Source organism: Typopeltis vanoorti, chromosome 12 (assembly GCF_054136105.1).
Source record: "Typopeltis vanoorti isolate ZY-2024b chromosome 12, IOZ_Tvanoo_1.0, whole genome shotgun sequence".
Taxonomy (NCBI): domain Eukaryota; kingdom Metazoa; phylum Arthropoda; class Arachnida; order Uropygi; family Thelyphonidae; genus Typopeltis; species Typopeltis vanoorti.
In genome coordinates, this window is record NC_143560.1 from 12,514,402 (window position 1) to 12,658,580 (window position 144,179).

At 35.2% G+C, this 144,179-nt stretch overlaps 1 protein-coding gene across 3 annotated transcripts; it reads right to left on the reverse strand.

The window, feature by feature from the left end:
- Positions 1 to 2,505: 2,505 nt before the first annotated feature.
- Phax (phosphorylated adaptor for RNA export) lies at positions 2,506 to 119,792 on the reverse strand. 3 transcript variants are annotated; one of them, XM_090401393.1, is made up of 5 exons: positions 119,685 to 119,792; positions 94,129 to 94,628; positions 43,939 to 44,030; positions 9,832 to 10,012; positions 2,506 to 5,884 (listed from the first exon to the last, which is right to left on the reverse strand). In XM_090401393.1, the coding sequence occupies exons 2-5, from the start codon at positions 94,625 to 94,627 to the stop codon at positions 5,721 to 5,723; spliced, it is 936 nt and encodes a 311-aa protein (XP_090257519.1). In that variant the 5' UTR covers position 94,628; positions 119,685 to 119,792; the 3' UTR covers positions 2,506 to 5,720. The 3 variants fall into 3 exon arrangements, with proteins under 3 accessions (XP_090257519.1, XP_090257518.1, XP_090257517.1); XM_090401392.1 differs by lacking the exon at positions 119,685 to 119,792 and adding an exon at positions 119,356 to 119,427; XM_090401391.1 differs by lacking the exon at positions 119,685 to 119,792 and adding an exon at positions 119,286 to 119,343.
- Between the last annotated feature and the right edge of the window lie 24,387 nt (positions 119,793 to 144,179).

Genomic DNA, 144,179 nt, shown 5'->3' on the forward strand with positions numbered 1-144,179 from the left:
GTTCCATTATTGGGGAGATTTATCGATGAATGCTGGAAAATTTTGTCATTCCTGCATTGCAGCAAAGACAATGCTTGAACTCCATGATTTTTATGCAGGATGGAGCATGGCCACACATTGAACGTTCAGTACAGCACCACACAAGAAAGTGTGGCACTGTACTGTGGGGGTATTTGAAATCAGTTTTGTATGTTGGTGGCGTCCCCAACTTGCATGTCCTGAAAGAGAACATAAAACATGCTGATATGAGCATCCAATCTGACTCCTTATGCTCAGCTGTAGAGTATGTTGCACAGTGGATGCAATTTGTTGTACACAAGAAAGGTCCAGGGGATTCTGATGAATAAAACATTTCTTGAGAGTTCAATCACTACATTAATTTCTCTCTCTCGCAAGTTGTTTTAGTTGTAAAGCGCCACATATCCAGTTGGAATAAGTGACGCAGCTGTTGCATACACCGTCGAAATGTTATTTCATTTTATCTGCCTGGAGAAATTCGGCGAATCGCAAGTAGTTGCACTTGATATCTCTAAAGCCTTTGACTGGGTCTGGCACAAAGGCTTACTAAACAAACTCCCATCACTTGGACTGTCTCAGGTCTTCTGCAGATGGATTGCTAGCTTCCTGTCTGGATGAATACAATCCAACTAATGCTGGGGTCCCACAAGGTTCAGTTCTCTCACCGACCCTCTTTCTTCTATATATATCAATGACCTACTTCAATTGACCTCTAACCCAATAGTTTTGCAGACAACAGCACATTACATCCCTCCCTCTCATTTGACAAACCCTACTGCCCTTAATTCTGACCTCCAATGGGGCTCAGATAATCTCGTCGACTTCAACGCTAGTAAAACCCAATTCTGTCTTTATTTCTCACAAAAAAAGAACCATTTTCGCCCAACATTGTTTTGATAACACTCAAATTCCCAGACAAGATGAGATCTCTCTTTTCTCGGAATTACCCTGACATCAAGCCTCTCCTGGCATAAACACATCACAACCATTGCGTCCTCAGCTTTCAAAAAACTAGGTTTTCTCTTTCGCTCAAGATGCTACTTCACCTCTAAACAGCTATTAACATTTTACAAATTATAAATCCGCCCAGCTATCAAATACTGCTCTCACATTTGGAGTGGGGCTCCTAAAGCTCCCTCAAAATGCTTGACTCAATACAGAAAGCAATTAGATTGATAAATGCCCCATCTCTCACCAACTCACTTTCACATAGATGCTTGATCTCTGCGATTTGTATATTCTATATTTCCATGGAAAATGTTCATCCAAAACAGCATCAATAATTCCCTCACTCTGTACTAAGCCCATTAAAACATGTACAGCTGCCACCCAACACATCCTTTCACAGTACACTTTGAAACCCACAGAACGTTTCTTTTCCTCCTCCATTCCTACTACTGCATTTAAATCAAAATGTAAACAAGTTTCTCCTTACCCAGCCCAGTACAGTATATATATAGTACTAACATACTATAGGTTGACCAGCCAACCTCTCGTATATGGGGCCCAACCTATAAAAAAAAAAACCCACCAAGCTCGAGGTTTGAATCTCATCATGGACATGTATGTTTGTAATTCTTTTGGTGGGAGATGAATTTCATTACCTGGTGTGAAATCACTGTCCTGCTAACTGATAAGTGGCTTGAAAATCTTTCATGTTTGATCACTAGAGCAGGATTTCCAGATCAAGTGAAAAATGAATTTAAAAAAATACAAAATAATAAAAATAGCAAAAATTTCGTAACCCACCCACACCCAGAGTACTAAAGCACTATCAATTTCCCACTTTTGGTGGGTGGTTCGTCGATTGCCCATCATCAAGGATTAAAGTGATGCAGATAACTACAGGCCTGTAAGTTAAGCCAGTAACATATGATTTGCATAAGATAACTAGAGCCTTTTGTTAAGGGTTAATCATATTTATTAACTTACTTGGTTGCTATGATTCTGCTACTATGCAGAAAATGGTTTCAATATTATATATTTGGATTTTAGCAAAGAATTTGAATGCATGCATGTAATCGCATCTCATTTACAAACAGGGGAATTATGACACTCAGGGTAAGGGAATGAAATGGTTAAAGAGTGGTATTTAATGGTTATATACCTCTGATTAGATAAGGTAACCAATACGTTCCATTTTTTTTTTTTTTTTTTTTAAATAATCAGGTGCTACTGTTTATGGAATCAGGGGTTAACGTCCAAATAGGATAGTTGTTGGCCTGAAAAATGGCAATTAAAATTTAACAGCTTAAAATGTTAAAATCCTTCAGAGTAACAGCAACCTGGGGCAATTTACTATTTGAAAAAGATTAATTTTAAAATCATGGAAGATGAAAAGGACCCAGAAATTACAATGTAGTCCAATATGAAATTGTATAAATATAAGTCAGCCAGGTGTGCAAATGAATTTTAGTAACTTGTAGAAACATTTTAGAGATAACGATTTATTTATTATCATATATGAAACAATTTGGCTTCATTTACAGGTACAGCAATAATTAATACTTTAACAGATGTTTTTTTTTCCCACTCAGATGCAACAGCTTTTCATTATTACTTTAGTACCTTATTCAGAAGATTCACGTGGAAACAAATTGATTAGCCAAAGCATATACTGGACTTCATTTTGTATTGGAGTTGTCAGATCACGTACATAACATTTCCTAGAGTTTGCATATAATATAATTATATTTGTCAGACACAAAAATCCAGAGAGCAATGTAAACTGAGAGTTACTGTTTGTTTTGTTCATTTGAATATACATGGTGATTTTGATGATATAACATAAAAACCCATAATTAATTTTGTGAATACCCTGTCTATAAACTATTGTGAAAAAATATATTATAGAAAAAGTTAAGGAGTTAGATAAAATGATATTCTACAATTCAAAAGATGTAGGAATTTTTGACACATCTTAGGCATTTCAGTTCATTCATCGTGAAATGAGCAGGTATACTAGATTATCTTCCATTTAGATGAACCAAGGATGGATGAAAAACATAAAGAAACCATTTTCTTAGAAATTCATTTTGACAAAATTATAGCAACCACCGCCATGTTAAGCATAATTACTTTAATTTCCCAACATTTTTGACCTCCATATTAGGGTACATACACAGACAAGTCATTAGATTTCACACAGTCTACCAAAGTAACACTAATCTGATCAACCATTATTCTATGGCCTTGACCTATAGTGTGTGTGGGGCATCAAGCTATATCCTATTTTTACATGGCCAGAGAACATAGTTATGTGGAATATGTGCCATCCATATTCTTTGGATTTTAGACCATCATTACTGTTGAGATTAGGGTAGTTGATTAGAATTTCACAGGACTCCTTAAATCTGTGTTCATACCAAGTTTTGGTACGATATAATTAACAGCTATAACTTATTAACAGTAAATTCTAAGTAGAGTATCCAGGGCATGATCAGAAAGGCCCGATTTACCATAGTTATTAAATTTGATGTGTCATTTATGTTCTCTTTTCTGGATAGTAATTGTGTATCTAGTTTCACCTATATAAGGTTCAGCTGGACACAATTAATAACCAGATGGAAGTTTACAATTTTGAGTAAACTTTAAACAGGAAGAAGACTCAGAGGTCATATCCATGCTGAATCTCACCATCATCCTAGTCAAAAGGCTGGAAGTATTAAGACATTACATTGTACAAAACATTAAATGGTTTTAAGGATTCCTTCATATAAAAAAAATAATAGTTAATGTATCTCTTCCCCTTCCCTCATTCACATCCCTTATGTACAAAGCATTTTTGAATGCACAGCAAATGCTTTAAAACCACTGAATCTTTTTATTACCTTTTGCCCCCACCAAAAAAAAAACTCCACCTTTTCCACTTTGCCTAGGTTTTCCAGGTATCTACCAGATTCCTTGTTCTTGTGGAAGACAAACCAGATCTGTATTTATTCATCTAGAAGAACAAGTCTTATATTAAATATTGAATTAACAGTCTGAACTTCCTGAGCATGCTATCTGCACTTAACAGAGTTCACTGGAGCAATACAAGAATCCTTCATGAAAGTTGTTTCCACACAGAATATCTTTATAAAGAAATGTGAGAAACTTTACTTGATTGTTCTAACTTAAACAGGTCCAATGGTCTACACATCTATTCCCTTTATGGGAGATAGGAAAGATCAGCAGATTTAAAAAGTATTAGCTTTACTATTGTGTGTGTGTGTATTATTATTAGTTATATTATATTAGTATACTATTATTAGTATAATATATTAGTATATATTATAATAATATATAATATGTATATATATTTATGTTAGGAAATTGACTGTTTTAGTTATCTTACATTAGCTACTAAGGTGGCTCTTTTTAGAACTGTTATTGTCTAATTGCTATTCTATAATTCTATACTGAAGATGCCTATTACACTCTGGCAAAAATTCTACAATAAATAAGTTTTAATGCAAGTTTTTCTCCATTTTTATAGTTATAATTTAGATGAATGACAGCTATTTCATGATTTACAAGTTTCATTATAAAGGTTTGAATTTTTCTCCTTTCAATTATTATTACAACTTTTGTCAGGCCAGTGGTCAATTAGCTAGGATACTGCCCATCTACTAATGATCCCCCCCCCACTTCAGCACTGAGCTAGTCACTGTTGGAATATGGCAGCGAGGTTTGTTCCTTCTGAGTGCTCCAGTTTTTCCAATACAAAAAAATAAACCCTGAACACAATTTGGTAGTTCTAATAGACACATGGAATTGAGTCTTTCTTCTGGTGGAAGAGTGATAAATCATTAAGAAATAATGTTTTGGTTAAAACACAACTTCAGAAGTATTGCATAACTTTTCAGAAGAAAAACGAAAGGAGTTTTCCTTCTGTAGCAAACGTTATATAAAAAAATAAAGAATTACTGTTGTTCAATGTCTGTTTTTATAAAATTAAAATAATTATAATGCTTATATTTCAGCAACATTTATAGACCCACATAGTACTAACAATACCGTGTAAGTTTATAAATCCACATAATTAAAAATCAAGCGGTTTTTGATTATATTAGAAATATAAAAGAATAACAGAATTATACAAGTTAATTGTTTCAATGACAATTTTAATTCTGAGTTAAAATTATGAAAAATGCTTCACTGCTTAACAAAACAAGTGGAATACTACAGATATCAAATTTCATACATATATAAAAAAATTCTTTCAATTAAACTCTGAAAGCCATAAATGAAAACTTATTCCTTTTTTTTTGCCAGCTTTCTAAAGTTACAACAACCTTGTGAGGAAATATCTAACAATGCATTATATACCATACAAGGATAGTTAAAATGTTATTGTTATGAGAGAATGTTGTAAAATACTTTACATTTATGCAAAATCCAGCATAGGTTTATTCCAGTCTTCATTTTCAAATGAATGTTACTATAAATTTTTGGTTGACCTAGAAATGCAGTCTAATGTAGTTAAATTTCTTTCTTTTTAATTTTCGAACAAAAACAAAAATCTCCTTTATATAACTGCTTATAAATATTTGTAATGACATAAAAAAAATTCTCAAAGAATGATGAGGGGGGGAAAATATGAAAGATACAAAAGTCAATGGAAATGATAATTTAAGCACACACTCAAAACCAAAGTTTAACACTTGCATATTTGGTGCTCAAAGTTGCTTAACATATACACTACAGTATGAAGTGTTCAACTAATCTTTTACTTCTCCTTCTTCAAGTTCTTCACTATCTTGATTGCTAACTAGAAGTGTAGTATTTTCAGAATTAGTGTCTACTTGAATACCATCTACCTGAACCTCAGTGGTAGGAGGAACCTCAGTGGTAGGCAGAACCTCAGTGACTAGTTCCATGGCTTCTGTAAAAATAAGTATTTCATTAAAATATAAAACAAAGCATTCCACTTTATATTAAATCAAATACAAGTACATCACTGATTTTCCAGCAAACTTGGTTGCAGAGCTTTGCAGGATTAGCCATTTTGCTGGGCCAATGGAAGTCGAGTAATAATACCTCTCGCATGTTTCTAAAGCACTATGGACCTCTAGAAACTTAAATATTAAATGTTCATTAATTAAATGTGAACTAAGTGATTAGAAGAAATACATTAGTATAAATGATTTAATGCAAGAGGACATAAACTTGTGTTTATGCTTAATACCACCAAATATTACCATCACTGAAACCTGGCCCTTGATTGAAAGTCTTAACTAGGGTTAAATGTAAGAAAAATAATATAAGAATTACTCAATATCAAAAGATCACAATTAAGTGAGAGGGTGCACATGTAATGCCACAGCTGCCCAACTTCAAGTGCACTTGTAATTTTGCTTGGACTAACGGACGTGCTGGACAATTTGCAGTGTACTAGTATTTTATTTTTACAAGAGTTTAGATACATGCCTTTCTAAATATATTGATTACATCACTTGGAAACTTTCTTAACTATGTGGATGGTGTAAATATCATTACACAAAAGTGCACAGTCAACAGCCAAGATATTATGATATATTATCTTCAAGAAGAGTCTTAAACAGATGGAACAGATTTAAGCAAATTCTTATGTTAGATGTTAAAAGAACAGAATATAAAAAAAGCCCAGTTGCTTCTTGATTAAGGGGTTATTGGTGCAAGGACAGCAAAGATCATATACTGCACCACACAAAAAGTTACAGCAGTACTCAAGGTAATAAGCTACGATAAAGAGATAAGAATATATCATGCTATGTACCCAAAACAGAATGAGCGAGGAAAGATTAGCAAAACAAGTGTTCTCTGCCAAGTTGGCAGGAAAACGACCCAGAGGAAGACCAAGAAGACCAGGATTGATACGGTACAAAGTGCCTTAGATGATAGAAATATAAGATCTGGTAATGTTGGAGTCTTGACAAGTAACAGACTGATTTGGAGGAAAATTGTAGATGGGAAGTTAGTAATGATGTAAATTTTTCATGTAGTACTATCATATCCTGTACACCCCTTGAGGGTACATGGCATGAATTTAATGATGATGATGTACCCAAAAGAAATTTAAAAAAATTAAGTTAAGAAAACATATTTGATTACAAATAGAATCTATAATCAAATATGCTTGTATAAATTAATTGCTTTTAAAAAGTTAAATTTTATCCAGGTTATCCAGGTCTCATAAAATCTGCTTGAGCATGTATAGCTCTGCCATATTAGCAAAAAATCCATTCCTTTCTTGAGTGAAGTGCTGACACTCCACAAACATGAATGGTGAGATGCATATCGCATTCTTCAATTGAGTGGCTTTAATAGCAAAAAAGACTATAGTACAACTGCTGTAATAGCAAATGCTGCTACTGTATATGAATGACATACATTATGAAGTATACAAATTTATGAGTCTCGGAGAAAAGATCAAAGCTAATAATAATGGCAAATACCTGTCAGATTTCTGCTCAGGACATGAACTGGTTATTACTAATACAATGTTCCAACATAAAAATGTGCACAATTCACATGAAGAGAAGAGGCAAGGAACGAGAAAGTCTCACTGACTATATTATTATTGATGGTGATGTTTTCTCACTGGTACAGGACACTACAGTGTACAGAAGATTTGGAAATGATCACTATTTAGTCTTGAGCAGGATAAAATTGAATTTCATATTGAAAAGAATAACATGTAAGAAAGTTTTAAAGCGAATAAAAGTTGAGCAGCTTTCAGATGTCAACTGTAGACTAAAATACACAAACATCATTCAAGAAAAAATGAACAAGTTTGAGAACATGAATCAAACCTTGGAGATTCAGTGGCAAACCCTGAAGAAAACATTGATTCAGCCAGAGAAGCATGTGGTAAGGTTGTCTGCAAGGATAGAAAAATCAGAACCCCATGGTGGACACAGAAAGTTAAAGAGGCAGTGAAGGAAAAGAAAGGATATCAAAAGTTCCTGGCAAATAAGTCAGCTTGTGCTCTCAGAGAATACAGAGACAAATGTAAGAAAGCTAAACACTGTGTAAAATTAGCTAAACAAAAGTCACGTGAAGACTTTGGTAAGAACATAGAAAATAAATATCAGGAAGGTTGCAAGATATTCTGGAGGCTGTTGAAAAAGCTCAGAAATGGAGGAAAGAGTGCTTATAAAGGTGACATAAAAACTGGAGAAAAAGATATCCTTGATGTATGGAGTAATTACTTTGAAAAATTGCTAAATGAACCAATCACTGACAGCACATTGTTAAAAAAACAGGCATGCAAGAGGAATACATATCTATATTTGAAGTAGAAAAAGCATAAAATGTGGAGTAGATGTTACTTGACCAGAAATGATCAAGTATGGAGGTATAAAAGTCTTACGGTGGCTGCATTGCATAGTTCAGAAGGCCTTATCAGAGAGATGAATTCCAGATGATTGGAGTAGAGCTCTCATAGTATCCATATATAAAAAGGGACATAAAACTGAATGTGAGAATTACAGAGGTATTTCTCTACTGAGTGTTCTGGTAAGATTTATGCAAGTATACTTGAGAAAGATTGTGGAAGGGAAGCTTGGTGAAGAACAAGCTGGATTCAGGCCATAAAGAGGCTGTCAGGATCAGATTTTTAATTTAAGACTTTTGATCTGGAGAAGGCATATGACAGGGTGCCAAGAGAAAAGCTATTCAAAACACTATAGTTGTATGGTGTCAATGGTGCATTGTATCAAGCAATACTTGGTCTTTATTTGAGTTGGTAAGTAAGCAGATAGAATTGAAGGAAGTACAGGAAGATGGTTTATTGTTAAACCTGGTGTCAGACAAGGATGTACATTATCCCCTCTATTATTCATTAACAATAGGGATAACATTATAAAGGAATGTGCTGATATCACTATTATTATTATTATTATTTGAACCTCCAGTGAGTCCAAGGACTCATCAAGATGTTATTGGACATGTTAATTGTCAACTGGAGATGTTAATCTCAGCTCTTTACTTTATGCAGATGATGTTATACCTTCAAATAAATCCAGTACAAATCTGCAAGATTCCCTGACAAATTGAATAATTGTTGTAATAAATTTGGTATGAAAATCAGAAATAGCAAGACAAAGAAAATAGGCAAAAACATTGAAAATATCAACTGCATCATGAATGGGAAACCTATAGAAAAAGTAAAACATTTCAGCTACTTAGGCATGACTTTTAGTGAAGATGGCAAGTTAAATATGGAAACAGAACAGAATCAATAAAGCCGGTATGATAGGAAGTGAACTGAATGAATTTATACAGAATGAGAGAGAAATTAGTCATATCACTATATTAGCTGTATACAAGACAGTGTTCATACCAATTTTATCTGATAATGTTGGAGTCTTGAAAGGTAACAGATTGATTTGGAGGAAAATTGTAGATAGGAAGTTAGTAATGATGTAAATTTTTCATGTAGTACTATCATATCCTGTACATCTCTTGCGGATACATGTCAGGAATTTGATGATGATTTATGAGTCTAAGAGTGCCAGTCTGGGTAGCATGGTTTTGAAGGTAGTTAGGTCATAGATAAATTCGAAGTGTGAGATCAACCATTCTATTTACTTGAGACCTGATATGAAAGCCAAAAAAAGTTCCATATTTAGTCTATAAGAAGAGTTTCTGGATTATCTAATTATGGGACACAAGTATGATTTTTTTTTTATAGAAAGAGAATACTTTTAATAACAAAATTTTGTTCATTATCTAAAACTGATTCTGATATATATATATATCCAAATGATAATGACCCCCACTCCCCCAAGGCAGATTCAAAAATTAAAATTAAATAATAATAAAAAAAATTACTTTACATAATCATACCTGATACATTATCTTTCTTACAAAATAACTTCTTTTTTCTTTTCCGTAATGATTTCCTTTCTTTCTCTTTTTGTTTCCTTTCTGTATTGAAGATTTCTTCTAAGTCTTTCTGATTGATATCAGGATCATTCTTTAGAAGTTGTATATATACACCACCTGGAGTTCGTCTTCTAGACTGATTCTATCAAATAATAAAATTTTTAAAATAAATAACAATTACAAAAGCTGATTTTTTATATCTTTAAAATTAAAGACAAAGTCTGATACTGTATGAATAGCTTATAATCCTTATCATCTACTGGTAATGTTATACATTGGACTGAAGATAAATACGAGGGTAGTCTGAAAAGTTCTCGGCCTAACAATGAAAAAACGAATTTATAATTTAAAAATTTTTTTTTTATTTTTCAACATAATCTCACTTAAGACTAATACATTTATTCCAGCACCATTATGGTGCTGGAGCTAAAAACACCCCTCTACAGCTGCAATCACCTCTTCATTCAAAGAAAAACGCTAATCAGTGAGGAAGAGAGAGAAGTCTCAGGAGCCAAATCTGGACAATAGGGTGGATGTTCCAACAATTCATAGTGCAGACCCCTTAATTTTCCCATTGTCAAAATGCCTTTGTGGGTAGGTGCATTGTACTGATGAAATATGATTTTTTTTTTCTTCTGCAAACTGAATCTTTTCTCACAAATTTTTTTGTCTAGTCTGGGTTAGAAGATCAGAATAATATTCCCCGGTAATCGTTTTACCCTTCCAAAGATAATTAATAAACAAAACGGATTTAGCATCCCAAATCACTGATGCCATGACCTTTCCTGCTGATGGAACAGACTGTTTTCATTGGTGCTGAACAACCGGCTTCTGTCCACTGTTCTGACTGCTGTGTGGATTCTGGTGTGTAATGATGAATCCAAGTCTCATCCACAGTAATAAATTGATGCACAAAATCAGCTTTATTCTTGTTAAAATGCTCAAAGCACTGTTCAGAGATTTTCGTGTGAGTGTGTTTTTGATCTGCTGTGAGCAAGTGCAGCACCCATCTTGTATAAAGCTTTTTCATTTACAGTTTTTCATGCAAAATACATCTTACGTGTTCTTTTGAAATGCCTATAGTCTCAGCAATTTCACGCACTTTGACTCGTAGGTCATCCAATACCATATCGTGCACTTGATCAATGATTTCTGGTGTTGTTACACTTTTTGGATGTCCTTCATGTGGATCAATATTGAGGCTGGTATGGCCTAGTTTAAACTCGGCAGCCCATTTCTTAACTGTCAGAAACGAATGAGAAGAGTGCCCATAAACTTTTATGAACTTCGAATGAATTTCTTTTAGTGTTAGACCTTCTTTTACAAAGAATTTTATAAACGCACGATACTCAATTTTAACCATTTCAAGGGATACAGACAACACTTTTGCTTCACAGCTGTATAAAACAAACTACTTGATAGAATGATTTGCAATTTCTCACAGATGTTTATGACAGATGTACCATGTTAGAAAAAAAAATCTTGCCAATAGTGCTGCCATCTATGACCGAGAACTTTTCAGACCACCATGGTACATTTTAAATTAGTTTCTATGTAGCAATTAAATTTTCCTACCAGATATTTTTAAATATTCTGAATTAAATTATTTTATAAAAAACACAAAAAGTACTCATTAAATATCGATTTTTATAAAAGATACCTCACCTAACAAGGTACATGCAAAAATAAAATCCAAAAATAATAAAATAAATTACTTTCCCTAATAATAAAACAAAATTTAATTTTACAAGAAACATTTGGGATTTAGCCAACCAAATTGTATTCTTATTGGTTAAACCAAAATATAGAATGATGGTACAACATGACAAAATTTCATGCCAGCTGGGGCGTCGCCCGGTTAAACAAGGCCCCCGTTGTTTTCGCCAGGGAACCAGGGCAAATAGCGAAAACTCAGCTAATGGAACAAATCTGAGAATAAACCCCAACTCAACATCACCAGAGTTAAAGATCGGTACTATCAACGTAAGAAGCCTGAATGGCAAAGAAATGGAGCTAGCTGAGGAATTAGATAAGTACCAGATCGACATAACAGGGGTGATTGAAACAAAAAAGACCAAAACTGGCGAGATCTTTCTGAGCAATAAATACAAAATGTTATATTCAGGGAATGACAATCAAGGAAAAGAAGGAGTAGACATAGTATTCAACACAAAATAGAGGCTAATCTTCTTGAATGGCAGTCAGTCTCAAGTAGAGTAATGTGGGCAAATATGAGAATGGGGAACTGGACAATGAGACTTATTTGTGCCTATGGTCCCACAGAAGGTTCTACTAAGGTAGAAATGGAGGAATTTTTTGAACCTTTAGAATAAGCAACTGACACAATGAAAAAGGAAAAGTTGGTCCTTGTTGGGGATCTAAATAGCAGAGTAGGAAATGATTTTGAGACATACAAAAATATTTTGGGAAAATTTGGAGAAAAGAGCAAAGCTAATAATAATGGCAAATATCTGTTGGATTTCTGCTCAGGACATGGACTGGTTATTACTAACACCATGTTCCAACATAAAAATGTGCACAAATTCACATGGAGAGAAGAGGCTAGGAATAAGAAAAGTCTCATTGACTATGTTATTGTTGATAGTGATGTTTTCTCCTTGGTGCAGGACACCAGAGTGTACAGAGGATTTGAAATTGGAAGTGATCACTATTTAGTCTTGAGCAGGACAAAATTGAATTTCATATTGAAAAGAATAACATGTAAGAAAGTTTTAAAGCGAATAAAAGTTGAGCAGCTCTCAGATGTGAGCTGTAGACTAAAATACACAAACATGATTGAAGAAAAAATGAAAGAGTTTGAGAACAGGAATCAAACCTTGGCGATTCAGTGTCAAACGCTGAAGAAAACATCGATTCTGCCAGTCTCAAGCCTCACCACATGCCTCAAATGAGAGGCATGTGGTGAGGTTGTCTGTAAGGATAAAAAAAATCAGAACTCCCTGGTGGACACAGACAGTTAAAGAGGCAGTAAGGAAAAGAAGAAAGCATACCAAAAGTTCTTGTCAAATAAGTCAGCTTGTGCTCTTAGAGAATACAAAGACAAATGCAAGAATGCTAAACACTGTGTAAAACTAGCTAAACAAAAGTCATGGGAGGACTTTGGCAAGAATATAGAAAATAAATATCAAGAAGGTGGCAAAATATTCTGGAGGTTGTTGAAGAAGCTTAGGAATGGAGGAAAGAGTGCTGTAAAAGAGTTAGAGATGATATAGGTGACATGAAAACGGGAGAAAAAGATATCCTTGAAGTATGGAGTAATTACTTTGAAAAACTGCTAAATGAAACAAGCAGTGATGACAGCACAGTGGTAAAAAACACTAACCAGGCATGCAGTCAGGAATACATATCCATACTTGAAGTAGAAAAAGCCATCAAAGGCGTGAAATGTGGAAAGGCAGCAGGAGTAGATGATATTCGACCAGAAATGCTGAAGTATGGTGGTATAAGAGTCTTACAGTGGCTGCACTGCATAGTTCAGAAAGCCTGGACAGAGGGACGAATTCCTGATGATTGGAGTAGAGCTCTCATAGTACCCATATATAAAAAGGGAAATAAAACTTCATGTGAGAATTACAGAGATATTTCCCTACTGAGTGTTCCTGGCAAGATCTATGCAAGTATACTTGAGAAACGGTTGAGAAGAATTGTGGAAGAAAAGCTTAGTGAAGAACAAGCTGGATTCAGGCCAAATAGAGGCTGTCAGGATCAGATCTTCACTTTACGACAAATAGTCGAGAAAGCATGGGAATATAACAAAGATCTGTATTTAAGTTTTGTCGATCTGGAAAAGGCATATGAAAAGGTGCCAAGAGAGAAGCTATTCAATACGCTGCAGTTATATGGTGTCAATGGGGCATTATATCAAGCAATACTTAGTCTTTATTTGAATTGTAAGTCAGCAGATAGAATTGAAGTACATTATTCCCACTGTTATTCATTATCTATATGGATCACATTATGAAGGAAAGTGGTATTAAACATGATATCAAAATTGGAGATGTTAATGTTAGCTCTTTGCTTTATGCGGATGATGTTATACTTCTAAATAAATCCGCTACAAGTCTGCAAGATTCTCTGACTAAATTGAATAGCTGTTGTAATAGATATGGTATGAAGGTCAGCATTAAAAAGACAAAGACAATGAAAATAGGTAGAATTGTTGAAAATGTCAACTGTGTTGTGAATGGAGAACCTGTGGAACAAGTAAAACATTTCAGCTACTTAAGCACAATTTTTACTGAAGATGGTAAATTAAATATAGAAATAGACAACAGAATCAGCAAAGCTGGTATGGTGGGAAGTCAATTGAATAAATTCATATGGAATAAGAAAGAAATTAGTCGGAACACTAAATTAGCTGTATACAAGACAGTGTTCAAACCAGTTTTAACTTATGGATCTGAGAGCTGGGTCAGAAGTAAAACACTTGACCGCAGATATGAGAGTCCTGAGAAAGATTAGAGGCGTGAACAGATGGCATTAATGGCAGTATCATATTAAAAACGAGGATATTAGGAAAGAACTTGACATTGTCAGCATCCAGGAATGCATTAGCAGAGCTAATCTCAGGTGGTATGGTCACTTAAACAGAATGGGTGAGGAAAGATTAGCAAAACAAGTGTTCTCTGCCAGGTTGGCAGCAAAACGACCCAGGGGAAGACCAAGATATAGGTGGATTGATACGGTACAAAGTGCTTTAGACGACAGAAACATAAGATCTGATAATGTTGGAGTGTTGACAAGTAACAGACTGATTTGGAGGAAAAAATTTTCATGTAGTACTATCATATCCTGTACATCCCTTGAGGGTACATGGCAGGAATTTGATGATGATGATGAAGAAACATTATGTAAAAAAAAAAAAAAAAAAAAAACCTCAAAATCAGAAAAATACACTTTCATTTATTTCCTTAAATAACAAAATAAATATATTAACAGATAAATTTTAAATTGCTAAACAAAGAATAATTTATGGATTGAATAATCTAAATTAAGTCTGGATAAATTATGATGTAAAAAAGGACATTTTTTTGTCTTTTTTTCAGCTTCCGAAGAAGCTTTTTGCCAGTATATGTTAGTGCCCAAAGAAATTTGCTTGCTATTGTTTCACTCAAAACAGTCAAAACAATTTTCCATTCTTGTCATCACGAGTTCTTTCTAACAATGGTAAGTTTTAATAAACCATCATTAATACTTTTTTGCAGTTGATAAAAGGGATTTATATATATATATTTTTAAAACAGATTAAATGACTAAGCTGAGAGAGAAAAAATAGACACACTATTTCAATTTAAATAAGCTGCACAACTAGATTCGTCTTCTTAGAAGACATCTTTGGATGCATAACATGAGAGAACCACCAACAAACATTGCGAGAGAAAATCTATACATTAAAGCATTAACATATTAAGGTTTGAAGCCATTCTGTATATCACTTCACTGTTGGGTGTGCACACATGTTCAAGGTCTCGTGAACGTCAAAGTTGGATAGCAGTGTAATGGCAGTGAGAGATTATAGCTGAGATTAGTGTTGAGACTACTGGATGGAGGACAATTTCATTAGATTCCACAATTCTTCTTTCCAGTTCATCATAGCATCGAAAGATATTTTACGATTTGCCCCATATGACCGGAAGAACAACAGAGCACTTGCTCTGGTTCTGCTATATATGACATCTCTTATGTTCCTCTAAACATAATTCAATGGATTTTTCAGTCTGGCCAAAATAAGGCATGTTGCAAAATTTAATATGGTAAATGCCAGGATATTTCAAGTTATGTTTTTGCTTGGGCATACTGAACAAGGAACAAAGTTTAAATAGAGTGAAAGAAATCCGGATGTTATACTTTTTGAAAACTTTTGTGAAACGGAACTGATGTATGTAGCCTTTTTTACTATTTCTATCTTCAATATGGCAAGGAGGTGTTATGATAGGTTTCATGGTATAGAAAGAACACAGATGGTTAAGAAAATAACTAATTTATTAACTTAAAGGCTAATATTTCGCTGGTCTTATATCCAGCATCTTCAGAGCACACAACACAAAGTTTGTTACAAAGGCAAGACAACCACAATCCGGTGTAACAGTGGGGACAGTATAAGTGATTGCAGCGTGCAACACAAGACTAAAGTCCTAATATGGCGCCATCTAGGTTTACTTTTGTTTCTTTCCAATTGATCCTGTGTGCAGGGGTATCCAGAGCATGGTCTGCCAGACCCGACTTACCATAGCGAAAGTGTCGGATATATTTTTTGTGTTCACTGAGGCGGATGTCCACATTTCTTCCTGTCTGTCCGTAGTAGGCTTGATGGCAAGAACAGGGCACTTCATAGACACCAGGATGTGATAAAGGAGTGCATTTGCCCTTAGGTGAACGGATGAGCGTTGCTAATTTTTTATAAGGTTTAAATACTGTGCGTAATTGGTGTTTGTTAAGCACCCTAGATATCTTTTCAGATGTGCCTTTAATGTATGGGATGGTGATTGTTTTGTTGTAGTCTTCTGTGGTAGGTAGAGGGGATTGGGTAGCATTTAGTATGTTATCTATTTTACGGGGGTTATAACCATTGTTTAAGAAGGTTTGACGTAGGTGAGAAAGTTCAGCAGTGAGAGCACTGTCATTGGAACAGATTGCTCCAGCTCTATGGGTTAGTGTTTTTAAGATACCATATTGTTGAGAAGGGTGATGGTGTGATTGTTTGTGTAAGTATCTCCCTGTATGTGTGGGTTTTCTGTAAACAGAAAATGATAAGGAACCTTCTGGAAGACGTGTGATCAGTGTGTCCAAGAAAGGCAGGCAGTCATTGGCTTCTTGTTCCATTGTAAAGTGGATTTTAGGATGCTGGCTATTTAGGTGTACTAAAAATGTATTTAATGTGTCTGGGCCATGTGGGCAGATGGCAAACACATCTTCAACATAGCGTAGCCAGAGGCTAGGTTTGAGAGTGGCTGTGTTGATCGCTAATTTTTCCAGATGTTCTATGTAGAAGTTGGCTAAGGGGGGAGAAAGAGGTGAACCCATAGCAGTCCCATCTGTTTGTATATTTTCCCTTTCCATGTAAAATAACCTGCCTGTACTGTGAATTTAAATAGCTGGGATATATCTGGGAGAAATTGTGAATTTAGTAAGTTAAGTGTTTCAATCAGTGGTACATTAGTGAATAATGAGGTGATATCAAAACTCACCATTAGGTCTGAACTATTTAAGGTGTGGTTTTCTAAAATACTTTTTAGGTGGGTAGAATTTTTAACAAAAGAGGGAGAATTGTGTGTGTAAGTGGTTAGTAATTTTGCTAAATGTTTGGCTAGTTTATATGTAGGACTGTTTATACTATCTACAATAGGGCGTAAAGGTGTACCTTGTTTGTGTATTTTTGGAGCACCATATATTCTGGGTGCTTTAACGTGTATGGGTTTAAGTTTTTTGACAATTTCTTTAGGCCAGGAAGTGATTTTGTTCAGTAACTTGCACACCTTATTCTTTTGTGAGTTGGTGGGATCTCGATCTATGATTTGATATGTAGACCAGTCTTGGAGCAGTGCATGCATTTTGCTTTCATATTCTGTTGTATCCATAACTACAGTGGTGTTTCCTTTGTCTGATTTGGTTATTGTAATGTGGTTATTATTGTGTAGTTTTTTTAGAGCTATTATTTCTTTATGCGGGATATTATTTTTGGGAGGCTTAGAATGGATAAGGATATTGGCCACGTCTAACCTAATATTATTGGCAATGGCTGGAGGCAAGTCGTGAATCCCACGTTCAACAGAAGCCATTATTTTGGTTTTAGGCACATCTTTTGGAGTAACGGCAAAATTGTGTCCAAGACTTAATGCACTGGTGGCCTCTTTGGATAAGGTTGTCGATGATAGGTTCACAACAACGGCATCTTGATGAAAATGCGGCCGCTGCGTAACATTGCGTTGCTGGAGGATTTCATATTTTTTGTGGTGTCGGTTTTTAACTTTAGCAAATTCTTTATTGGCTGTAGAGTCGGAGATTCTATCCAAAATCTCCCATAGCTGCGGGTTCAAAATGTTAGATAATGTATCACTAAGTACACTGATCGAGGAATTTATTTTTGAAAGTTCTCGGCGAGTAGCGTATACCTGTTCCCGTAATAACGCGTATGGCAAGGAGATGGATTGAATTGTAGCTTATTAAGTGTTTGTTTTGAATAACCATTTTGCTGAAGGTTGTAAGAAGAAATTTAAGTTCTTTGTTAATATCTTCTTCACAGAGGAGGGAGCGAGCACGTTTGCCTAGCAAAAAACAATGCCAAGTTTTTGAGGCAGATAGTGATGGGACTGCATGGAGATATCTATTGATGTAAGTGGGTGTCCTGTAAATAGAGATTTTTAATTTCTCAGATACACAAGTGAGTTTGACATCTAGGAACAAAAGAGTGCAACCACCAATCTCTAATTCTGCAGTTAATTGGATTTTTGGCTGTTGACTGTTGAGACGGTCTAGGACAGTGGTTCTTAAACTTTTAGCAGTCACGACCCCCTAAGTATCCTAAAATATTTTCGGTGGCCCCTAGTTTGTAGTAACATAATAATTAAAAAAAAAAAGTGGTTTTATTTACTGATTATAATGTTGGATTCTGAATATGTAATTTGAATTTGAGTAATTAATATTTGCTTCAGAATCCAACATGATCTTCCATCACATAAGCTAAACTTGTAATTATTTAATGTAAATCACTTGTTTATAATTTAATATTCATATAACTATCTTTAACTTTATTTGATATTTAATTATTTAATCAAGGATATGTATTAATAGTGATAAGACTGTATTTAAATATTAAGTTTATTTTATTTATTGCTATATTAATATAAAAACTTGTATTTGATAATTTAATTGCGCATTAATTGAAATGTAAATATTCTCTATTTCTATTTGTAGAAGTTTAACGTTATGCAATAGCTCAATTTTATTATGTTTTGTTTTGTTGTCATGGAGACGTATGTAAGTAAGCGAGCACGAGTTTTGGAACACCACGTGAGGAGAATATTGAAAATTAGTGAAAACAGTTTTAGTTAAAGAAATCACGAGAATAATTTAGGTGGAAAGAATGGATATAAAAAGGAAGAACGCTGAAAATATAGATTATTATAGATTAGAGAGTGAAAAGAGAGAGCATTCGGTTGGAATCTGAATATTCAGCATTCGGGGAATCAGAGTGCGATATTAGAGAGTCGGCAAGTCACTCAAGCAGCTAATTTAAGTCTACTAGTCGAGAAGCAGTTAGCTAATAAGTTGTAGAATAACAATTATAGCTACGAAAAACAGCTGAGAGACTATTAAATAGACTAGCGAGACTTGGGTTGAGATTTAATTTCAGCGCCGACCTTTCAAGGACATACAGAATCTTGAATTATTCTTGTTGAGAGGCTTATACACTGGTTAAACATGATAACTAATATTTAAGGAATTGACAGCGTATACTAGAAATATAAATTAAATAAACTTTAATATATACTTTCCGATATTTCGGCAAACGTCACGTTGCCATCTTCTTGGGAACTTACCTTACTACAAAGACACGTGCACACAAGTACTAATGACAGCAAATGAGACTGAAGCTAGGAAGCTAACGTTTTCCTAAAGTCCTGATGGTGCCCCCTGGCGGGCTATATTGGTAGTTCTTGGCCTCTGGGCTGAAGTTCTGATAAGAGTTTCCCAAATTTGGGGCAGTCTCATGCATCCAAATTTGTTGAGGTTTGGCATGTTCCTAAGGGCCGAGGCTGATTCCATGAATAGTCTTTCATACTTGAACTTGCTGCGGTGTATTACTGTGGCTTTCTTCCATCTTATTCTGTGGCGAGTATCCAGAGCGTGGTCTGCAAGCCCAGAGTGGCTGTACTGGTGAAATCGGATGTAATCCTTGTGTTCTGAGATTCTGATATTTGCTGTCCTGCCTGTTTGGCCAAAGTAGGACAATTTACAGCTGCAAGGGACCTGGTATATACCAGGTAGGTCTAGGGGAAGTGGTTGGTCTTTAGTGGAGCGGATAAGGGATGCCAGTTTTCTATGTGGTCTGTAACAAGTGGACAAGTCATGTTTTTTTAAGATTTTATTGATTTTTTCCGAGATGCCTCGGATGTAGGGAATGGTGATGGATTTAGATAATCTTTTTTGTGAAGGGGAGGGGGTGGTGGGTTGTGGATAACTGGGTTAAGTATTTTTTGGAGGGGGTAGCCATTGGCTGAGAAAATGTCACGGATGTGATTTAGTTCAGTGGTTAGGGCTTGATCATTTGAACAGATTATTTTTGTCCTGTTGAATAATGTCTTAATAACTCCATATTGTTGTGAGAGGGGGTGATGGGATTGTTGGTGAATGTATCTGCCTGTATGGGTGGGTTTTCTATAAACTGAGAAAACCAAGGTTCCATCAGGTTGGCCGGTGATTAGTGTGTCTAGGAAGGGGACAGTGTGAAGTTCAACCAACACCCTAGAATCAAGTTCACCCTTTCTAGGGTGAACTTGATTCTAGGGTGTTGGTTGTTTAAGTGTGTTAGGAAGGAGAGGAGTGAATCCGGGCCATGTGGTCAAATAGCAGAAACATCATCAACATCTTAAAATCTTAAAAAAACATGACTTGTCCACTTGTTACAGACCACATAGAAAACTGGCATCCCTTATCCGCTCCACTAAAGACCAACCACTTCCCCTAGACCTACCTGGTGTATACCAGGTCCCTTGCAGCTGTAAATTGTCCTACTTTGGCCAAACAGGCAGGACAGCAAATATCAGAATTCTCAGAACACAAGGATTACATCCGATTTCACCAGTACAGCCACTCTGGGCTTGCAGACCACGCTCTGGATACTCGCCACAGAATAAGATGGAAGAAAGCCACAGTAATACACCGCAGCAAGTTCAAGTATGAAAGACTATTCATGGAATCAGCCTCGGCCCTTAGGAACATGCCAAACCTCAACAAATTTGGATGCATGAGACTGCCCCAAATTTGGGAAACTCTTATCAGAACTTCAGCCCAAAGGCCAAGAACTACCAATATAGCCCACCAGGGGGCACCATCAGGACTTTAGGAAAACGTTAGCTTCCTAGCTTCAGTCTCATTTGCTGTTATTAGTACTTGTGTGCACGTGTCTTTGTAGTAAGGTAAGTTCCCAAGAAGATGGCAACGTGACATTTGCCGAAATATCGGAAAGTATATATTAAAGTTTATTTAATTTATATTTCTAGTATACGCTGTCAATTCCTTAAATATTAGTTATCACGGAACCTTGAAGTAAAGCATGAAGTTACTAAAGAATAGTAGAGGCTGTAAAGTTGAAGTTTACCGTTAGCTGTGTTTAGAATTATAGTGCCTAAAGAATTGATTGAATGCCGGAGGAATGAATAACTGTGTATATAAAATCTCAAGTTAAAGAATTATTGTGTATTGCCTTAACTCATGAGTGATCAGTAGTACTTCAAGCAAGAACGTTTATTTATGTGCATTGTGACCGATGATTAATTCAGTTATTGCTTAGAAGATTTATTTTAATGAGTGCCGTATACTGCTCAAAGTGTTTACAGTTAAAAAAAAAATGTTTGTGTGTAAGTTATGAAGAAAGAAGATTATCGGTAAGATTATTCCAACCATTAATATTCCTTTGAGAGAAGTGTGAGAGTTACATCCTAGAATTTCCTTATACTAACAGTAACTATTGCGGAAGTTAGCTAAAGTGTAAATTTAAAAGTGTTTGTTTGTGAAGAGGTTATTACTGCAATTTTTGTTATATTTGGAACTTAAGGAACTGTGAGAAGACTGTGTTATAGAGATAACAGATTTACCCTTGTCTGAGTTGTAGGATTAAATTTATCAGAGAAGTTAAAATGTTTGTGATATCTTAATTACTGATTTGAACTTAAGTGGAAAATTTGTGATTCTAAAATTAAATGTTTGTTTTTGTTAATCTAAAGTTGTGTTTTGCCTGAATCCCTTTTACTGCACCATTCATAAAATATTTGAACCAAGGCAGGAGAGATAATTAAGTTAAATATACTCGGCCAGTATATATAATAACAACATATAAAGGAAGGGTAGTTGTGAGTTGGTTTATCTTCAATTCTTGAACTAATTCAGATATAAAGTGGCACAGTCTTTAAATATAAATTTTCTTTATATTTGAATTAGAAATCAACTTACAACTTATCAATTAGTTAAGAACATCATAATAGTAATTATGTCGGATGCAAAGTATAGATAGATTGAGAAGAAGTAGGATAAACTAAAATGGCGCAGTCGGCAGGATTTGAATTCACTAACAAAGATTGTAATATCAAGTATTAAAATTTGTAATAGTAAAAGGAATTTAAAGATAAAATAAGTGAATCAAGTGAATTGGTTGTAAACTAGAATCAGGCAAACATAGAAGTTATTTTAGAATTCTGATTTTTTTAAAGTTGTTGTTAATAGATTAATATGGCTGTTTCATCTAGTTCTAAAATGGAAGATAGTGAATGTTTTCATACTGTAAACCCACAAGTTTTTCCTCAGTTTTCAGGTGAAGAATCAGATGATGTACTGTCCTTTTTTACTTATGTTGAAAAACTTAGGGAAATAGCTAACTGGACTGATTTCCAATTACTTATATTATTAAGAAGCAAATTAATTGGCAAGGCAAAAACTTTTTTTTGTATTCATCTCCAGTGCTAAAGGAAACATTAGATTATCAAAAATTTAAGGATAACTTGATTTCACAGTTCTCAAAATTAAGAAGTATTGGCCCAAATTTATGGAAGCTACAGAGTCTTACAAAAAGATAAAGAAACTGTCACAGAATTTTACAATCGTTTATTGACATTATCTAATAGTTTAAATGTGACTAATGCTCAGAAACCCCACTTAGAATGGATTACTTTCCAACAATTTAGAATAGGATTACATGATAATTTAAGGGAAGTGATTCATAAGAAAGGAGCTACTGATCTAAAGGGGTGTTTTGAATTAGCAAAAAGAAGAGAATCCTAGAGGAGATGCATCAAATTTCCTCCATAAGGCAAATGTTAGCCCAAGATTGTGATGTTCGAGTCCCCTCCTTATCCACCCTTTTGTATCTGTCAGGTGGTACTTGCCTACCAAGGGCAACACCAAAAGAGCTTTCTGTTAATCCACAGGAACTATCTCTAAATAAGAAAATATTAGAAAATTCACTCAAACCTGAAGGAAAGGAAGGTGAATACCCTATATTAGACACTCATGAGATAACAAACCGAGTTAATAAGATCAACTAAGTCTATTGACAAATCTCCTTCTAACCTTGAGACTCTAAAAGGACAGGCTGAGCCTTTAAACCCTTGCAGATATGATCAATCAACTGACAACCTTATCAGCTATAAAGACATCCCAGACTCTTGTAGTTTCAATTCTCTAAAAATGCAAAACGTAACTATAGCCAAAGTAACTGGGCGATTGCCTTTGTCACTCGTACAAGGTTTAGTCGAGGAGGTTCCTTGTGAGATTCTTTTAGATACCGGCGCCCATATATCTGTTATTTCAAATTCCCTGGTAAGCAAACTTAATAATCAAATCTCTGATAATGCCTCCTTGTTACAAGATCCTATAAAGATTACAGGCATTGCTAAAGTTGAAATGATTGCAATGAAGAAAATAGTTGCAAACTTACACATTCCTTGCATTCCAATTTCATTCTCACAAGAGCTAGTCATTCTTCCTGAGATTGCAGACACAAATGGTCAAGTAATTTTGGGTCTAGATTTCCTAGAAGAGAATAAGTTCATGTGTGATTTTTTCTCAGGAACCATTTCATTAAATGGCATAAGTTACCAGCCAAGGTCTTCAAAAGGATCTGAGAACAATAAACATGATACAATGGAGATAGAAGTAGTAAGGCCTGACGAGAGTCTCGAAGAAAAGAAGGAGAAGTTATTGAATGAAGCCATCAGCTCAACTGTATCCGACACTGAAAGGAGTAAAATTGAGGATTTTATTCAAACAATCTTCTTGAAATATCCTCAAGTCTTTACAGAGGATATCAGCTCTTTAACCTGTGCTGAGAAAATAGAGCACTCCATTCAGATTACCGCAGACTCTCCCACATACATAAAACAGTACAAGAGCCCCCTAAAATATTTAGACAGACTTCAGGACCTTTTGAGTAAATATGAAAGAGTGGGAATCATAGAGAAGTCAAACTCCAGATGGAACAGCCCCTTCATATTAGTAGAGAAACCTGATGGGAGCCTAAGATTTATCTTGGACCTGCATGAGATTAATAAGGTCACTAAGCCCACTGATTTCCCCCTTTGTAACATAGAAGAATTGCTAACAAGTCTAGAGGGAGCAACGTTCTTTTCAAAATTAGACCTGAACTCTGGGTATTTCCAAATTCCCCTTAGGAAGGAAGATAGTTTTTCGCCTTTACAACTCGTTGGCAGAAATATCAGCTCTGTCGACTTCCACAGGGGGCAAAAAAACTCAGCCATGAGCTTTCAATGTCTAATGAACACTGTTCTCTCAGACATGTTGGGAAAAGGAGTCACGTGCTTTCAGGATGACCTATTAATCTACACCCAGGACCTGAAGTCTCACATGAATATCTTGAATGGTGTGTTGGAAAGATTAGAGAAATCAAGACTATCACTGAAGTGCTCGAAGTGTAAGCTCTTCATGAGGGAGATAGAATATCTAGGCCATGTGGTGAGCAATAGAGGCATTATTCCCACTCAAGAAAATGTCTCTACCGTCCTGAAAGCGAGAATCCCTACTTCTGTGAGGCAAGTTCGAAGGTATTTGGGAATGGTGAATTTTTATAGAAAATTCATTCCTAATTGCTCCAGAATAATGCAACCCATCATCGAACTGACAAAAAAAGGAGAAAGTTTCATTGGGGGGAAAAACAACAGCTTGCCCTCAACCTTGATTTAACCAAAGCTCCAGTCTTAGCCTACCCGAAACTCGAGAAGCCTTTCTATCTAGCTGCAGATGCTTCTAATGACACCATAGCTTCCGTCCTGGAACAAGAAGGGGAGATCTTAGACCAATAGCGTTTTTAAGTAGGAAGCTCTCCACTTTTCTGAAAGAAACATTACCATTGTACATGCCCTAAGGAAGTTCAGGTACATGCTGTTAGGGCAGAAAATATTTCTAAGGTCAGACCACAAACCTGTGACATTCTTGTCTTCCATGAAAGACAAAAATCAGAGAATAATCTGCTGGGCATTGGAGATACAAGAGTTCCAGGTTGAGATAAGCTACGTTCCTGGAAAACATAATGTGGTCGCTGACTACCTTTCCAGAGCGCTTGATGAAGAAACAAAAGAGAATTCAGATTATGAGGAAGGAAACATCAAATTAATAAAGACAGGAGGAGAACAACAAGAACACAGGAAACCACCTCACCTTCAGAATTGGGACAAGTTGTCGATAAGAGAAGCTCAGAGGCAAGACCCAGTATGGGGAGAAATTGATCCAAAACGGAAATGGAGTTTTGGAAGAACATTCTTTCCTGCAATCCCTATTCATAGATGGTGATGTCTTCTGTTGGCAAGGCAGAACTTCACTGGACGTTGGAAAAATAAGATAGTAGCTCCCACGATAATGATCCCCTGGATACTGCATTCCTTTCATGATGTAAGTTTAGCAGGTCACCAGGGATTTTACAGAACTTGGAACAGAATAAAAGATAGATATATATGGAAAGGAATGAGAAGAGATGTCAAAGCCTATGTATCTTTATGTATATTGTGTCAACGTAAATCAGGTAACGGAAAAAAGGCTCCCCTCCAGCCCTTTCCCATTCCAAGTCGTCCATTTCAAGCTGTGGCAATGGACATCATAGGGCCCCTTCCAACCACATTGAAGGGAAACCGATATATATTGGTGGTGATTGACACCTTGTCTAGATTTCCCGAGGCCACAGCTATGAAGGACCAAACTGCCCAGACAGTAGCAAACAAATTCTGTGAGTTGATAATTTCAAGATACAGAAGCCCCCAAACCCTCCTCACTGATAAGGGAACAAATTTCATGGCTGAAGTCATGCTACAGTTATGTAAATTACTGAAAATACAGAAACTGTTCACCACTCCCTACCATCCTCAAGGAAATGGGATGTGTGAGAGAATGAATCGAACTCTCAAGCAAACCGTATCTAAACTTGCAGATGGTCAATTAACTAATTGGGACAACTTCCTCTCACACACCCTTTTCGCCTGTAGAACAGCATTGCACTCTGCTATAAAGGAGATTCCAGCTGTGGTCCTATATGGATTTGAACCTCCTTTCCCTCATGACTTTAAAGACTTCAAAGCCAGTTCTGGTTTCCCTGACATAGACGAATATCTTAACAACCTAATTTATGAGAATAGAGTTGAATATGACCTTGTAGCAGAAGCCAGTCAGAATAGTTCACAAAAAGCCAGAGCTTATGCTAATAAGATAAGAAGGTATAAGGAGTTAAAGCCTGGGAACTTAGTATTTCTAGAACAGCAAACCAGCAATAAAAGAGGAGGGAAATTTGGTAAATGTGCTGCAGACCCTTATGAGATAGTTAATAAAACACTCCCAATGAACTATAGAATAAAAGAAATATCAGGACAAAAAAGAACCATAATTGTCCATTCAGACAGATTGAAATGAATTAAGAATAGGACAGATCGCCTAGTCTGCCTAGGAGATCCCATTGAAAAAGTATGGAGTAGAAAAAGAAATTATCAAGGAGTGAGAGAATTTGGAAGAAATAACTTGGGATCAAGAAAAAAAGAAATGAAACAACCTAGGTGCATCACCAAAGGTCAAAGAAAGGATTTGTGTTCTGAAGACCCCCCCCCCCCCCAGATTACCAATATAGAAGATATGCTACAGTCAAATGTGATGACAGTAGGAATCTGAGTAAAGACAGGGAAGATAATACATGCGTTATAGAAAACACAGGAGGGAGTTTCATCCAAACCAGGTATAACCTGAGACCCAGAAAAAAGGTAGTAGAAGTCTGATTCCTCCACCAATGAGTTTAGTATGAAAAATTTTTCAAAGGAAGAGTAAGCCTTTTGTTGGATTCTGAATATGTAGTAATTTGAGTAATTAATATTTGCTTCAGAATCCAACATGATCTTCCATCACATAAGCTAAACTTGTAATTATTTAATGTAAATCACTTGTTTATAATTTAATATTCATATAACTACCTTTAACTTTATTTGATATTTAATTATTTAATCAAGGATATATGTATTAATAGTGATAAAACTGTATTTAAATATCATTAATTATTATTTTATTTATTGCTATATTAATATAAAAACTTGTATTTGATAATTTAACTGCGCATTAATTGAAATGTAAATATTCTCTATATATTTCTATTTGTAGAAGTTTAACGTTATGCAATAGCTCAATTTTATTATGTTTTGTTGTAATGAAGATGTATGTAAATAAGCGAGCGCGAGTTTTGGAACACCACGTGAGGAGAATATTGAAAATTAGTGAAAACAGTTTTAGTTAAAGAAATCACGAGAATAATTTAGGCGGGAAGAATGGATATAAAAAGGAAGAACGCTGAAAATATAGATTATTATAGATTAGAGAGTGAAAAGAGAGAGATTGGCATTCGGTTGGAATCTGAATATTCAGCATTCGGGGAATCAGAGTCCAATATTAGAGAGTCAGCAAGTCACTCAAGCAGCTAATTTAAGTCTACTAGTCGAGAAGCAGTTAGCTAATAAGTTGTAGAATAACAATTATAGCTACAGAAAACAGCTGAGAGACTATTAAATAGACTAGCAAGACTTGGGTTGAGATTTAATTTCAGCACCAACCTTTCAAGGACATATGGAACCTTGAAGCAAAGCACGAAGTTACTAAAGAATAGTAGAGGCTGTAAAGTTGAAGTTTACTGTTAGCTGTGTTTAGAATTATAGTGCCTAAAGAATTGATTAAATGCTGGAGGAATGAATGAATAACTGTGTATATAAAATCTCAAGTTAAAGAATTATTGTGTATTGCCTTAACTCATGAGTGATCAGTAGTACTTCAAGCAAGAACGTTTGTTTATGTGCATTGTGACCGATGATTAATTCAGTTATTGCTTAGAAGATTTATTTTAATGAGTGCCATATACTGCTCAAAGTGTTTACAGTTAAAAAAAAAAATGTTTGTGTGTAAGTTATGAAGAAATAAGATTATCGGTAAGATTATTCCAACCATTAATATTCCTTTGCAGAGAAGTGTGAGAGTTACATCCTAGAATTTCCTTTTATGCTAACAGTAACTATTGCGGAAGTTACCTAAAGTGTAAATTTAAAAGTGTTTGTTTGTGAAGAGGTATTACTGCAATTTTTGTTATATTTGGAACTTAAGGAACAGTGAGAAGACTGTGTCATAGAGATAACAGATTTACCATTGTCTGAGTTGTATGATTGAATTTATCAGAAGTTAAAATGTTTGTGATATCTTTATTACTGATTTGAACTTGAGTGTAAAATTTGTGATTCTAAAATTAAATGTTTGTTTTTGTTAATCTAAAGTTGTGTTTTGCCTGAATCTCTTTTACTGCACCATTCATAAAATATTCAAACCAAGGCGGGAGAGATAATTAAGTTAAATATACTCAGCCAGTATATATAATAACAACATATAAAGGAAGGGTAGTTGTGAGTTGGTTTATCTTCAATTTTTGAACTAATTCAGATATAAAGTGGCGAAGTCTTTAAATATAAATTTTCTTTATATTTGAATTAGAAATCAACTTACAACTTATCAATTAGTTAAGAACATCGTAATAGTAATCATGTCGGATGCAAAGTATAGATTGAGAAGAAGTAGGATAAAATAAAATAAAATAAATTAATACTACTAGGAGAAAGTCCAAGTAGTATTAATTGCATAACTGAAAGTAAAGAACAATTTGACAAAAGGCTGATGACAGAAGTGCAAACCCTAATTCACCAGGAAGTAAATAAGTTAAATCAGCCAATAATGGATAGTCTTAATGAAGTTGTGAGACAATTATCAGTTATTACTTTAAAGTCTCAAGAAAACCAAAACCCCACAACTGATAAAATTAATAAAATGATTAAACATGAACTGGAAAAACAAAGTCAACCCATTTTAACTAGTCTAGATAAGGTAATTCAAGGGCTAGATAATGTTAAACAACAGATGTCTATTATCCCTCAATCTAAGACAGAGGCAAAACAATGAGATTGTTACACCTGATATCTTAAGAATGTAGAATTCTCAGCTATCATGGTGTAACATGAAGAGAAATAAATTAAAAACCCTGCATAAAAGCTAATAGCTAATTTAAATGAATTATTTAAAAGAAAAGGAAATATTCTTGCATCCAATAAAATATAAAGGTGTTTGGTTGAACTAACTAACAAAAAGAAAGAATTTATTAATGTTGTAATATGATATAAAAGAAAAAATTTAACTAAATAAGACAGAAAAGGATTAGTCATGGGAAATGGTATGTGAGAGGCTAGAGATTAAAATATTAAGTGAATTCATAGAGAAATTTTGGAAAGGGGATTAAGTTAGAGGCTAGCACAAGAAAAACAACAGAAAATCGCTTGGGGTCAATTCCCGGATTGAGACTCGCTGATCAAATGACGTTTGGCAGAAAAACACCACCCTAATTGGTCGGTAAAGTAGTCAAGTCAAAAAAAAAAAGGGGGGGTGGGTGGAGAAAAGAAGTTAGAGAAGGTGCTGTTAGGAGAGCAAGTATAAAAGGGTTGGAACCCCCCCCCCCCCAGGAGGCTTTTGCACTTTTTAGGCTTTTTTGAGAGACTCTTTTTGGCTTTTGGTTCTGTTCCAGGAGAGTTCTTCGCGAGCTCTTTTGTATGGATTTCACGGTGTTTTCTTAAGTGGCGAGATAGGGGTTATATCTTTGTCGTCACAACACGGATACGAAAGTGAGCAGGATTTCGATTCCATACTTCCTATGTAAGAAGTGAGGAATGCCATATAGTCAAAGAAAAGAAAGCATATTCTTTGTGTTTCAACTCCAGTGTCAACTACAAGAAAGGGAAAGAAGGAAAGAAATCTATGTCCACGTCGCAAGTTGCACAGCCGTTATATAGATGATTCAAAGTGTGCCCTAAGTTACGAGAGGTTAAGACCGCGTAAGCATAGTTCAATTCCAAAAGGAATGTAGGAGAAACAGATTATCGGAATGGTTATATCAAGATAGTTCGATCAGAAAAAGGTAGAGGCCCATATGGAAAACTCAAGAAAGAAAGGTACTGTAAATTATATCTCGTGTTAACTAAGATTCGCCTGTATTAGTTATCATTATTCTAATACTGAACTGTTGAAGTGACCAAGAAAACAATACTAGGACTTTAGTATATGACAGAATATAATGAAAGTAAGCTTACTAATGTTAATATTATATGAGTAATTAAGTGTCCTGAGAATTTTGCATGTCTAATATATTGTATAAGAAAGTTTAAATGTCATAGTTATGTGCCAGTGCAGTAAATGGTTTAGTTAATCTACTTAAATTTGGAGTTAAATAGTGTGAATTAATCTTATATATCTGTGTCAAATGAATTTATGTGTTGGATGTGTATGGCGGCATGATCGTAATACCCATTACAGGATCATAGCTTAAATACTTATGATAAGCTAATCTCAGTTTGTAAATATTTAGTATAGCATTGAATTGAGTAATAACTAAAATTTGAATTGTACCATGTTAAGGAATTTAATAAACCTTTTGTCCAATGATAAAAGAGTTGTCTGAAATTGCTATCCAATGCACCACTTGAAAAATACGAACCTAATCACGCGGGATAAAAAAGTGTTAAGAAACGAGATAAAGTGTCACGACTGCAACATAGTTACACTTTCTGACATATTTTAGTTCATTCTCCTTGTTTTTGTATATAATATCTCAAACTAAATATCCCAAAAGGCGCAGCATAATACAAATATCAGGGATCCTAAGGGGAGAAATAACTTGAGTATTAGTAAATTTTTTGGTGATATCTCGAGCATAGATAATAGTAGAACATAGATGAGAGGAAATTACTAGTTAGAATAAAAATCATAAATTGGGATGCAACAAGATCCTCCAAAATGTTATAATTGCAACAAAGTTGGACATTATGCCAGGAATTGTTTCTATAACAAAGGAAACTACTCTAATAGCAGATGGAACTCAAAATTTGGATACATACCCCACAGAAGAAATAATAGAATTCAGAAACACCAAGCACCTAATGAAAGAATGATGAGAATTAGAGGAGATATCCTGGGCTCTAAATGTGACATCTTATTAGATACAGGATGCAATGCCTCTACCATTAGAATGGATTATTTCTTAACCCTGAAGAACAAATTATGGAAAAGCACTGCCAAGCTGAGAGAACCTGTAAGAATTAATACTCTCTCAGACTCAAGCTTCTTGGCATATGAGAAACTTCATGCAAAGATATACTTGCCAGAATTTGGACTATGTGTCTGGCAAGATTTGCTTGTTGTCCCTACTACATCCAACTTAAGCTCCCACATTATCTTGGGAACAAATTTCTTAGCAAAGTATCAATTCTCCTGTGATTTTTCTAAGCAGGAAGTATCTCTGATGAACAGGAAAAGATGTATCAGAAGAAGTAGAAATCATAAATATGATGGAACTAGACAACAGACAAAGCAGTTTAAATTGCCATATGAATTGGAACCATCTACTAAAGAAAAGTCATCTGTAAGTCAATTAACTAAAAAGGATGATGATATGAATTCTGATGTGTTTTATCAGACTGAAACACTACAAGATACTAATGAGCCATCACAATAACAAATATCCATGCAAAATTCAGATGTTGGCACTAATGATCAACAAATAGTTAAGGCAAATTTTGTAGTAAATTTTACTGCCTTAAGTAGTAAAATTAGAAATTTGGAAAGTCAGTGGAGATACAAAAGAATGAGTGATCACAGAAGAAGGACTAAAGAAACAAATTACCAAGATAATAGACAACTGAGGATAAAAGTTAATGACAGAGAACAGAACTTCTGTTCTGAAAGGACAATATCACATAAGTGTAGCAATCAAAATTCTCCTTATGATAAAAACAATAAGAACTCAAGTGGAGAGATCCAGAGAAGTAAATACATAGACTGTAATAGGAAATCGGTTTTCTCCGCTCGTGAGTCTAATGTGAAAAATTTTTCTTTAAAGAAAAATTTTTCAAAGGAAGAGTAAGTTATGTCGAGATTAGAGTAATTATTATTTCGTTCAGAATCCAACATGATCTTCCATCACAAAGGCTAGACTTGTAAATATTATTTAATGTAAACAACTTATTTTACAATTAATATTCATATAACTACTTTAATTTGGTCTAATATCCAATTATTTAATCAAAGATATATGTATTAATAATGAAAAGACTGTATTAAATATTATTAAGCTATTTTAATTATTACTATGTTAATATTATAAGAACTTGTATTTGATAATTTAACTGCGCATTAATTGAAATGTAAATATTCTCTATTTATTCCTATTTGTAGAAATTTAACATTATGTAATAGTTCAATTTTATCATGTTTTGTTTTGTTGTCATGGAGACGCATGTAAGTAAGCGAGCACGAGTTTTGGAACACCACGTGAGGAGAAGGTTTATTGAAAAGAGTTCTAGAAAGAAATCAAGAGAATAATTTAGGCGGGAAAGATGGATATCCAAAGGGAAGAATGATGAAAATATATAAGAGAGAGAGAGAGAGATTGGCATTAGGTTGGAATCGGAGCATTCGGGAATCACAGTGCGATAATAGCGAGTCGGCAAGTCACTCAAGCAGCTAAATAAAGTCTACTAGTTGAGAGGCAGTTAGCTAATAAGTTGTAGAATAACAATTATAGCTAGGGAAGACAGCTGAGTGACTACTAAATAGACTAGCAATACTTGAGTTGAGATATAATTTCAGCGCCGCCCTTTCAAGGACATACGGAACCTTGAAGCAAAGCACGAAGTTACTAGAGAATAGTAGAGGCTGTAAAGTTGAAGTTTACCGTTAGCTGTGTTTGGAATTACAATGCCTAAAGAATTAATTGAATGCCGGAGGAATGAACAACTGTGTATATAAAACCTAAAGTTAAGGAATTATTGTGTATTGTGACCGATGATTAATTCAGTTATTGCTTAGAAGAATTATTTTAATGAGTGCCGTTTACTGTTTAAAGTGTTTACAGTTATAACAAGTGTATAAGTAGATGAAGATAGAAGATTATCGGTAAGATTATTCCAACCATTAATATTTCTATACAGAGAAGTGTGCGAGTTTCATCCTAGAATTTCCTTATATTAACACTAACTATTGCGGAGGATTAACTGAAGTGTAAAATTAAAAGTGTTTGTGAAGAGGTGTGTTACTGCAAATTTTATTGTATTTGGAACTTAAGGAACTGCAAGAAGACTGTACTAGAGATAACAGATTTACCATTGTCTGAGTTTGTATGATTGTACTTATCAGAGAAGCTAAAATGTTTGTGATTTTAAAATTAATGTGTTTATGTTAATCAAAAGTTGTATTGTGCCTGAATCTCTTTTACTGCACCATTCATAAAATATACCAAAGCAGGTAAATTAAGTAAGATAAATATTCTCGGCCAGTATGTATAATAACAACATATAAAGGAGGGGTAGTTGAGAGTTGGTTTATCTTCAATTCTTGAACTAATTCAGATATAAAGTGGTGCAGTATTTAAATATAAATTTTCTTTATATTTGAATTAGAAATCAACTTACAACTTATCAATTAGTTAAGAACATCATAACAGTAATCATGTCGGATCCAAAATATAGATTGAGAAGAAGTAGGATCCAACAATAATGAACAAAAAAAATCAGAAAACAGAAATTAACTTTACTTAAATATTACTGTAAAAACTTTAGGAAAAGTTTCAAAAAGTAATTGCACTCAAATAGCACTTAACAACGTTAAGTTCTATTTTAAACAATACATATACTAGTATTGTTTAAAAAACCTCAGAGAATCACTTCTATCACAAGTTCACACATCCAGTAGGCAGATGTCACGACTTGCAGTGTTGCAAGCAGTGAAACGTCGACTTGTGGCGCCACCACAAAAGAAACTACTGCATTAAACTGCATAATTCAGATTACTAATACAAAACAATACAAGTTTGAAACAAAGTAAAATAAAGGGCAAAAAATAATTATTTAAAGAGATTTCAAAAACTAGAAACTGGTTAAGAATCACTGGTCTAGGAAATTCTTTAAAGATGGGTCCATGACTTCAGATTATATAGATGACATCCTCCTAATCTGGAGTCATGGACCTGAAATAGTCTAGAGCACTTCAAAAATTAAAGCAACATTTTAATTCATGGTTTTGGTAATTTTCTTAGAAGTCAGTAGTTTTAAAGACCAGTAATTTGAGCTCTATGTATTTAAATTGTTGTCAGTTGCATAGATATTTAAACACCCTTTTTTTTTTGTTCTTGTATTCATTGTAGCACATTAAAAGTAGTTCCACCTATAACTAATTTTATATGGCTGACATTTAATTCAAATGCCTAAGCATTTGAAAAGATTAAAAGATGAAGTAAAATACAAAAGAATATAAGTCATATCTTAGAGAGACGTCAGAAATACACAAATGTGAACAGATTTGTTTTAATTTATAACATGATATTTATAAAATAAGACCCAATATGTATAAAATTGAAGTGCAAGTTCAGATATCTAATTTCTAAATATTTTTAATTCAGAATTATGGATATATATAATGTGGAAAACAGATAATGAAAATGATAAAATTATAACAACAGAAGAATTAGAAATTAATATGAAAGGAAAATAAAATGAAAAATCAAAACTTAAGCTCAGAATTATATAAATATGTAGGAATCAGATTTAGACACTTATTTTTAAATAAAGTTTATTCAACAGGAAATCCACAAAAATAATGGAAAAAGGCAATAGAACAATTTCTTTCATAAAAAAAAACAGGAGACCCTAAAAATCATGGAGATATTCCTGAATTCCTGTTACAACATATTCTGAAGATTATTTCTGGAAACAGTTGTTTCAGTACAGATTCCCCCCCCCCCCCTTTCTGTCTGAAAAACTATATGCCAAAACCATATTAACATACAAAAAAGATAAAATACAAACAGAATTCTAAGAGCTATGATATGCATACATGAGGATAATGAAATACAGATATGACTGAACTCTGATCTATCATCATGGGGAGTTAGACAAGGATGTCCCACATCTGCTTCTATTTAATATATAATTAAATGAAATAATAAAATGGAACAAAAAACCGTCTAGGTATTATAGGTGAATTTAAAAACTTTTTTTTTGCTGATGACTGCAGGTTATCAGCAAATTCATTATCTAACAAACAGGCTAGACAGTGCTTAGTCCATCCACTAATAAAAATGTAAGATGGGTTTAGCACCTCTAGTTGGTGGGATTCACATCAAAAAAGTAGAATAAAGAAAATGACAGTGACAAACTATTTTCCAGATGAATGAAATTCTGGAACTTATTAGCAATTGCTAATTGTTAATTAATCAACAATCCCTTGGGGAAAAAAGTAGCCCTATGAAAATAACTGGTTCCTTTTTTTGTGAGTCAATAAGTGAGAGGAAGAATTTTTCAAAGGTCTTTAACATTGTGATAACACTGCCAATTAAGCTCAGTGATGAAATCTATATATGTTCAGCATATTAAATTCTTAAAACCAACTATATCAGTAATTCTGGATCCAAAACTAGAATATGATTTTTTATTATTATTAGGAGCCTGTGTAGCTCAGTAGAAGTGGCGTTTGCACTCTACGGTGCTTGACCGCACGACGAAAGGCGTTCGAATCTAGTCGCCGACTAGAGGAACTGTTTCTAAGCCTTTTCTCGACTGGTTCCAGATTTAGTCGATCTCTGGCATGGGCTAGTGGGTTTTTCCTCCCTTAAACTCAAGAAAATCAGCCGTCGAACCCACACTATTTTCAGACATTAAAAATATCGTGTTAGGGTTAGAGACCACCAGATGGCAGCACTTATTAGCTGCCTCTTCACTGTGTGCCGATTAATTAGTGATAGCCTTGGGCCAGCTATCTCTGATTGGCTAGGAGTGGAGATTCAACTGCCCACTCAGTCTCCAAAAGTTAGACAGGGCTTAAAAACAGCCTAGCCTACTCCCTATATGGGAACAAAAAGGCATTAGCTGATTTTTTTATTATTAGGATTTAGTTTCAAATAAGGAGCACAAGGGAGTTTAAGTACACCTGGATATATAATAATGCGATCTTATAATATTTGTTTATACTAAATATTCTTTTCTGTTAACAGTCTAATAATTTCCTTTCTAGTTGCTATATATGATTCTAAAGTAAAAGTATAATCAAGGCTACAAATCTGATTTATCCTAAATAACTAGTGTACAAAATATGACTGATGTCAACTTATATTTGCTGAATTAGCAATTTAAAAAAAAAAAAAAAGATTATGGGAAAGGGTTAAGTGTTCCAACATTACTTGCATACCAATCTGATTTAAGTTTCAGTACAGAAATACCGTGAGTAGACATATTACTAACTATTATAATAACGGAATTAACTCACGTCAATTATTCTTTATTCATAGAATTTTCACCTGAGTATCACAGGCATCATCAGTACAGGTACAAGGCTAATTAAACAATAATTGTTATATTCATAAAGCAAAGTAGCTAAGGTTAAATTTCCTAAATTTATTTAATCATTATTATTATTATTTTATTTTTTTATTATTTTGTTTTATTTATTTATTTATTTTTAATATATAGATATGTGTATACAATTATATGTTAAGAAAGATTTGCTGCTTTATAAAATACTATCTCCCACAAAGGGGAAAGACGTAGACCATCGGATCTGTTTAGGTTAGGGGAGTGAAGTTATGTTTCACATGTTTCTTTGTATAGCCGTTCCATTAGGAACCAACTTCTGTGAATGACTTTTGTCTTGTTCCACTTAATTTTGTCTGGTGTTGATGGCATGTTCTGCAATTCCAGACTGTTTGGGTCCAAGGTACTGGATGTACGACTGGTGTTCTTCTAACCTAAACAGATTAGAAGAGCTTGTCCTTTAGAGACATTAGGAAAGTGGAGATTTTTCTGACTGGTCGAAAAGCCACACAGATATTTAGTGGTTTTAGCACCTTAGCTATGCGTTCACTAACCCCTTGTACATAGGGGATAGGTATACGTGTAGGTTCTTCTGTACTTGAATTGATGCTGGAGCATGACTACTTAAAGCTCTTTTTATGAAAGACTTCCTTCTCATAGCCATTGGATATGAAGGAGGAATTAATATACTGTAATTCCTTTTGTAAAAGTTCTTCTGAAGAACAAAAGGAGTGGGCACTATGAACTAGTGTTTTTATATTACCTGCCTTTTGGCTGGGATGGTGATGTGATTCAGCATGGATGTAATGGCCTGTATGAGTCTCTTTCCTATAGACTGTGAATTGTAGATAACCATCTGGTTTGCGAAGAATCAAGAGGTCTAGAAATGCTAACTGCTTATTTACTTCTATTTCTAGGGTGAACTGGATCCTTGGATGAAGTACATTAATTTTTGAGAGAAACAGTTGTTCTTCTGAGGTGCCCATATGGCAAAAATGTCGTCCACATATCTGAACCAAATGTTAGATGGGTGTAATGTTGTCAAAGATACGCTGTTCGAAATGCTTGATGAAGTAGTTGGCAATAGCAGGAGATATTGGATTACCCATTGCTGTCCTTTTGATTTGTTGTTATGACTGGTTTTTGAAGGGAAAATAACCGGACTTTATTACAAATTCAAATAATTTGACAATGTTCTGGAGGAAATTCTTGGTGTAGTAATTCTATGCTGTCTGCCAACGGAACATTCGTAAATAGCAAAACAACATCTAGACTAATCATAATCTCCGAATCGTCTAGATGAAGATCGGAAATTTTATTTCTGAAGTCCACAGAATTTTTTATATATGTAGCAATTCTTCTAGTTGAAGAAGTGAGTAAATTTGACAGAAATTTTGATATTTTGTAAGTGGGACAACCTACACAGTCTACAACCAGTCTAAATGGAAATCGGCTTATGTACTTTTGGAAGACCATATAATCTTGGTAAGCGCCCTGAAGGAGGTCTCTAGTGTTTTCTTTTTATTTTCATCCCATATCGATATTTTTTCTATAATGGCATTAAGCTTTTTTATTTGACTACCGGTAGGATCTGAAGTGAGGGGGGCCTATAAGCCAAATAGTCGTGGAGTAACAGTGATATTTTTCTCTCGTATTCTCTTCTGTCTTGGATGACTACAGCCTTCCCTTTGTCAGCTTTCGTAATAATTAGGTTCTTGTTATTTTTTAGCGAATTCAGTGCTTTTTGTCCAGCATACGATAGGTTCAGCCACGGAGGCTTGGCATTAAAAAGAATTTTTGCACACTCAAATCTTGTGCTGTTAGCTGTTTTTTGGGATATGGATCGAATACCTCTGTCTATACAATGGAAAAAGTCTATTATGGGTATTTTATTCAGAGCAATGGCAAAATTATGCCCTTTTGACAGAACGAAACATTTGCTGTCTGTCAGTGGGCGGCCTGATACGTTGATTACTACTCTATTTGTATCAATGACAGTATTGCTAGATTTGGGGTGGCTCACCAGTGAATCAGACTTGCGTTTCAATCTATCATGGGAAACATTAAAATTTTCAGTCTCTAATACTGGTTCTATAGCATTCTTGATATCTATTATTATTTCTTTGTTCAGAAGGGCAAGAGATTTCTTTGCTTCTTGTAGCTGACAATTTAACAGTGACCTACTGGCTTTTAAATAAATCTGATGGGCTCTTTGAGACTTAAAAATTTCTTTTTTTTTAGGAATAACCTGAGCCAACTTGCATCGCTTTAGGAATATTATTTTGTTAATGCAATTCGCCTTCTTAACTAATACTTTACCGCACCTGGCACATCGTTTGGAAATAGACTCTCTGTGAAGTCTCGATATAAGTTTCAGCAAGGAAATACCGTGAGTAGACATATTACTAACTATTATAATAACGGAATTAACTCACGTCAATTATTCTTTATTTGTAGAATTTTCACCTGAGTATCACAGGCATCATCAGTACAGGTACAAGGCTAATTAAACAATAACTGTTATATTCACAAAGCGCCACCTAAGTAGATAAGTTTAAATTTCCTAAATTTATTTAATTATTTTTTATTTATTTTTTTAATATATATATATATGTGTATACAATTATATGTTAGGAAAGATTTGCTGCTTTATAAAGTACTATCTCCCACAAGAGGGAAAGATACTTAGACCATCGGATCTGTTTAAGTTAGGGGAGTGAAGTAATGTTTCACATGTTTCTTTGTATAGCCATTCCATTAGGAACCGACTTTTGTGAATGACTTTTGTCTTGTTCCACTTAACTCTATACTCTTCTTTACTCTTCAAGTACAGAAGAACCTACACATATACCTATCCCCTATGTACAAGGGGTTAGTGAATGCATAGCTAAGGTGCTAAAAACCACTAAATATCTGTGTGGCTTTTCGACCCATCAGAAAAATCTCTACTTTCCTCATGTCTCCAAAGGACAAGCTCCCACATCTCAGCTATCCAGGTGTCTACCAAATTCCCTGCTCGTGTGGATTATCATATTTTGGACAAACAGGAAGGTCTGCTCAGGTCCAGTTAGAAGAACACCAGTCGTACATCCAGTACCTTGAACCCGAACAGTCTGAAATTACAGAACATGCCATCAACACCAGACATAGAGTTAAGTGGAACAAGACAAAAGTCGGTTCCTAATGGAACGGCTATACAAAGAAACATGTGAAACATTACTTCACTCCCCTAACCTAAACAGATCCGATGGTCTACGTCTTTTCCCCCTTGTGGGAGATGGTACTTTATAAAGCAGCAAATCTTTCCTAACATATAATTGTATACACACACACACACATATATATATTAAAAATAAATAAATAAATAAAAAAATAACAATAATAATAATTATGATAATTGAATAATTAAATAATTATTATTTAATAATTAAATAACTAAATAATTAAAATAAAATAAAAAATAAATTATCCTTAGCTACTTAGGTGGTGCTTTGTGAATATAACAGTTATTGTTTAATTAGTATTGTACCTGTACTGGTGATGCCTGTGATACTCGGTGAAAATTCTACAAATAAAGAATAATTGACGTGAGTTAATTCCATTATTATAATAGTTAGTAAAACCAATCTGGTTATCCTAACTTTCACCATTTGGTCGTGTTTTTAATAAAATAGGTGTGTGTGTGCATGCGCGCGCGTGTATATTTTTCAATATTATGAGATGTTCATATTGTAATCAATTTTTTTAAAAAAGTTATATACATTAAAAAAAGTATAAATTTTTTCCATTGCTAAAATAAGGATAATTGCCTTCTATTAGCAAAAATAAAGAAAAAAGATAATATTCTGCATGTAAACAGATTATTTAAAGCTTGTTTATTCATTATTCGGTAACTGACTTTATTTTAACAAATATTTGCTGATATATGTATGTACAGTCAAATTTTTTTTTGGGGTGCTTAAGGGTCAAAGCTGTATAACTGAGAGGAGACCTCCACATAGCCTTTAAAGGAATGCGGAGAACCGACCAGGGCTTCTGACCTAATGTCCAATCCTCACCTTCTCGTGGTGCACCCTGTTGGGTATCTACTTTGATACTGAACGAACGAGGATGGGCTGGCAATTTGGGATTTAGCCGACCAAATTGTATTCTTATTGGTTAAACCAAAATAAAAAATGATGGTACAACATGACAAAATTTCATGCCGGCTGGGGCGTCGCCCGGTTAAACAAGGCCCCCGTTGTTTTCGCCAGGGAACCAGGGCGAACAGCGAAAAGTCAGCTACTGGAACAAATCTGGAAACAAACCCCGACTCAACATCACCAGAGTTAAAGATCGGTACTATCAATGTAAGAAGCCTGAATGGCAAAGAAATGGAGCTAGCTGAGGAATTAGATAAGTACCAGATCGACATAATAGGGGTGACTGAAACAAAAAAGACCAAAACTGGTGAGATCTTTCTGAGCAATAAATACAAAATGTTATATTCAGGCAATGACAATCAAGGAAAAGAAGGAGTAGCCATAGTATTCAACACAAAATACGAGGCTAATCTTCTTGAATGGCAGTCAGTCTCAAGTAGAGTAATGTGGGCAAATATGAGAATGGGGAACTGGACAATGAGACTTATTTGTGCCTATGGTCCCACAGAAGGTTCTACTAAGGTAGAAGTGGAGGAATTTTTTGAGGCTTTAGAAAAAGCAACTGACACAATGAAAAAGGAAAAGTTGATCCTTGTTGGGGATCTAAATAGTAGAGTAGGAAATGATTGTGAGACATACAAAAATATTTTGGGAAAATTTGGAGAAAAGAGCAAAGCTAATAATAATGGCAAATATCTGTTGGATTTCTGCTCAGGACATGGACTGGTTATTACTAACACCATGTTCCAACATAAAAATGTGCACAAATTCACATGGAGAGAAGAGGCTAGGAATAAGAAAAGTCTCATTGACTATGTTATTGTTGATAGTGATGTTTTCTCCCTGGTGCAGGACACCAGAGTGTACAGAGGATTTGAAATTGGAAGTGATCACTATTTAGTCTTGAGCAGGATAAAATTGAATTTCATATTGAAAAGAATAACATGTAAGAAAGTTTTAAAGCGAATAAAAGTTGAGCAGCTCTCAGATGTGAACTGTAGACTAAAATACAGAAATATTATTGAAAAGAAAATGAAAGAGTTTGAGAACAGGAATCAAGCCTTGGAGATTCAGTGGCAAACTCTGAAGGAAACATTGATTGATTCTGCCAGAGAGGCATGTGGTGAGGTTGTGTGCAAGGATAAAAAAATCAGAACTCCCTGGTGGACACAGGAAGTTAAAGAGGCAGTGAAGGAAAAGAAGAAAGCATATCAAAAGTTCCTGGCAAATAAGTCAGCTTTTACTCTTACAGAATACAGAGACAAATGTAAGAAAGCTAAACAGTGTGTAAAACTAGCTAAACAAAAGTCATGGGAGGACTTTGGCAAGAATATAGAAAATAAATATCAAGAAGGTGGCAAAATATTCTGGAGGTTGTTGAAGAAGCTTAGGAATGGAGGAAAGAGTGCTGTAAAAGGAATTAGAGATGATAAAGGTGAAATGAAAACAGGAGAAAAAGATATCCTTGAAGTATGGAGTAATTACTTTGAAAAACTGCTAAATGAAACAAGTAGTGATGACAGCACAGTGATAAAAAACACTGACCAGGCATGCAGTCAGGAATACATATCCATACTTGAAGTAGAAAAAGCCATCAAAGGCTTGAAATGTGGAAAGGCAGCAGGAGTAGATGATATTCGACCAGAAATGCTGAAGTATGGTGGTATAAGAGTCTTACAGTGGCTGCACTGCATAGTTCAGAAAGCCTGGACAGAGGGACGAATTCCCGATGATTGGAGTAGAGCTCTCATAGTACCCATATATAAAAAGGGAAATAAAACTGAATGTGAGAATTACAGAGGTATTTCCCTACTGAGTGTTCCTGGCAAGATCTATGCAAGTATACTTGAGAAACGGTTGAGAAGAATTGTGGAAGAAAAGCTTGGTGAAGAACAAGCTGGATTCAGGCCAAATAGAGGCTGTCAGGATCAGATCTTCACTTTACGACAAATAGTCGAGAAAGCATGGGAATATAACAAAGATCTGTATTTAAGTTTTGTCGATTTGGAAAAGGCATATGACAAGGTCCCAAGAGAGAAGCTATTCAATACGCTGCAGTTATATGGTGTCAATGGGGCATTATATCAAGCAATACTTAGTCTTTATTTGAGTTGTGAGTCAGCAGTTAGAATTGAAGGAAGTACAGGAAGATGGTTTAATGTTAAATCTGGTGTGAGACAAGGATGTACATTATCCCCTCTGTTATTCATTATCTATATGGATCACATTATGAAGGAATGTGGTATTAAACCTGATATCAAAATTGGAGATGTTAATGTCAGCTCTTTGCTTTATGCGGATGATGTTATACTTCTAAATAAATCCGCTACAAGTCTGCAAGATTCTCTGACTAAATTGAATAGCTGTTGTAATAGATATGGTATGAAGGTCAGCAATAAAAAGACAAAGACAATGAAAATAGGCAGAATCATTGAAAATGTCAACTGTGTTGTGAATGGAGAACCGGTGGAACAAGTAAAACATTTCAGCTACTTAGGCACAATTTTTACTGAAGATGGTAAACTAAATATAGAAATAGACAACAGAATCAGCAAAGCTGGTATCGTGGGAAGTCAATTGAATAAATTCATATGGAATAAGAAAGAAATTAGTCGGAACACTAAATTAGCTGTATACAAGACTGTGTTCAAACCAATTTTAACCTATGGATCTGAGAGCTGGGTCAGAAGTAAAACACTTGACCAAAGACTAGAGACCGCAGATATGAGAGTCCTGAGAAAGATTAGAGGCGTGAACAGATGGCATCAATGGCAATATCATATTAAAAATGAGGATATTAGGAAAGAACTTCACATTGTGAGCATCCAGGAATGCGTTAGCAGAGCTAATCTCAGATGGTATGGTCACTTAAATAGAATGGGAGAGGAAAGATTAGCAAAACAAGTGTTCTCTGCCAGGTTGGCAGGAAAACGACCCAGAGGAAGACCAAGATATAGGTGGATTGATACGGTACAAAGTGCCTTAGACGATAGAAATATAAGATCTGATAATGTTGGAGTCTTGACAAGTAACAGACTGATTTGGAGGAAAATTGTAGATAGGAAGTTAGTGATGATGTAATTTTTTCATGTAGTACTGTCATATCCTGTACACCCCTTGAGGGTACAAGGCAGGAATTTGATGATGATGACAGTCAAATTTTTTTTGGAAAAAAGAAAAGATTAAAGAATGTTTTAATGCTTGGTGTACCTAAATAAAAATTAATAACTGTTTTATCTAATAACAAAAGAAGAACCATCTGTTCAACTCACAAGAACCATCATTCCACCTTCAAATTCTATCTCTTCAGTTTTGCGTAGTAATTCAAGTGATTTCTCCATACCAATTTTTCTTACTATGTCATCTGCAAAGAAAGCAATTTACCTCAATGTACATTAACGTTATTGGTGAAGTTAATTATTAATAGTATATGCTAAATATTTGTTAAATTTCTAAATACTACCACATTTGTTAAAAAAATATGCATATCAAAACTGCATTAAACTTGATTTGGGTATAAAGTTCAGCAAACATGTTAAACAATAAGACAATTAAGGCCAATGGGTTCACCACAGCTACATAAATATAACATTAAAAATGATTCTGATAAAATAAATTGTTATTGCATCACAAAACCATAAAAAAAGTCCTACTAAACATGAAGCCTAGATGGGCCCTATTATGTGAAATGTCAATACCCAAATTTTTAAAAGTTAGAACAGAAATAAATGTAACGGATAAATCAGAAAGAATGCATTCTAATACTAAACATCAAATTTTTACTCAAAATTAAAATGTTACAAATAATACAACCATTCACATCATTACTCATCTGATAAGTCATTAGCTTCATAAAATATTAGTTCATATATTCTCCCAAAGTGGCATTTAGTGCCAGTCAAACACTGTTAAGATTTAAATGCAGTTGACTCTGACTATAGTAAACTCTTTCCAGAGGAATAGTTTGTTATAGTTACATCTCCTTTAGCAAAGCTATCATGGCATGGCACTCGAACAGAGCCTTAGTCTGTTACCGCAAGTGACTTCAGTACTAATGTAGTTTTTGAGTGTTCGCTAATATGACAAGTTCTTACTTCTAGACTCTTCTGAAGAAACTTGGAATAAATCAATCCAACTATATCTTGGTCTTCATGCTATTTTTGCTTCAAACTGCTAATCTATTAATTCTAACCTATTATATCCTGTCCTGTTTATGTAATTTTATTATCTTAGATTAGCTTTGCTCACATTTACTGCTAAGTATTAAGAGGGGAAAAACATTTTTTAATCAGCAATTTACTAGAGTACTCTGCTCTATGAATACTTCATTCACCAATCCTTGCCTGTACTTGTCTGTAAAATAATTGTACAGACCTAGATTAACAAATCAAGGTCAGATAACTGATCAAGCTTGTAGAAGTTTAACTGTTCTCTTCACAGTTCCTTTCCTCTAAAATTTCATTTACTTAGATTTCACAAAGGCATTAAATCAAATTGGTAAAATAGTTTCTTAAAATCAGATGTGTGTATACATACACAAAGATTAATGCTTTACAGTAAATACAATGATAAATATTATAAGCACACAATTATTAAACAAATTATTAAGAAATTAATAATTTATATAATAATTAAATTATATAATTAATGACAAATATTATATTTATGAATAATGGAATTATTTTAAAATAAGAATTAAGGAATTCAAGGTTCCTAAATAGTATTTGTTATCTCATTTCTAAGTTTGGAGCTGTAGGTAAAATGTGTGACAGATGAAACACTAAGGGCATTCCAACACTCAAATTAATCCTCTCATGTAAGATTTTCCTGAGCTACCATAATCTCTCGATTATCCAGTCACTCATCCAGCAAATTAATCACTATCTAAGTGATCTCGTCCCCTCTGATGGGTTGGCTTGGAGGAACAGCTATAAAACTAATTTTATTTAACTACAGTGTCTCCAAGCTAGTGTATTCAAGGACTGGCTTGGAGACAGTGGTTAAAAAAGGGAGGGGTCACAACACAGCAGTTAAGAAACTGCTGGATTGGGAGACTGGATATGGACTAGTTCAAATTCTGGCCAAGGCAACAAAGATCATGAGACAAGGACATTTGTGTTAATTGTATGCTCCTTGGCCAGTTCTTCACTTCTGAGGGGGGTAAAAACATCAGTTCGCATCTGTATGAGACTGGTTAATCAAGAAATTACTGTAGTAGGCATATCTATTAGCGATGGTGCAATACATAAAAGTCAATAATACAGCCTACTTACTTGAGAAGTAGAAGTAACATCACAATGGAAAGTGAAAGAGATGCCTCAAACGACAGAAAAATAGGGTAATGACGATGATTAGCGAAACATGGTATAAAATGATCGACGTAACTTCAAATTGATGGGTAGTGGGGTACACCTGTATTTATAAAGGACTTGTTACTTAAAAACCAGTTAAGATGAAATAAACATTGTAGGCATAGGATAGCTTATAACATAATATATGGATCCTTCTTTAACTTTTATTTATAAATTGAAATATTTTCAGCAACTTCTAAATTAAATTTTATTCAAAGTCAATAAATAATATTTCTAAATTTTTGGAACCCCAAAAATTTGGACTTACTGCCTTGCATCAGTTACTTTATTCCTATGGCTGGCTCTGTTACTAAAACTTACAGCAAGCATATGAAACATAAAAATGTCTGCCAATGCCTTTATCTGAAATTTTATGGAGTCTATTTATTATTATGACTTGCTGATGCATAAAAAAAAGTTATTTATAGAGTAATAAGCTAATCATCATAGCAATGTTAAAGAGGGATAAGCAAATTCACACATACTGCTGTTCTCTCAAAAATGGTAACAATGGAAGCAAAAGCCAGTAGTGGTAGGAAACTATTCACATATGTATATTAGATCAATAAACCATGCATTAATTAGTTTTCATTACATATTAAATGCTGATTCAATAAACCAGCCTGCAATTTAATGGGCTAAGCCTAGTCTCACATGCCACATTTTATGACCCCATCTCTGCTCAAGCATACTAAAAATGAAACATTCATAATTATACCATATGAAACTGTTCCTTCATATTTATGATTAATTTATTACACTTAATTTCATGTATATATGTAAATCTTAACAAAAAAATTGCCAGTGTAGATAAATTAATAATTCTCAAATTCTCAGAACCAGAATATACATTCAGGAGTTGTAGTCATGAAATCGATTACTTGCACTCATGATAATTTATGCTAGGTGTAGATGTCTTTCACTGCATGGTGAAACACTACTGCTTTCCATGTTTGTTCCCAAAGTTTCTGCTCCCACTTTTTTTTAAAAAGTCATTGTGGGAATGCTAAACACACCACAGGAGCTCCCCCCCCCCTTTCCCAATTCGAAGATAAAGAAGCAAAACGTTTTCACTTGCCAACAAGTGGAAAAAAAACTCTTCCTGCTTTATGATTCAGCATATTGCATCTACAATACTTCATGGTAAGCAGCCTAGTCAAGATTGTTAGTTTTTTTTTTTTTTTTGGTCTAACAGTTGGTCTTTTCATATTTGCTTTCCAGTCTCTTGCTAATTTAACTATGCAAGAAATCAGAATGGAACATGTTTATTCCATTCGGATCTCTTTTTTTTAAAAATTCATTTGTTTATGAGTTGTAACTGACAGTCTTCACAAACTGTTTTATTATTTATTCTATTAAATTTTGTTTTATTAACCATTTTTACTGAGCCCGTTTATTTCAGATGTAGCTTTTATGTGTTGTTTCTATTCTTGTTTCACATGCCATAATATAGTCAGATTTTTATTTTTTCATATGGATGAATTTAAATTATTAACATTTTATTAGCCTTCAGGGATTGTTCTTATACTTCATTCTGCATTACATTTTCACTGTTCATAGTTAATACTAGGTAAGTATTTAAATGTCATTACTTGTTTAAATATTTTCCCATTTAATCTTATTGGTTCTTTTGCAATTACCACTGTTTTGATTTCTCTGGTGATATTTAAAATTGTTTTTGTAGATCATGTTCATTTCCTGCATGCCCAATCATCAAATTTAAATCTTGTTTTTTGATTTTTATTCCATTTAATTTGTTTCTTAAATACTTAATTTAAGAAACTTAATTAATCATCCATAATTAAACAAGGAATTTCTGCATATTTGTTGTGATAGCTTATTACACATTCCTTTTTTATGTATATATCTGACTGTGTTGATAATTTGCAATAGTATTCTCCAACAAAAGCCTTCTCCAAGTCAATGAAACAAATATTGGTTTGTCACATTCTATCTTTTTATTATTATTAATATTTTGCTTTATGACAAATACAGCATCAGTATATGATTTCCCTTCAGAATCCTTGTTGTTCATCATTATAATTTAGTCTTGATTTTAATTCTTCTTTGTTTTTTTTATATTTTTAAGGTAGTGCACAATAAGTTTACTCCTTGATTCTTTTGGGTTCAGATTTTATTCCCTTTTTAAATATAAAGAAAAGAAATCTGCATAATGCAAGTGGCTTGAAACCAAAACATCCCAACCTAGCATACAAGGGAGTACACAGCAGTTGCAAAAAGCCACCAACTGATCCAAATCTGACTATGAATGGGCAAAGTGCAACAAACTGGCTTCTTGTTCAAATGGCAGTTGAGCCTTCTGTCTCTTGCAAAGACCTGGATGCGAGAGTTGTGAAAACACAACTCTCGCATCCAGGTGGTACCATTGTAACATCACTGAAAAAACAAGACTTTTTTGGAATCATCTCCTCTAACTGGTTGCAATGATGTTCAAGACAAATCACCAAGATTACCAAATATTAACAAGAAATGCAGTGCATGCCTGCTCTTCTAGTCTTGTCAGAAAGATATCTGAAGAATCCAAAACAACTTGGATAACACCAACAAGACTTCTGTTACTCATGGTATCAGTGCCCAAATTGTGCTTAAAACCTGCATGGCCTTTCTCTCAAACTTACAAGAAAATAAGCCTATATCAAGTGAATCTCAAAGAAAGATAAAAGCTGGCCATACAACTATCGTCCCATAGTACTTACCTTTTATCAAAATAATGAAGAAAGTCCCATCGCCACATAGAAGTCACCTACTTAAAACTACCAATCAGTTCATAACAGAGCTTCTTCCATCACCACCAATTTATGGACCCCGATTTTGGTTTCATAAAACCTGTGTGGTCGCTCTAGATATTTCCAAGGCTTTTGATCAGGTCTGGCACAAAAGCCTACATACCGAATTACCACTCCACCCTATGCAAATGAATTGTAAACTTTCTCCTTGATTGTTCACTACTTATTATTAAGAGAGACCTCCAGGGGGAGTCAGGTACTCATACCTGTTCTTAAATTCATTAACCCTACTTGCAAACACACAATGACAATCCATTCCAATCACACACCACCCCATAAATGAAAAATAAATCTAGCCCTCACCCTCTTTCTTGACAGCATTCATTCTTAACACTGCAGAGGTTGCAGTCAAAAAAATTGCAGCGTAGGTCTCATGTATCTGAGAGATACATTCGTTATTAGTATGTGCTAAAATGCGATAAAACTTTAAAAAAAAAACTGCAAATGTAATACATGATGGTTTATTTATTTTCAGTTACAATCTAGAAAATATTGAAGAAAAAAAAAAAGAAAAAACTAAACTAATACTATACTAACATCGGAGTTCACTGTATCTCTCAGATACAATTTATTATCAAATATCACTTTCGCATTCGACTCTCTCATTCTCATCATTGGACTAGAGTAACATTCGCTGAATCTCTTTAATATCTGATGGATTATCCAATCGATATATTTTTCCAGCCATTTTCAATGGTAAATAAATAAATTAAAAAAAAAAAAACCAATACTATACTGACATTGGAGGTCGCGGTATCTCTCAGATACAATTTACTATCAAATATCACACACCTTTACTTAACAAGTGGTTTTGATTTATTAAACCAAAACTGACCGCATAAACAGTGTGGAATATCACTCGTAATATATGCATGCGCAGCTAGTCATGATCTCCAAGCTATACACTGGATATGTGCAAGAATATTTATATTAAATAATTTGTTTGTATCTGTCAGATCAGCTGCAACCTCCGCAGGATTAACTTCCAAGGATGCACTCTTGCCCTTTCTCCACCTTCCATAAATTGAAAAATTCCATCCAATGGTATTTTGAATGACCCTTTCAGAAGTTTGTAAGCCTCATGTAAAAATCTGATGTAGCTTAATAATGCCAGAAAGCCTTACATCAATTTTTACTGAAGTCAAGCCATGTAAGGATGTTATAAAAATAACCTGTATGTCTATGTATATTAAAACAGTTTGCTAATGTAAATAATCTCTATGGCAATTGTCCGTACTTGCTGCCCTAAAACGAAAATTCTAGAATGTGTTGAACTAAGGCAATACCTTGCCACCAGAAAACTGTATGTGTTACTCCTTATATGGACATAAAATCTGTTTGTGAAGTCCACCTGTAAATACTCAAGGTCAGTGTTAAACGGACCGACAAACTTCAGATGAATGTCTGCTTCCCGAAATAAATAGGATTAAAGGAGTACACGAGAAGAACAAAGAAAGGGTCAGCGTCAGTGGAAAAACAAGGGATCGCACCGAAATGTTCGGGGTCCCATATCTTCATGCAGGGATACAAAAGAAGGCAAATAAAAGGTGTTGGCCGGAAGATCTAGTATCGGTTCCAGAAGTTCCTCATCGGTTGTCCAGAGGTTGTTATCGAGAAGTCGCCAGCGGTTGTCCATTAGATGTAAGCCATTGAGGATACGACTTCAGGAGAAGTCATGCCAGAGGCCTGAAAGAAAAGATGATAGAAGCCAATCTGCCAGGCAACACATAGACCTGATGACAACTCTTCGCCGGGAGCTATTGTCTGAGGAGAAGGCATTTTTGAGCGGGAAAGAATTGCTCCGTTACGTTCAACGTGCATGCAAATACTCCTCAAGCCAAGAATCTTCGCCCGTGCACTGGGAGGACACCATCTCAGAAAGTCGTCAACAAGTCTAACGCCAGCATAAGCAGGGAGAGAAAACCTGATTCGGTCAGGACTCCAGTCGAAGCCAAGTACACAGTGGGTAGCAACCATAAAGTGAGTTGATCTGTTTGTTCAATTTTCTTGAATTATACGAGAACTTTATTAGTGGACTGTTAAGTTGAGGCTGATGAAATTGAGCAGAGTTAATGGTTGAAAATTAGATGTTTAATAATTAATAGAAATTTATATGCGTAACAGTCAGAGAGTAACTGTTTGTCAATGGTGCATTTTGCCTATAGAATTATCTTAATATCAGAAGGAAAGAGCTTTTGTGTGTAATGATATTTTTTTATGTGCATAACAGTTATGAAGTAATAGTTTATTAATAGGTACCATTGCTTAGGGTAGTAACTTGTATTTGGAAAGGGCACTTTAAGCTAATTGTTTTATGTAGAGCTGAACTAAGCAAATTTTTCTTTATTGCAATAATAGTGTAAATTGTTTTATGTAAAATAAATGTGTTGTTTAAATGTTAACAGAGTGTTGCCTGATACTTAATTTTTGATGCACTGTTCCGAAAAAAAAATATTAGCCTATTAGCGGGAGCCCAGGAGAAAGGATAGATAGTAGACCACGACTGCAGATATTAATTAATCAAGGATAATTTGAATGTAATGGGAAACTACTGGACACACTTAACACTTCTTGTTACTAGAAAACGGACATCAGTGGTGCAGCTTTTCAAATAAATTTTCTGGTGTTCAAAGAATAAGAAGGCAAGTGCGGAAGGCAGTATAGCTTAAAGAGATAAATAGAGATATAAAGAAGGGCACATATAAATAAAAAAAGGATAAATATAGTAAGATAAGATATATAAATAATAAATAAATAGTAGACCCCCCCCCTGTTTACACTCAAACATACTGCCCCTCTTTCTTCTGTTTGCTAGTGTCTGCAGTCTACAAATTCTCAAACTGTCTTTAATCAGTATTCCACAATCCTGATATAATTTTTAAACCATCTCTTTTGAATTCTCTCCACTGTATCAGAATTACTGTAGAAACCAGGAGATCAGACCTGTGCGCAAAGTTCGAGCGAGGTTTATTCAAAGCCTTGTAAAGAGGCAAAATGATTTCCTTAATTTTACATGTTGAGGTTTATTTCAGCATTGGCTTCCTTTCTTCAAATTTTTCTATCAATGCTCTGTACTTTTGTTCACATTTTTTAAAATTCATAAATGATCTATCAATAACCTGAAATTTTATAAGTTTCACCGATGACAGTACACTATGTATCCAAAGCCACAGGATCTTCCACAATCAATGCCTTAAGTACTCATCTCCTTGCTCTATTTCATGAGAATGAGGACAAGCTTGTCAAGTTCAATTCCACCAAAACACATTCTTATTTCATACAAGTAAGTTTCACTTCTCTCAACTCCCACAACAAGAATATAAATTATTGGTATTTCTAATTTAATTTATAACCAAATGAAAAACTTTCTACAATGACAGTACAAGTTAACATTATTGCCATTTTCCTATCAGAAATTTTCTTCCACATTTATCTTTTGTCAAATCTGTTGTTTAGATCAAACATCAGGATCTTCTGAAGCACTACTACTACTAACTGTATCAAACACCTGTTTTGCTAATATATTAAATTTTCAAAACTATTTTAAGTGAACCATACCACCATAATTTAGCTCTTGTCACAGACAACCATGTTCTTTATCTTAATTTTTAAGATGATTCTTCCACTGATACTATCTGTTTTTCCCCCTGATTTTTCTTAGAACACTCATCAATTAACTGTTTTATTTCTAAATCAATTCTGATTCACAAGTAAAAACTGGTTTGAAGGCTGTTCAATATTACAATTTTGGCTAATTTGTCTCTTGTTTCATATACATTTATTCAACCAATTTCCCTGACACACACACAGTCAGCTACTGGACTCCATCTGAATGCCCCTAATACAACATGCCATCACTTCTAGAGACAAGTAGCCAGTGTCAAAACACTTATCTAAAAGTATTACTCAGAATTAATTCTGCAAACAAGATCAACTTCTAGTCATGTAACAAATTACTGATATTGTGTGAATTATATAATGCAATTTATATATATATATATATATATATATATATATATATATATAAATATTAATCAGTACTTAGAAGCTACATGCAATACATGCACTGTATGCAATGGAGCATGTAGGAATTAATAAATTACCTCCTGGTAGGGTTACTATTGGGAGCAAAATGCACGTGCACACACATACAAGCTTTGCTTATTCTGTTATCTATTTCAATATTTGACATCTACATTGAAAACTGCCTGAATAGGTTTATTTATTCTACAGGTTCTTCATTGAGAAATGCAATTAGCAATACAAACAAAAACCATGAAAATGTTTTTATAGTTTGTGTTTTTACTGCTAATTGTCGTACCAGTTTGTTACTATAGTTATTCAATTTTGTTAAGGTATCCTGAAAACTCATACTGGATTTATTTAGGACTATGATATCACATTTGAAGCCATTTTCTTTAATGTGATCTATAGATGAAGAATAACAGTATATAACATTCATCAGTGAACCTCATTTTATACTGAACCATCTTCCCACACATCCTTCAATTCTAAATGGTGACTTACAATGCAGTATAACATATATATTACTTGCTCCATACCTGATTTACACCACATACTGTTATGTCCCTATCTTAAGATTTTTTGTTTATCTTGTTTACAAACTGCCTTCATCTATATTCTCCTAACTTCTACTTTCAAAACATCATCAAAGTTTCTACCAATATCTGAGCTACTGTTCCCCGTAGTATCCCTAGTATTTGTATTTTAACTGCGCCCTTTGGGATATTTAGCTTATATTTTGTACATAAACAGAGAAAGGAACTCAAATATCTGAAAGTGCTACTATTGCAGTCATGACACTATTTCTCGTTACTCAACATTAATTCCTTAAGCTTCCCATTTCTTAACATTAATTCCCCGCGTGGTTAGGCTCGATTGTTTCGAAGCGGTGCATTGGATATAGCAATATCAGACAACTTTCTTCATCATTAAATAAAAGGTTAATTACTTCTCTAAGCATGGTACATATCAAAATACTCAACTAAATTACTTACACACTAAAATTAGCTTAATACAAGTAGTTGGGCTATGATTCGACAGGAGTTACTACGATCATGCTGCCACAAATTTTCATGCAAAACACGAAATCACTTAACATGGAATAATTAGATCACCACATATCATTAGGTTATTCAGCTTCAAGTATACTAACAAAGATATTAGGTATTCTAGCACATACTTATGACAATTCCGATTCCCTACACATCTCACTAGGCATTCAAATTCCTCAGGCTACTTGATTACTCAATTCGCACTAATCTAATTCAATATTAACAAAACCATTTACTTCATTAATACACAGCTATGTCATTAATTTTCCTTTCACAAAGTAGTAGGCACTCAAGATTCTTAGGACAATTAAATATTCACAATAAATAATAATATTTGGTTAACCGATCAAGTGTTGATCAATTTTATTAATTAACTGTACAGTAATTTTATTAATTAACTGTACACCGATAGATTTAAACTGCCATCAGTTTGTTTTTTGATTAAGATGTCTAAAAACGGAAGTTGTTTTTCTCTTTCAAGTTCCAGAGTGAATTTAATAGAATGATGGAAAGCGTTGATCTTTTTGAGAAAATCATATATGTCATCTTTGTTATTGTTCCATATGATGAAGATATCGTCCACATATCTAAACCAAATTTTAGGTCTAGGAAAAATTTGTGATAGGATTTTGTTTTCTAAGTCTTCCATAAAGAGGTCAGCACATGAAGGTGAGAGTGGGCTTCCCATTGCCAAGCCTGTTAACTGTTGATAGATTTTATTTTTCCAAGAAAATAATTGGAGTTTAGGCAGTGAGCAAACAATACGGTTATATCTCGTGGGAACAAGGTACTTAAGATGTCAATGACCTCTACTACGGGAACGTTTGTAAAGAGAGAGGTGACATCTAAGGCTGGCTAGAAGATCATTATCCGATATCTTGATGTTTTTTAGCTTTTCTACGAATCTGTACTTGAACGGCTATCCAAGAAGACTAGTCAATAAAATCCTTTTCTCTGAACCACCACAAAGAGAACAAGAAGAGATTCAATATATAAAAACGATTGCAATTCCGTATGTAAGTGGCATCTCCAACAGGCTCGCCAATCTCCTCAAACAACACAAAATAAGAGTAGCATTTCAGCCTATAGATACTATTCGTAAACTACTAAGATCTCCAAAAGACAACCATCCTTTCTACAAATATGCTGGAGTCTATAATATTCCATGCTCATGTGGCTCTAATTACATCGGACAGACTTCGAGAAGCCTCGAAATCAGGCAAAAGGAGCACATTGGCTATGTCAAAAACAACAGACAGGACATTTCTGGCCTATCATCTCATTTCTCCACAACTAACCATGTCATCGAGTGGGACAAAAGCTGTTCCCCTTACTTAGAGGAAGATTACCATTCAAGAATGTTCAAAGAAGCAGCCACAGTCGCCTGTTCTACTGTGAACCTTAACAGAAATCAAGGCCTAATACTCCCAGAGATATGGAAAACCCTAATCAGAGCCTTAAAAACGGAAGAAATGAACTTTAATACAAACTACAGAAGGTTCCTCAGCAACAGCTAGCTGATCTTGTACACGCGATACGTGTTTCACTCACGTTCGATACTATTTTATTTGTAATTATTCCAGTCAGTTTGCAGTTACGCATAATTGTGAGAGTGTTTAAACCTATATGTAAGTGCCCTAAAGAAGCCAACAGATAAGTGTGGCGAAACTAGTTGGTCCAGTTAATTAATAAAATTGATCAACACTTGATCGGTTAACCAAATATTATTATTTACTAATATATGATCAAGAAAACAACCTTCATGATAAATATTCACAAATTATCAACACTAGCTAGTTTACCTTTTTACACTCTCTATCAAATTCTAAAGTCCTATTATAATTCCTCCCCAATCACTTTAACAGTTCCGAATTATGACAATGGTACCTATCACAAACAACTTTTAGTTAACATAAGACAAAGTTCACAATACCTTTCTTTAGCTTCACTTACAGGCCTTTACCTTCTACTGAACGGACTTGCTTGTATAACTTCTTGCAATTCAGGGCTATATAAACATCTGTGCCGTCGGCTGTACTATCCAAAACAAGGACATCGATATATTCACAGCTTCCTATGACTCTTTGGTATATTCTGCTTTCTACATAGGAATATGGGAATAGCTTTCCCGCTCACCTTCGATTCCTTGTTGTAGCATGAGGATATAAGCCATATCTCTCCACTCAGGAACACCGTGAAGTCTACTTGAAAAAAAAAAAACAAAAACCAAGTCGAGTCCTCTTTCAAGTCAAGTATCAAGTCCTGAAGGGGGGGGGGGGTTACCAACCCTTTTATAGCTGCTCTCCTAACGGCCTTCTTTCTTACTTCTTTTCCCCACCTCCTGCTTGTTTTCCGTCTGTCTACCAATTGGGTAGCATTTGGCCGCCATACGTCATTTTGACCGGCAACTCGTAACGAAGTTTCTATCCGGGTATAGGCCTTAAGCGATATTCCGTTATTTTTCTTGTTAGCCTCTATCTTAATCCCCTTTTAGACCTTTTCTCAGAATTCTACTTAATGCTTAATCTGTAGCCTCTTACATAGCGTATTTCATGACTCATTCTTTTACACTTATGGACTTAACTCTTTCATTCTTAATCGCATTACTATATTAATTCTTAGTTAGCTACTTATTTAATACAAATTCCTTGTTTAGTCATAATACATTCTTTTCCTTTGTTGCCTTAACTAAACAATAGACCTTTACATTTTACTCAATTTATACTGGATGCAAGAATATTAAATAATTCTTTTCATGCAGGGGTTTTTATTTATGTTATTTGTTTTTCATGTTACACCATGATAACTGAGAATACTATATTCTCAAGATATCAGGTGTAACACTGTAAATTTCAACAGCTTTTTCTCTTGGCACTTTATCGTATACATTTCACATCATATTCATTTGAAATCTGAAACTGACCTGAACTGCTTCTACAAGTTTCTTTTCCACAATTTTGATTAGCCCCTTTTCAAGATTATTGCATGAATTTTACCTGGAACACTTGGTAATGATATTTTTCTAATTCTCACATGCAGTTCCAGTTTCATTTTATAGATGGTATCATAAACTAAACTCCAATCATCCAGAATTTGACCTTCTGACCATGCCTTCTCAATTATGCAATGCAGCCACTATAAAACTTTTATATCTCTATATTTCATCATATCTTTGCCAATTATCTACTCCAGCTGTGTTTCAGATTTCTACCAATTTTTCCTACTGAAATGCACTCATGAGGACATTTCTTCCTGATATCCTCTATTATATCAAATGAATAATATACAGTTCATTTTAACATTCATTATAAAGTTTCATATAATATTAGGTGGTGAGTGTAAGAAAACAGCAGGTGTAAGGGCTGCAGCAAAATAAGTAAATTTCACATAAACATTTTTTATAAAGTGTAGTTTTAGATTTTGTGCTGCTGTGATTGATATTGATACCTGGTGTCAGGTGGATTTTTTTTAATTTGTGTATTATTTTACATTCTCTGTTTCCTGTTCAGTGATCTAAAATAAAATGGAGATGAGAATGAGATCATTACTTAGGTCAGCACAAAAGAAAAATAACACAGTAAGATGCTGTAAGTGTAATATATTGTACATGTGTGTGTATCGGGGGGGGGGGGGGGGAGGAGCTGCTGTAGATGTTTATACAGAGGTTAAATACGAGAGGTGAATGAGTTGGTAAGCAGGAAGTGTGGCATGCTAATGAACCATGAGGCTTCTAAAAATCTGAGAGGGAACGTGAAAAAGCAATGGAATGTACAAGACTGATGATAAAGAAGAGTGAGAATGACAGTAAGAAAACGTGCAACTGATGGCAAGAAATCAGCTCAAGATTTGAAAAAAGTTAGTGAGGATGAGGCAAAAGATGAAGATAACTGTAAATATGTAAAGAAGAATGAAGGAGGTAATTGAATGAAAGATGGCCCTACACTGAGATTTGAGAGTGATACAAATATAAGTTGAGTTCCACGAGAGTGGAAAAAGGGCAAGATTGTTCCACTTCATGACGATGGTGACAAGACCCAAGCTTTGAATTAGACAGATCTGTATGTCTGCTGTTATGCTTAAAGTGTTGGAGAGGTTAGCAATGACCAAAATCCAGAAATGGGTTGACAATAGTAGCATTCTCTCTCTCTCTCTCTCTCTCTCTCTCTGAATAGCATGAATTTCCTAAAAGATCAAATCTAGTTACTTATTGCAATAAGGACTACACTGAAAAGGGAGATATATACACAGTGGTATAGTATACTCAGATTTTGCAAAGACCATTCATTTCATTGCCACATGACAAGCTGGTAATTTTTAAACTGGATATTTAATTATTCAACAAATTCAATTGTTTGAATAACAGATTAGCACATTAAATTGAAGATTAGTTATCTGATAGGTATTGGCAACTTGTATATGGGGATACAATACTCAAGAAGAGAAAAGTCAATAATAGTGTGACTCAAAGGTCTGTTTTAGGGCCATTGCTGTTTAACTTATGTTAATGATACTGAGGAAGGTTTGAATGGGATATGCAATTGTTTGTAGAAAGTCAGGAAGAACTAGGAAAAGTGGAGCAGATTGTCATGGTTTTACAAGAGGATTTGAATGGATTGAGTGAATGAATCTGCTAGTTCAATGTTGCAAAGTATAATGTTTAAAAATTCAGGAAACTAAGATCGAATACAGAGTATGCAATTAGTGGGGATATCTTGGAGGAGGAAATACGCGATCTGGGGATGGTGGCACATAACTAAAATTTAGTGAACAGCACAATGGATTCTGTCTGGCAATGATCTGGAAGACACTTGTGTAAAAATAAGGAGATTATGGTTCCATTGTATAAGGCCTTGATCAGGCCACATATGGACACCTGGTTTTCAAAAGGATGAAGAAATATTGGAAAAGGTCTTGAGGAGATAGACTAAGGTGGAATGTTTCTAGTCTGTTGAGTATGAAGAAAGGTGGAGAAAATGCAGTTTACAGTCTAGCAGATAGGAGGAAGATGGCGAGGGAGGGGAAGGAGGAGAGAGAATATGATAGACATAAGTTGGTAAGGGTAACCAGATCAATTTAGAAGAGGATTTTCATTTTCACAGAATGACAGGAGAACAAGAGGATATTGAAAGAAGTTTCAATATCCTGTTGTTCTCTTGATACACCTCTTGTCAATTATACATCTCTTGATACAAGAAGTTGAATAATGAGGTGTGAACAAGGGAGTAAACTGGATTTTTGCATGGAAAGTGGTGAATGATTGGAATGCATTTAAATCAGTTTGATCAGCTGTGTATATGTGACAAAGACCTCCCCACAATGAGTCTTTTGACTCCATGAGGTTATAGCATTCATCTTTCCCTGTTAATCTCATTTCAGCAATTTTTCAATAATTATTCCAAATAAAGGTAACCCTCACATAACGCAGATGTTAGGTTCCATAGAAATGCAAGACTCAGATTACATAGAAAAAGTAGGGTTATGTTCCGAAATCATTTTTTTTTTTTTTAAATTATATAAACAAATTCAGGTAATTCATATAAGCTAAGAAAACATAAACTATGAAACAAATACATAGTATAAAATTATAAAAATGCAAATTATACATAATGCATAAATGTTTTAGGCAAAATAAAATAAAGTGCATATTTTAATTGTCATCACTGTCTTCAAAACGAACATTTCGTAGATGTTCTTTATTTACATCATCACTTGAAATCTCTTGGACATCATCGGTATAATACTCATTGCATACTTTGGCTGGTGTAGTTATCAAGAAGTCAGTAATAAGGCCTTGTTTACTACTATGCGGTTTTTAAATTTTTTTTTTTTTTTTTTATTAAGTTCATAATAGGAGCTAAATAAACATCCACTTGTCTTGTGAATTTTCCGGAGCGCTCCATTGAGGGATTATTTGAGTTGTAAGTCAGCAGTTAGAATTGAAGGAAATACAGGAAGATGGCTTAATGTTAAATCTCGTGTCAGACAAGGATATACATTATCCCCTCTGTTATTCATTATCTATATGGATCACATTATGAAGGAAAATGGTACTAAACCTGATATCAAAATTGGAGATGTTAATCTGAGCTCTTTGCTTTATGCGAATGATGTTATACTTCTAAATAAATTCGCTCTGCAAGATTCCCTGACTAAATTGAATAACTGTTGTAATAGATATGGTATGAATATCAGCAATAATATGATAATGAAAATAGGCAGAAGCATTGAAAATATCAACTGCACTGTGAATGGAGAACCTATAGAACAAGTAAAACATTTCAGCTACTTAGGCACGAGTTTTAGTGAAGATTAGGTTTTTAGAAGAAGGTAAATTAAATATGGAAATAGACAACAGAATCAACAAAGCTAGTATGGTAAGAAGTCAACTGAATAAATTTATATGGAATAAGAGAGAAATTAGTCAAAACACTAAATTAGCTGTATACAAGACAGTGTTCAAACAAACTTTAACTTATGGATCTGAGAGCTGGGTCAGAAGTAAAACACTTGACCAAAGACTAGAGACCACAGATATGAGCATCCTGAGAAAGACCAGGAGCATCTGACATGATACTGCATTGATGCAATATCATATTAAAAACAAGGATATTAGGAAAGAACTTATCATTGTCAGCATCCAGGAATGTGTTAGCACAGCTGATCTCAGGTGGTGTGATCACTTAAACAAAATGGGCGAGGAAAGATTAGCAAAACAAGTGTTCTCGGCCAGGTTGGCAGGAAAAAAAGGCCCAGAGGAAGGCCAAGATATAGGTGGATTTATACGGTAAAAAGTGCCTTATATTTCTTTCGTCTAAGATCTGATAATGTTGGAGTCTTGACATTTAACAGATTGATTTTGAGGAAAATTGTAAAATGGAAGTTAGTAATGATGTAAGTTTTTCATGTAGTACTGTCATATCCTGTACACCCCCTTGGGAGTACATGGCAGGAATTTGATGAAGATGAAATTTATAGATTCTTCCAGTCTATAAGGATTTTTTGTGAATACTGTTCTGCTGGGTGATGTTCCATTAATTCTTTAAAAATATCACTTGATGCAGAAGAACATTTGGGTTAATACACAATTGGCCTTAATGTGTATACACTTTAAGGTTGCCATGGATGCGAAGTGCTATGTTAAATGTTCGGTTCTTGTTTTCAAACAAGAACTAAACATTTAAAACCCTTAGAAAATTCTGGGAGGTGGGAAGTGGTATTTGGCCAATGAGGAATATAGTGAAGTTGTCTGCAAAGATAGAAAAATCAGAACTTCATGGCAGATAGAAAAGGATAAAACATCAGTCTTGGAAGAGAAGAAAAATCACACTTATTAAAAGTTCCTGGCAAATTAAGTTGCCACGTGCTCTTAGAAATTCGAGGATTTAAGAAGTCTAAACAATAGTCATGGGAAGACTGGTAAAAATAGAGATAAATAGTATGAGGGTAACAATATATGTCCTAAAGGATATTGAAAAAATTTAGAAATGGAGGAAAGAGTACTCTAAAAGGATCAGAGATGACAAATGTGACATATAAATTTTAAATAAGAATACAGGTAACCCTCGTATAACGCGGTCTACAAATTGTAGTAACCCTTTATCTTTTCATATATTTTTCACTCTGCGACTTAAAAATCAAATTTTAGCTTCGTTAAATTTGCGTCTGCATGTATCACACATCTAGTTATAAGTAGCGAATTTATATTAGTGGAAATATCCTTTAGCATGTATGCACGTCAATTGTCTACCGTATAAAGTGTTTATTGTTGAAAATTGTCTTATCTGCCAGGAATGCGCATTAAAAATCATAAGTGTGTTAATCTCAAGCTGAGCACTTTATTTTCTTGTGAGTTACATACAATACATAATGCTTTTTTATGTAAACATTTTTGTGGGCAAATGTTGTCATCACGATGTAATTTGTATAATTCTCATTGCATACTTCGGCTGGTTTAGTTATCAAGAAGTCAGTAATAAGACCTTACGAACCACTATGCTGCAATTTTTTATTAAGTTCATAATATGGAGCTAAACAAATATCCAATTGTCTCTTGAATTTTCCAGAGCGCTCCATCGAGGGATCATTATCCACAAAATAACTTCCTAACTTTCTTGCCAAGTCCAATCCTTCTGCTAATTTCTTTAAACTGAATTCTTTAACAGATTCATCACAATTGGAATCTTCGGCAGAACCATTTGATTCGACATCATCTATTAATTGTACCAGTTCTTCCTAATTAAAATCTATTTCTCCATCAATTAATTCACTAATTTTGTTTTCAACAATGTCGCGAAAACCCTTTATGTGGCCATTACTATAAAAATTGTAACCCTTTATATGGTAAACAATTGTCAAACATGCGTGCTAAAGGGTATTTCCCCTAATATGAATTTGCGACTTATAACTACATGCGCGATACAGGCAGATGCAAATTTAACGAAGATAAAATTAAATTTTTAAGTCATGCGGTGAATATATGAAAAGATAAAAGATTACTATAATTTGTAGACCACATTATACGAGGGTTACCTGTATCAACAATAACATAGTCAATGAGACTTTTTATTCCTTGTCTTTTCTTTCCATGTGAATTTGTGCACATATTTATGTTGGAACATTGTATTAGTAATAACCAGTCCATGTCCTGAGCAGAAATCCAACAGGTATTTGCCTTTATTATTAACTTTGCTCTTTTCTCCAAATTTTCCCAATATATTTTTGTATGTCTGATAATCATTTCCTACTCTGCTATTCAGATCCCCAACAAGGATCAACTTTTCCTTTTTCACTGTGTCGGTTGCTTTCTCTAAAGCCTCAAAAAATTCATCTGCTTCTACTTTAGTAGAGCTTCTGTGGGACCATAGGCACAAATAAGCTTCATTGTCCAGTTCCCCATTCTGATATTTGGTCACACTCTACTTGAGACTGCCTACCATTCAAGAAGATTAGCCTCCTATTTAGTGTTGAATACTAAGGCTACTCCTTTTCCTTTACTGTCAATGCCTGAATATAACATTTTGTATTTATTGCTCAGAAAGATCTCAGTTTTTTTGTTTCAGTCACCCTTTATGTTGATCTGGTACTTATCTAATTCCTTAGCCTAGCTCCATTTCTTTGCCATTCAGGCTTCTTATGTTAATGGTACTGATCTTGAACTCTGGTGATGTTGAGTTGGGGGTGTGTTTTAGTTTTGTTCCAGTAGCTGACTTTTCGGTATTTGTCCTAGTTCTCTGGCAAAAACAACAGGGCCTTGTTTAACCAGACAATGCCCCAGCTGGCATGAAATTCTGTCATGCTGTACCATCATTTTATATTTTCATTTGCAAATTTCATTAAGTTAAAAATTAATCAAAGATCATGTAATGTGTGGAGCAAATGGAGAAAAAGTTTCTTGGGCAATGAAAAGATTATATATATGTTGATGAAAGAAATACTGGACACAACTTATCTAGGACAGAAATCTTGCCTGGAGATTTGGATATTAATGAAAGTAAGAGTAGAGACTTGTGAGTGAGAAAGTACCCAAGTTAACAAGGTTATTAGAGCCCACTACAGAATAATCTGGAAATAAATATTTAATGTTGTAGATGTAGATATTCTACGTCTGAGTTAGCTATCCATTAGGAACATCTCCCAGATTTGCATATTCAGTGTGATAACAAAGTACCAAGTGATACCAGTGTCTGCGCAGCTACTATAAACGAGCACACCTATCCTCTGTATGTAATTAGTAAACGTGACCGATGTAAGTAAATTTGACTGAGCAGATAGTTGGGGGCCCGGAAGGTAGGCGCCAATATTTCAGAAACAGCTGCACTTGTTGGTTGCTCCCACACTACTGTATCAGGACTGAATTAACCATGAACAGACATCCAAGCAGAAGGGCTCACATTGGTCAGCCACGCATGGTTAATCCTAGAAGTGAGCATCATGTATCATGACTGGTATCTCAGCAATGAAGTGCAACAGTCACACAGTTCACCCACCAGTACAACAGTTTGATCCATTTCCACATGAACCATGCAGCGTACCTTGCTTTGCCTGGAGTTCCACAGCAGGAGACTAACAAGGGTACCCATGATGATGATGATGGCCAGGCATTGCAAACAATGCTTCGCATGGGCCAAGGAACATCAGCCATCTATCGGGGACCCTCGATTTTTTTTTTGTTATTATTTTTTTTTTTAACAAACTGAAGCAAGTTTTGAGACGAACACTGAAAAAAAAAGTTTGATAATCACACATTAAAATTTAATAAAATGCAACTGGAATTTCTTAGTTTTAATGTTCTTGGCTGATCTGCATATGAGGATGGTCAGAAAAGTTCTTGGCCTCGACCATAGATGGCAACAATATCAACAAGATTTTTTTTTCTAAGTTGGTACATCTGTCATAAGCATCCATGTGAAATTTCAAGTCATTCTATCAAGCAGTTTGTTTTATACAGCTGTCTGAAGAAGCAAAACTGTTGTCTGTATCCCTTGAAATGGATAAAATTTTTTGTAAAAGAAGGTTTAACACCAAAAGAAATTCATTTGAAGCTCATAAAAGTTTAACAATTAATAAATGGACTGCTGAGTTTAAATGTGGCCATACCAGCCTTTAGGTTGATCCATGTGAAGGATGTCCAAAAAGTGTAACAACACCAGAAATCATTGACCAAGTGCACGATATGGTATTGGATGACCGGCGAGTCAAAGTGAAAGAAATTGCTGAGACTAAGCATTTCAAAAGAATGTGTAGGATATATTTTGCATGAAGAATTGCAAATGAAAAAAGCTTTACGCAAGATGGGTGCTGCGCTTGCTCACAGCAGATCAAAAATGCACTCACATGAAAATCTCTGAACAGTGCTTGGAGCGTTTTAACAAGAATAAAACTGATTTTGTGCATTGATTTATTACTATGGATGAGACCTGGATTCACCATTACACACCAGAATCCAAACAGCAGTCAAATCAGTGGGCAGAAGCCAGTTGTTCAGTGCCAAAGAAGACAAAGTCAGTTCCATCAGCAGGCAAGGTTATGGCATCGGTGATTTGGGATGCTGCATTTTGTTTATTAATTATCTTGAAAAGGGTAAAACAATAACTGGGACATATTATTCTGATCTTTTAACCAGACTAGATGAAAAAATTCATGAGAAAAGACCCGGTTTGCAGGAGGAAAAAAATCATCTTTCATCAGGACAATGATGCACTTGTCCACAAAGGTATTTTGACAATGGGAAAATTAAGGGATCTGCACTATGAATTGTTGGAACATCCACCCTATTCCCCAGATTTGGCTCTCTCTGACTTCCATCTCTTCCCAAAACTAAAACTCTTCCTCACTGGTCAGCGTTTTTCTTCAAATCAAGAGGTGATTGTAACTGTAGAGGGTTATTTTGCAGATCATACTCAGAACCACTACAGGGATGGGATAATGGCATTGGAATAAATGTATTAGTCTTAAGGGAGATTATGTTGAAAAATAAAAATAATTTTGAAATTATAAATTTGTTTTTTCATTGTTAGGCCGAGAACTTTTTCAGACCATCCTCTTATATTAGCTTTTAAATTAATATTGAAATCTGTAATACAGTACATAAGCAATCATCTGTTAGGCAAGAAATAATATATACTTTTTCCAAAAACCAAGCTCTTCAACTAAGAATACTTACTTGTAAATGAATGTGCTGCCAAACTCCCCCACTATGAAGAACTCGATACTGGTGAAGCTTTCAGAGAGCCTAGTAAAATGAGGTACTTTCCAACAGTGAAAAAAACAGTGCTGCTTTTTTTTTTTTTTTAGACCAATCATTTCCATTTGTATATGTGATGGAACTGTATCAATTTCAGCAGCAATAGGATTTTATAATAGACGAATTTCATCTGACCACTTATGAAAATGAACAAATTTAGGGGAAAAAAAATCCATTCTAGAAATGAATTTATTTAGTGATAGATAAACAGTCTGGCATAAGAATCCAAAGATATTTTGCAAAATGAAGTGTCCAGTTTGTTTGTTCATGCTTAAGCAGCAGTTTAATTTCACTTCAAAGGATTTCAAATGCTTTTCTTATAGATTTATCATTGGATAAATACAATACAATTTTATTTTCTTAAGAAAATGTATTACAGACTGCAAGTGAAAAAAAAAAAAAAAAAAAACGGTCCTACTTAATCATCTTACTGAAATTCAAACAACGGCCCCATATTCTGGTTGAATTTATTGCGAAGATACGTTCAAATTGATATTTGGACAAAGCAGTACCTCAAATGAAGAAAAAAATTACTTTTACAGTTATAAGGAATATATAAAAAATTAAACGAAACAGGCCATATAATTATAGCCAGAGATCTTAATGCCAGAATAGGAATGAAAAAAATTAATAATAATATAGAAAAATTTGGAGAACCAACAGTAAACAAAAATAGAAAGCGACTCATTAATTATATAATATATATAATAATAATGAATACATTCTACAAACATAAAAATATACATAAATATACATGGTGTGCAAGAGGACAGAAATCAATAATAGACTACTTTATAGCAAATGAAAGAGCAACAAACCTCTTCCTAGATGTTAAAGTCAGAAGAGGGCTAGAAATCGACACAGATCACTATTTAGTGCAGGTAAAACTAAGGTTTCCACCAAACTCGTTACAAAAAAATAAACTAGAGAACCAAAATCTAATTACAAAGTAAGACTACTAAATGATCCAAGTATAAGAAATTTATATCAACAGATGATTAACAACTACTTGGAAAAAAATCACAAGAAAATGAAGACATCAAGAAAGAATGGAATAATATAAAATAAATTATTAAATCAGCAGTATATGAAAGACTAGGAACACAAAAAAATAAAAAGCTGGCCTTTAAAAGATGGTTAAGGGGCAAAGAGCAAGAAGATGCAATTGAATGTAGGAAAAAAAAAAAAAAAAGCAAATAGCCAAAAGAGAAACCAGATAGAGACACGGAGAAAGCTGGAAAAATTTATATCATATCTAGAAAATGACACACAAAATAAGACCCAATGCATACAAAATACTAATCACTTGAATGCATATATAAAAGACACTGCAAATATAAATTACAAAATAGATGTAAAAGAATTATTATTATTATTCGTGACACCTCCAAGGAGTTCGAAGACTCATCACGGGAGGACACCTACAACTGTCTCAACCACTACACCAAACCTCTACTACAATCATCTCCACCAACGCCATCTACCTCCACCACTACCACAACTAGTATTTTTTGTCTGTAAATTGCATGTGTTCTGAAGGGCCAATCTGTCTGTATGCCGGATGAAAAAACCCTGCTACCTCCGTATGAGATCGACTAACTCACCTTCGATTGAAATCGTCCAGATAAAGATTCTGGATTTTTATCCAGAATCTTTATAAAAATCGTCCAGATAAAAATTACAGCAATAACTTACAAAATGTTCTAAATCATATAATAACAATGAAAGAATTAAAGGACAACAACCTAAGTACAATAAAAAATGGCAAATCAGCAGAAGATGGGATAAACTCTGAACTGAATAAATTTGATGGAATAAAATTTCATGAGAGATTATTAAAATTTTTAAATGAAATATATACAAATGGGCAATACAAGTATAGTAATACGTATATTTAAAAAAGGGGATAAAACAAAACCTGCAAATTACCGGTATCAGTAATTTGCAGGTTTATTGAATTAATTTATTGAATACATGCTATGAAATATATAACAGAATATGTATATTATTTCTGGGAAAACTACCATGTTACTCCTCTTAATAAACTATTATAATTACGGCTATTTTGCCTGCTTCAGTTTAGGAGTGCCCCTCCTAAAAAAAAGGGGCACTCCTAAACTGAAGCAGGCAAAATAGCCGTAATTATAATAGTTTATTAAGAGGAGTAACATGGGAGTTTTCCCAGAAATAATATACATAATTTACTTGTGTCTTATAACCATACAACCCCTATCATTGGCTCTCTACTCATAACCTTCCCCCCCCCCCCAAGCACAAAACACCCTTAAAAATAGTTTTCACTTAACACACTTACCAACACAAGCTTATGTCATGGTCGTACGTCACATATTCAATGAGAGCATAAACTTTACAAAAAGTACATACCAAAAAACCATCCTAACATACACCGCTCAAAAAATACACATAACTTTCCTCAAAAAATGCCTCGATCACAACATCACACCAAAATTCGCCACAGTACGCGGCAACAGCACGATTCGCGGAAACAAAAAAATTTGCTACCGAGCATCCTGTGCCCTCATAAAACGACGGAATCACCATCCTGAGCAAAGGATTAAACTTTGGTGTATCCCCTAAGTACATACAAAACAGAGACATCATTACCGAAATGCAAGCGAAATTAGAATATGACCCTAACAAAGAAACAATATTCCACAAAATTAACAACATCATAAACAGTAAAATAATAATTAAACCAAACATCAACCCCAACTTACAAAAAGCCCTTTTATCCCTAAAGAGGAACCCGAACATTATTATCAATAAAGCTGACGAAGGGGACACTGTAGTCATCACAAACCAAACCGATTACCACAACAAAATAACAGCCATCTTAACCGACCAACACAACACACCTACCGAAAAATACAAATCGACTCCACCCCTGACTTCATAAACAAATCAACAGTACCCTACACATCCTAAAAAATGAAAATAAAATAGACAAAACCACACTGAAAAACACAATCCCCGCACCACTTGTATGTTCGGACAAATAAAAACCCACAAAGATGGGTACCCGATGAGACCAATAGTCTCCTACAAAAATACCACCACAGCCCCTTTATCAAAATTCGTAGCGAAACTTCTCAAACCATTAATTACTACGTCTAACTTCATGATAAAAAACACGGACGACCTTTCGAAAAAATAAAAAACCTAACCCTATCCCAAGATGACATCCTCACTTCATTGGATGTGGCCTCTTTATACACTAACGTCGACGTCCCCAGAACTTTTGACATCATACACACACACACTACTCACTGAAGACCGCACCCTACACTCTGGTACTAAACTAATGCCCATTGACATTATTAACTTAATAAAACTAATAATCTCGGCAAACTTCTTCAAGTTAAACAACAACATGTACATTCAAATCTTCGGACTCCCCATGGGCCAAAACATCAGTGGACAACTAGCGGAATTATTCCTAGCACATATAGAATCACTCCTACTCCCCCCCCCCCCCCAGCATAACCTTTTATGGCAGATACGTGGACGATATTCTGTGCATTGGCAATCCCACACACATCACCACCTTAAAAACATCCCTAAACGGTTACAGCAAGGGGCACTCCTAAACTGAAGCAGGCAAAATAGCCGTAATTATAATAATATAATAGAATACTTAATGAAAAATTGAAAATATATTCTAATGTCAAAATGGATTCAGAAAAGGACACTCTACAGTACAATGGATGCAGCTTTTAGTTAATACTTACAGAAAAAAAGAAGAGAATTTAATTTAGAAACTCATCTTGTTTATAGATTATGAAAAAGCATTTGACAAAGTAAAACGATATATTACAAAGAATAAATACACCAAATATTTTACTACATGCAATATTGAATATAAAAATAAATGAAAAAATGTCTGCCAAACAATCTATAAACCAAGAAGTAAGACAGGGATGTCCTCTGTCCCCCAACACTTTTCAATATTTATGTTAATCAAATATTAATACAGTGGAACTGTAGTAAACAATCCAGGTATAGAAATATCATCATCATCATCAAATTTCTGCCATGTACCCTCAAGGGGTGTACAGGATATGATAGTACTACATGAAAAAAATTACATCATTATTAATTTCCTATCTACAATTTTCCTCCAAATCAGTCTGTTACTTGTCAACACCCCAATATTATCAGATCTTATATTTCTATCGTCTAAAGCACTTTGTACCGTATCAATCCACCTATATCTTGGTCTTCCTCTCGGTCGTTTTCCTGCCAACCTGGCAGAGAACACTTGTTTTGCTAATCTTTCCTCGCCCATTCTGTTTAAGTGACCATACCACCTGAGATTAGCTCTGCTAACGCATTCCTGGATGCTGACAACGTCAAGTTCTTTCCTAATATCCTCGTTTTTAATATGATACTGCCATTGATGCCATCTGTTCACGCCTATAATCTTTCTCAGGACTCTCATATCTGCAGTCTCTAGTCTTTGGTCAAGTGTTTTACTTCTGACCCAGCTCTCAGATCCATAAGTTAAAACTGGTTTGAACACTGTCTTGTATACAGCTAATTTAGTGTTCCGACTAATTTCTCTCTTATTCCATATGAATTTATTCAATTGACTTCCCACCATACCAGCTTTGCTGATTCTGTTGTCTATTTCTATATTTAATTTACCATCTTCAGTAAAAATCGTGCCTAAATAGCTGAAATGTTTTACTTGTTCCACAGGTTCTCCATTCACAACACAGTTGACATTTTCAATGATTCTGCCTATTTTCATTGTCTTTGTCTTTTTATTGCTGACCTTCATACCATATCTATTACAAGAGCTATTCAATTTAGTCAGAGAATCTTGCAGACTTGTAGCGGATTTATTTAGAAGTATAACATCATCCGCATAAAGCAAAGAGCTGACATTAACATCTCCAATTTTGATATCATGTTTAATACCACTTTCCTTCATAATGTGATCCATATAGATAATGAATAACAGAGGGGATAATGTACATCCTTGTCTCACACCAGATTTAACATTAAACCATCTTCCTGTACTTCCTTCAATTCGAACTGCTGACTTACAACTCAAATAAAGACTAAGTATTGCTTGATATAATGTCCCATTGACACCATATAACTGCAGCGTATTGAATAGCTTCTCTCTTGGCACCTTGTCATATGCCTTTTCCAGATCGACAAAACTTAAATACAGATCTTTGTTATATTCCCATGCTTTCTCTACTATTTGTCGTAAAGTGAAGATCTGATCCTGACAGCCTCTATTTGGCCTGAATCCAGCTTGTTCTTCACCAAGCTTTCCTTCCACAATTCTTCTCAACCGTTTCTCAAGTATACTTGCATAGATCTTGCCAGGAACACTAAGTAGGGAAATACCTCTGTAATTCTCACATGCAGTTTTATTTCCCTTTTTATATATGGGTACTATGAGAGCTCTACTCCAATCATCGGGAATTCGTCCCTCTGTCCAGGCTTTCTGAACTATGCAGTGCAGCCACTGTAAGACTCTTATACCACCATACTTCAGCATTTCTGGTCAAATATCATCTACTCCTGCTGCCTTTCCACATTTCAAGCCTTTGATGGCTTTTTCTACATCAAGTATGGATATGTATCCCTGACTGCATGCCTGGTCAGTGTTTTTTACCACTGTGCTGTTATCACTGCTTGTTTCATTTAGCAGTTTTTCAAAGTAATTACTCCATACTTCAAGGATATCTTTTTCTCCCATTTTCATGTCATCTTTATCATCTCTAATTCCTTTTATAGCACTCTTTCGTCCATTCTTAAGCTTCTTCAACAACCTCCAGAATATTTTGCCACCTTCTTGATCTTTATTTTCTATATTCTTGCCAAAGTCCTCCCATGACTTTTGTTTAGCTAGTTTTACACACTGTTTAGCTTTCTTACATTTGTCTCTGTATTCTGTAAGAGTAAAAGCTGACTTATTTGACAGGAACTTTTGGTATGCTTTCTTCTTTTCCTTCACTGCCTATTTAACCTCCTGTGTCCACCAAGGAGTTCTGATTTTTTTATCCTTACAAACAACCTCACCACATGCCTCTCTGGCAGAATGAATCAATGTTTCCTTCAGAGTTTGCCACTGAATCTCCAAGGTTTGATTCCTGTTCTCAAACTCTTTCATTTTTCCTTCAATAATCTTTGTGTATTTTAGTCTACAGCTCACATCTGAGAGCTGCTCAACTTTTATTCGCTTTAAAACTTTCTTACATGTTATTCTTTTCAATATGAAATTCAATTTTATCCTGCTCAAGACTAAATAGTGATCACTTCCAATTTCAAATCCTCTGTACACTCTGGTGTTCTGCACCAGGGAGAAAACATCACTATCAACAATAACATAGTCAATGAGACTTTTCTTATTCCTAGCCTCTTCTCTCCATGTGAATTTGTGCACATTTTTATGTTGGAACATGGTGTTAGTAATAACCAGTCCATGTCCTGAGCAGAAATCCAACAGATATTTGCCATTATTATTAGCTTTGCTCTTTTCTCCAAATTTTCCCAAAATATTTTTGTATGTCTCACAATCATTTCCTACTCTGCTATTTAGATCCCCAACAAGGACCAACTTTTCATTTTTCATTGTGTCAGTTGCTTTTTCTAAAGCCTCAAAAAATTCCTCCACTTCTACCTTAGTAGAACCTTCTGTGGGACCATAGGCACAAATAAGTCTCATTGTCCAGTTCCCCATTCTCATATTTGCCCACATTACTCTACTTGAGACTGACTGCCATTCAAGAAGATTAGCCTCGTATTTTGTGTTGAATACTATGGCTACTCCTTTTCCTTGATTGTCATTGCCTGAATATAACATTTTGTATTTATTGCTCAGAAAGATCTCACCAGTTTTGGTCTTTTTTGTTTCAGTCACCCCTATTATATCGATCTGGTACTTATCTAATTCCTCAGCTAGCTCCATTTCTTTGCCATTCAGGCTTCTTACGTTGATTGTACCGATCTTTAACTCTGGTGATGTTGAGTTGGGGTTTATTTTCAGATTTGTTCCAGTAGCTGACTTTTCGCTGTTCGCCCTGGTTCCCTGGCGAAAACAACGGGGACCTTGTTTAACCGGGCGACGCCCCAGCCGGCATGAAATTTTGTCATGTTGTACCATCATTCTATATTTTGGTTTAACCAATAAGAATACAATTTGGTCGGCTAAATCCCAAATTGCCAGCCCATCCTCGTCCGTTCAGTATCCAAGTAGATACCCAACAGGGTGCACCACGAGAAGGTGAGGATTGGACATTAGGTCAGAAGCCCTGGTCGGTTCTCCGCATTCCTTTAAAGGCTATGTGGAGGTCTCCTCTCAGTTATACAGCTTTGACCCTTAAGCACCCCTAGAAATTTCTTGGAATAATAAAATAAATATGCTATTATTTGCAGATGATCAGGTAATATCAGATAAGGAAGACAATTTAAAAAGAGCAATATATAATTTAAATGTTATTGTAGAACAGTTTGGAATGAAAATATCCATAGATAAAACTAAAACAAATGGCATTTTGTGGGCAAACTCCATTTATAAGTAAAATAGTTATTAATAATAAAATAATAGAACAGATAAATACTGTTTTCTTGGATGTGAAATATCATATGAAGGAGAAAAAGACAAAATTAAATTAACTTCAAAATTTTTAGATTTGGATTGAGTGTTCTATTTATACTCAATCCAAATATAGTACAAAAAAGAAACACCCTTGAAAATTTACAATACTTGAGCAGTGCCCACATTATTATATGTATGGCAGTGAAATGTGGGCAATAAACAAACGATAAACAAGTGAAATGAATTCCACGAGAAAAGTGAAATGAGATTTATGAGAAGAATTATTATCCTGATATATTATCAGGTAATTAATAATAATTTAAGCATTGTAACATTTTAAAAATTTAATTCTGGATTTTCAATTTCATACTCTTCTTTTTTTTGTGTATGCTTTATATAATTCCCTCTAGTCTTTTGTATTCTCTCTCTTTATTGTACAATTTCTGTGTCATTGGCCATGTTACATTCCCACTTTTAGATTTTATTACAAAATAAAAACACCACACTGATCATTGTAAAGCAGATGTATTTGTTGCACAAAGACTAAACCAAAAATCCAAGAATAGAATATATCATAATTTAAGATATATGTATATGAGTTCATGTTAGCATAGCTAATCTCAGGTGGTATGGTCACTTAAACAGAAGGCGAGGAAAGATTAGCAAAACAAGTGTTCTCTGCCAGGTTGGTAGGAAAACGACCCAGATATAGGTGGATTGATATGGCACAAAGTGCCTTAGACGAACTATATGGTATTTCAGAAATTTTATAAAAAATAAATTTATATTTTTAATAGATCATATCTTGGCTATAAAATATGCCAGCCTGGTTGGCTGATGGTTAGCATATCTGCTCGCCAGGCAAAAGGCTGCAGGTTCAAATCCCACCATGTGCATGGATGTTTGTGATTGGGAAAATACTAGTGATGGTGGTGGGTGGTAGATGGCATTGGTGTAGATGATGCTGGTGGTTGTAGTTGGTGGAGACAGAGTTGTAGAGTAGGTACCCTCCCTCAACGAATCTTTGGACTCCTTGGAGATGTCACGTTAATAATAAAAAATATTGGGTATACGTATTAGCCTTTATCCAGGTTAGCAGTGTGCATTTTAAAGGTGCAGTATAAATGCTGGTTTAGCTTGATGTATCCTTTCCACTCAGTTTTTGCTATTGCTAACAAAACATATATGGTGGGAGATGAATTTCATTCTTCGTTCGAGACCACTGCGCGGCTTATTGGAGGCTTGAAGTGGCTCGAAAAAGTTTCAAATATATGGGGGGAGGGATCCTTAGCCCACCCGAATGTACTGTTGGTTTACAAATAAACCTTTTGTGGGTGGAAGCCACATGAAATATTTACAGTTGATTCATAATGTGAATTTGGTTTAGCTTCTGTCAGAATGACTTCTGTATTAATTTAACCTTATATCTTCCTAGCTCTCACTAATGAGCTCTCAAAGGTCAAAACTAGTCTAGGTAGTGATTCTTTCCATAATGTTTTTGCATTATGGGATGCTGAAGCAATTGACGTGAAGTCAACTTCTATATACAAGTAGACAAGTGGCAAAGATACTTCAATCGCTAACTTTTGGTTACTTACTCTTGGTAAGTAACCAAAAGTTAGCGATTGAAGTATCTTCGCTTCAATTTTTTTTTTTTTTTGAAAAAAAAAAAAAAAAAAGTTTTTGACAAAAGCAAATTTTAATTTTTTTTAAAAATTGAAATAATACCAAATATGAAATTGCTGTATGAGGCAAGGGAAAAAATCTAGTTTTAACCACGTTACTGGCCAGGATGTATATATACGTCCAAGATGCCATGGATGCGAAGTGCATATTAAAATTGTAATACCATTGATATTACATTGAAATATATGATGGATACAAAGCTTTTGAGGGTGCGTATTTGATCCATAATGGCCGGTAAGGTGGCTAACTTTTTATTTTCTAGTTTTAACACAACATACAAGTATATGTATTGATACTTCCCATAGCATTATTCCCAATAGGCTATGCTGTGCTTCATTTAGCTGCAGTGGTTTGTTATTGTGCACTTGTACTGTATTAATAGAATGCTTGGAGTGATCATCATTGAAGAAATAATCAAATGTGTTTGGAGAGTGATTGAAGCACTTGAACTGATTTTGTGTTATCACTGGCAATAGCAAATATCTCAATATCTTTATCTATTAGATGGGAAGAGGAAACCAGTTGGCGTTGTGAATATTGGCTTCCTTTTTACAGTAATGTTTGCCATTTAGCATAATGTGTAGATTAGTTTTATGAGCATTAATTGATAGGCAAGCATGCATGCTTGCCTATCAATTAATGCTCATGTTTAAGTTCATGTGTTGGGGCTTAAGTACTGGGAGGACATCATGTTGGAGGTTTAATGGAATATTTTCAGCACTAAGAAAGGATTAAATTAAAGAATAAAATTAGTTTTTAATCCTTTCCTAGTGCTGTAAATATTCCATTAAATCTCCAACATGACTAGATAAGTTGATTCTACAATGAAGGTGCTTAACATGTCACTACTCACAGGGAGGTGATAGATTATTTTTATTACCTAGTAGGAGACTATCATCTCATGTATTGGAGGCATGAAGGTCAGCATCATTTATGACAGCACACAGCACAATATACTTGAGTTACTAATACAGTTTGGGTAGGATGTACATACCTCCTGGTTGTCCAAATGGTTAATGCAACCACTATCCAACAATCAGAATGGGGTTCAAATCCAGCAATGGGTATGAATGAGATAAGTTTTGTCTCTGGATGCGAGACCACTGTCCTACTTATTTCAAGCCTGAAGTGGCTTAAAATAGTTCAGTATTTGATTCCACGAGCAGGGCTTCTGGACTGAGAAATATCATAAGTTTTATTATTAAAAATAATAATAAAACTTATGATAAACAATCCTTTTCCAAACCACAGATGTATTGTAGGCTTACATGAGTAGGAGATAAATAAATTGTTTATCCCACATATGTCACTGATGTGACATGTTTGTCTACTTGTTGTGTATGGATTTGATATACAAAAAATAGCTTGCTGTCCAATAATTTTTGTCTCTTCCTATTGTCAGAAGATTATCTAGGAGAATTATAGTTTTTAGGCATAGCCAGAGAAAGTATCATTACTGTGTGATTGAATGTTCTCTGAATAAAGTCTGTACTCATTAGCTGCATACTCCCAAATCTGTATAGTGACTACATTGATGAATGCAGACATCCAAACTTGATCTCCTGTTTTTGAGTCAATGTCATATCTTTGCCGCAACCACCACCAAAGCTTATCTTAACTGCCAAAAACTACAACCTGTATGATTCCTTCCACCACAAGGGTAGTGTGCTGGATTGCATTCCTTGCCAAAGGATGTCTAATCTTCATCTACACTTCATCACAGTCTTTCTCAAGGATTACAGCATTCACCTGTTCAAAATTATATGAGCTATGTATGTTTACAACCTTTTGTGGGTGAGGTCCATATTAAAAATCATATGACTGTACGTGTGATTAAGAAGGAACCAGTGTGGAATGTGAAATTTGTGTTTGTAAAGAAGGGGAAAAATTCTGTATGTATGTGACACTTGATTCCATTTTGGTGACTTACAAAATGTTTTCCTATGTTGAAATGATCTTTCAGATCTTTTACTAAACCTAAATTCTGCCATATAAATTTTGTGTTCTCTAGCTGTTTTGCAGGATAAAAATGTTTCCAGGAGGAGAATCCTGTACTTCTATTTGAGATGGGTGTACTCACCTTCAGTTGAAATGCCCTTATAATTTAAGTCCTGATGTTGCTTGTTTTATTACTTTTTTTTATATTGTTAAAATTATTTCCACCCCCCCTTGAGCATATTACTATTATGAAGTAATAGTCATTACTTCATAATGGACTACATATGTTCAGTCTGAACTAATGAAATCAAAAACAATAGTGCTAACTGAAAATTCAATAGGCAGTCAACTTTAACAGGTCACCTTCAATTACAAACAAGGAGAAGACACATGTGACGAACAGCTAATTTACATTAGTCAATCTAAGCGGGAAGAAAAGTGTCTGGTACTGCTGGTGTGAAAAAGCCAGATTATTAACTGAAAGGAGACCTAATGTCCAATTAGTTTTGTCCATTTTAAAAGGGAGCTGACTTGTTCACTTTAGCTGTGCCAATTCCCTGCCCTTATTTTTTTATACCTCACATCAATGCATTTGTACTTTTCCATGTTATTTTCTGTGATTTTATATATGGATCCCTAATCCTGTGTGTTCTGTCATCAATATATGATTTCCAACAATTCCCTTTGGTTACTGACCTCAATTAGTTCTCTCCCCAAATTCATTTCTTTTCAGTACAAAAGTATTTTAATCCTGGCAATACCATATTTACTTGAATATACCTGTCACTTTTTTTTTCCCCAAAATTAAAGCTAAAAAATAGTGGCGTGAGATATATGCAGAGATTTTCAGAAACTAAAGCTTTCAGGGAAAAACTGAAAATGGGCATGACTTACCAAGAATCTCCTATTCGCTATCACTACTTCTGGTCTCAAAAGCAGTTTCATTGTATACATCAAAGTCATCTAGCCAAATAACGTCATCTTCTTTCTCATTATTTCAAACAAAAAATTACCAGTAATTTACAAAACTTGAAATACGTAATGAACAAACCTTCACGGATGACTAATGAGAAGTAAAAGAAGAGTGCGAAATGGACAGCAGTGGTAGAGATAGAGCAGCTATGAAGATATGCATATGACCAGTGCAGTATTAACAAAAGATTGTGACTCAATGACAAAGGCAAGCCGACAATTGTTGAGTTGAAATGCTAATTCTCTTCAACGGAATTCCATAATATCTGAAAAAACTGTCATAATAACATTCACTAATATATTTCTTAGTTTTAACACATTCATGATAAGGTGGTGTTTTGCCTGTTTATCGTTTTGATGGAACTTCTCATTACCATTTGTGTACCGCTTCCACATCTTTCAATTCGTGGTAGAATTTTATGTGAAATGTCTTTGATCTGTCTTAATGACATCGAAAATTTCAAAGGCAATCAAACAAATGCTTATTTCATGTAACTGAAAAATTAGACAATAGTTTTTAGTTAGACACCATGTTTGCATATACTATACTGTATAGTTTCTGTGAGAGGGGACATGCGATTCTCATAGTTAGTGGCTTTTTATCCTAGTTGTCTTTAATTGCACTATTTGTTGAGAAATATATTACACAGACTGCAAATGTCTCTGTACCTTATTCAGTGATACAATAAAAACTACTTGTTTTTCTTATATCAGTAGTATGGTGACTGTTGGGGAAGGCATGTTGTTTGCCACAGGGAACGAGTTACTATTGCCCCGACGTGAACATGTTTCAATTTTTTTTTCATGTGCAAGTTATATGCAAAACTTTTTAATTTCTTTTTTCGTAAAGTAAAATCAGTGGTGCGAGTTATACACAAGAGCAAGTTATATTTGAGTAAATATGGTACTAAAATATTTTAAACTTTGAATAACCACTAAAACATGATATTCTGCAACGCATAGGAAGGGGAGGGAGAGTAGATCCCAACAGCAATGCTGAAGTCTTTGGTATTTATTTCCTGGAAATGAAGGGCGAGGGGAAGTGTTTTCCCTATAAACTTTGACTATATTTTTGATTCCGAGGCATTCGCTATAGTGAATATCTATTATATCCACCATTTAAACTTGAAAAATTCCAGAGATAAGAGTCACATTGTTACATATAACTATTTACTGTTTCTAATATTTTGCAAGTAGAAGATGGAGCAATTTAGGTCTGGAGTGAAAAATCTGATTAGAGAATCCTTGGTTCTTGTTCAGACTGCTGAGAATAGCTTGTCGTATTACTTGAAGCAAGACAGGAAGTTAATGTTTAAGGCACAGAAGTTCATCATCAGTTCATTTTCAAGTTATTTGTGGAAATGTGCATTCTTTATTCTGAAAAATGCTATGGTTAATTTAATTTTGTTCTGCAAATCTACGAGATCATGGTAAATTTAACTCAGTTCCTCAGTGATAAAATTTATATCTGATCTCATAGATTTGCAGAACAAACTTAAATTAACAATAGCATTTTCAGAACAGATAAAATCCAAAATATATCTCAGTGCATGTTAAAGATACCAAGCAATTTCATAAGCTAGGTTTTTTATATGACATACAAGACAATCTTTAGCACATACAAGTGCCAAAGATTGTCTGCCAAAATCACCAGTAAGAATGGACTCAGCTCAAGTTGGAGACTAGCTACTTTCTTGGACTAAAAAGACGATATATATATTTTGTATACTCAATGCTTAGCACCATCATCATCCTTTCAGTGATTTAGATCCAGTGGCCTGTTCTGATCTCATTTCATCTTTTCCTTGGTTGTCCCTGACTTCTATATCTTCCAACTGGATGGTATCAAAGTATTTTTTGGGGTAGTCTTGAACTGTCCATTCTTTTGGCATGTTCAATTCACGTCTTTCAGTATTCCTATACTTTGTCCAATACTGAGTCTATTTTTAGTTCTTTAAGTATTTCTGTGGTTCTTTTTTTTTTGTCCCAGAGAGTATAGTCTGCTATCCTTCGCAGGAATTTCATTTCTCCAGTTTCTATTTTTTCTTCTTCTGCAGTTTTTATGGATCATAATTCACTTCTGTACAGAAGACATAGTCTTGCCAAAACTTCAAATAAAAAATCTTATTCTTGTATGCTTTTAAACTTGGTTAGCTTTGAAAATATTGATCATAAATATTATTTCTGGAAATTTTCCATGTTACTCTTCTAAACTGATATTAATACTTATGGCTATTTTGCAGAATTTCATAAAGAACACCCCTTGTACTACAGGATTGGCTTTTTTACTCCAAGTAAAAATTAAATTAAAACATTGATAATATGTATTTTAAAAACATAAATTAAAAGAAAAGTAATATAAAAGGAATTTTTGACATACCTTAATAGAATCATCAAGAATTCCATTCCATTTTTTATGGAATGGAAACAAATATATTGATGAAAAGTATATATATATAAAACTAAACTTTAAACCATTAAAATGAATTATAAACCATTTAGGACTATTATTTGAAAAATATATTAGAACTTTTTTTCAAAAAGCAGAGTAAAATAGAGATAAAAAATTATGGAAATTAAAGATATGCAGACTAAAAACCGAAAAATTCATATCAAGGACAAAGTTTAAAAAAAGGGGGAAGCTTAAGATAAAACGATAAAAAATGGAAGTACAGGACATGAGCCATTTTGACTAAGTGTCCAGGGCAAAGAGGAGTCCATGTCATTTCAACTTTATATTGCATCAGATTTTCTGTGTTGCTTTCTATTGGTGGGAATCTCAGCCTAATTTGCATTTTATGGAGCTTCCAACTCTCAGATTATATAGGGGCAGTGGACATTTAGAAAGGGGTGAAGAAAGATTAGCAAAACAAGTGTTCTCTGCCAGGTTGGCAGTAAAATGACCCAGAAGACCAAGATATAGTTGGATTGATACGGTACAAAGTGCGTTAGACTTTGTACAGAAGTTAGACGATAGAAATATAAGATCTGATAATGTTGAAGTCTTGACAACTAACAGACTGATTTGGAGGAAAATTGTAGATAGGAAGTTAGTAATGATGTAATTTTTTTCATGTAGTAATATCATATCCTGTACACCCCTTGAGGGTACACGGCAGGAATTTGATGATGATGAGTGGACATTTATGGAGTTTTTGTCACATTTAATTTAATGTCTATTATTTCTGATATCCTTAGCAATGTTTCATTATTCTGTATGTCTAATATGATGGTTTTATCAATTTGCAGGGAATGATTCTGTTCAAGGGCGTGGATTGCAATTTCTGTTTTTCTAGTATTTTTTATTTTGATTTTTACTCTTATTACTTAAAACTCTGAACTGGTATATTGCAAATGCAGAAGTGTTACTGTAGTCTTGCCCATAATGGTCTAATCACGGAACCTCTATAGGTGACATTGCAACTGTGCTGGCAAGGAAATTTGTACACCGCACTGTGGCATTCTAATATTTCCTCGTATGAGTGGAATTCGGTAAGTTTTAAATAAGTTGCCAATTTGTGATTGGTAGTAAACACTAATTTACAGTCGGTATGCTTGAATATACATTTATAAACTTCGTATGTATTCTGGATATGGCAGTTTAAAGATCTGACCTGAAAGTTTTCTTTGATAATGGGACTGGTTAGACCAGTTTTCACTGTTTGGTTAACATAACGTATTAGTTGCATGGGGTAATTTCAGTTTTTTTAAATATCTGTGTTAATTTTCTAATCTCCATGTTAAGATAATTATTTGTAGTCAAAAATTTGTATGTGTTTATAAATACCGGTATGGCTGGCCAAGTAGTTAGCGTATCCGCTCTACAGCCAGTGGGCTGCAGGTTCAAATCCAGCTGTGGACATGGATGTTTGCGATTATCTGTGAAAATACTAGTGGTGGACGGTAGATGAGGTTCGTTGTAGTTGATGGATTGAGTGGTGGAGACAGAGCTGTAGAATAGGTGCCCTCCCTCAATGAGTCTTTGGACTCCCTGGAGGGGTCACGTAATAATAATAATAATAATAAAATGTTTGTACTGTGAAAGAATAACATTTTTTAACAGAATAAGGATGATAAGAGTTAAAGTGGAGATAGTTACTGATTTGTGTAGGTTAGTGGAATATTTTTGTGGCTATTTTGTTGTTTGTTCTAATTAATGTTAAGTTTAGGAAATTTATGGATTTTTCGTGTTCTGTTTCTATAGTGAACTTTAGTCTATTGCTGAAGTCGTTAAGGGAAGCTTGTAAAGGGGTAACATGTTGTTTCCCAATGCATAAGACACTGTCCACATATCAGCTGTAAAATGTAATGCCAGAGAGGAAGAGAAGGGTTTAATAGATTTGATTCTAAATACAATAAAGCTGAAATTATTAATTTTATCAGGGTTAAGATTATCATTGGGTATTAATTTTCTATGCAATTCTAAGGTGTGATTTTCTAGGAGTAATGTATAAAAGATGTCTAATGTTCTGCGGACGTCCATGTTTGTGTATTATAGTGCCATTGCATTCAACGAAGTAAGGATGTCTTCGTGGGATAAGGTTAGATTTGATATTTTTTGAAATAGGTTGTATTTTTAATAATAAATTTGAACTTGGTTGGTAATGGTTTGAGTAATTTTACTAAGAATTCTAATAAAGGTGATGTGGTAGTGCTTTTATAAGCAGTACAAGTGGTGCAGGGTATTGTATTTTTCACTGTTATTTTATCTATCTTATTTTGATTTTTTTAGTTCATGTAATACATTATCAATCTGTTTTATGAGGTTAGGAGTGAGGTTATTTAGGATTTTTTTGGTACATGATTTGATATTTAAAATATTTTATTTTATTGTAATAATCCAGTTTTTTTATGATGGCCACTATGTCACCTCTGTCTGCTTTGGTGATTCGGTTATATCTGGATTCTTTTTTTAGATACATCAAAGCTTCTTGTAGGTTTGGAATAATGTTAGACTATATTTTTATTTTGCTATCAATGATGTTATTTATTTCGTAAAATATTTTTTTGTTGGGGTCTGTTTCTAATTTAGCCTGGATTTCAATAATATTTTTGCTTGGCACATATTTTGGGGATATTGCAAAGTTTAAACTTTTATTTAAAATTGGTAATCTTTATTTCATCAGGTTTGGGGTTATAATTTGAGAAACTTATAACTGAATTATTTAATGTAGACCAGTGGTGGCTGGTGAAAATTTTAAGTGGGGATGCTGCATATACAAAATTTTGCTTTTTGGTGGCGTTACTGTATGGACTCCATACAGTATTGACACCAAAAAAAGCAAACAAGGAAAACAAAATAAAGCATTTCTAGTTTCACAACCACAAAGCCATTTAATTTTTTGATACCACTCAAAGTTTAAAATACCTGACGTATTTTTTATTTTTACTTATTCCTTCCTGACTAATAATAATATCTGGAGTGGGATGACCTTTATTTTTTATTTCTATTTTTTCATGTAATGATAATTGAGAAAATATCATTCTTTTCATATTTTCAACAGTGACACTCTTCATAATTCAGCCTTGTATCATTAATAAACAAATAATTATATGTTATTTTAACAGAAAAAAAAAAAGATTTACCAAAAATACTTCTCTCACCACGAGCACACACCAATAATAAAAGTTTTGTATCTCACAGAAATAACGGGCCAAGCATACAATTTATCTGTATCGACACTGCTCAATGGGCAGTGTCGGATTCACTTGTTACATGCAGTGGCAAGTGCAAACGAATATCAGCGAGTCTAGCCGCAACTGACCGAACATGATAATTCCGACATTGCATTACATCGCAGTGCATTTGTTTCATAATCTAAAGTGTTAATTGAAGAATTCCAATTATTAACTATTCAATCAATGTCGAAACATAAGTTGTAACCTTTAACATGTTGTAAGCATTGTTATTATTTATAAACACAAACAAAATTTAATGTTTTCGTTTTTTCCTTGGGATTGCTGTATTGTCGCAGTGCTTATGTACAAGCCACCACTGATGTAGACTGCATTGTAGTGTTATCAGAGGAGTTGGAAACTGCACTTTTGTTTTTATGGGGGTCTGTTAAGGCATTCAATTTTTTTTGTATGGCTAGTTTCAATTAAATTTTTGTAATTGTCAATTTGAGATTGGATGTTTTCTGAAAATTGTGCCCAGTCATTTGGACTTAATATTTTTAGCCTGTTTTTTTTTTTTCTTTTGGAATCTCTCATAACTAAATTTTTTATAATTTAGTCAATTCTTAAGTAATTTGATGTGTAGTTTTTGAGCAACATATTTAAAGATTTTCTTTTATTTAATAAATCTTGTGTAAATTCGATGCAATCATTGAATGTATGCCGTGAGATCATGACAGACTAGTGGTGTCGGTAAGAGTGTAATATGATGTTTATTAGTGGGGAGGATGGAGAATTGGAGGGTTTAGTAAGAGCCAATGATTGAGGTGTTGTTGGATTACAAACCACAATTACTATAAATATTATTTCTGGAAATTTTCCATGTTACTCCTCTAAATGGATATTAATACTTATGGCTATTTTGCCTATTTTCATAAGGAGTACCTACCCCTTTGTATTACAGCATTGGCTTTTTTTACTCCAAAATTAAAATATTGATATGTATTTTAAAAACATAAATTAAAAGAAAAGTAATATAAAAGGAATTTTTGACATACCTTTCTAGAATCCTCAAGATTAACTTTTTTATAAAATGGCATCAGAAATATGTCGATAAAAAGTATATATATAACTGAACTTTAAACCACTTAGGACTATCATTTAAATAAATACATAAAAAAAAAAGAGAAAAATATATGGAAAATAAAAATATGTGGACTAAAAACTGAAAAATTCCTAAAGGATGAACTACAAAAAAAAAAAAAAAAAAAAAAAAAAAAGGGGAGGGGGGGAGAGATAAAGATAAGAAATGGGAGTATGGATCTGATATGAGCCATTTTGATTCAGAGCTCATGGGCAAAGCGGAGTCTATGTTATGTTGGCTTTATATCTGCATCAGATTTTCTGTGTTGATTTCTATTGGTAGGAATCTCAACCTAATTTGCATTTTATGGAGCTTCCAACTCTCAGATTATATAGAGGTAGTGGACATTTATGGAGTTTTTGTCACATTTAATAGCTATTGTTTCTGATATCCTTAGTATTGTTTCATTACTACGTATGTCTAATATGATGGCTTTATCAATATGCTGGGTATGCTTCTGTTTAAGGGCGTGGATTGCAATTTCAGATTTCCTGGCATTTGTTTTTATTTTGCTTTTTACTCTTCTTATTACTTAAATGCTCCAGAATTGGTATATTGCAATTGCAGAACATTCCTGTTATCTCTCATCATCAAATTCCTGACATGTACCCTCAAGGGGGGTGTACAGGATATGGTAGTACTACATGAAAAATTTACACCATTACTAACTTCCTATCTACAATTTTCCTCCAAATCAGTCTATTACTTGTCAAGACTCCAATATTATCATTATCAGATTTTATATATTTCTATCATCTAAGGCACATTGTATCGTATCAATCCACCTATATCTTGGTCTTCCTCTGGGTCGTTTTCCTGCCAACCAGGCAGAGAACACTTGTTTTGCTAATCTTTCCTCGCCCATTCTGTTTAAGTGACCATACCACCTGAGATTAGCTCTGCTAATGCATTCCTTGATGCCGACAATGTCAAGTTCTTTCCTAATATCCTCGTTTTTAATATGATATTGCCATTGATGCCATCTGTTCACACCTATAATCTTTCTCAGGACTCTCATATCTGTGGTCGCTAGTCTTTGGTCAAGTGTTTTACTTCTGACCCAGCTCTCAGATCCATAAGTTAAAACTGGTTTGAACACTGTCTTGTATACAGCTAATTTAGTGTTCCGACTAATTTCTCACTTATTCCATATTAATTTATTCAATTGACTTCCTACCATACCAGCCTTGTTGATTCTGTTGTCTATTTCCATATTTAATTTACCATCTTCACTAAAAATCGTGCTTAAGTAGCTGAAATGTTTTACTTGTTCCACAGGTTCCCCATTCACAACACAGTTGACATTTTCAACAATTCTACCTATTTTCATTGTCTTTGTCTTTTTAATGCTGACCTTCATACCATATCTATTACAACAGTTATTCAATTTAGTAATGAAATCTTGCAAACTTGTAATGGATTTATTTAGAAGAATAACATCGCCCGCATAAAGCAAAGAGCTGACATTAACATCTCCAATTCTGATATCATATTTAATACCACTTTCCTTCATAATGTGATCCATATAGATAATGAATAACAGAGGGGATGATGTACATCCTTGTCTCACACCAGATTTAACATTAAACCATCTTCCTGTACTTCCTTCAATTCTAACTGCTCACTTGCAACTCAAATAAAGACTAAGTATTGCTTCATGTAATGCCCCACTGACATCATATAACTGTAGTGTATTGAATAGCTTCTCTCTCTTGGAACCTTGTCATATGCCTTTTCCAGATCGACAAAACTTAAATACAGATCTTTGTTATATTCCCATGCTTTCTTGACTATTTGTTGTAAAGTGAAGATCTGATCCTGACAGCCTCTATTTGGCCTGAATCCAGCTTGTTCTTCACCAAGCTTTTCTTCCGCAATTCTTCTCAACCATTTCTCAAGTATACATGCATAGATCTTGCCAGGAACACTCAGTAGGGAAATACCTCTGTAATTCTCACATTCAGTTTTATTTCCCTTTTTATATATGGGTACTATTAGAGCTCTACTCCAATCATCGGAAATTCGTCCCTCTGTACAGGCTTTCTGAACTATGCAGTGCAGCCACTGTAAGACTTTTATACCAGCATACTTCAACATTTCTGGTCGAATATCATCTACTCCTGGTGCCTTTCCACATTTCAACCCTTTGATGGCTTTATCCACTTCAAGTATGGATATGCATTCCTGACTGTATGCCTGTTGAGTGTTTTTTTCCACCGTGCTATCACTGCCTGTTTCATTTAGCAATTTTTTGAAGTAATTACTCCAGACTTCAAGTCTATCTTTTTCTCCTGTTTTCATGTAACCTTTATCATATCTCTAACTCCTTTTACAGCACTCTTTCCTCCATTTCTAAGCTTATTCAACAACCTCCAGAATATCTTACCACCTTCTTGATATTTATTTTCTATGTTCTTGCCAAAGTCCTCCCATGACTTTTGTTTAGCTAGTTTTACACAGTGTTTCACTTTCTTACATTTGTCTCTGTATTCTCTAAGAGCAAAAGCTGACTTATTTGCCAGGAACTTTTGATATGATTTCTTCTTTTCCTTCACTGCCTGTTTAACTTCCTGTGTTCACCAGGGAGTTCTGATTTTTTTTATTCTTGCAGACAACCTCACCACATGCCTCTCTGGCTGAATCAATCAGGGTTTTCTTCAAGGCTTGCCACTGAATCTCCAGGGTTTGGTTCCTGTTCTCAAACTCTTTCATTTTTTCTTCAATAATCTTTGTGTATTTTAGTCTACAGTTCATATCTGAGAGCTGCTCAACTTTTATTTGCTTTAAAGCTTTTTCTTACATTAGCTTCTTTTGTGTATGATACAGCATATCCAAGATATCTGAAGCAGTTAATTTGTTTTCTAAAATTTTATTTTCAATAATGTATTACTTCTGAATGGAGATGATGCTTTAAAAGCCATGATTTTTGTTTTATCTGTTGATATTTGCATTCCAAATTTTTTTGCACGTAGTTTTGTACTCATATGCTTAGCATTTCAGAAAATGTTTCGTGTGGCTCCTAAATTTAGACAAAATTTAGTTCTAATGAATTTTATATATATTCTTAGTATGTCATAGTATTAATATGACATACCTGAGCATGTATTATTTGAAGCTAGGGATTGACAGTATTTGGTCCCAGACTTGACTGATCCAAAAATTATGATTTAGAAAAAATGTTGAGGATCAAGAACAATATTGTGAGCATAGAAATATACATTCAATAGCACAAATAGAACCAATAACAAACAAGATAATGAATGAAAGAGACAATGGATTTTAAAACAGAAAGATTAAAAAAAAAATTAAGAACTAAATATAGGCACACCATTGATTTTCTAGCAATGGATGGTCACGAACCTTCTTTAGTCCAGATAAAATTATGAACACACACGTAGATGGTGTTGTGAGTGATGTGCACTTGCTATGTTATTTACATCTACATTTAACTCTTGCTAGTGCTAGGTGGTAGTGTCAAGTGTAATTCGATATATATAGAATACAAGGCAGAAGTGTGAAACAATTCGACAGCGGTGTTTAGGTATAGAAACTGTGTTATACATATGATGTTGGTTCATCAACTCTTTATGATATAAAGTGAAGGGACAAAATACTGAAATTCTTTACAGGCATTGATTTCAAGAAGTAAATGAGTGTTATATTTTATATCTGCATCAGATTTTCTGTGTGGCTTTTTATTGGTGGGAATCTCAGATCGAGTGATGGTGGAACAGTTTCTATAATGCTGGAGTGGTAAGGTGGACATATCAGATAGCGTGTTAAAGGAACAGACTAAGACATAAATAAACTTATATTAGAACATGTGTGAGTACAGTGAATGATGGTTTCAAAGGTTTAAGAAGTGACATAGAATTTCCAGTGTGTGGATGTGGTGAAAAAGTGGTAGCTGTAAACCATGTAGCTTACAAGCTTTATGGTCCTGAGTGAGGGTATAATGCTGATGAAACTGCATTATATTGGTGATGTATGCTGCAAAGGCCATTAACTGCAGGGGATGAAGACCATAGGATTCAGACAACAATCTAAGGATTAACTGTCCTAGGGTGTTCAAATACAGCAGACATGCACAAATTTCACTGGTAATAGGGAATGCTTTTAGGGCATTGAAAGTTGTTAAATTTACTCTGTAATATACCATGCAAATAAAAATGCTAGATTACCATTTTTATGAGATTATGTTAAATGATTTGATAAAGGTTTTTGTCCTTGAAACCTGAGTATACACTGCACATCTGTAGGCTACGCTACCAGAAGATTACAGATTACTTCTCATTCTGGATAACTATTCAGCTCACCCCAGAGCTGAATTTGTATAAAAAAGGTTTAAACAGTACATTTACCACCAAATACAAATTAAATGTTTTACTGAAATACATTCATTAGTATAGGTAGAAATGATACATTATGAATGAAAACAGGTTTATCCAACTCCAAGACCAAGGAAACTTTCATAAACCATTTGTTACATATAGTAATGTTAGCAAGCCTGTGAAGACATTTAGTAAAGAATTTAACATGATAGAGGTGCTTTAGTTCATTGCCAATAGCTGGAAGAAGGCACAAGCATTGACACTAAAGAAAAGCTGCCATAAGTTGTGTCCTAGCTTAATGTTCAATAATTCTTCTGATGAAAATATGTTGCCAATGGCTTTATAAAACTTAATGTATCAAAAGAGAAAGAAGTTCTTCATGAGTTGAAGATGCAAAAAGTGTTATGGGATGAGTGGATGAACAAACACCAGTTGTTCATCGCTATACTAACTGACATTGTTCTGAATCCTGAATAAAACAATGATTTTTATTCAGCAACGAAAGTTTCACAAACTCCACTTGTGGAACCCCAGCATTAGTTATCTCATCCATTATCTCTTCTATATATCAATGACCTGTTCCAATTGACAACCAACCCAACACACAGTGTTGCTGATAACATGAGCACACACATTGGTGGTGTTGTGAGTGATGTGCACTTGCTATATTATTTACATCTACATTTAACTCTTGCTAGTGCTAGGTGGTAGTGTCAAGTGTAATTCGATATACATACAACATAAAGTAGAAGCGTGAAATATTTCAACAATGGTGTTTGGGTACAGAAACCGTGTTATACATATGATGTTGGTTCATCAACTCACCTGATAAAAATTTCATACACAAATCACAACCTCCACTATGCTAAATTCTAATTTTCAAACCATTCTTTCATGGGATTCAAATAACTTTGTCAGTTTCAGTGCAAGCAAAATACATCTAATTTCTGATATGTACCCTCATGAGGTGTACAGGATAATTATGATAGTACTACATGAAAAGGTTACATCATTAATAACTTAGAATCAACAATTTTCCTCCAAATTAATCCGTTATCTGTCAAGAATGAACATTATTATTATTATCATCATCTGAGACCCTCAAGGGATACTATAAATCACCAAAACCAGCTGTCATACCTTTCCTTAAATTCATTCACACTAGTTGCACTCACTACCCCTAAAGGCAAACTATTCCACTCACTCACTGCTCGGTGAAAGAAAAATCTAGCTCTTACCCCTTTCTTAACTGTGAACAAACTTTCATGGATACCCCAATGTTCTCTCCCCACATTCCATATAACAAAAAATTTCATCAGTTGATATCCTATAACACCAATTCAAAAGTTTACAGACCTCTATATCACTCCTCTTTCTCCTATTAACCAGTCTGTAATTCACATACTTGCAATCTGTCCTCATAATCTAAATCCCATAATAGGGATATAATCTTTGTAACTCTTCTTTGCATCCTTTCCACAACTTTTTTTTTTTTTTTTTTTTTTATCTCCATGGACCCGGGAGACCAAATAAGCACGCAATAATCTAGGCTTAGTAGTCTTATCAAAGCCTTGTAAAGAGGCAAAATGACTTCCTTATCCTTACATGTCAAGGTTCGCTTCAGCATCGCAATTATCCTCCGAGTTGCATTTACAACTTTTGTGATGTGACCTTTGAACTTCAAATTCCTATCCACCAATATGCCAAGATACCTTACCTTCTAAATTTCTTGTATCATCATCATGCTGATATACTATGCCACTGGAAATTTCATCACGCCAAAGTACATAACTTTACACTTACTAACATTAAACTGACAGCCATTTTCTTTTGTTCAAATATCCAGCCTATTCAAATCATTTTGCAAGTGCTGAATATCAGTAGCTAGCATCCCTGGTTTTATTGCACATCTGATGTTAGACCTTGCCTGATGTCATTAATGTATAGATGAATAATAATGGCTGGTCAGGTTAAATCTGGCAGACTCACATCCCCTGTATACCACTTTTTGATATTTGTGTCAACCATCCCCTGATCCAAGTCAAGAGTTCATATTCTAATCCCATATTTTCCACTTTTTGCAACAGCCTTTCGTGTGGTATCCTATCCAATAATTTAGAAAAATCCAACATTATCATAGTGTATGCATTCCCTTTATCCAAATCGGCCATAACATTGTTATAAAATATGAGCAAATTGCAAAAACATGACCTTCCTGAGTAAATAAACCCAAGCTGCTCCTTGCAGAGTATAGCTTATTTGTCTACCCATTTCTGAATGTAAGTTCTTACCAATCTCTCTAAAATCTTCAATACCACACCAGAGATGCTGATAGGTCAGTAGTTAGACATCAGTTTTTGCACCATCCTTGTTCTGCCAATCTTTCCTTTCCAACTCTGTAAGTGACCATACTGCCTGAGATTAGCTCTACTAGCACATTCCTAACAATGGCAGTTCTTTCCTAATATCCTCATTTTTGCTCATTAATACTCTCTATACTTTTGTGTCCTGAACCAGTAGGAAAACATCGCTATCAACTATAACATAGTCAACGAAACTATTTCTTGCATCTTCTCTCCTTATGAATTTGTGTACATTTTTATGTTGGAACATGGTGTTAGTAATAAGTAATCCATGTCAGAAATCCAGCAGGCATTTACCATTATTATTAGCTTTGCACTTTTCTCCAAATTTCCCAATAACAAAATATTTCAGCATGTCTGGTAATCATTTCCTACTCTAGTGTTTAGATCTCCAACAAGGACCAACTTTTCCTTTCTCATTGTGTCAGCTGCCTTCTCTAATGCCTCAGAACATTTCTCCATTTCATCCTTAGTAGAATCTTCTGTGGTAACATAAGCACAAATAAAGTCTCATTGTGCAGTTCCTCTTTCTGATATTAGTCAACATAACTTTACTTGATATTGCCTGCCATTCTAGATTATCCTCATATTCAGTGTTTAATATTATAGCTACTCCTTTTTCCTGATTGTTATTTCCTGAATATAACCATCTTTATTTGTTGCTTAGAAAGATCACCAGTTTTTGTCTTCTCTTCTTGGTTCAGTAACACCTATTATGTCGATCTGGTACTTATCTAATTCTTCTGCTGGTTCCATTTCTTTTCCATTGATTCATCTTATGTTGATGGTAACATATTCTGATCTCTGCTGATGTTGAGTTGGGGTTTGGGTTTGCTCCAGTAGCTGACGTTTTGCTGTCCACTCTGGTTCCCTGACGAAAACAATGGGGACCTTGTTTAATCAGGTGACGCACCAGCCGGCATGAAATTTCATCATTGTACCATCATTTGAATTATGGTTGAAGCCAATGAGAATACAATTTGGTTGAATAATTCTCAAATTGCCAGTCCATCCTTGTTCATTCAGTATCTAGGTAGATCCCCAGAAGGGTGCACAAGAATGTGAGGACTGGACGTAAGGTCAGAAGTCCTTTTTTGTTCTCCACATTCCCAAAAATGCCAGTCTTCTCCCAATTATACAGCTTTCACCCTTAAGCAGCCTGGCAAGACACAGTTCTGTCTGATCTCCCACAGAATAACTGTTTTTCTTTCAATCTTATCCTCAACAATACACTCAAATTTCTAGACAATATGAGGTCTACCTTCTTGGGATTACTTGATCAGTAAATGTCTTTTGATATAGGTGCACAGTTGGAATGCCTCCTTGGCATCCAAAAAATTAGGATTTCTCTTTTGCTCAAGGCATTATTTCGCATCCTACCAGCCATATATAAATCATAAATCTGTCAACAATTGAATAGTATTTGCAAACCTGAAGTACTGCCTCTAAGAGCTACCTAAAATTACTTAATACAAGAGCAATTAAGCTGATTAATGACCAATCTTTCACCAATTCATGCCACTCACTCACACAGGTGCACAATTTCTGCTGCTTGCATCTTCTACAAATACTTTCATCAGAAATGGCATTGATAATTCCTCTATCCCCTGTTAAATCCAATGAAGACAAGCAGCAATTACTCGCCACTCATTCAGAGTTCCACTCCAAACTCAAAGAACAAACTTCCTATTTAACTCTTCTACTTCTGTCCTCTGGAAGTCTCTCATTCTATGTATGTCCCCAGAAATACAATCCACAACTCTTCAAACTAAATGTGAACAGGTTCCGTCTTGCCTGTCCATAGTGCTACTAACATACTTATCGATTGCCCAACCTCTTGTGTATGGAATTATAAAAAGTGGATTTCACAGATCATTGTTTGGTAATGTGATGTTCAAGAAACTTAATACAAAGTTAAGCAAGTTTGAGCATGGTTAGTAGTTGGAAGGGGATGAGCGTTCGATGCTGTTGGCACACTCTCCCTTGATGTGTCTTTGGACTCCCTGGAGGTGTCACATAATAATAACTTTATAGAGATGCTCTGATTGTTACATGTTGGAAATGAAATTAAACAACAAAATTCTAAAAGAGAAAGAGCAAAGAACATATACAGTGCTGCAGATATATATATATTTGGTTTTTTGTGCATATATATATATATATATATATATATATATGTGTGTGTGCACAAAAAAAAAAAAAACCTTTTAATTGGCAAAAATATTGCTGTCCCACAAAATTCCTAAATTACAGATGTCAAACCTGTGGAAAAAATTTAAACTTTACAAATGGAAAGGATTAAGTTTTAAGGATGAATTGTCAAATTAATCTAGTTTACAATTACTTTACATTTTCAAATTTTACCACACTGCAGCTCAAACATGCTGAAACATCTGAAAAATGAAAAAGCTAGAATGCTACAAAGGAGAGCATTCAGAAAAGTTAAATATCGACCTAGATGGTCATTTCCTGCAAAGATGGCATTTCTTTAAACCAGAGAGTGGGCATGCAGAGCTTTAAGTCTTCCTAGTTCATACATGGCATTGTAGAGGAATCAAAGCACTAGAGAACAGATGGATCAAGATATATGGTTATAATAATTTTGTTGAACAGTATTTTTTTTCCATCTGTAATTTTATGACATAAAATAAAACTCCATAAATTCCACATAATTCTGGTCACTTGTATTAATGACCTTTTTTTTTTTTTTAAAATGTTGTATGCTGAAGTGCCCATTTACCTATAACAGCAAGATGAATAATTTTAACCTACCTTAAATTTTAATATCAAATGAAGACTTTTCCAAGCTTTTTAATTAATTCAACTTATAATAGCAATTAATTCAAATAATACTTACACATTAAATTTTTTTTTGGTTCATTCAGTATCCTTATAATGCGCCTGGCAACTTTATCTACTTCATCATTTGCACCAAAGTACCTTCTTCGATGATGGGATGGAAAAGAATTTGTTTTCTTATTCACGTCATTGTTAACTTTATTTGAGTTTAAGTTATCAACAAAATTTGAGCTTAATGACTTTCGAGTATAATCATATGACTCACAGCTTCTATCATGAGTAACTATAGATTTTTTTAGCATATCAAAATGTCCAAATTTATTAGTTATACTCTGCTCTTCAAGAACATCAGACCAGACATTATTTAATTTTCTTTTCTTTGACTCAACAGCCAGTTCTGTCTGATCTTCACAAGAATCAACTTCCATGACAGAGGATCTGTTTGGTTTCCTTTTCCAAGAAAGCTCATTATCATCTGAATCACTGGAATCATCATCATCTGTTGTAGAATTATTTGCAAATGATGTTCTGTAAGTATTAGAAGCTAGTGGCTCCATTCTAAGGGAAGGGGGGGAAAAGGAAAATACATAAGTAAACGTATAAGAAATAAATATCAGTTTACAGAACTAATTTTAAAATCATAATTCTGATTCACATTTTCAAATGATCTCTCTTTTTGTGTATCAGACAGACAGAATTAAATAAACTTAGCAACCATAAGTGATCATTCTGATATCAGTAACTGGAGTTTTACATATTATTCCAATCAAACCCACCACTGATTGATTAGTTGATTTTTCTGATGCAAGTTATATGGAGTTTTGCCTATTATCCAAAAATTAAACTCCAAATATCTGTTATCTGAACATTTGGATACTATCCAAAGATCAGCTTCTTATCTTAAAAAAACTGATTATTACAGTCATTTGGAAAATTCAAAGGACAAAAATGACTGAACATTCTGTAAATGTACATGCACATTATATGTAATAAATTTGGTATAAAAATCAGCAAGAAAAAGACAAAGACAATGAAAATAGGCAGAAACATTGAAAACAAACTATATCCTAAATGGTGAACCTACAGAACAAGTAAAATATTTCAGCTATTTAGACAATTTTAGTGAAGATGATAAATTAAATATGAAAACTGGCAACAGAACTAGTAAACCTGATATAGCAAGAAGTCAGATGAATAAATTTATCTGGAATAAGAAAGAAATTAGTCAAAACAAAATCAACAGTATACAAGATGGTGTTCAAACCAATTTTAACTTATGAATCTGAGAGCTGGGTTAGAAATAAAACACTTAATCAAAGACTGGAGACCTCTGATATGAGAGTTCTGAGAAAGATTAGTAAGTGAACAGATGGTATCAATGGCAGTATCACATTAAAAATGAGGATATTAGGAAAGAATTTGCCAGTGTTAGCATTCAGGAATGTGTTTGTAGAGCTAATCTCAGGTTGTATGGTCACTTAAACAGAATGCAAGAGAAAAAGATTAGCAAAAACAAGTGTTATTTGCCAAGATGGCAGGGAAAAGACCAAGATTTATGTGGATTAGTACAGTAAAAAGTGCCTTAAAAGACAGAAAAATACGATCTGATAATGTTGGAATCTGTCCGCGTGGTTAGCCGAGTGGTCACGCACTCCGCAACCATATGCCTGGGAAAGGAGTGTCTTGCGTTCGATTCTCGTCACTGACGCGAGGAGCAAAGGATCTTTCTCAGACATAACCAAGTTAGCCGGTCTTGGGCATGGACTGCAAGGTTTTCTCCTCAGTTTATCTGAGGATTTTCCTCCCACAAAGCAGGCAAACCGGTCTTAAGAACAAAGCTTCACAGACAATTACATATGGTTGAGCGTGGGGGTAACGACCCCACCTCGGAGTGAGTTATGAAACCCAAAAAATGGGAGGTCAAAGCCCTACACGGGGCTGAAGTGCCGAAGAAGAAGAATGTTGGAATCTTGACGGATGACAGATTAATTTGGAGGAAAATTGTTGATCAGAAGTTAGTAATGGTGTAACTTTTTCATGTAGTAAAAACAATTATCCTGTACAGCCCCGAGGGTATATATATCAGGAATCTGACAATGATGCAATGCCAAATAGATGGAATTATTCACTTTCCAACCGACAGATTGTAGATTTAAATTCCACTACAAGCATGCTTGAATTTTTATTCATGTTTTGCAAATGTCTTTGGATGAGAGAAGAATTTCATCACCTGGTGTGATACCACCACTATCTCATTCAACCATTCTCACTGGAGACTGAAGTGACGTGAAAAAGTCCCATATAGAGCATGGTTATCATGCTGTGTAAAAAAAAAAAAAAAAAAAGTTGCCGAGTTTTGTTTCTACAATCCTATTGTATTTCAAAAAGATTACAAGTCAGAAATCACTATATGAACCAAATTAAAAATGCCAAGAAATTATATCCCTTAATCCTTTATCCATGTGTAAGCAAACAAAGTTTCCACAGAAATATTTTTTTTTTTATACATAGTCCAGAAACTCTGCTCGAGAGACCAAACATGGAACTTTTTCAATCCACTTCAGGCCGCCAGTAAGCAGGGTGGTAGTCTCATGTTGGGCAATGAAATTCATCACCTACCTAAAAGTTTGTTTGAGGAAATAAATTGTTCTTGGCATTTTAATTCAATTTATGAATAAGTAAAAAAACTTGTTATTTCTATATTATATGAACCAAAAGGATACCTTTTAACAATTGACATGACTGAATGCTCAAATCTGTAAGGCTGTTTTGTTATATTTTTAGAAAATTTTATTCTGCATATAGTAGAATGATACAAATTATAAAATTACTGCATACATTTATTATATTAAATATAACATGTGGGATGCTTCTACCTGTGTATTATTATTATCATCATCATCAACAGACTTCCATGGAGATTCATTGAGGGAGGTCCCACTCTCACATGCACAGCTCATCGTACCTCAACTTAAATGCATTCGCAGTCCCTGCACTCACCACTCTCAGGCAACGTATTCCAATCACCCACCAATCCACATGCAAAAAAATCTACTCCTTACCCAACTGCTCACACCCACCTTATACAGCTTCTAAGGATGGCCTCTCGTTCTCCCTGTCTCTAGATATTCTATGAAAAATTTCATCCACACTGATCTCATAATTATCTCTTATCAACTTATACATCTTGATTATGTCTCCCTTCTTTGTTCTATCTACTAGGCTCTGTAATTTCCATTCACTCAACCTGTCCTCATATTCTACATTCCAGAGACTAAAAACCAACTTAGTCAATCGTTTCTGGACCCTCTCTTCAACATCTCATCCTTTTGAACAGCTAGTGACCAAATCTGTGCACAGTAATCCATATGCAGCCTGATCAAAGTCTTGTACAATGGAATCAAAACATCCATACTTCTGCATGTCAGTGTTCTCACACTACTTCGATAATCCGCTCTGTCATCCACACAATTTTAGTAAAATTGTCCACAAAATTTCAAGTCTATCTACCACCAAATCCTTCATCTCCTCCAAAATATCCCCATCAGTCCTATACTATGCATTCCATCTTTGCTTCCCAAATTTTAAAACCTTACACTTTGCAACATTAAACTGACATCTCCCCCCCTCCCCCCTACACACCCATTCAGACAGTCAATTTAGGTCCTCACGCAAAGCTACATCTACTCTACTTCTACTCTCCCCAATTTTGCACCATCTACAAACAACTGTATATCATCATTTAAGCCCTTTCCAATGTCATTTAAATACAAATTAAACAATGGTCCCCATGCATTGGGCTGGAGATTGGCTATCTGATACCTATCAGACAGCCAATCTCAATCCACTGCACTAATCTACTATCCAATTCCTTCTGTTCCAATTTAACTACTAGTTTGTCATGTGATAATATATCGAAGGACTTTGCAAAATCTAAATATATCATCATCCTTGTCCGATGTATTTGTCACATTGTTATAATATGTAAGCAGATTGCTAAAACACAATCTTCCATTAGCAAACCCATGCTGTCCATTAAAGAGAATTCTACTGCTGTCCGCCTAGTTCTAAATTCTTGTCCTCACTAGCTTCTCTATCACCCTGACCAGATCTCCAGACAAGCAGATCAGCGCCTATAATTTAAAGCCTTAGTCTTATCTCTATGAAGAAGCAGAAAAATTTTGCCATCTTTCCATTTCTTTGGGACCTGGGCTAATCTAAGACTCATGTTGAAAATGTACATTAAAGGTGTCATCAACTCCCTGAAGACATGCCATAAAGTCAATCAATCACCCACTCACCATCAGTGGTTTCTCCCCGTTCTCACTGCTCTAAAGTTCTGCATTATGTTACAATCACAAGGATGTAATACTTTAATGAACTGCTCATTTAACACCTCTACTATAATCTCCTCAGTGTTTCTCATTCTTCCATTATCACTAATCAACATCATCTTCCCATAATCATTCTCCCTTCTGCTGGCCACACACACACACACACACACACACACACACAGGTAACCCTCATATAGCGTGGATGTTAGGTTCTGCAGAAATGCCACGTTATATAAATCACATTATGCGAGTCTCAGATCACGTAGAAAAAGCAGGGTTATGTTCCGAAATCGTTTTTTTTTTTTTTTTTAATTCAGGTAAGTAATTCATGTAAGTTAAGAAAACATGAACTATGAAACAAATACATAGTATAAAAGTATAAAAATTACAAATTGTATTTTAACTTCATTGCACATAATGCATAAATGTTTTAGGCAAAATAAAATAGTGCATATTTTAATCTTTCATAGCACGAGGATTTAAGGATTGGTTAATAAACACTGGTTTTGTCATGTAATCATCTGATGCATTACTACAAAACAGAGTAATTCTATTTTTGGAAACTTTGAATCCAGGAGCTGATCTTTCATTTTTTTTTGAAACATAGGTGCGTTTTTGCACTTTTTTCCAATGTAACCCGGATTCATTGAACACCTAGTATACTATAAATGTTCCATCCATAGGAATTTTCTTTTGAGGTGTAATCTTCTATCAAAATCATTAGAGATTTCTCCATTTTTCCATTGACCCAGCAATAAACACTTTCTTGGATTTTATGTTCATTTTGTTTGATTGTTCGAATTGTTGATTCATTTAAATTCAAAGTCCCTGCAAAAACTCCTGGTTTTTCTCCATTTTTCAACCGATCCAAGATTTTGAATATTTTTCTTCGAGAGAAATTAATTTTGTTTTCAATGTTGGATTTCTCTTTTGTTGCAGTTTGTGGCCATTACTATAAAAATAATTTTTTACACAAAAAAACAACCATTACATATTGTATGTAACTCACCAGAAAATAAAGTGCTCAGCTTGAGATGAACACACTTATGATTTTTAATGCACTTTCCTGGCAGAAACGAGGACAATTTTCAACAATAAACATTTTATACGGTAAACAATTGAGGTACATGCATGCTAAAGGTATTTCCCCTAATATAAATTCGCTACTTATAATTACATGCGGGATACAGGCAGATACAAATTTAACGAATATAAAATTTGATTTTTAAGTTGTGCGGTGAAAAACATATGAAAAGATAAAGGACTACTACAATTTGTAGACTGTGTTTTTATCAGAACCGTGTTGTATAAGTAGCACATTATACAAGGGTTACCTGTATATATATATAAAATCCCTTGGATTTCTTTTAGTGTTATTTGCTAACTTGCTGCTCATACCACACTTTTGTTACCATTACTAAGCGAGTCACCCTTGCTTGCTCTTTGTGCTTCTTAAGTAACTGATTATTTCCAGTCATCTTTTTCTGCCTCCACAATGCCTTTTTTCTTCCAGATTGCATGCTTCACCTCTTCAGTCATCCATTTTAAACCTACCTTATTTAATCTCCTGATCTTTGGAATACACTCAGTCATTGCCTCAGCCAGATAATTCCTAAGTAGAGACTAAGCAGCAACGATTTCCTTCCCATGCAATTCCTCATTCCATGATATTGCTGCAAGGTGCCTCCCAAGTTTTCCATAATCACCTTCCTTATAATTCCACATACTACTCTTTCTCACAAAAGTCCTGATATGGCTGGCCACCACCCAAGTGATTGCTTCATGGTTACTTTCACCAACTAAAGAATGATGTAACACTTCATTTACAACAATATCTTCTGATGAGATAATCAAATCCGAGACAATCCATGTGTTGCCTCTGTTACGTACTGTTGAATTATATTAAACAGTCTATATTACGATAATTGAAATTGCCCATAACGATCACCCTTTTCTCATTAGCTAGACCAATTTATCTAAACATTTCCTTCTCACTGCCTTCCACATTACCAGGTCTATAGCAACACCCTACTAAACATTTCATCCTGTCTGCCTCCACTTAACACCATACTGCTACAAAACCACTGTCAGTATTTTCTTCTGGCATTTCCACCATCAATAACACTTCTCCTCCCTTTTTTTGCTTTGTCTATCTTCATGAAAGACTACATATTCCTCAATCTCTATTCCTGTCAGAATGTCATCCTTGTTTAAACATGTCTCACTTATACCAACAATTTTTTTGGGCAAATGAACTCTATCAATGCTACAATTTTATTCCCCCTTGTTTTTTTGTAAACATACTAGCTCATTTCTGTTTCTATAACAACACCCACTTTCTGGATGACTCCTCTACACTCTCTCCTATTCATTCCTATCTATCATCACTGATACTACACCCTTCCCCAAACCTAAATGTCAACCCCCCCCACATCCTCAACTGTCTGAATACTTTCTTGCACACTCACACATATACTCCTGAAACCACCATCTACACTTTTCATGCAGTGTACCCCCCCCATCCATCCTGACCGACCCAGTTTCCCTGTCCACTGTGTTCCTTCTCTCTCTTATTCTCTTCACTCGAGCCATTCACAAACTTACCTACCTTACTCTCCTACCTTACACACTGCTTGCTTCCTCAAGGTCTTACATTCAATTCAGACATTTACCTCTTGCAGTAACAGTTTCTCCAACTGATGCGCACCAAATAAATTCAAATGTAGCTCATCTCTTTTATACAGCTCTACCCACCCCTCAAACTCATCCCACACATTCACAAAAATGAACTCCTTTCTCCTCAACTTTGCTAGCATACCACTGAAAATCTTTACTTGCCTTCTCAACTCATCATTATCATATCTGGGCAACATGCTGACTACCTTACTTACTGCACTGTTATCTTTCACTTAACAGCTTCATGACATCCTTACATTCTTCTTGTTACCAGTCAGATCATTTGTGCCAACTACCACTACCAACTATTTTGCCTCCTCTTATCCAATGCTTCAACCAGCTGGAGACATGGTGCAAAAGTAATACTTCAAAGCTGCAGTTTTATTAATTGGATGCTTTGTTGGGAGACAAGGGAAGGCTAGGTCAAAAATAACAAATTCTTCAAATTCAGGAACTGTGAGGATGATTTACCAGATACAAAACTTGCAGGTCTAGGCTCATCCTCAGGGGCGAGATGACAGAGAAGTGAGATTCTTTAAAAATTTGTATATTGTGCACAACTCAGTCTGCAAAGTTTGCCTTTTGTTTTCTGCATTAATTTCTCTGTAGAAGAACTTACAGTCTGCATCATTCTGTCTACTTTGCTAATTATCTGAATGCTCCATTTCTTCAAACAATCAAATTGCCTCATTAACAAAAGGCAAAGTGCCAATTGTTTCAATATAAGTTTTTTTTTTTTTTGAGGGGGGAGGCTCATCTACTTCTTGTTCTGCTATTCCTTCCTCCCCTTCTTCTGTAACTTTCTATGCTTTGCTGTATAAGGTATTCATTCGATAGCTTCTTATATATTAGATAGTAATGTACTTAAGGTTTACTACCTACATGGATGGGAGTTGCTTTAAAAAAGCATAGAAATCAGGTCATCCTAGTAGGGATAAGGATTATTGTAATCATCCTAATGTCAAATAACATGAAGCTCAGATTAGCTGGGTGAAGATTGATCTGTATAAAGTTATTATAGTTACCAAGAGGAAAGCTAGTTAAGAATAGGTCCAGGATATTGGGAGAATGAAGAGGCTTATCTAGTATTCTCAGGACTGTTGTTAGGATATATGCCACTCTTAGTAAATGCACAATTTTTGCCAAGCACTATTTGGGTAACTGCATGAAAAATCAATCTTCAAAGATAAATATTCAAATAAATCAAAGTACTAATTGGAATTAAGAGAGTGAAGGCAACTAATGAAAGCAACAAAGTGTGATAAGGAAGTTTTGAGATAGAGCAGATCATAAAGAGGAGTTTCAAAATTTAGCAATCTCTGGCTTGGAATGTCAACATGCTGCACTTCACATTAAGAATCACGCAGAATACTGAATGAATGTGTCTGCATTTTACCCACCATTCTCCATGTAAAATTCACCTTGCACTCTTTTTATAACCCCCTCTTGTATTAATCCAGTAAAATCCTCTAACTTAACATTCCTATCATATCACCTATTTTCCTCCTATCCACTGATATCTACATCTAATAAATTTCTTTGCAGAACTAACATTCCAGAGTCCTGATATAAATTTCGTAATTAATCTAGGGATTTTCGTTACCATTTCCACATCACAATGAAAACCATTTAAACCAAATTTGAGCACGACAGTCCATATGTGGTCTGACCAACATTTTATATAGTGGGACCACGACCTCCTTACTGATCCTTATCAATGCACTTGTTATCACAACAGCAATACAATGTGCAGTCTTTATAAAACCTGCAATGTGCCCTTGAAACTTTAGTCCCCTATCAACCATTACCTCAAGATCCTGAATCTCAACCACTTCCTAAAGCACAGTATCTCTACACTCCAAGTTCAGTACCTTGCATTTATTAATATTAAATACTACAACCCCATTCATCTGTCCAAGCAAAAAGTCTATTCAAATTTTCTTGAAAGGATGTAACATCAGCAATACTCTTTATAATTCTCCCCAACTTTGTGTCATCAGCAAACAACTGATCCCCAGTCAATTCATCACATGAAATATTAGTAAATAAATTAACAGCAAGGAGCCCAAGAACAAAATCCTGAGGGAAGCCAGTGGTCACCTTCCTCTTCTGAAACATGATTCCATCATACACAACTTGCTAGTATCATTCAGAGAGTCAATCTGTTAAATCATTTTCTGCAGCTTATACACCAGCTTTTCATGGGATAATTATCAAATGCTTTTGCAAAATCCAAGAATATCATTATATATGAATATCTCTTATTCAACATAGTGATCATCAGAAACTTCTTTACTACTGTATCCTCAAATGGTGAGGGCACTGGCTCCCTAGTGAAATATCTACAGTGTGGAGTGCATGAACTAGGAGGCCCTCACCTGCACTACATGTAGGGAAAAAGGAAAGTGAAGAGACAAACCAGAAACCCTACTCTAGAGATGAAACATGGCAATGCCACTTCACACCTACAACAACCAGAGCAGTGATGTTTCAATAGGCGATGAAAGACATCTACCATCTAGAGGTCCAGTTTACATTTCTTCTAACTACAAAGGTATGCTTTTAAAGGTGGCAAATACTCACATCCTACACAGCAGAATTTTCTTGGATTATCTTTGAACTGATTGTATAATCTCTTATAATTAACTTTTTTTTTTTACTATATGTATCACTTTTCTGGCCTGCATTTTTACATTCCTCATGCATCTGATCAACATACAAACTGTCTTGTGCATGCCACACAACTTTACCTGCTTGCTTGGCCAATTTCACTCCTACCACATTCATTCACATAACTCTTGACATACAGTTGTGCACTACATGTGTCATAAGCTTCCTAATCCATATTTATGCTCTATCAATCTCTTTTCCTCACAGTTCATGAATCACATGGTAATGATGATTTTACTTGAGCTTCTATTCACCAATCTTATAATTCCACACACATGCACACACTTTCTTGACAGTAACCTTTTCATGTTTCACCACCTCTCAAATCAGAGCCTCATCATCACTCACTAACCAGTGGCAGCATTAATATCTCACTCACAACCACTCCTGTGAGGATATCATTAAATCCATCCATCCATCCATCTGATCATTGGACATCAACAAATTCCATATGGTTATATGTTCGGTGATGTGCCACACAGTCCTCGCCATGTGATGTTGTATCCTTTTCTGGAAGCTTCAACTCTCTGAAGATATGTCACACCATTCATTAATCTCACTGATGGTCTACCCCCTTTTTCAAGAACTTTACCTTCTATTACTGTTCTGAGAAGTCCTCCTTCCATCCTTTGAATGTGTCCAAAGACCTTCAACTTTCTTCTGTTAATAGTTTATCCTATAAACTATCACACTCAGATCTATAATTTTCCTTCATCTCTTCCAACTGTATACTCTACATTCCACATATATGTGCCTATTTCCTCAATCGATTCAAGTCTTCTTGTAAGGCCACAACACCTGCTCTACTCCTCAGTTCTTCCCAACTTTGCATGATCTGCAAACAACTAAATATCCCCATTCAAACCTTCCACAGTATCATTAAACATACAGGTTAAAAAGCAATGGCCCTAAAACAGAAAGTAACCAGCGGTGTTATTACTGGGATATTATACACAACTTGCTGATACCTATCAGAGAGCCAATCTCCAATCCAATGCACTAATCTAATATTCAATCCCACCCATTTATAGTTTGACTATAAACAATCTGTTGAAAGCCTTCATAAAATCTAAGTATACTACTGTGTATCTATCTCCCATGTCCATTGCACCTGTCACCTTATTGTAATAAGTAAGTAGATTACTAAAACATGATCTTCCTTTAACAAATCTATAAAAAAAAAATTAAAAAAAAAACACCACTGTTGTCAATCCAATTCTGGATAATGGTTCTCACTATCCTCTCCAACACTTAACACACAGACTGACATATAATTTGATGCTTGACTTCTGTCTATGAAGAGGTCCAACCTTACCCTGCCTTCCACTCCTTTGGAACTTGACCCAATATAAGACTCATATTAAACAAATGTGACAAGGCAGATATCTCCTCTGGCACATTCCCTCAAAATATGGTGATATATCATCAAGTCACAGCTTTATTAATATCAAGTTTACTTAATTCTTCATATACTTCTTCACTCATAGTCTCTCTCTCCTTCTCATCATTCACTGCTCCTAAACTCTCAATGAATGGCATATTCACAAGGATAAAATACTTTTATGAAGTGCTCATTTAATATCTCAACTATATTCTCTGATCCCCCAGGGTTTTTTTTAAGCATAATTAGCTAACTGCTGTTCATATTGTACCTTTGCTATCCTTGCCAACCAAGTAGCCCTCTTTGCTTTATATTTATATTTATATATGTTAAAAATACCAAGCAATTTTAAACCTGGTTTTACCCCATTTCCCAAGTAAGCAAACAGACAAACAAGTCAAGTTTGCGCCTGCAAGTGATGCAAGTCTAGCTGATCCTACAGATAGTGCAAGACCAAGGCAACTCGTGGTAAAGGTGGCATAAGCTCTGATCACTAATCTTAATATTTACCCTTAATGCCAAAACACATCTCCAAGAAGGGGATGTATGATGTTTTGTATTAAAGGCAAGGGGCCACTATCCAGACCGGTTTCAACCTTTATTGAGGTCTCATCAGTGGGAGCTAGGCTAGAAATACCAAGATTTAGTAATACAGAGCTTATAAGTATTTTACCAGAACAAGTTGCCATAAGGTGTTTTAACCTTATTAAATAAAAATCTCTGGAGGAGATATAAATGTAGAAAGGATTTTACCTTACTTGGGAAATGGAGTAAAACCAGGTTTAAAATTGCTTGGTATTTTTAACATTTATTATACCCAAGGTAAAATACTTTCTACATTTATATCTCCTCCAGAGATTTTTATTTAATAAGGTTAAAACACCTTATGGCAACTTGTTCTGGTAAAATACTTATAAGCTCTGTATTACTAAATCTTGGTATTTCTAGCCTAGCTCCCACTGATGAGACCTCAATAAAGGTCAAAACCGGTCTGGGTAGTGGCCCCTTGCCTTTAATACAAAACATCATACATCCCCTTCTTGGAGATGTGTTTTGGCATTAAGGGTAAATATTAAGATTAGTGATCAGAGCTTATGCCACCTTTACCACGAGTTGCCTTGGTCTTGCACTACCTGTAGGATCAGCTAGACTTGCATCACTTGCAGGCACAAACTTGACTTGTTTGTCTGTTTGCTTACTTGGCAAATGGAGTAAAACCAGGTTTAAAATTGCTTGGTATTTTTAACATTTATTATACCCAAGGTAAAATACTTTCTACACATATATATATATAAAATTGAAATTAGGATTTACTCTGAATGTATACATTTATAAAAAATAAATTTAACTGACTAGAACCCGAGAAAGTATAATAAAAACCTTTAATAAATCACGACTAGTTTCATCGTTGCTCTGACTTCTTCAGGTGAGAAAGAAAAAACATAAGACTTATAAAAATAACAAGGTAAAAAACATGGACTTCCCAGCTTAATAAAAAGAAGTAGAATAGTAACAGTCATATTTGAATAGGTGACCGCGTGCTACTGTTGGCATGAGTTGAATGTGTGCGACAGTTAATTTTAGAGCGCCAGTACTGGATTACTGCGCTATGGGAATCAGGCAAGTTGTAGCTTAGATTGTTGTTCAAGTGTGAAGGGTCTAGAACTATTTCTTTTGATTCGATAATTCTTCTTTCAAATTCATCCTTGCATATATATAAATTAGTAGCGTGTTCCCAATCAACTTGGTGTGGCCGTTCTTCAAGGTTAGAGTTTGCCGAGAAGAGGACATGACTGGAAAGGGCGCTCGCTCGTGTTCTACTGTAAGAGATGTCACGTCTATGTTCCTCAAGACGAAGTGAAACAGATTTATCTATCTGGCCAAAATTTGAACAACAGTCTAAGCTACAATTTGCCTGATTCCCATAGCGCAGTAATCCAGTACTGGTGCTCTAAAATTAGCTGTCACACACATTCAACTCATGCCAACGGTAGCACGCGGTCACCTATTCAAATGACTGTTACTATTCTACTTCTTTTTGTTAAGCTGGAAAGTCCATGTTTTTTACCTTGTTATTTTTATAAGTATTATGTTTTTTCTTTCTCACCTGAAAAAGTCGGAGCACTGATGAAACTAGTCGTGATTTATTAAAGGTTTTTATTATACTTTCTCGGGTTCTAGTCAGTTAAATTTATTTTTATAAATATATATATATGCATTTGACAGAACTGATTATTACAAAATCATCTTATGTTGCAACTATAATGCCTTCTTATTCTATTGTATTGCATGCTAATCTCTGTATTCATCTATTTTACACCTACTTTATTTAACCTGTTGACCCTTGGAATACATTTAGACATTTGCTTCTGGTAGATTCTCAAATATCACTTAAGCAGCATTGATCTCCTTTCCACCCAACTCCTCTTCATATGTAAAAGCTGCAAGCTATCTCCTGGGCTTTTCATAATTACTAGCCTTGTAGTTCCACATATATCCTTTCCTTACAGAAGTCCTTATATGGCTGGCAATCACCCAAGTAATCACTTTGTGGTCACTCTAATGAGATGATCAAATCAAAGACTCCCGATCATCACGTACCCTCTGTTACTGCCTGAGATAGATGTGTCTCAAAAGTTTTAGAAGTTATTTTACTTCCAGATGCCTCTTTTGTCATCCCAATTTATATTACTATAATTAAAATCACTCATAACGATCATCATTTTCCTATTTGCTAGGCTGATTTGCTTATACATTTCACGGTCACTACCAGTGGTGCACCCAAAGAAAAAGGGAAAAAACACTAGAAAAATTTCCAAAAATCTTTTCCTAATTAATAAAATTAATTTTTTTTTTTAATTTATGTTGTGTCGTGTCTTCTATTTCTATACTATTTATGAATTAGCAATCATTGCAGATGCTCAGTCATAGGTCGTATGCGATGCATAGTGTCTATTCTCACATCGTCAACCCCCCCCCAAAGATTAAACCCTGAGTGCGCTACTGGTCACTACCCTTCACATTGCCAGGTCTACAGCAACATGACTAAGTATTTCATTATATTCACGTCTATCTCACACCTATACTGCTACTATTTCTTCCTCTTGCATCCCTACTTTGTATGGGAATAACTTCTTTTCTATCATCAACAGCACTCCACCTCTCTCTTGTGCTTTTTTTATCATTTCTGTCATCACAAAAAACATTATACCCTTTCATCTCTATTCCTGTTAGGACATCTAACCATGTGTTACTTATTCAAACAATTTTTGGGTGAACAAACTCAATGCAACAATGTTGTTCCACTTGTTTCTCATACATCTAGCACTTGTATACAAACAGTTCATTTCTAGATCTATAACAAGTTTCACTGATACCACTTGTTATATGTGACTTCTCTATACCTTCCTGGACCATTCCTTTCTTTCATTGCTCATCCCAATATCCTCATACTATGTTTGTTTTTTTTTAAAGCCAGAGGAATATCAGACAACATTTAATACTATTTTTAAATATCATATCCTTGAGTACTGATTGAGGAAAAAACAGATTTACTGTCACCTAGTCAATCACAGTTGGATTTTTTTGTATGCTCACTAAAATCCTTTGAAATGGATAACAATGTCCCAGTAATCCTGTTACCATATAATTTTCTTTCCCAACAAAGTAGACTGTTTTTATTAGTTGTCAAGACACTTGGTTTTTCTATAATTAAGATGGTGGGTTGTCTCTCTGATGTTACTACCACACAAAATAGAATCACTTGTCAATACATAGTAATGCTTATTTTCTTAAGGAGCATCCTATCTGTTAAGCATTTGAAGTATTGAGAGAGGACTTGAAAGTATTGTTAAAGGTAGCGAAAGAAAAGAGTTACAGAGTTAGAATGGTGAGTCTGTTGCCGCGGTATGACAGAGAGGAGTTTAGAAGGAGGGCCATAATTGCAAATGACATTATGCGCAGGTTATGCAGATGGTGTGGTGTGGTGTGGAATGAGTTTGATGGGCAAAAGGATTTATACAAGATGGATGGCCTGCATTTGAATGGATTTGGTGTGCAGAGACTGGAAAAAGTGTTGCTGAATGAAGTGAAAATGGATGTGCAGAACCAGGGAAACTAGAACTACCAAGAAGGGGGGGGGGGTGGATATGTGGACATCAGTGAGACGGTGGAGTTTAAGAATGTATATAATGTACCCGAGCCAGTACTAAGGACAAAAAATCGGAATGGGATATTTAGAATAACACATCAAGATAGGGGTGGGACAAAGGGATCACTGCATTTCATGTATACTAATGCCAGGAGTATTAGGAACAAGAAGGAAGAATTTTTGGCCTTGATTGACTCTTCCTGGCCACAGGTTATTGGCATTAGTGAAATATGGCTGACGGAAGATGAAATAGTTAGTGGGATAGTGTAGGTTATAGTGTGTTTAGGAGGGACAGATAGAATAAAATGGGGGGGGGGGTGTTATTGATGATAGCTGATGAACTGCAGCCAAGGAGAATTGAAGTTGTATTGCAGGATAGTGAAAGAGCTCATTTGAGGCTATTTGGTGTGAGATTGAGACTGGCAGGATAAAATATACAGTTGGGTGCTGCTATAAACCAGGTGATGGAATAGATTGTGGCGATAGTATGCATAAACAAATTGATGAAATGAGTGGAAGGAGGGTAATTATTATGGGGGATTTCAACTATGGTAACATTGATTGGAAGGAGGAGAGGACACATGTGAGGAAGGAAATGGATTTTATTCAATTATAACTATCTGAGACAGCATGTAACTGAAAATACTAGGGGTGTAAGAGTGCTTGACATAGTAACAGCATCTGAGAATTTGACTGTAATGAATATGACCATGTTGCCACCTACTGGTGAGAGTGATCATAAGGTCTTCACCTGGGAGGTGGCTAAAGGTGTGGAATTTTCGATTAAGACAGGGTATATGTGGAATTACCGTGCTGGCAAGTATGACAAGCTTAGGAGATTGCTTGGATCAGTGCCATGGCATGTACAACTGCAAGAGCTGGATGTCGATAGAGCATGGGAAGTGGTCAAGGAGCATTTACAGGAAGTTATGGCTGATTGTATACCTAGGGTCTGAATAGTAAAACAAGTAGGGGTTAAATGGATGAATAACATCATTAAGCTTCAGCTGCAAAAAAAGAAGCAACTGTGAAGGGAATTTAAAGAGAAAGGTGACCTGCAGGCACACGAACGATATAAAGCACAGGCCAGAAGGGTAACAAGTGTGGTAAAAAAAGCAAAAGCAGATTATGAAAGGAAACTAGCTATGCAAGCTAAAGAGAATCCCAAACAGTTCTTTCAATATGCTGCAAGCAAGAAAAAACTGTACATAGCAAAATGATTTTAAAGAATGACGATGGTAAGGAGGTCACTGAATCAGTCGATATAGTGGAATTACTGAGCGAGCACTCTGCAAAAGTATATCGTACACGTGGTGACATTGAAAAAATGAAGGAACCATTAGTTTATACAGGAATTATGATGAATGAAGTGGAGGTGAATAGTCTATTACAGAACCTTAATGTGAATGCATCTGTGGGATTGGATGGTATATCGGCACGGGTCTTGTATGAAGCGGCTAAGGAATTATCAGTGCCCTCGACCATGTTGTTTAATCTGAGTCTCGGGTCTGGTTTAGTCCCGAAGGCGTGGAAAGAGGGGAAAATAGTTTCACTGCATAAAGGAGGATCCAAGACTACGGTTGCAAATTACTGACCAATCAGCATATCAGGAGTCGTTGTCAAGGTGTTGGAGAAAGTAGTTGAGGGAAAAATACAGGAATGGATTGATGAAAATGAGATACTGTATGGGGGGACAGCATGGCTTTGTGAAGGGTAGATCATGCCTTAGTAACTTGCTCAAGTTTTATAACAATGTGACGGCTGAACTGGATAAAGGTAATGGGTTTACAGTGATACTGCTGGACCTGGCAAAGGCATTTGACAGGATACCACATGGAATTCTAATCCATAAACTACAACATATGGGAATGGATATAGGCTTGGTGAGATGGATAGGTGGGTGGTTGATGGAGAGATATCAAAGAGTAGTTTATTCAGGAGTAGAGTCCAAAAGACGGCCTGTGACTAGTGGTGTGCCGCAGGGTTCTGTTCTTGGACCCCTGCTGTTTAATTTGTTCATTAACGATATAGGGAAGGATCTAAGAGGAACAATTCATTTGTTCGCTGATGATGCAAAGTTGGGCAGGTCGATAATGAATGCAAAAGATGTCAAAATCTTGCAGGATGACTTGGATAGATTGGAGTTCTGGGCTAAAGAGAATGGATGTCAGTTTAATGTGACAAAATGTAAGGTTATGCATTTTGGGGTGAAAAGATTAACAGCAGTATACCACATTGGTGGAACTGTACTCCAGGAGATTGATGAGGCCAGGGACTTGGGAGTGTTGGTGGAGAGGGAGATGAAGTTTAGGGGGCACATTGCAAAAGTAGCTAAATCAGTTCTAAGTGACTAAGATGATAGCGGGTCTATGAGATGAATCATATGAGAACAGGTTGAAGATTTGTGGGTTGCAGAAATTAGTTGATAGGCGGAAAAGGGGAGATATGATTGAGACATTCAAATTGCTAAAGGGTTTCTATAGGATTAATTCAGAGGATATTTTTGAGATCAGGACTGGTGGTGGGAGAACTACGGGACACCTATGGAAGCTGGGCAAGAGTGTAGTTAGCAGGGGTGTTAGAGCTGGATTCTTTACTTTTAGAGTGGTAAATGAGTGGAATAAGCTGCCAGAGTCTGTTGTGGGTGGTATGACGGTGAGTGAGTTCAAGGCAAGGTATGATAGATACTGTGAGAATGTTGTATAGTTGTGTGGACATGATGTTTAGGGCCTCCCTGGAGTCGCCCGTAATAATAATTATGAAGGAGCCAAATGAAAATTATTTTCAGAGATATAGCATCCAGAATCACTTGATTTGGTGGTCTGCTGTTGGTTTTTATTATAATTTCTTTTGTCTGTAGTCTTTCATTCCCTGTAGGACTGCATCCATTGTGCAAGTATTTCCCAGCATAAGGCAGCAAGGGAATGCCAGGCAGTAATGGGTGTGAAGCACAGAACTCCAAATCTATGACAAATATTTCAAACTATCCAAATTAGAACTGACAATTATATATATACTATATAGATAGTTTACATTTTTTATTGATGTATAATTGAGGTTAAGAAGGCTTATCTGTAGAACTACATGGCTGGTGAATATGACAAGCTGAGGAAGAAGCTTAAATCTGTGTCATGGCATAAAATACCACAGGATAAGGATGTTAGTGGTGCATGGGAGACAGTTAATAAGGTGACTAACTGTCCTCCTTTAGGGAGGACAGTCCTTCTTTTGTAGGTTCTGTCCTTTCTCGAAAAGTGTCCTCCTACCTGTCCTCCTTTTCGATATTTTAATACTAATCTATTAATCTCTGTATTCAGAGATGCCGTGCCGAACTGTTATGCGTCATGTGACGGTACAGTTCGGAAAGACACGATTATGAAATGCATGCGCAGGGCATAGGAGAACTTCATGTGTCTCGAACCACTGCGCACTTCACTTTGTTAACTTTATCTCTATATTATACTTCGTGTTTATTTCTAATGGAAATACGAAATTATTTCTTTCTCAGTGAATATTATACTCAGGTAAGTACAATTCACGTTTTATTAATTCATTAATTCAATTTTATACAACCCTGTTTTCAACACAAGTGTAAAATAATTTAAATATAGATTTAGTAAAGTTTTATCGCTTTTGTCATTAAAGTTTTAGTTTTAATTATTAATTTTATTTATTCATAATGTGCTTGCATCATTCGTGTGGCTCTATATTTTATTTTTAATTTTTAATTTCATTTAAGGGATGGAAAAATCAAGAAAGAGGAAATGCCATTTCAACGATCAATTGAAAAAGGAATTTCCACTCCTCATATCAAAGAGAGACAACATTGTTTTCTGCAATATTTGCAGAGGAGAATTTTGTATTGCAGTTGGAGGCAGAGCAGCTATAACGAAACACTTGAACACCAACAAACATAAGCAATCATTAGATGCATCAGCTTCCAGTAGTAAAGTAACCTATTTTTTTAAAACTTCTAATTATTCTGAAGATGAAAAACAGTTAGCTGTAATGGAGGGAACATTTGCATTTCATACCATAATTCACAATCAAAGTTTTCGTAGTATGGATTGTACAACTAAATTATTGAAAAAGTTTCACAATGCTAAATTTTCATGTGCCAGGACAAAATGTGAAGCTATTATTAAATCAGTATTTAAAAATTACTGTGATAAAATACTTGCAGAAGACTTGAAAAATGCAGCATTTGTAACGGTTTTATCTGATGCATCAAATCATAATGAAACCAAATTGTATCCAATACTAGTAAGGTATTATAATGTTACCAAGGGCATTCAAGTAAAAATTTTAAATTTAGAATCCATTGAGGGCGAAACTGCTGAAATTTTGTCAAACCACCTATGCAGAGTAATAAATGAAAACAATTTGAAATCTAAAGTTGTAGCACTAACAGCTGATAATACAAACACAAATTTTGGTGGGCGAAGATGCAAAGGAGTGAATAATGTCTATGTAAAATTACAAGATTTACTCCAAAAGAAAATACTAGGAATAGGTTGTAATGCACATATTTTGTCAAATGCAATCAACACAGCATCATGTGCCATGCCAATTGATGTAGAAATAATAATAACGACAATTTATTTGTATTTTAGTCGTTTTACTGTTCGTGTGGCTACTTTAAAAAAATTTTGTGAAGACGCAAATGTTGAATACAAAAAACTTTTAGGATATTCAAAAGTTAGATGGCTCGCTCTAACACCTGCTATAGAGCGTGTTTTTACAATTATTTGAGCCTCTCCGTTCATATTTTTTAAGTTTAGACAAATGTCCAAAAATTCTGGAATCTTTTTTCAATTATGAATTATCAGAGATATTAATGTATTTTGTACATAATCAGGCATCTATTTTCTGCAAAACGATTCAAAAGACTGAAGGTGAACATATTTCAGCTACAGAAGTTAGTCTTATTTTGAACGATTTTGTCCTTCAATATAAATCACGATTTGAAGAAAAATTTATTCCTTTAATAATAAAAAGAAAATTGTCAAACTTAGAGGAATCAAATCCGGGCATAACGGAAAAGTTTACCAAAGAAGTGCAGAATTTTTACCAAACATGTTTCCAATATGCTGAAGAATGGGTCTGAAACAAATATCACAGGAAATAACAGTTTTCAATGGTGTTTTTTGACTTCATCGCAAGTAAATTGGGCAGATATTGAAAATTGTGTTGTTTTTATCGAAAGAAATGCTTGATATTAAAATCGATGACAATTGTCTGTTTGAAGAAATTAGAAGACTGAATGTATATTTAAATTCTGATAAATTAGAACAATGGGAAAATCAACATGTTGAAATTGATAAAAGATGGGTGAAAATATTTAACCATTTCAAAAATGAACACATTCCATATGAAAATTTAGTTATTCTTGTTGAATTTACGTTGTGCTGCCCTGGAATAATGCAGCAGTTGAAAGAGTTTTTTCAAATGGTAATGATTTTTGAATGTGAGAAATCAAGATTGAATGTTGATATTGATACTCTAGCTGCAGCACTTGCCGTAAAATTCAATATGAAGGATATTTCTTGCTCCGAAATTTCCAATATATTGTTAGAAAATGATATATTGACAAAAAATATTCATTCAATGGAAAAATACTCATTTAATTAAATAATTAAAAGGGATGTAAGCATAATTAGTGTATTTTTGTTTAAATTAATAAAATGTTTCATTTATTTATGTTGTACTTTTTTCTTAAATTTTTTTGTCCTCCTTTTCATTGTAAAAAAATTGGTCATGTTACAGTTAAGGGTCATCTAGAAAAAGCAGTATTAAATTGTATACCTAAGGTAAGGGGGATTAATCAGAGTTAATTGGATTAATTGAAGTTAGATGGATGAGTAATATCATTAAGCATGAGCTGCAGAAGAAGAAAATACTGTGGAGGGTATATAAAGAGAAAGGGAACCAACAAGGAAGGCAAAATCAGATTATGAGAAGAATTTAGCCAAGCAGGCCAAAATAATTCCCATAGAGTTATTTCGTACTGTGGCAAGTAAGAGGAAGAATGACTATGGAAGATTAGACCTTAATGAGTGATGATGGTCATGATGTGACAGAAGCAGATAAAATGGCCAAGTTACTGAGTGACCACTTTGCATCCTAATGAGGTTACTGCTGCTTTAACATGTGACAGACACTTGTGGGAAGAGAAGTGGATGAACTGGAGGTTTTTAGGATATTGCAGAATCTCAATATAAATACTGTTGTGGGATTAGATGGGATATCAGCTCAGGTTTTGTGAGAATGTGCAAGGGAACTGGCAATGCTTCTGACTAGGCTCTTCAATTTAAGTCTCAGCTCTGGTAGAGCTCCAAGGGAGTGGAAAGAAGGCAAAATAATTCCCTTGCATAAGGAAAGTTCTAATAGTGCAGTAGTAAATTATAGACCAATCAGTATCTCAGGTGTGGTGGTAAAATTACTGGAAAAATTGGTCAAAAAGAGAATTCAAGAATCGGTGGATAAAAATATGATACTGTATGAACAGCAACATGGGCTTTGTGAAAGGTCAGTCATACCCAAGTAATTTACTAACTTTTTAATAACAGAGTAATAGCAAAGCTGGATAAAGGAAATGGCTACATAATGATAGTGCTGAATTTTGCAAAGACATTTGACAAAATACCACATGGAACTCTGTTATGCAAATTAGAACAAATGATGGATATGATACTGATTAAGTGGATAAGAGGGTAGCTACTAGGCAGATATTAAAAAGTGGGTATGTGGAGGGGCAGAATCGAGGCAAAAACGGGTGACTAGTGGTGTGTTGCATGGTTTAGTGCTGGGATCATTGATGTTTAATTCGTACACAAATGACACAGGAAATAACTGAAAAGAAATAATCAGTTGTTTGCTGATGATGCAAAATTAGGTAGAGTAATAGTTAATCAAGGTGATGCTAACAGAACTTGCAGAATGATTTAATTAAGCTCTCAGTATGGGTAAAAGATAATTGATATCAATTTAATATGAAGAAATGTAAAGTTATGCATTTTGGGATAAACAGATTACAGGCTGTGTATAACATTGATGGCACTGTACTTCAGGAAATAGATGAAGCTAGTGATTTGGGAGTGGTGGTAGATAGAGTTAAAGTTTAGAGGACATATTGCTAAGGTTACTAACCTAACTTAGCCCATAAGATTACTTTGGCTACTGAAGAACATTAATAAGTAGAGATAAGAAAGTTGTTATTTCTCTTTATAAGGCCTTGATACGTCCGCATCTGGATTACTGTGATCAAGTGTGGTCTCCTTCGCATCTTGGGGATGAGGAAATGTTGGAGAAGATTCAGAGACAAGCTACCAAAGGTGGTGAGTGGTCTGTGGAATGCAGAAGTTGGTTGATAGGAGAAAAAGAGGGGATATGATAGAAACATTTAAGATGCTTAAAGGGTTTTAGAGGATTGATGGAGGGGAAAATGTTTCCGCACTTGGCTGGAAGGACCAGAACAAGGGGTCATCCCTGGAAGTTGAATAAAGGTATGGTTAGTAAGGATGCGAGGACTAGTAGATGTATGATAGATTGTGTGCATAGTTTGGGTCTCATTCAATGAGTCTTCGGACTCCATGGAGGCATCCATACAATAATATTTAATAATTATAATTACAATCCTATTACATTCTAATGAACCATTTAAGTATGACTAAGAACGAATGATCATGACTCATTCAGTCAGCAAAATTGTGGAACCTAAAATGAAGTCACTTGCTCTTCTATAAGGACTATCTATGCATTGCTGAAATGTAATGACTGAAATCAGAATAGCAACAATGGTACAAGCCATGAATACTTATTACAGCTTTAATACAGGTCCTAGATTACAAAACTAATTTTCCTTCTTAATGCCTAGTTCATGAAATATGGACTATAAGGCACATTCTAGTACATGGAATAAAGAACAAGAATTCTGGGAATGTCCCAGATAAACTGGAATGGTTATCCACCCTACACCTCCAGAACTTAATTCTAATACTTGACAGCTGAGACTCCTTTTGCACAAAACTATCCTCATATGCAATGTCACTTCTTTGTTCTTTAACCAACTCATATTTTCAAACTGATATGTACTGCAAATATAAATTGCAAAATAGATATAAAATAATTCTTGGATTACCTCACAGATCTTTAGACAGATAATCTACCCTATAATATAAAATGATAAGCCTTTTTGTTACATTTTTTGTCAAGTTATTTGAAATGTTTTGAAACTCAAGGGCTACCCTGAGCGTCGAGCCTTCAAAATTCGAGTCATCAGAATTCAAGGAGAACTGGCCTACTAGTCTGGAACTCGGGAGTGGGGGTTATGTGTATACCATAACCAGTGATAAACAGTGATACATTCATATCGCTATTTCTTTAACAGGAGAAAATTAACTTCTCACTCTCTCTCCCCGAGACTGCTACTCCAACTTCAGCTGAAAATCTTCTCTTCCTGATAAAGATTTAAACTCTTGACTTTTGGTCGATTGGCATTCATCCAGTTCTCCCTCAAACATAGTTGAAAAAATATGTATCTTTCTTTTGGAAGGCCTGAGTATAACAGATGCACATGAATATTATTAGGTGATACAATTCCCATTAACTAAAATGACAACTGTATAAGTGAAAAATCATTAAATAACCAGAAAACAACTAGTATTTGAAAGAATGTACGTATAGGTACAAAGTGATAAGTGCTGCTTGTTTGCTGATGTTTCCAAGCTAGGAAGTGCAATGGATTCAGACATCCAGTACCTGCAAAGAGATTTGAAAAGATAGTATTGGCAAATGATAATGGATGACAATTTCATGTTGGAAGGTGTCAGATTAAACATACTGGGTTAAGGAGATTGTAAACTATACATTATACTGATGGAACTACACTGCATGAAAATGATGGACTAGGAATCCACATGCCTTTTCCTTTTAGGTGGTCAGGGTGCTCAGATATAGTTTTCTCAATTTTGGTTGAGAAGCTGAAGAAGGCAATCAAGATATCAAGAAACGGAATGCTGAATATGAAGATGAATTAAGGTAATAATGCAACCTGCAAGAGTCAATAAACAAGCAGTAAAGAGGAGGTGGGTTAAGTTATAGGCTTTTATAACAATAAATGTAAGCAAAATATCTGAACAAATGAGAGGAGTAAGGAGAGGAATAGGAGGAGAAATTATTGCTAAACATTTAGAGGTGTGATCTGTAAGAAGGTGGATGATTTTTTTTCTTGCAATAAGCCAATAAAATATAATTAGATGTACTGTAAATGCGCTATTATTGAATGAGTTTAAGGTTAGATATGATACACATTATGCTGGTATGCACTTTGTTATGGCCACCATTTTTGAAATTAGGCTACCATGGGAAACCAAAAAGCAATAACCCAATAAACAAAATTAAAATCGCAGTACCATACCCATATCCAACTCTGGTTATTACATAAAAGACCACAAACACTGTCTTCTTAGCACGATTCAAATATATGAAATATACCAGGGATAGGCAAGTACACATCTAACAAGGAGTCAAGTCTATGTAGCAATTCGAATCCCTAATGCTAATCAGATATGAAGGATCTATGAGATATTAGAATCGGGACTGAAAATAGAAAAAAATCCAAATTTTACCAGAGCAGAGAAAGGGTAGAACAACCAGAGATTTTCTCCCTGCCTGTCTTGTCATAGGGGACGAGAAAATGAATGAGAAAGAAATTATATTCAAAAGAAATGTGGTAACATGTATGGCTATCAAGGTGCAAAATGTGTTTCAAATGCTTACAAGGATCTACTTCATCCTATGGTATTCCTTACTCATTTGCTAAGTTACACCAAATAATTAGGCTGAAGTTGCGGGCATCGAGCTCCACATCAACAAAGTCTTCGATGCCTTAAAAATTCAACTGGGCATGCAGTTAATATATCCGATGAAAGGGGGAAAAATGCTACTCAAAATGGTAATTCTGCATTTACTTTCAAATTTAAATTTGACGCAACAAAACTTACCCATAACACACAATAATACTTATCCACTACAAAAGCATTAACAAGCGGTTAGATAAATACAAATACACACCTAGCGCTATCTACTAACAGAATCTAGAAATATTCACAGAACTACTGTATTTGTTTTTAAGAATGGAACCATTATTTTTGTTTGTTTTGTCAACACGTCAGAAAAGAATTCAAACGCTTTTATGTCGCAAACGACTTTGAAATAAAAGTTTTAAGAAACAAAGAATTTCGCAACAAGGAGCTTAATCAAAATAATATAAATAATGTAAATGAAATATATGGATTCTTCGAACAAGAGCTGCCATGACATTTGAGAATACTAAGGCAGAACTGCAGGAGTTCTCACCGGTAAATAACATAGTAAACTAAAGCTCTCCTAAGAGGTCATACCAAAGGGAACTTTTCTCACTTCGTCCTAGGAGCGGCCTTGCTTTGGATGTTTCAACTAACGCAACGGAGGCAACTCATGCTGAAGGTTAAGTAAGCTCCATGAGTTATCCGTCACTTTCTAAATTTCTCTAAAAGTGTCGCAGTGGAAGTATCGGTTTGCCTACTTGATATGAAAATATACAGAGGCATGCCTATCCGCATCGCGAACCGCACAGAAGTACAGCCTCGGTCTCGTTGTGGAGAACAAAAAGCATAGTTACATTTCTAAAATACGAATATTCTATCATTCGCTTATATAAATGTTTGATTTCCAAATTCGCATATGAGTGTGATATAACTAAAATCCACATGTCTTTACGTTCAGGACTTTAGCAATCGTATCACCCACCCTCCTGCTATCTTCCAATTACTGCAAACCACATTCCCTCAATCTATTGAGACAGTGTTAGTTATTCTCTGCACGCTGATACTTACCATTTAAAACTATATATTTAGAAATTTATGTACATTTAATCATACAAATACAATATTTATTTTACAAATGATATTCTATCTTTTTCAATTTAGCTACTTGAATACAAATTCTACCCTACGATTCTTCTTTATGAACTGGTCCATAACATCGTCATAAAAAGTTGGTTGTAACTTAATTTTCCCAAGAAACATGCACACTTGTAAATGCTGGCTGAAGCTCACTGGCTAGAGCTACGTTGACTGCGTATGCCTGTGTTTAAGACGACATGAAGGGAGCGGAAATGGCTATGCGCGCGCATGAAATCACAGTGCTACAGCGAGGACCTGGAAGCGCCCACAACGGAGCAAGCCAAGGTAGCTTTGACTAGACGAGCAAGCATCGGCATTCAATACACAACGCAAAGCTCAATTATTGCTGCGCAAGCTTAAGACGACTTCTGTCTACAAAAATAAAAGCCTAAATGGAATGCTTATAAATCGAAAAAAAAATCAGCTAACGCCTTTTTGTTCCCGTGCAGGGAGTAGGTGACGCCGTTTACTCTATCTAACGTTTGGAGACTGAGTGGGCAGTTCAATCTCCACTGGCAGCCAACCAGAGATAGCTGGCCCACGGCTATCACTAATTAAGCAGCACACAGTGAAGAGAGACGGAACAAGTGCCGCCATCTCGTGGTCCCTAACATTAACACAACATATTTAATGTCTGAAATAATGTGGTTTCTACGGTCGATTTTCTTGAGTTTCCGGGACGAAAAACCCGAGTTTCCGGGAGAAAAAGCCCGCTTGCCCGTGCCAGAGATTGACTAACTCGGGAACCGGTCGAAAAAAGGCTTAGAAAAATTTCCTCTAGTCGCCGACTAGATTCGAAACAAAGCTTTCCTTCGTGCGGTTAAGCGCTGTGGTGTGCAAACGCCACATCCACTGAGCTACACAGGCTCATAAATGCATGCATTTATTAAAAAATAAATATTACTTCTTTCTCAAGTAATGAGCTTGCGCAGTAAGCATGGAGAATTCGCCCTTGCTTCCTTATTGCCAATATAGCCATGTGATCAGATCTGTGTAAGGAAATCCAAATGGGGCAGGATTGGTTCCTTATACATTGGAATTATTATCTCCTTGTCCTATTAATATCTACTTATCCATACATATGAGGATTTTCCACATAATGGAAGCAATCTTCTGGGTAACTTTTACAACTTTTGTGATGTATCCCCTGAACTTCAGTTTCTCCATCCACCAAGATTCCAAGATATCTCGGCTACTCTACCTCATGAAACAAAGTTCCTTTAATATGATAAATCTTGTTTCATTTTCTCTGGACAACACGTATAATAAGAATAATACACTAAGCAATATTGAAGTAATGTCTCGAGTCTTCAGCTCAAAATATCAAGCTATTCAAATCCTCTTTCAACTAAATCACGTAAGATCTTGACGTCGCTCTTCCTAATTTAGAACAATCAGAAACCTCTGAATATTATCTCTTATACCATGAATTATATTACCGAGATATAATTACAACAAAAGCAGAGATAGAACAGAATTTTGTGGTAACCACTTGCCACCTTACATTTCTGGGACAGTGTATCCCCATACACAATTTGCTAGCTACTGTCAGTAGGCGATTCCTGCAGAGGGTGCACACTTCACTTCCAATGAGCTACACAGATCTTTGATGAAGACAGTGATGATGATGATGATGATGATGATGATGACGAGAGGTAGGTATAGCTCAGAGGGAATTAGCGCTTGCTTCCTCTGCGCTAAGTCATCTAAAGATAGACTTGAGTTCAAGTTTAGTTGCCGACTGGAAAAACTTTTTCTAAGCCATTCTTCAACTGGGCCGTGAGTTCGAGGATCGCTGGCACAGGCAAGCAGTTTTTCCTCTCGACAAATCAGGTTAGTTCCGTAAACTCAAAAAAAAAAAAAAACCCGGCGAACACACATTATTTACAATAAAATATCCCGTTAGGTTTAGGTAACAAAAGATGGTAGCACTCGTTTGCCCTTCTCTTCATCGGTTGTCGCTTATAAGTAATGATATTCTTATGCCAGCTAGATCTAATCTACCGTATGGAGATTGAACTGCCCACTCAGTATCCCAAAATTGATAGTGTTAAAAGATCTTGCCTATTCCTATAAGGGAATAAAAAAGACATTTTCTGATTAGTTCACTTTATAATAATAATAATAAACATTGATTTCACGTACTTAATTGTGCTTTATTACTTTGGTACCGCTAAGTAAAACATAATAGGGAAGGTTGAAGCATTAAAAAATAAAAAAAAATTCGATTTCTTCCAAAACATTATTATTATTATTATTATTATTATACAAACTACCTACATACCAAGCTTAGGATAATAGCAAGCAAACTATACAGATTAAAAGACATTGCCCCAACCCACATAAAAATACTAATCTATAAAGCATTATGTGAAAACATTTTAAGATATGCAATCACATCATACGCATTCTGCGCAGACCACAGACTTAACATGCTACAATGGTTGCAAGATAAAATGATAAAACTGATATTATGGGAACAACCCACTCTTATGCAGGAAGCACGGACAAAACACAAAATATTTAAGGTGAAACACTTACGCCACTACACAGTCATGTTAAAACACTACTACAGCCCAACATATAGAGTAACCAGAACAACATATCAAATAACAAGACCACAGTCAACAAACTACATAACATATAAGTACAACAATCACAACGGCAAAGCCACCCGAAACTTCTACGTACCTGACATGATAAACAAACTGCCGTTCGACAACAGAAACCTAGGAACATACAGAGAGCTGAAACAGGCACTATATAAATATTATAGCGAGAATGAAAATTAGAGCAATTCCTGTTTCTCTCTCCCCCACCACACATACACACACACTCAAACCTACGACAACCCCCCCCTCTCAAAAAACTATCACTACAAGAACACAAAGAAACAAACACACCATGTCTAAATCCAACCCTATTTGCACACAAAAAAAAGTTAAACTGTAATAGCAGTCGAAGTCTTTCAAGCACGTACCAACAAACAGTAAAATCAACACCTGGCTTGTGACCACTATAGGAACACAACCATGAAACCACCACCCTCTGTCATCTATTATCTTCCTCAGATAAGCTCTGCTAAGCTTCGAGGAAGAAAATTACTAACTTGCAAGTATCTGTTATACACACTTGTAATGCGTTATAAATATTATATACATATAATTACTACAGCAACTATGTATGCAATTCATCTGAGACATAAAAAAAAAAAAAAATTCTGTAAAATCCTTATTGTAAATATTACTATTGTATGTAACTTATACTGAGACATAATAAAATGTAAAAAAAAATTATTATTATTATTATTGAATTGTGTGTGTATGTTGCATTACTGCATTGTATCGTGAATAGTGTGCACATTGGTGCCAATCCATATTTATCTAGTTTAAAAAAATGTATATTCATATTTATAAAATGTACTCTGCATTTTGTATATCGAATTTTCGTACTGTACAGAAAAGATAATATGTTTTTCATTGTGTGTGTGCAGATACTCTGTGTGATAGTAAACCTTATCATTTTCATTGTTAAAATAAATAAGTCGTTTATAAAAAAAAATTAAAAAAAAAATAAAAAAATTATTATTATTATTATTATTATTATATTCTAAATTCAAAAAGTCTGTATAAACCTTATTGTAAATATTGTAAATATTATTATTGTATGTAATTTATACTGAGACATAATAAAATGTTTGAAAAAAAATAAAAAATAAAATAAAAATTATTATTATTATTATTATTATATTCTACTTTCAAAAAGTCTGTATAAACCTTATTGTAAATATTGTAAATATTATTATTGTATGTAATTTATACTGAGACATAATAAAATGTTTAAAAAAAAAATATTATTATTATTATTATTATTATTCTTATTATTATTATCGGAGACCTCCGGGGAATCAAGGACTAATCGAGGAAGGCTATAAACCACCAAAACAAGCTGTTATACCTTCCCTAAAATTCATTCACACTAGATATACTCGTACTCATTATCCCTAAAGACAACCTCTTCCACTCATTGACAGCCCTGTGAGAGGAAACCTAATTCTTACCCCTTTTTTGACTGTGAAAAAACTTTTCTTCTAGAGAAGCTCCTGAGTTCTCTCCTCACTTTCCATATCACGAAAAATTTCATCAGACGACATCCTATAACACCAATTCAGAAGTTTGTAGACCTCTATCATATCACATTCTTTCTCCTGTTAACCAGAATCTGTAATCCACATATTTACAATTTTTCCTAATAATTTAAATCCCATAATCCAGATATAAAACTTTAACTCTTCTTTGCAACCTTTCCACAGCTTCGTTATCCCTCCGTATTCCCTATATTGAATCTTGGAGACCAAATATGCACACAGTAATCCTTGTGTGCACACAGTAATCTTATCAAACCATTATAAAGAGGAAAAATGACTCCCTTATCCTGACATGCCAAAGTTTGCTTCAACATCGCAATTATCCTCTAACTTGTATTTGCAACTTTTGCTATGTAACCTTTGAACTTCAAATTCCTATCCACTAATACGCCAAGATCCCTTGCCTCCTCAGTTTCTTGTAGCATAATCTCGCTAATATAATATGCCGCTGGAAATCTCGTCACACCAAAGGGCATAACTTTACAATTTCTAACATTAAACTGATAGCCATTTTTGTTGCCCAAATGTCCAGTCTATTCAAATCATTTTGTAATTGCTGAAAATCAGCAGCATCCCTAATTTCCCTGCCTATATTCTCTGGTACACAATTGCACATCTGATATTACACTATGCCTGATGTCACTAATGTGTTGGTTGAACAATAATGGTCCAAGAACTGAACAGTCAGGTCCACCACTGCTCACTTGAAACATGACAGATTCACAACCACTGTTCACTTGAAACATGACAGATTCACAACCACTGTATACAATTTTTTGATATTCGTCTATCAACTATCCACCGATCTAAGTCACGAATTTATATTCCAATCCCATAATTTCAAGTTTATATAACACTTGTAGTGTTGTATCCTATCAAATGCGTTAGCAAAATGAAACAAAGAAGGCCTGTTTATCTCATTGGACGTGTTGCATGCATCCTCTGCGCTTGGTTGCATAAAGAAACACTTAAGTTAGAGCGTAAGTTCTAATCGCCAACTGGAGGAACTTTTCCTAATAATTTTATTTCCTAAATAAATATTACTATGAGGTTTCACGAAAAATTTCTTGATCATATATTATCTCCCAAATTAGTAAGTCACAGGCTTTAAGTGCTTTTGGAACTTTTTGGAAGTCGGATATACCAAAGATCGGCTTGCAGAGTTGGCACAGGAGAATAAGACTACTTTCAGTAGTACCAAGTCTACAGTTTGCCACACATCAAGTAAAAAAATCAAAACAACCTATAATGGTCACCCTATACAGGGAAATTTTAGAGCAATCTGGCAAGTGAGCTAAAATACATAAAAAATAAATACATACATAACTAAATCTGCTCATGCCTTTAATTTCCCCATATGGAGTAGGCCAGGCCCATTCAGTGCTACCTGAATTTTTGGAGATTGACGAATGAAGTTTAATCTCCGCCGGTAGCCAATCAGAGGTAGTTGGCCCAAGGCTATCACTAACTATACACGGCGTCCGGTGAAGAGAGGCGACTATCATGTGCCACCATTTCGTGGTCCCTAATACTAACAATTTGTTTTCTATCTGATGTAGTGTAGGTTCTGCGGTCAATTTCCTTTTGTTTATAAGACGAAAACCCCGAGAATTCAGAAGAAAAAACCGCTTTACCATGCCACAGATCGACTATCTTGGGAGCCAGCCGAAGAAAGGCATGGTAAAGCGGTTTTTTCTTCTGAATTCTCGGGGTTTTCGTCTTATAAACAAAAGGAAATTGACCGCAGAACCTACACTACATCAGATAGAAAACAAATTGTTAGTATTAGGGACCACGAAATGGTGGCACATGATAGTCGCCTCTCTTCACCGGACGCCGTGTATAGTTAGTGATAGCCTTGGGCCAACTACCTCTGATTGGCTACCGGCGGAGATTAAACTTCATTCGTCAATCTCCAAAAATGCAGGTAGCACTGAATGGGCCTGGCCTACTCCATATGGGGAAATTAAAGGCATGAGCAGATTTAGTTATGTATGTATTTATTTTTTATGTATTTTAGCTCACTTGCCAGATTGCTCTAAAATTTCCCTGTATAGGGTGACCATTATAGGTGTTTTGATTTTTTTACTTGATGTGTGGCAAACTGTAGACTTGGTACTACTGAAAGTAGTCTTATTCTCCTGTGCCAACTCTGCAAGCCGATCTTTGGTATATCCGACTTCCAAAAAGTTCCAAAAGCACTTAAAGCCTGTGACTTACTAATTTGGGAGATAATATATGATCAAGAAATTTTTCGTGAAACCTCATAGTAATATTTATATATCATCTTTATTTATAAATCTCTGGATGAGAGAAAGAAGTACAAAACTTTTTACCTTGGGTGTATAATTCGTTAAAGATATTAAGAAATTTTATACTTGATTCCTACAAAAGCAACTGATATGAAGTTATTAGTCTCTGTGTACAAGTAGCTTAGACGTGAATATATTTCATGCGCAAACCTTTGTGCAGAATAAAAAGTCCTTTTTAGGACTTCCAGGGGTAACGAATGGCAATGCTGTAGCCAATGAAGTTTTAACTGAGGCTCGGCTATTGCCGTTAAACAGCCATGACTGGAGCTTTTAGCTCGATAACACTCCATCCACAGATTCTCTTCCTTCAGATGACGAGATAAAGAGTCAAAGACTCAGTCCATCGCCCAGTTCTTTTAAGAACTTTAAGAACCTTGGTATCATAAATACGTTGAAGGCATCGCGTTATGCCAAGGATTACGCGAAGGAGTTCGCCATTATATATATATATATCTCAAGTGAGCATATTTTAATATTTTATATCTCAAGTGAGCATATTTTAATATTTTAAGCATGAACAGCTTAAGTCTGGACGACTTTATTCAGTCCCTGGATAGGAAGCTAGCGCTCAACCTCCTTAAAAAACTACTGAAGAAATTTGAGGTAGAGTGGCCAGGATACTTAAACCTATATTCAGCAACAGAGGACTCTACAGAAGGGGATAATTCATCACCTGGGGAAGAAGGGAAGATGAACCTGATAATCTCTTCTCCCACACCAACAGGTTATACAGAAACCCACGCTCTAAAAAAGCGTAAAACAGCGGAGACTCCGACAAACGAGGGGATGGCAGAAGACACCCCAATACTGACCCCCCCCGCTCTTAACAACGAAAAAGTCCCGCCAATTGTACCACAGGAAAAAGAAAGATGGTCGGCCCTCAGGCCCATTATGTAAAACAAACAAATTGCCTACTCATGGGCAAAAAACGTGGACGACGGAATCAAAATTCAGCCTGCTACAGTGGGTGACTACAGACACCACAAAAACCATGCACGAGTCAGGCATTAAATATCATACTTTTTCGCTGAAGTCTGAGAAAAACCTAAACGTTGTACTAAGGGGAGTAACAGAGGACATCACCACAGACGAAATAGCTGAAGACCTCCGTCTCCACGATTTCCCACCTGTCAAGGTCAGCAGAATGTTGCGGGCCAAAAAGAGTCCAATGCCTCTAGTACTCGTAGAGATACAAAACATCCACAAGAATATATACAACATAACAACGATCTGCGGTCTAAAAATCACAACTGAACCTTTAAGAAAAAGAGCCTCGTCGGGCCAGTGCCACAGATGTCAGAAATACGGACACGCACAGAAACTCTGCAGAGCAGACTACAAATGCCTCAAATGTGGACGAAACCACCCGACAACAACCTGCTCAAAGCCAAGGACCTCACCAGCCAAATGCGCGAACTGCGGGTCTCCCGCCCGGCAAACTACAGAGGAACTACCCTAGAACAAATCAGACAACAAAAGGAAACAGATCTCCTGTCAACTCTGCCCACAGCCACCAGAGTCGACGGTTCCCCAGTTGCCTGATACCCAGCAAAGGACAACAAAACACCAGCTCTCACAAATGAAAAGCATCAACAGTCTGGAAAGCCGCCGTCGAAGCAGGACATACGCCAAAGTAGCCCGCCCATCCAAAGACATCTAGCTGGACCAAATTCTTCCAAACATGGCAACAGTCATCACAGTCTCATTGGCAAATATGCTTCAAGACTTCAGTAAGTCCAACATTTCACCAAACTCCACAAAAAGATTCCTAAAAGAAACTCAGACCATCCTATCAATGTTTGTTAATGAACAAAACTAGATTACTCCCAGACTCACTACAGCTCGTCGCTTGGAACGCGAATGGCCTAAAAATCAAGACACTGGAGCTTCAAGAATTCTCTCACAGATACAACCCCGACATCAGCCTAATCAACGAAACTCATCTAAGACCTGCAGAATTCAAAACTGAGAGGCTACTCACTGTATAGAAATGACCGACTGGACTACAGAGGTGGTGGAACAGCCATATTCATCAGGAACTGCATCGGGCACAATGGAATAGCCAACCCCCAACCTCCAATCTAGAACTCACCGGTGTCGAAGTCTACACAAACTCAACTGGAAGACTTAAAATCTATGCTGCCTACAACTTCCCTGCTATTTTCTGACTTGGATGCTGTCCTGCGCGTAAATGAATCGATCATCGTAGCTGGGGACTTAAACTCCAAACATACCTCCTGGAACAGCAGAACCACAAATAAAAATGGGCGTATCCTTTTCAGCTACACAGGATTAAACAAGCAGTTGTAACAGGACCCACCGAACCACAACCCACCACAGCCCAATTGGCACAGCCGACATCCTAGACATTGCTATCCTGCACAATATCAAATACCAGTACAGCCTTCAAGCACTTAACGAATTATCATCAGATCACAACCCAATCCTACTTCACTTAGGGATCAAAGACCAATCACCTCCCCCAAACCTTTATTGTCTGGTAGAAACTTAGGACAGTGCTACCAAAACACATTGGTCCGGTTCCCCACATAAAAGCCAAGGAAGAAATAGACACAGCAATAAAGAACCTCACCAATCAAATCAATAAACCCATAACAGCAGCCACAGCATTCATGATTACCCACAAACAAAACCGTTTCCCGGAAGAAATCATGGACTTAATAAGGAAAAAAAAAACAGACATAGGAAAAGATACCACAACACACGTGCTCCCCAGGAGAAAACAGCCCTTAACAGACTAAACAAATCTGTCCAAGACTCTCCAGAACTACAGGAATCAACAATGAAAAAACAAGCTCACCTCCATCTCCACAGAAGATCATTCCATATGGAAATTCCTAAACAACCTCAGGAACAAGTGCAAACTCCTCCCCCCTCTCCAAGCAGAACAGCAGCTAGCATACACAGATTCTGACAAAGCTGAGGCCATAGTAAGAAACCTAGAGAAACAATGCAGTCCTTCATAGGAGAACCTAAAGATCAGCCACATATACAAGATCCATCGTAAAGTCAGACTCACAGTAAATAGACCCGATGACAATCCAAGTTCTATTAAGCCTACCTCACTTACCGAAAGAATCGGCATCATCAACCACCTCAAGAACAAAAAAAGCCCCAGGTCCCGACGGCATCACTAACAAAGTCATCAAGGCACTACCACGCAAAGCCATAGCACATCTGGCAAACATCATAAACTCCACCCTCAAATGGCAGCATTTGTCCCTGTCATGGAAAATAGCCGACATCGTCCCGATTCACAAACCAGGCAAAGACCCACACCTACCAGAACCATCCCATCAGCTTGCTATCCAACTTCGGAAAAATAGCTGAGAAAATCATCCTCATCAGAATCCAAGATCATGTCAAACAACTAAATATAATTCCACAAGAACAATTTGGCTTCTGTCAAAACTACAGAACCACCCAAGAGATCCATAGACTGGTAGAATACATCACCATAGGATTCAACTGGAATCAGCACATCGGAGCTGTCTTCCTAGACATCTCAAAGGCCTTCGACAAGATCTGGCATCAAGGCCTTCGACAAGATCTGGCATCAAGGCCTTCGACAAGATCTGGCATCAAGGCCTCCTCTAAAAACTTATCATCGCAAACCTTCCACTAAACATGATACATCTGATTAAATCATACCTCACAAACAGGAAGATGCAAATGAAAATAAATGAAACAGTCTCAACCCAACAGAAAATCCTGGCTGGAGTTCCTCAAGGATCACTGTTAGCCCCGACCTGTTCAACATCTACATGGCAGACATCCCTCAAAATCTTCTCACATCCACCATCGCCCTTTACGCAGATGACACGGCTATACTAGACAGGTCCTGCCAACCTCATCTCGTAACCAAAAAAACTACAAGACACCATCCTGAATCTAGAAAAATGGTATACAGACTGGCGACTACAATTAAACCCCCAGAAAAATACATCGATACTCTTCACAAGAAGACGAGCTTCCCTCAAAGGAGACATCACCCTGTTTAACTCAAAAATTCCCTGGAAAACTGAAGCTAAATACCTCGGAATACTCCTCGACAAACGATTATGCTTCAACAGCCACATCAAGAGCACATGCACCTAAGCTTCAAACCCAGCTGTACCCCTTGATCAACAGACACAGCAAACTAAACACAAGAAACAAAATTCTACTCTAAAAGACAGTGATCAGTTCCACAATTATATATGTCTCCCCAGCCTGGAGCCCTACCTCCAAGACAAACATTCTCAAGCTGCAAAGACTACAGAACAAGTGCCTGCGAATGATACTGGATGCCCCGTGGTTCATCAGGAACGCCTAGATTCACCGGGATATAAATATCCCCTACATCTCTCCACTACTACGCTCCCTAGCAGAAAAATTCTTTATGAAGACATCTACGCATCCAAACCAACTAATACAACAAGCCGGAAACTATGACGGTAATGACCACTGGAAACATAAAAGACCAAAAGCCATCCTGACACTGAACGACGTGTAACCACTCCTGCTCATCAGGACGAGCTAAAATAGCTCACAAATCTCTCCCAACACTGCTCCCGAAACAGACAACTGGGAATATAAAAAGCGACAAGCTTCACCGTCTGCGCCATATATGTCCTACGTCCTGCGTCCTACCTTGGTATCTCTCCCGGGCATGGCTTCCACTGATGAGACCTCAATTAAGGTTGAAACCGATTTGGGTAGTGGACCTTCCAATTATGCATTGCATTATACACGCCCAAAAGGGGAGGGTTGTGCTTTGCATTATGGGATACATACTAAGGCAAGTGATATGAAGTCATTAGCCTCTATATAGAAGTAGCTCGGACGTGAATATATTTCAGTCCCAAAACTTTGTTTTGCTTACTTGGGAAAAAGGATTAAAGCCAAGTATAAAATTTCTTGGTGTCTTTTCACTGTATTTTTGTATATTTTAGTGTGTTATTTAGTTTTCGCATGCATTTGCAAGTGATATATATAGTGCGTTATTTATGTTTTTCGGCAGCCAAAATGTATTTGCAAGCGTTAAATAAAGGCTAGGTTCTACTTTTCAATGACTAATTTCTGAGATTTTTTTTCTTGATCAGTTAATCATGACAGTGACATATTATATTGTTATAGTTAGGAGGTAGTGTGGAAGAAATGGGTGCATCATGGGATTATGCAGGAGCTGTAGAGAAAGAAGACATTATGTTGGATTGAGATAGATGAATTGGAAGTACTCAATATAGTGAAAAATATCAATGTGAATACAGAAGTGGGCCTGGACGTTATGTCAGCTGGTGTGCTATGAAAATGTGCAAGTGAACTGAAGTGCCTCTGACGACTGTTTAATCTAAGTCCCAACTCTGGCAAGGCTTCAAGGGAGATAGTTCCATTATATAAAGGTCGTTCCAGGATAGAATCAGCAAATTACAGACAAATTAGTATCTCTGGAGTGCTGATGGTTAAAATATGCATCGGAAAAGTTAGTTAAAAGTAAAATTCAGGAATGGGTGGAGAGGAATATGATAAGGGGCAGCAGGGCCTTATAAATGGTCGTGCTGGGCACAGGTACAGGAGATCTATACATAAGTAAGGTATCCGCATTACCTCCAATTGGTGAGAGTGATCTGATCATGCGGTATTGATTTGGGAGGTTGCAAAGTTTGTCGATTTTTCTCTTAAGAAACGGTATATTTTGAACTGCAGGGTAGGTAATTATAACAATTTTCGGAGGCAGCTCACAGCCATCAGGTGCCATCAAAAACTGCAGGGGAAAGATGTTAGCAGTGCATGGGCTATAGCCAACGGGTATCTGAAGGAAGAAATATTAGAATGCATTCCCATGGTCAGCAAGATAAATATCATAGGCTTAGCTGGATGAGTACTAGAATTAGGCGTGATCTGCAAAAAAAGAGAAAAATGTTGTGGAGGATTTACAAGGAGAAAGAAGAATTATTAATAGCTGTGCACCACATTGATGGAACTGTAATCTAGGAGATTGATGAGGCTATAGACTTTGGAGTGTTGGTGGATAGAGTTGAAGTTCAGGGGACATGCTGCTAAGCTGTCCAAGATAACTTGCAAATGACTTGGTTATTGAAGAGCACATTAACATGCAGAGATAAAGAAGTTATTATTCCTGTTTCAGAGGCGAGTGACCAAGTTGGTGAGGTGTAAGGTATACTCCCTACATTGATAGATTGAGAGTTTGTGAATTACAGAAGGCGATTGAAAGGCAGATAAGAGGGGATATGATAGAATCATTTAAGTTACTAAAAGAGTTTTATTGGATTGATGCGGGGGAAACATATCAGCACTTGACCAGTGATTGAAGAACAAGAGGTCCCTGGGAATTAAGTAAGGGTGTGGTTCAGAAGGATATGAGGACTAGATTTTTTGCTTGGAGAGTGATGAATGAATGGAACACGCTGCCTAACGTAGTTGTGAGTGCTGATATGTTGCCTGGATAGTTTGGATCTCCTGCAATGAGTCTACTGACTCCATGGAGATGCCTGTATAATAATAACATTTTTTATTTTTTTTTTAACATTTTATTATTTCTCAGATAAATTACATACATTATATGAAGACAATTATGCATAACAAATACTTTCTCGTACATAAAGTTTTTTTTAAAATAATAATAATAACAATAACTGTTTACAACATATATTATTATAATATTCATAATGATGATTATTACAGATTTTTTTTTTTTTTGCAATTTTACACTCTATATATACAATATCAATGGATCTAATCACTCTATATTGCATACTTTCGTTACAGTTATTACATACATTTGATTATATGATACATTACTTACATTTGTTTATATATGATACATTACTTACATTTGTTTACATATGATACATTACTTACATTTGTTTACATATGATACATTACTTACATTTGTTTACATATGATACATTACTTACATTTGTTTACATATGATACTTACATTACAAACATTTGTTTACATATAATATATACATTACATGCTTTGGTTTATAATATATACATTATATTCTTTGGTTTGAGAAATTTGGTTTATAATATATACATTATATTGATTGAGAAATTCGCGCACGCTCGCACGCACGCACGCACGTACACGCGCACGCGCGCACACACACGCACGCACGCACGCACACACACACACACACACACACACACACACACACACACACACACACACACACACACACACACACACACACACACACACACACACACACACACACACACACACACACACACACACACACACACACACACACACACACACACACACACACGCACGCACACACAATAACTTGAAATGTATTGATGCGTCGCTGAACTGGAAACCTGAGCGAATATATTGTGTTTCATTAAGTTTGTGTGGTATTTTGGGTGCGTGTTTCTTGTTCGTAGTATGTCCTTAGAGCTCTTTTCAGGCTATTGTAGTTTGTAAGGTTTCTGTATTCAAAAGGTAATTTGTTTATCATGTCTGGGATGTAGAAGTTTCGCGTGGTCTTTCCGTAGTGATTATTGTATTTATATGTGATATAATTAGTGGTCTGAGGTCTTGTTATACGGTACGTATTTCTGACTGTCCTGTAGTTGGCATCGAAATAATGTTTTAGCAAAGCTGCATAGTGACATAAATGTTTTGCTGTCAGTATTTTGTGTTCTGACATTGCAATGTATATAAGGTCGTTATTTTCTCTTTGTTATATATAATATATTATATGTTATATATTTATATGTTTTTATATGTTTAAATAATTATATGTTATATAATAATAATAATAATAATAATAATAATAATAATAATAATAATAATAATAATAATAATAATAATAATAATAAAAATCAGCTAACGCCTTATTCACATTTTATAAGGTGATAACGGAATTGGATAAAGGAAATGGCTACATTATGTTGCTGCTTGACTTTGCAAAGGCATTTGACAGAATATCACAGAAAATTATTACATAAGTTGGAGCAAATGGGAATGGATATAAAGTTGATGGCATGGAAAAGGGGATCATCAGAACGTGGGTATGGTGGAGTGGATTCAAGGTGAACGAGATGAATGGTTTAGTGTCCTAGGGCTCTATATACTAGGACCACTACTCTTTAATTTGTACATTAATGATATAGCGGAATATTAAGGGAGGGTATTCAGTTGTTTGCTGGTGATGGAAAACTGGGAAGAGCAATAGTTGATAAAGATGATATAGTTATCTTGCAGGATGACTTAAATAACTCGGCAGTGTGGACAAAGGAAAAATAGTTATCAATTTAATGTTGTAAAATATAAGGCAATGCACTTTGGGATGAAAGGGTTACATTATTGGTATTAGATTACAGAAAACTGATGAGGCTAGGGATCTGGAAGTGCTGGTGGATAGATTTGAAATTCAGAGTGATCATATTGCAAGAGTTGGCAAAATAGCTCAGAGGACTACTTCGATGTTGAAAAACGCACCGACAAGTAAAGATACGGAGGTTATTATCTATCTTTATATGGCTAAGATTATTTTGACTGCTGTGCACAGATTTGGTCACTACATTCTTGGTGACTCGGAGGTAGTGGAGAAATTCAGACATAAGTGATCAAGCTCGTGACAGGTCAGTGGAATGTTCCCTGCGCGGATAGAATGAAGGTGTGTGGGTTGAAGAATTTAGCTGACAGGTGGAGGTTATAGAATCTTATAAGTTACCAAAGGGATTATATAAGATTGACACAAAAAAAAAATTTTCAAGAGACGGGGAGTAGGGGAAAAACAAGGGGTTACACTTGGAAGTTTTCTAACAGTGTGGTTAGTAAGGGTGTGCAAACTAAGTTCTTTACTTGGAGAGTGGTGATTGAGTAGAATGGATTCCCAGAGGTGATGGTGAGAGCCCCAACAGTGAATAAGTTTAAGGAAATGCATGATAGGTACTGTGAGACCACAGATGCGAGACCCTTCGACAGTTCTGCGCATGGCAGAAGAAGGCGAATCCATTCCGATAATAGAGTAATCAATGCGTTACGATGAGTGTTTATTATTATATGACAGAAAATTTCTTTTCTTTTATGAAAATTGTAGTTTTTAAAGTTTTAACAATTTTGCTTCTAGAACAGTTGGAAAATTTTATAAAGCACGTGATTTCGCGTGTTGGTGACGAATTCGTACATTGCCTTATTCCTTTCTCCCCTTCAACATGAATAGATTCTTCTTGGCAATCTGCCAGCGACGGCTCTCGCTTCTGTGATCACACAGTATTGTGTTAATGGATAGAGCGGGTCTCCCGCGATAAGTCTTTTCATTCATGGGGTAACCACATAAATAATAATAATATAAAGAACTGGCACCTTCTGAGCAATGACCAATGTAAGACACAGGCTATGAAGGTGAACAAAGTATGAGGATAGTGAGGAAGGAACGGAAGCCACAAAACGAAAGCGAAAGAAAGAGTAAATATGGAAGACTGACCAGTTGCTACTTGGCGAGGACTGGTGTGGCACATCTCGAGCATCGAAGTGACCATATGAACAGATGAGACTAGTTGATGAAGATGGTATACGGATCATATTCACCAAGGTTATAGCGAAAATCTCCAATGAGTATTTTGTCGAGGTTTTAGTGAAAATCTTCAATGAGGACTTGCAAGTAGTGTATTTGAAGTTAAGAGAGAGAAAGAATTTAATTTTTTTATTCATTTTCATTTATCTTCAAGGCCTACCTTTTCTAACTGGATTGTGGGGCAGCAGCTGTAAGAGGAACTTCCAATGGTCGCGATCAACCTCCACCAAGCTCAGGCGTTCTGGTGGGACTCCCAAACGTGTCCATCCAAGTTTCTGGATATAATTTATCCAGCGAGTTCTTGGCCTTCCATGTGGCAATGAGGGTCTGCTGGAGGAGCCTCTTTTGTGGCATTCTGACCAGGTGCCCATACCAATGTAACTGTGGTCTCTCAACACGGAGAAGCAATGGTTGAGTTTTTGAGTGTTTCCTGAATTGCAGAGCTTCTGACTCTATCGAGTCTTGTCAGCCCTGCAACCCATCAAAGGAACCTCATTTCAGCCGCTTGGATTCGTGTCCGCATTCTTTCGGTCATCACCCAACTCTCATGACCATAGGTGAGGATGGGGACATAGATTGTATTGAAAACAGCCAGCTTTGCCTTCTGGCATAACTCCTGCTTCAATACTACTGAACAGCCAAGCTCCCACAATATTGTACTTATCCAATCCAAGTATCTAGCTCTTCACCCCACTTTCCATCACTAGTGAATATGGACCCAAGGTATTTAAACTTCTACCTGCCTCAGTGGGACTCCACTTACATGTAGAGTGCAGTGGGATGGTTGTCTTGAGACCACAAATGTTTCAGTTTTGTCCGCACTGATCTTCATTCTGGCGTCTGCAGAAACAGCTACAAACCTATCCAGGGTCCACTGGAGGTCATCTGTGGAAGAGCTAAGCAGAACTAGGTCATCTCCAAAAATCAGATGTCCAATTCTACATCTTCCAATTCTGACACATTCAATGCCTCGGCTGTGCCTATCAATCCAGTCCATAAATATTATGAAAAGGAGGGGTGACAGAACACACCCTTGATGGAGGCCAATGGAGACTGTGAAAGGTTCAGACTTTGTGCTGATTACCTGCACACAAAACTCCAGGCATTCACACTGCCAAGTTATTTAAGTCATCCTGCAAGATAACTATATCATCTTTATCAACTATTGCTCTTCCCAGTTTTCCATCACCAGCAAACAACTGAATACCAGGGACTTGATGGCAACTAAAGTTGGCCATCTACTCCATACTCCTGTACTACTTGCCAAAACATGTGTAGACAGTCTTGGCATATCCACTTCCTTTAGGAAGGCAGAGTTTTCTGACTCCAGATTAGATACATAGGCTTGCACCGCAGCTAAGTTGTGGTTTTTCATCTGGAGGCTTAATACACATCCCCCCCCCCCAAAAAAAATGGGATCCACTGAGCAACACAGTCTGACAGCTGGGGGCTTGTGAGTATCCCCACACCCGCCTGAGCAGACATTGTCGGGCTCACACCAGAGTAGTAAAGCTTCCTCCCCCTCATCCAGTTCGACAGTTCCAGAGCCTCTCCTCTTGGTCGAAGAAAGCCCGACTAAATCTAGTTGGTATAAAGTGAAAAGAAATCAAGAAAGTGAAATGTCTGAAATTTTAAGTAAGCTTAATAAGTAACTATAAGTAATAAGTAGCTTTGTTATTACTTAATAGGTAATTTCCTACCTGATTATAGCCGGTGGAAAGTAGCTGACAAAAAGAGATTGAATAAGAGAAACAAAGTTGGGGAATGACTTTACCAGCAATCAGTCTTGGGTTTACATGGAATTGCAAAGGTAGTAGCAGTAATCTAGATTCTAGAGAATAGATATTGCATATTTTGCATGTTTTGGAGATACCTGCTTTATGTAGTCGGCATACGGATTCTCTTACAGTTGAAAAGATCCACATTTTATTAAGAATGGGAAAAAATTATAGACCTTATCGAGATTTTGAAACTGCTTAAGAAATTTGAAAAGCCTAAAGCAGGTATTTTTTTAATGCCAAAAGAAATAAAAATATAGAAAATTTTCTTCATAAAGACAGACAAAGCAGAGTGAGAATTTTTTATATATATGTAAGAAATCTATCCACGATATTATACATTAGTACTAGGGGAGGGGGAAGACTAAGGATAGGCGAGCTTACATGGTACTTTTTCAATCAACTTCAGACTTGCATTGAGTAAGACGATGGTCTCACACCGACCGATAAAAATCGTGTACGAGATAAAAATAATCATCAGTGTTACTAGTTACAATATACATAAACAACTGCATCTTCGTATGGAACTTATATGAAATAAATTATCTTAAAGTAAATAAATGATTCTAATTAAAGCACACAACACAAACTTTGTCCTTCGAAAGAAAGTCTACTAATTTTATATACATTAAAAGGAGCAAATTTTCATGAAATTTGCACATAATAATATATCTTTATGTACAGAAAAAAAAAATAGCATGCTAATTACATTACAAAGTGTTTTTTTTTTTTTAATCTATCGTCTGCGCTATTTTTTAGAAAGCTGCATTAACATTGTACTACTGTTCATGTTATATATGAACAAATTTATAGAGACGGTAATGGTAAACATTGGATAGTAAGGCAGAATTTTATTCCGGAAATATGTTTCCAATGAGCTTCTGCAGTAGTATAGTTTTAATTCTCCCCCCAATACACACACAAGTTTTTTCCTGATACCACATCACATTAAACTATACCTTATGAAAAATTTTGTTATTTCAATAGAAACATGAAGCCATTTATCTATCTGAAGATGAGAGACGGATGAAGGATGAGAGACGGTAAAATAAAACAAGGAATTTTTATTAACTCAAACATAACCAGCTTTGATTAAAAAAATTAAAAAACATAATTGGCCTTGACATCAGTTTGTTTGAGCTTTCTTGCTTATGTGAAGTCTGACGATAATGTTAATATTGTACACCATATGGATTCAAAAGGCAAGAAATGCATATGCCAAACTTAGTACAGTATGGAAAATGAAAAATATTCACATTGTTAAGAAGCTATAAGTTTCATGTTGTTTTAAAATATTGTACTATAAATCCATACTTTCTGGTTGCCTTTCAGAGAAAATTCAGACGATGTTTCTAAACGAAAAGTATCATCATAATTTACTTTAAAAAATTATTATAATAACTTTTTTAAAAATAAAGTTTTATTAATTTTATCATACTTTCCTTAAAAACAGTGAGTGCTACAGAAATTCTGAAATCATATTTGAATTCGGAGTATTGGAATTTATCGAATTCACAAATTTTTACTTCAAGACAAAGAAAAGTTGTAAATGTGTCAAAACGCCGTGTTATTTTATAAAGTATATCGTAAAAACAAGTCATGAAGTATCAAATTACAGGAAATATATGTTCATTGCAAACCTTGCAATGAACATATCAATGCAAAGGTATCAATGGTTTGCAGATACCGTAAAAACGAGTCGTTCAATACCAAATTACAATTTAGGAAATATATGCACATTGCAAGGCAATTGTTTGCAGATGATGCAGAGTTGGGAAGAACTATGAGGAGCAGGTGTTTCCTTACAAGAAGACTTGAATAGACTGAACGAATAGTCACTGGAGTGGTGGGATACCAGTTCGATGTTCTGAAAAGTAAGGTTTAACATTTGGAAAACAAAGACGGGATATTTACTCTTGCGCCATTTCGAAGTGTTAGCATGAAGTTTCATCCTTTCTTTAAGTTTTTGTAAACGAATTAAGCAATAATAATTAGGTAAGTCAATATTGCTGCAAATTTACAGTAACAAAAGTTACAAATTTACAAAGTTACAGTTACAAATTTACAAAAATTTCTTGTAAATTTTTTCCACATGATTATGACAAAAATAAAAATAAATAAATAAATTGCCATTTGTTTGGGAACGCCCATTTCAGCTTTGCAGGTGGGCGACATCTAGCCTAGCGCCGGCCCTGTCTCCCATGATGTCTTTTTTACTCCATGGGGATCTTTGGATAATAATAATAATAATAATAATAATAATAATAATAATAATATCAGCGCGACAAGAAAATTGTGAGATTATTATCCTAATTAACGGGATATCCTCTGGATATTAATTGCTTCCCACAGAGAGCGATTAAAATCACGTTGCCTAAAGGTAGGTAGGTACTGCGTGCGTCACTATAGCAGAGAAAAATGTACGTGATCCTCGTGTGAACAGGTAGTTATTGTAGTTTGATTTTAGCAAAATAAAACTGGACCAACAGTTTTTACAAAGTCAAATATTAAGTTTTATGAAATCGGTTTGCCCCTTTTCGCGACGGATGGACTAACAGGCAACTAACATGTAACAGGCACTTTTCACTTAAGAATGCTTCTAAAATAAGAAAGCAACATGATTTTGTAATCATCCGTTACGCGCACGTTAGTATAAATATATAAATCAGTCCTAGAGGAAGCAGATCGAATTTCAGCACAATCAGTAGCCTATATATCAAATTTCAAATGAAATATGTAATACTTCATCGCATCGCTTAAACTTCTTCATGTAGCTTTTAGAATTTCAGGACAGTAGTAAAATGGATGGAGAGGGAAATACTTCCCCCATACACCTCTACAGATCTTTAACTGACTTGAACCAAATTTGGAATATAGTTGTTTTTATATGCTCTTATAATCTCTTGAAAATTTCGTCACAATCAGACCTAAAATAAGATCGGAGAAGAGTGAAAGGTAAAATGTTACATACTTCAAATAGATTGTATTTCGCAACAGACTTTTTTTTCTTTTTAAAATAAGTGATATTGCTTAAAAAAATAGCATCATCATGCTAATACTAACTGTCTGATACTAACAATGGTTTTTCCAATAGCAAAAAAGTCCACTTATTGCATTTTCTTAATGTAGCTCCAACTTAAAAATCTTGTATCTTTTAGTCTTGAACCTAACATTTAAAATCGCTAGAGCAACATATGACCAAACATGTATTTTGTAGAAATGATTCTTCTATAAATTGTACATACAGTATATGAAAAAGTACTGCCCACCGCTCGTGGCTTGAAATCGTGGGGTTGCTGCAACTTTCGAAATATACATACACACTGTAAGTACAGTGTATACGTGTTTGGATAAAATATCAAAATTATGATAAAAATTAAACATGAAAAAATATTGTTTATTATCGATAAAATTATACAGTTTGGTATAATTCAAAATTACTTAAAAATGAAATATAATCTTCTTGTTTTGTTTCATTAAAAAATATTGTTTATTATCGATAAAATTATAGTTTAGAATAATTCAAAATTACTTAAAAATAAAATCCATTCCTTTAATTGTAATTAAAGGAATGGATTTACAATTTTTGGACATTACAATTAAATCCTTTAATTGTAATGTCCAAATATTTAAAGTATTTAAAGAGACGGAGTAAACACGATAAGCTACGAACACTGCAAACTGCATATAAACAACAGCGGAACTGCGCGCGACGGACAGTGACGCATTACGCTAATAGCTCGTATCTCACTATGACGTGCATATGCTTGAGCGCGTAGCAATATCTTCTTCTGGTTCCCATCTGCCATACGGCCGTGGGAGGGTAGCTATATGCTACCATTCTAGGGAGAAATGATTATGAGCAAGGTGGTTTCCCGTTGCCTTCCTTGCCGTAAGTATTTATGACTGTAACCTGTGTGTTCACGAGGCCGGTTTGCCTGCTTGCGGGATGAAAAACCTCAGATAAACTGGCGGAAAAAAACCCTGCGGCCCACGCCCAAGACCGGCTAACTTGGCTATGGCTGAGGAAGATCCTTAAGCTCCTCACGTCGTGGACGGGAATCGAACCTAGGACACTCCTTCCCCAGGCATATGGTTGCGAAGCGCAAAGCCACTAGGCTAACCGCGCGGACGCGTAGCAATATGACACTGTGGTAAACACAGTGCTGCTAGCGTCCTTCGCCCTCCTAAGTGCTACAAGACGGATTTTTATTATTTTTTTATACAAAATAAGAGAATTGTATAGGATTGTTGATGATAAAATTAAATATTACAAGTAAATATAAAAAAATTAATAAATATATTTATAAATCGAGAAAAATTGGGGTGCTGCAGTTCCGCAGTGCCTGTGTACGAGCCGCCCACACTGGAATTCTCATTTGTTAAAAACTTCCATCCTTAGTTCACCTCCGTAAATGTTTCTTGTAATAGATTATATATTATACCTACCGCCAGAAGAAAGACTTTATAGGTTCAACTCTAGTCGCTGATTAAAGGGTATTCCTATTTTGCTAGTTAGTTGATCGTTGGCGTAGGTAAACACAATTTTTTTTTCTTTATTTTTCGCGGAAATTTGGTTTTTAACTCGGAATCTCCGAAACAATCGACAATAAAACTCGCACTTTGCTTCAGACAACGAATGTTACAGTTTAGGATTACGAGACGACGGAACTCGTCGAATCACGATACCTCTAAAATGAAAGATAGTAATGGGATCAACTTCTGAGAATGGCTAAATGTAGAGACCGCCTTCCATTTCGAATAGTTAGGGCTACTATGCTGCACTTACTCTTTTTTTTTGGAAGTAAAAAAAGCGTTAAGCGATTAAAAAAAAAAAAATTCCCTTGTCTTCCCGAAAACTATCTTGATATATGTGACAAATTTACTTATCCAAAGAGCTATCTAATCGTAAAACTTAAAAAAAAAAAAAAAAAAAAAATCTAAAGAGTGCATTAAAAATAAAAAATGGATTATCAAATGTGACCTCGAATTTCCGTACGGTTTAGCAAGATTTGGCTAATGCCTTTTTTTCCATCCTCCAGCATTCTACGATTACTGGATAGATTTTACTGAATTTGAATATTTAGAAGGCTTACAAAATTTTGTCAAGTCAGCCACCGTTGTTCCAGACTGCTTATTTGCTTATGTACTATATACATATAAAATCATTCTCTAACGGCTTTTATCCTCTTACCCAAAGGAAGTACGCATAACTCACCAGCATTAACCAACTTTTTTTTCCCTTCTTTTTAATCGGTTGCTTTTTAAGGCAGCCGTTCTCCACATAACTTTGCTACTAGCTGACTTGATGTTTACAGACGATTTGACTTCTTATTTAAGAGTAGGGTAGGCAACTTCTGCATATTATCTAAAACCCTAATTCGTATATTATTGTTTGAAACTGTATTAAGTTCTACGGTCAATTTTCTAGGTGTCATGTTAAACAAAAATAATAATAATAAAAATTTGTTTCTTCTGTGAGAAGATGGATAGGCGTACCACATATTCAGGTAATAAGCAATATGGAAGCGGTGCATATCACAGCATTAAGCAAACATAAGTACAGAATATGAGATACATTATATTTGATTTTGTGTTACTTTGTGCTAGACTGTCGCTGTTTCTGATTTATTATATACATTCTTTTTTCTTTTGTTTTATTCAGTTCTGCAGAAAACTTTTTCTTACAGATATGCAAATCATACAATTTTGTTTTGTCTAATATTACCCACTACAAATTTCAGTGTAGATTCTAAATATTAATTTCCATCCAGCCACTGCTGAATTATAACTAATTCGTTCAATTCTGCGGATAAGCTAAGGGTTAGATAATCGGGTCCACTTATTATTCTAGAGATTAAGTATGGTACTTTTTCAACGCCCCTTCAGACCTTCAATAAACACAGAGATCTCTTACAAGACAACAGAAACCGTCTGCCATTTGAAGTGTTTCACAAACACGGTACACCCATGCCATAGTTGAATGAAAGCCAATCAGGAAGGGGGAAAAAAAAAAAATAAAAAACTGACGAATTATTACAATAAAAATATTCCGATTAAACGAAAACTGTATTATATGAACATAGTCGACATATTCTAGATTCCGAATTTCAATAGACTTTGTGCATGAATAACTTACATCCAGTCGAGCAAAA

Excerpts from the sequence above, each read along its gene's own strand:
- Phax (XM_090401393.1), bottom strand. The coding sequence starts at position 94,627 with ATGGAGCCACTAGCTTCTAATACTTACAGAACATCATTTGCAAATAAT. Across the intron at positions 10,013-43,938 it reads AAGGTGGAATGATGGTTCTT|AATCAGTCTAGAAGACGAAC; the intron begins GTGAGTTGAACA and ends ATTATTTGATAG. Across the intron at positions 5,885-9,831 it reads TAAGAAAGATAATGTATCAG|AAGCCATGGAACTAGTCACT; the intron begins GTATGATTATGT and ends TTATTTTTACAG.